Source organism: Pleurodeles waltl, chromosome 11, assembly GCF_031143425.1.
Source record: "Pleurodeles waltl isolate 20211129_DDA chromosome 11, aPleWal1.hap1.20221129, whole genome shotgun sequence".
Taxonomy (NCBI): Eukaryota; Metazoa; Chordata; class Amphibia; order Caudata; family Salamandridae; genus Pleurodeles; species Pleurodeles waltl.
Genome location: NC_090450.1, coordinates 67,128,051 through 67,272,229, shown reverse-complemented (window position 1 = coordinate 67,272,229; position 144,179 = coordinate 67,128,051).

Genomic DNA, 144,179 nt, shown 5'->3' with positions numbered 1-144,179 from the left:
CATCCAAAATTTTGGAAGAAAACAGAGGTGTTTTTTGCGAAGTGCCTACCTGTAGATTTTGGCCTCTAGCTCAGCCGGCACCTAGGGAAACCTACCAAACCTGTGCATTTCTGAAAACTAGAGACCTAGGGGAATCCAAGGAGGGGTGACTTGCGGGGCTCGGACCAGGTTCTGTTACCCAGAATCCTTTGCAAACCTCAAAATTTGGCTAAAAAAACACATGTTCCTCACATTTCTGTGGCAGAAAGTTCTGGAATCTGAGAGGAGCCACAAATTTCCTTCCACTCAGCGTTCCCCCAAGTCTCCCGATAAAAATGATACCTCACTTGTGTGGGTAGGCCTAGCGCCCGCGACAGGAAACACCCCAAAGCGCAACGTGGACACATCCAAAACTTTGGAAGAAAACAGAGGTGTTTTTTGCGAAGTGCCTACCTGTAGATTTTGGCCTCTAGCTCAGCCGGCACCTAGGGAAACCTACCAAACCTGTGCATTTCTGAAAACTAGAGACCTAGGGGAATCCAAGGAGGGGTGACTTGCGGGGCTCGGACCAGGTTCTTTTACCCAGAATCCTTTGCAAACCTCAAAATTTGGCTAAGAAAACACATGTTCCTCACATTTCTGTGGCAGAAAGTTCTGGAATTGAGAGGAGCCACAAATTTCCTTCCACCCAGCGTTCCCCCAAGTCTCCCGATAAAAATGATACCTCACTTGCGTGGATAGGCCTAGCGCCCGCGACAGGAAACACCCCAAAGCGCAACGTGGACACATCCAAAATTTGGGAAGAAAACAGAGGTGTTTTTTGCGAAGTGCCTACCTGTAGATTTTGGCCTCTAGCTCAGACGGCACCTAGGGAAACCTACCAAACCTGTGCATTTCTGAAAACTAGAGACCTGGGGAATCCAAGATGGGGTGACTTGCGGGGCTCGGACCAGGCTCTGTTACCCAGAATCCTTTGCAAACCTCAAAATTTGGCTAAAAAAAACACATGTTCCTCACATTTCTGTGGCAGAAAGTTCTGGAATCTGAGAGGAGCCACAAATTTCCTTCCACTCAGCGTTCCCCCAAGTCTCCCGATAAAAATGATACCTCACATTTGCGCGGGTAGGCCTAGCGCCCGCGACAGGAAACACCCCAAAGCGCAACGTGGACACATCCAAAATTTTTGAAGAAAACAGAGGTGTTTTTTGCGAAGTGCCTACCTGTAGATTTTGGCCTCCAGCTCAGCCGGCACCTAGGGAAACCTACCAAACCTGTGCATTTCTGAAAACTAGAGACCTAGGGGAATCCAAGGAGGGGTGACTTGCGGGGCTCGGACCGGGTTCTGTTGCCCAGAATCCTTTGCAAACCTCAAAATTTGGCTAAAAAAACACATGTTCCTCACATTTCTGTGGCAGAAAGTTCTGGAATCTGAGAGGAGCCACAAATTTCCTTCCACCCAGCGTTCCCCCAAGTCTCCCGATAAAAATGATACCTCACTTGTGTGGGTAGGCCTAGCGCCGGCGACAGGAAACACCCCAAAGCGCAACGTGGACACATCAAAAATTTTGGAAGAAAACAGAGGTGTTTTTTGCGAAGTGCCTACCTGTAGATTTTGGCCTCTAGCTCAGCCGGCACCTAGGGAAACCTACCAAACCTGTGCATTTCTGAAAACTAGAGACCTGGGGAATCCAAGATGGGGTGACTTGCGGGGCTCGGACCAGGCTCTGTTACCCAGAATCCTTTGCAAACCTCAAAATTTGGCTAAAAAAACACATGTTCCTCACATTTCTGTGGCAGAAAGTTCTGGAATCTGAGAGGAGCCACAAATTTCCTTCCACCCAGCGTTCCCCCAAGTCTCCCGATAAAAATGATACCTCACTTGTGTGGGTAGGCCTAGCGCCGGCGACAGGAAACACCCCAAAGCGCAACGTGGACACATCAAAAATTTTGGAAGAAAACAGAGGTGTTTTTTGCGAAGTGCCTACCTGTAGATTTTGGCTTCTAGCTCAGACGGCACCTAGGGAAACCTACCAAACCTGTGCATTTCTGAAAACTAGAGACCTGGGGAATCCAAGATGGGGTGACTTGCGGGGCTCGGACCAGGCTCTGTTACCCAGAATCCTTTGCAAACCTCAAAATTTGGCTAAAAAAACACATGTTCCTCACATTTCTGTGGCAGAAAGTTCTGGAATCTGAGAGGAGCCACAAATTTCCTTCCACTCAGCGTTCCCCCAAGTCTCCCGATAAAAATGATACCTCACTTGTGTGGGTAGGCCTAGCGCCCGCGACAGGAAACACCCCAAAGCGCAACGTGGACACATCCAAAATTTTGGAAGAAAACAGAGGTGTTTTTTGCGAAGTGCCTACCTGTAGATTTGGGCCTCTAGCTCAGACGGCACCTAGGGAAACCTACCAAACCTGTGCATTTCTGAAAACTAGAGACCTAGGGGAATCCAAGATGGGGTGACTTGCGGGCTCGGACCAGGTTCTGTTACCCAGAATCCTTTGCAAACCAAAAAATTTGGCTAAAAAAACACATGTTCCTCACATTTCTGTGGCAGAAAGTTCTGGAATCTGAGAGGAGCCACAAATTTCCTTCCACCCAGCGTTCCCCCCAAGTCTCCCGATAAAAATGATACCTCATTTGCGCGGGTAGGCCTAGCGCCCGCGACAGGAAACACCCCAAAGCGCAACGTGGACACATCCAAAATTTTTGAAGAAAACAGAGGTGTTTTTTGCGAAGTGCCTACCTGTAGATTTTGGCTTCCAGCTCAGCCGGCACCTAGGGAAACCTACTAAACCTGTGCATTTCTGAAAACTAGAGACCTAGGGGAATCCAAGGAGGGGTGACTTGCGGGACTCGGACCAGGTTCTGTTACCCAGAATCCTTTGCAAACCTCAAAATTTGGCTAAAAAAACACATGTTCCTCACATTTCTGTGGCAGAAAGTTCTGGAATCTGAGAGGAGCCACAAATTTCCTTCCACCCAGCGTTCCCCCAAGTCTCCCGATAAAAATGATACCTCACTTGCGTGGGTAGGCCTAGCGCCCGCGACAGGAAACACCCCAAAGCGCAACGTGGACACATCCAAAATTTTGGAAGAAAACAGAGGTGTTTTTTGCGAAGTGCCTACCTGTAGATTTTGGCCTCTAGCTCAGCCGGCACCTAGGGAAACCTACCAAACCTGTGCATTTCTGAAAACTAGAGACCTAGGGGAATCCAAGGAGGGGTGACTTGCGGGGCTCGGACCAGGTTCTGTTACCCAGAATCCTTTGCAAACCTCAAAATTTGGCTAAAAAAACACATGTTCCTCACATTTCTGTGGCAGAAAGTTCTGGAATCTGAGAGGAGCCACAAATTTCCTTCCACTCAGCGTTCCCCCAAGTCTCCCGATAAAAATGATACCTCACTTGTGTGGGTAGGCCTAGCGCCCGCGACAGGAAACACCCCAAAGCGCAACGTGGACACATCCAAAACTTTGGAAGAAAACAGAGGTGTTTTTTGCGAAGTGCCTACCTGTAGATTTTGGCCTCTAGCTCAGCCGGCACCTAGGGAAACCTACCAAACCTGTGCATTTCTGAAAACTAGAGACCTAGGGGAATCCAAGGAGGGGTGACTTGCGGGGCTCGGACCAGGTTCTTTTACCCAGAATCCTTTGCAAACCTCAAAATTTGGCTAAGAAAACACATGTTCCTCACATTTCTGTGGCAGAAAGTTCTGGAATGTGAGAGGAGCCACAAATTTCCTTCCACCCAGCGTTCCCCCAAGTCTCCCGATAAAAATGATACCTCACTTGCATGGGTAGGCCTAGCGCCCGCGACAGGAAACACCCCAAAGCGCAACGTGGACACATCAAAAATTTTGGAAGAAAACAGAGGTGTTTTTTGCGAAGTGCCTACCTGTAGATTTGGGCCTCTAGCTCAGACGGCACCTAGGGAAACCTACCAAACCTGTGCATTTCTGAAAACTAGAGACCTAGGGGAATCCAAGGAGGGGTGACTTGCGGGGCTCGGACCAGGTTCTGTTACCCAGAATCCTTTGCAAACCTCAAAATTTGGCTAAAAAAACACATGTTCCTCACATTTCTGTGGCAGAAAGTTCTGGAATCTGAGACGAGCCACAAATTTCCTTCCACCCAGCGTTCCCCCAAGTCTCCCGATAAAAATGATACCTCATTTGCGCGGGTAGGCCTAGCGCCCGCGACAGGAAACACCCCAAAGCGCAACGTGGACACATCCAAAATTTTTGAAGAAAACAGAGGTGTTTTTTGCGAAGTGCCTACCTGTAGATTTTGGCCTCCAGCTCAGCCGGCACCTAGGGAAACCTACCAAACCTGTGCATTTCTGAAAACTAGAGACCTAGGGGAATCCAAGGAGGGGTGACTTGCGGGGCTCGGACCAGGTTCTGTTACCCAGAATCCTTTGCAAACCTCAAAATTTGGCTAAAAAAACACATGTTCCTCACATTTCTGTGGCAGAAAGTTCTGGAATCTGAGAGGAGCCACAAATTTCCTTCCACCCAGCGTTCCCCCAAGTCTCCCGATAAAAATGATACCTCACTTGTGTGGGTAGGCCTAGCGCCCGCGACAGGAAACACCCCAAAGCGCAACGTGGACACATCCAAAATTTGGGAAGAAAACAGAGGTGTTTTTTGCGAAGTGCCTACCTGTAGATTTTGGCCTCCAGCTCAGCCGGCACCTAGGGAAACCTACCAAACCTGTGCATTTCTGAAAACTAGAGACCTAGGGGAATCCAAGGAGGGGTGACTTGCGGGGCTCGGACCAGGTTCTGTTACCCAGAATCCTTTGCAAACCTCAAATTTGGCTAAAAAAACACATGTTCCTCACATTTCTGTGGCAGAAAGTTCTGGAATCTGAGAGGAGCCACAAATTTCCTTCAACCCAGTGTTCCCCCAAGTCTCCCGATAAAAATGATACCTCACTTGCGTGGGTAGGCCTAGCGCCCGCGACAGGAAACACCCCAAAGCGCAACGTGGACACATCAAAAATTTTGGAAGAAAACAGAGGTGTTTTTTGCGAAGTGCCTACCTGTAGATTTTGGCTTCTAGCTCAGACGGCACCTAGGGAAACCTACCAAACCTGTGCATTTCTGAAAACTAGAGACCTGGGGAATCCAAGATGGGGTGACTTGCGGGGCTCGGACCAGGCTCTGTTACCCAGAATCCTTTGCAAACCTCAAAATTTGGCTAAAAAAACACATGTTCCTCACATTTCTGTGGCAGAAAGTTCTGGAATCTGAGAGGAGCCACAAATTTCCTTCCACTCAGCGTTCCCCCAAGTCTCCCGATAAAAATGATACCTCACTTGTGTGGGTAGGCCTAGCGCCCGCGACAGGAAACACCCCAAAGCGCAACGTGGACACATCCAAAACTTTGGAAGAAAACAGAGGTGTTTTTTGCGAAGTGCCTACCTGTAGATTTTGGCCTCTAGCTCAGCCGGCACCTAGGGAAACCTACCAAACCTGTGCATTTCTGAAAACTAGAGACCTAGGGGAATCCAAGGAGGGGTGACTTGCGGGGCTCGGACCAGGTTCTTTTACCCAGAATCCTTTGCAAACCTCAAAATTTGGCTAAGAAAACACATGTTCCTCACATTTCTGTGGCAGAAAGTTCTGGAATGTGAGAGGAGCCACAAATTTCCTTCCACCCAGCGTTCCCCCAAGTCTCCCGATAAAAATGATACCTCACTTGCATGGGTAGGCCTAGCGCCCGCGACAGGAAACACCCCAAAGCGCAACGTGGACACATCAAAAATTTTGGAAGAAAACAGAGGTGTTTTTTGCGAAGTGCCTACCTGTAGATTTGGGCCTCTAGCTCAGACGGCACCTAGGGAAACCTACCAAACCTGTGCATTTCTGAAAACTAGAGACCTAGGGGAATCCAAGGAGGGGTGACTTGCGGGGCTCGGACCAGGTTCTGTTACCCAGAATCCTTTGCAAACCTCAAAATTTGGCTAAAAAAACACATGTTCCTCACATTTCTGTGGCAGAAAGTTCTGGAATCTGAGACGAGCCACAAATTTCCTTCCACCCAGCGTTCCCCCAAGTCTCCCGATAAAAATGATACCTCATTTGCGCGGGTAGGCCTAGCGCCCGCGACAGGAAACACCCCAAAGCGCAACGTGGACACATCCAAAATTTTTGAAGAAAACAGAGGTGTTTTTTGCGAAGTGCCTACCTGTAGATTTTGGCCTCCAGCTCAGCCGGCACCTAGGGAAACCTACCAAACCTGTGCATTTCTGAAAACTAGAGACCTAGGGGAATCCAAGGAGGGGTGACTTGCGGGGCTCGGACCAGGTTCTGTTACCCAGAATCCTTTGCAAACCTCAAAATTTGGCTAAAAAAACACATGTTCCTCACATTTCTGTGGCAGAAAGTTCTGGAATCTGAGAGGAGCCACAAATTTCCTTCCACCCAGCGTTCCCCCAAGTCTCCCGATAAAAATGATACCTCACTTGTGTGGGTAGGCCTAGCGCCCGCGACAGGAAACACCCCAAAGCGCAACGTGGACACATCCAAAATTTGGGAAGAAAACAGAGGTGTTTTTTGCGAAGTGCCTACCTGTAGATTTTGGCCTCCAGCTCAGCCGGCACCTAGGGAAACCTACCAAACCTGTGCATTTCTGAAAACTAGAGACCTAGGGGAATCCAAGGAGGGGTGACTTGCGGGGCTCGGACCAGGTTCTGTTACCCAGAATCCTTTGCAAACCTCAAATTTGGCTAAAAAAACACATGTTCCTCACATTTCTGTGGCAGAAAGTTCTGGAATCTGAGAGGAGCCACAAATTTCCTTCAACCCAGTGTTCCCCCAAGTCTCCCGATAAAAATGATACCTCACTTGCGTGGGTAGGCCTAGCGCCCGCGACAGGAAACACCCCAAAGCGCAACGTGGACACATCAAAAATTTTGGAAGAAAACAGAGGTGTTTTTTGCGAAGTGCCTACCTGTAGATTTTGGCTTCTAGCTCAGACGGCACCTAGGGAAACCTACCAAACCTGTGCATTTCTGAAAACTAGAGACCTGGGGAATCCAAGATGGGGTGACTTGCGGGGCTCGGACCAGGCTCTGTTACCCAGAATCCTTTGCAAACCTCAAAATTTGGCTAAAAAAACACATGTTCCTCACATTTCTGTGGCAGAAAGTTCTGGAATCTGAGAGGAGCCACAAATTTCCTTCCACTCAGCGTTCCCCCAAGTCTCCCGATAAAAATGATACCTCACTTGTGTGGGTAGGCCTAGCGCCCGCGACAGGAAACACCCCAAAGCGCAACGTGGACACATCCAAAATTTTGGAAGAAAACAGAGGTGTTTTTTGCGAAGTGCCTACCTGTAGATTTGGGCCTCTAGCTCAGACGGAACCTAGGGAAACCTACCAAACCTGTGCATTTCTGAAAACTAGAGACCTAGGGGAATCCAAGGAGGGGTGACTTGCGGGGCTCGGACCAGGTTCTGTTACCCAGAATCCTTTGCAAACCTCAAAATTTGGCTAAAAAAACACATGTTCCTCACATTTCTGTGGCAGAAAGTTCTGGAATCTGAGACGAGCCACAAATTTCCTTCCACCCAGCGTTCCCCCAAGTCTCCCGATAAAAATGATACCTCATTTGCGCGGGTAGGCCTAGCGCCCGCGACAGGAAACACCCCAAAGCGCAACGTGGACACATCCAAAATTTTTGAAGAAAACAGAGGTGTTTTTTGCGAAGTGCCTACCTGTAGATTTTGGCCTCCAGCTCAGCCGGCACCTAGGGAAACCTACCAAACCTGTGCATTTCTGAAAACTAGAGACCTAGGGGAATCCAAGGAGGGGTGACTTGCGGGGCTCGGACCAGGTTCTGTTACCCAGAATCCTTTGCAAACCTCAAATTTGGCTAAAAAAACACATGTTCCTCACATTTCTGTGGCAGAAAGTTCTGGAATCTGAGAGGAGCCACAAATTTCCTTCCACCCAGCGTTCCCCCAAGTCTCCCGATAAAAATGATACCTCACTTGTGTGGGTAGGCCTAGCGCCCGCGACAGGAAACACCCCAAAGCGCAACGTGGACACATCCAAAATTTGGGAAGAAAACAGAGGTGTTTTTTGCGAAGTGCCTACCTGTAGATTTTGGCCTCTAGCTCAGCCGGCACCTAGGGAAACCTACCAAACCTGTGCATTTCTGAAAACTAGAGACCTAGGGGAATCCAAGGAGGGGTGACTTGCGGGGCTCGGACCGGGTTCTGTTGCCCAGAATCCTTTGCAAACCTCAAAATTTGGCTAAAAAAAACACATGTTCCTCACATTTCTGTGGCAAAAAGTTCTGGAATCTGAGAGGAGCCACAAATTTCCTTCAACCCAGTGTTCCCCCAAGTCTCCCGATAAAAATGATACCTCACTTGCGTGGGTAGGCCTAGCGCCCGCGACAGGAAACACCCCAAAGCGCAACGTGGACACATCAAAAATTTTGGAAGAAAACAGAGGTGTTTTTTGCGAAGTGCCTACCTGTAGATTTTGGCTTCTAGCTCAGACGGCACCTAGGGAAACCTACCAAACCTGTGCATTTCTGAAAACTAGAGACCTGGGGAATCCAAGATGGGGTGACTTGCGGGGCTCGGACCAGGCTCTGTTACCCAGAATCCTTTGCAAACCTCAAAATTTGGCTAAAAAAACACATGTTCCTCACATTTCTGTGGCAGAAAGTTCTGGAATCTGAGAGGAGCCACAAATTTCCTTCCACTCAGCGTTCCCCCAAGTCTCCCGATAAAAATGATACCTCACTTGTGTGGGTAGGCCTAGCGCCCGCGACAGGAAACACCCCAAAGCGCAACGTGGACACATCCAAAATTTTGGAAGAAAACAGAGGTGTTTTTTGCGAAGTGCCTACCTGTAGATTTGGGCCTCTAGCTCAGACGGCACCTAGGGAAACCTACCAAACCTGTGCATTTCTGAAAACTAGAGACCTAGGGGAATCCAAGGAGGGGTGACTTGCGGGGCTCGGACCAGGTTCTGTTACCCAGAATCCTTTGCAAACCTCAAAATTTGGCTAAAAAAACACATGTTCCTCACATTTCTGTGGCAGAAAGTTCTGGAATCTGAGACGAGCCACAAATTTCCTTCCACCCAGCGTTCCCCCAAGTCTCCCGATAAAAATGATACCTCATTTGCGCGGGTAGGCCTAGCGCCCGCGACAGGAAACACCCCAAAGCGCAACGTGGACACATCCAAAATTTTTGAAGAAAACAGAGGTGTTTTTTGCGAAGTGCCTACCTGTAGATTTTGGCCTCCAGCTCAGCCGGCACCTAGGGAAACCTACCAAACCTGTGCATTTCTGAAAACTAGAGACCTAGGGGAATCCAAGGAGGGGTGACTTGCGGGGCTCGGACCAGGTTCTGTTACCCAGAATCCTTTGCAAACCTCAAAATTTGGCTAAAAAAACACATGTTCCTCACATTTCTGTGGCAGAAAGTTCTGGAATCTGAGAGGAGCCACAAATTTCATTCCACCCAGCGTTCCCCCAAGTCTCCCGATAAAAATGATACCTCACTTGTGTGGGTAGGCCTAGCGCCCGCGACAGGAAACACCCCAAAGCACAACGTGGACACATCCAAAATTTTGGAAGAAAACAGAGGTGTTTTTTGCGAAGTGCCTACCTGTAGATTTTGGCCTCTAGCTCAGCCGGCACCTAGGGAAACCTACCAAACCTGTGCATTTCTGAAAACTAGAGACCTAGGGGAATCCAAGGAGGGGTGACTTGCGGGGCTCGGACCAGGTTCTGTTACCCAGAATCCTTTGCAAACCTCAAAATTTGGCTAAAAAAACACATGTTCTTCACATTTCTGTGGCAGAAAGTTCTGGAATCTGAGAGGAGCCACAAATTTCCTTCCACCCAGCGTTCCCCCAAGTCTCCCGATAAAAATTATACCTCACTTGTGTGGGTAGGCCTAGCGCCGGCGACAGGAAACACCCCAAAGCGCAACGTGGACACATCAAAAATTTTGGAAGAAAACAGAGGTGTTTTTTGCGAAGTGCCTACCTGTAGATTTTGGCCTCTAGCTCAGCCGGCACCTAGGGAAACCTACCAAACCTGTGCATTTCTGAAAACTAGAGACCTAGGGGAATCCAAGGAGGGGTGACTTGCGGGGCTCGGACCAGGTTCTGTTACCCAGAATCCTTTGCAAACCTCAAAATTTGGCTAAAAAAACACATGTTCCTCACATTTCTGTGGCAGAAAGTTCTGGAATCTGAGACGAGCCACAAATTTCCTTCCACCCAGCGTTCCCCCAAGTCTCCCGATAAAAATGATACCTCATTTGCGCGGGTAGGCCTAGCGCCCGCGACAGGAAACACCCCAAAGCGCAACGTGGACACATCCAAAATTTTTGAAGAAAACAGAGGTGTTTTTTGCGAAGTGCCTACCTGTAGATTTTGGCCTCCAGCTCAGCCGGCACCTAGGGAAACCTACCAAACCTGTGCATTTCTGAAAACTAGAGACCTAGGGGAATCCAAGGAGGGGTGACTTGCGGGGCTCGGACCAGGTTCTGTTACCCAGAATCCTTTGCAAACCTCAAAATTTGGCTAAAAAAACACATGTTCCTCACATTTCTGTGGCAGAAAGTTCTGGAATCTGAGAGGAGCCACAAATTTCATTCCACCCAGCGTTCCCCCAAGTCTCCCGATAAAAATGATACCTCACTTGTGTGGGTAGGCCTAGCGCCCGCGACAGGAAACACCCCAAAGCACAACGTGGACACATCCAAAATTTTGGAAGAAAACAGAGGTGTTTTTTGCGAAGTGCCTACCTGTAGATTTTGGCCTCTAGCTCAGCCGGCACCTAGGGAAACCTACCAAACCTGTGCATTTCTGAAAACTAGAGACCTAGGGGAATCCAAGGAGGGGTGACTTGCGGGGCTCGGACCAGGTTCTGTTACCCAGAATCCTTTGCAAACCTCAAAATTTGGCTAAAAAAACACATGTTCCTCACATTTCTGTGGCAGAAAGTTCTGGAATCTGAGAGGAGCCACAAATTTCCTTCCACCCAGCGTTCCCCCAAGTCTCCCGATAAAAATTATACCTCACTTGTGTGGGTAGGCCTAGCGCCGGCGACAGGAAACACCCCAAAGCGCAACGTGGACACATCAAAAATTTTGGAAGAAAACAGAGGTGTTTTTTGCGAAGTGCCTACCTGTAGATTTTGGCCTCTAGCTCAGCCGGCACCTAGGGAAACCTACCAAACCTGTGCATTTCTGAAAACTAGAGACCTAGGGGAATCCAAGGAGGGGTGACTTGCGGGGCTCGGACCAGGTTCTGTTACCCAGAATCCTTTGCAAACCTCAAAATTTGGCTAAAAAAACACATGTTCCTCACATTTCTGTGGCAGAAAGTTCTGGAATCTGAGAGGAGCCACAAATTTCCTTCCACCCAGCGTTCCCCCAAGTCTCCCGATAAAAATGATACCTCACTTGTGTGGGTAGGCCTAGCGCTGGCGACAGGAAACACCCCAAAGCGCAACGTGGACACATCAAAAATTTTGGAAGAAAACAGAGGTGTTTTTTGCGAAGTGCCTACCTGTAGATTTTGGCCTCTAGCTCAGCCGGCACCTAGGGAAACCTACCAAACCTGTGCATTTCTGAAAACTAGAGACCTAGGGGAATCCAAGGAGGGGTGACTTGCGGGGCTCGGACCAGGTTCTGTTACCCAGAATCCTTTGCAAACCTCAAAATTTGGCTAAAAAAACACATGTTCCTCACATTTCTGTGGCAGAAAGTTCTGGAATCTGAGAGGAGCCACAAATTTCCTTCCACTCAGCGTTCCCCCAAGTCTCCCGATAAAAATGATACCTCACTTGTGTGGGTAGGCCTAGCGCCCGCGACAGGAAACACCCCAAAGCGCAACGTGGACACATCAAAAATTTTGGAAGAAAACAGAGGTGTTTTTTGCGAAGTGCCTACCTGTAGATTTTGGCCTCTAGCTCAGACGGCACCTAGGGAAACCTACCAAACCTGTGCATTTCTGAAAACTAGAGACCTAGGGGAATCCAAGATGGGGTGACTTGCGGGCTCGGACCAGGTTCTGTTACCCAGAATCCTTTGCAAACCAACAAATTTGGCTAAAAAAACACATGTTCCTCACATTTCTGTGGCAGAAAGTTCTGGAATCTGAGAGGAGCCACAAATTTCCTTCCACCCAGCGTTCCCCCAAGTCTCCCGATAAAAATGATACCTCATTTGCGAGGGTAGGCCTAGCGCCCGCGACAGGAAACACCCCAAAGCGCAACGTGGACACATCCAAAATTTTTGAAGAAAACAGAGGTGTTTTTTGCGAAGTGCCTACCTGTAGATTTTGGCTTCCAGCTCAGCCGGCACCTAGGGAAACCTACCAAACCTGTGCATTTCTGAAAACTAGAGACCTAGGGGAATCCAAGGAGGGGTGACTTGCGGGACTCGGACCAGGTTCTGTTACCCAGAATCCTTTGCAAACCTCAAAATTTGGCTAAAAAAACACATGTTCCTCACATTTCTGTGGCAGAAAGTTCTGGAATCTGAGAGGAGCCACAAATTTCCTTCCACCCAGCGTTCCCCCAAGTCTCCCGATAAAAATGATACCTCACTTGTGTGGGTAGGCCTAGCGCCCGCGACAGGAAACACCCCAAAGCGCAACGTGGACACATCCAAAATTTTGGAAGAAAACAGAGGTGTTTTTTGCGAAGTGCCTACCTGTAGATTTTGGCCTCTAGCTCAGCCGGCACGTAGGGAAACCTACCAAACCTGTGCATTTCTGAAAACTAGAGACCTAGGGGAATCCAAGGAGGGGTGACTTGCGGGGCTCGGACCAGGTTCTGTTACCCAGAATCCTTTGCAAACCTCAAAATTTGGCTAAAAAAACACATGTTCCTCACATTTCTGTGGCAGAAAGTTCTGGAATCTGAGAGGAGCCACAAATTTCCTTCCACTCAGCGTTCCCCCAAGTCTCCCGATAAAAATGATACCTCACTTGTGTGGGTAGGCCTAGCGCCCGCGACAGGAAACACCCCAAAGCGCAACGTGGACACATCCAAAACTTTGGAAGAAAACAGAGGTGTTTTTTGCGAAGTGCCTACCTGTAGATTTTGGCCTCTAGCTCAGCCGGCACCTAGGGAAACCTACCAAACCTGTGCATTTCTGAAAACTAGAGACCTAGGGGAATCCAAGGAGGGGTGACTTGCGGGGCTCGGACCAGGTTCTTTTACCCAGAATCCTTTGCAAACCTCAAAATTTGGCTAAGAAAACACATGTTCCTCACATTTCTGTGGCAGAAAGTTCTGGAATGTGAGAGGAGCCACAAATTTCCTTCCACCCAGCGTTCCCCCAAGTCTCCCGATAAAAATGATACCTCACTTGCGTGGGTAGGCCTAGCGCCCGCGACAGGAAACACCCCAAAGCGCAACGTGGACACATCCAAAATTTGGGAAGAAAACAGAGGTGTTTTTTGCGAAGTGCCTACCTGTAGATTTTGGCCTCTAGCTCAGCCGGCACCTAGGGAAACCTACCAAACCTGTGCATTTCTGAAAACTAGAGACCTAGGGGAATCCAAGGAGGGGTGACTTGCGGGGCTCGGACCGGGTTCTGTTGCCCAGAATCCTTTGCAAACCTCAAAATTTGGCTAAAAAAACACATGTTCCTCACATTTCTGTGGCAGAAAGTTCTGGAATCTGAGAGGAGCCACAAATTTCCTTCAACCCAGTGTTCCCCCAAGTCTCCCGATAAAAATGATACCTCACTTGCGTGGGTAGGCCTAGCGCCCGCGACAGGAAACACCCCAAAGCGCAACGTGGACACATCAAAAATTTTGGAAGAAAACAGAGGTGTTTTTTGCGAAGTGCCTACCTGTAGATTTTGGCTTCTAGCTCAGACGGCACCTAGGGAAACCTACCAAACCTGTGCATTTCTGAAAACTAGAGACCTGGGGAATCCAAGATGGGGTGACTTGCGGGGCTCGGACCAGGCTCTGTTACCCAGAATCCTTTGCAAACCTCAAAATTTGGCTAAAAAAACACATGTTCCTCACATTTCTGTGGCAGAAAGTTCTGGAATCTGAGAGGAGCCACAAATTTCCTTCCACTCAGCGTTCCCCCAAGTCTCCCGATAAAAATGATACCTCACTTGTGTGGGTAGGCCTAGCGCCCGCGACAGGAAACACCCCAAAGCGCAACGTGGACACATCCAAAATTTTGGAAGAAAACAGAGGTGTTTTTTGCGAAGTGCCTACCTGTAGATTTGGGCCTCTAGCTCAGACGGCACCTAGGGAAACCTACCAAACCTGTGCATTTCTGAAAACTAGAGACCTAGGGGAATCCAAGATGGGGTGACTTGCGGGGCTCGGACCAGGTTCTGTTACCCAGAATCCTTTGCAAACCTCAAAATTTGGCTAAAAAAACACATGTTCCTCACATTTCTGTGGCAGAAAGTTCTGGAATCTGAGAGGAGCCACAAATTTCCTTCCACCCAGCGTTCCCCCAAGTGTACCGATAAAAATTATACCTCACTTGCATGGGTAGGCTTAGCGCCCGCGACAGGAAACACCCCAAAGCGCAAAGTGGACACATCCAAAATTTGGGAAGAAAACAGAGGTGTTTTTTGCGAAGTGCCTACCTGTAGATTTTGGCCTCTAGCTCAGCCGGCACCTAGGGAAACCTACCAAACCTGTGCATTTCTGAAAACTAGAGACCTAGGGGAATCCAAGGAGGGGTGACTTGCGGGGCTCGGACCGGGTTCTGTTGCCCAGAATCCTTTGCAAACCTCAAAATTTGGCTAAAAAAACACATGTTCCTCACATTTCTGTGGCAGAAAGTTATGGAATCTGAGAGGAGCCACAAATTTCCTTCCACCCAGTGTTCCCCCAAGTCTCCCGATAAAAATGATACCTCACTTGCGTGGGTAGGCGTAGCGCCCGCGACAGGAAACACCCCAAAGCGCAACGTGGACACATCCAAAATTTTGGAAGAAAACAGAGGTGTTTTTTGCGAAGTGCCTACCTGTAGATTTTGGCCTCTAGCTCAGCCGGCACCTAGGGAAACCTACCAAACCTGTGCATTTCTGAAAACTAGAGACCTAGGGGAATCCAAGGAGGGGTGACTTGCGGGGCTCGGACCAGGTTCTGTTACCCAGAATCCTTTGCAAACCTCAAAATTTGGCTAAAAAAACACATGTTCCTCACATTTCTGTGGCAGAAAGTTCTGGAATCTGAGAGGAGCCACAAATTTCCTTCCACTCAGCGTTCCCCCAAGTCTCCCGATAAAAATGATACCTCACTTGTGTGGGTAGGCCTAGCGCCCGCGACAGGAAACACCCCAAAGCGCAACGTGGACACATCAAAAATTTTGGAAGAAAACAGAGGTGTTTTTTTGTGAAGTGCCTACCTGTAGATTTTGGCCTCTAGCTCAGACGGCACCTAGGGAAACCTACCAAACCTGTGCATTTCTGAAAACTAGAGACCTAGGGGAATCCAAGATGGGGTGACTTGCGGGCTCGGACCAGGTTCTGTTACCCAGAATCCTTTGCAAACCAAAAAATTTGGCTAAAAAAACACATGTTCCTCACATTTCTGTGGCAGAAAGTTCTGGAATCTGAGAGGAGCCACAAATTTCCTTCCACCCAGCGTTCCCCCAAGTCTCCCGATAAAAATGATACCTCATTTGCGCGGGTAGGCCTAGCGCCCGCGACAGGAAACACCCCAAAGCGCAACGTGGACACATCCAAAATTTTTGAAGAAAACAGAGGTGTTTTTTGCGAAGTGCCTACCTGTAGATTTTGGCTTCCAGCTCAGCCGGCACCTAGGGAAACCTACTAAACCTGTGCATTTCTGAAAACTAGAGACCTAGGGGAATCCAAGGAGGGGTGACTTGCGGGACTCGGACCAGGTTCTGTTACCCAGAATCCTTTGCAAACCTCAAAATTTGGCTAAAAAAACACATGTTCCTCACATTTCTGTGGCAGAAAGTTCTGGAATCTGAGAGGAGCCACAAATTTCCTTCCACCCAGCGTTCCCCCAAGTCTCCCGATAAAAATGATACCTCACTTGCGTGGGTAGGCCTAGCGCCCGCGACAGGAAACACCCCAAAGCGCAACGTGGACACATCCAAAATTTTGGAAGAAAACAGAGGTGTTTTTTGCGAAGTGCCTACCTGTAGATTTTGGCCTCTAGCTCAGCCGGCACCTAGGGAAACCTACCAAACCTGTGCATTTCTGAAAACTAGAGACCTAGGGGAATCCAAGGAGGGGTGACTTGCGGGGCTCGGACCAGGTTCTGTTACCCAGAATCCTTTGCAAACCTCAAAATTTGGCTAAAAAAACACATGTTCCTCACATTTCTGTGGCAGAAAGTTCTGGAATCTGAGAGGAGCCACAAATTTCCTTCCACTCAGCGTTCCCCCAAGTCTCCCGATAAAAATGATACCTCACTTGTGTGGGTAGGCCTAGCGCCCGCGACAGGAAACACCCCAAAGCGCAACGTGGACACATCCAAAACTTTGGAAGAAAACAGAGGTGTTTTTTGCGAAGTGCCTACCTGTAGATTTTGGCCTCTAGCTCAGCCGGCACCTAGGGAAACCTACCAAACCTGTGCATTTCTGAAAACTAGAGACCTAGGGGAATCCAAGGAGGGGTGACTTGCGGGGCTCGGACCAGGTTCTTTTACCCAGAATCCTTTGCAAACCTCAAAATTTGGCTAAGAAAACACATGTTCCTCACATTTCTGTGGCAGAAAGTTCTGGAATGTGAGAGGAGCCACAAATTTCCTTCCACCCAGCGTTCCCCCAAGTCTCCCGATAAAAATGATACCTCACTTGCGTGGATAGGCCTAGCGCCCGCGACAGGAAACACCCCAAAGCGCAACGTGGACACATCCAAAATTTGGGAAGAAAACAGAGGTGTTTTTTGCGAAGTGCCTACCTGTAGATTTTGGCCTCTAGCTCAGCCGGCACCTAGGGAAACCTACCAAACCTGTGCATTTCTGAAAACTAGAGACCTAGGGGAATCCAAGGAGGGGTGACTTGCGGGGCTCGGACCGGGTTCTGTTGCCCAGAATCCTTTGCAAACCTCAAAATTTGGCTAAAAAAACACATGTTCCTCACATTTCTGTGGCAGAAAGTTCTGGAATCTGAGAGGAGCCACAAATTTCCTTCAACCCAGTGTTCCCCCAAGTCTCCCGATAAAAATGATACCTCACTTGCGTGGGTAGGCCTAGCGCCCGCGACAGGAAACACCCCAAAGCGCAACGTGGACACATCAAAAATTTTGGAAGAAAACAGAGGTGTTTTTTGCGAAGTGCCTACCTGTAGATTTTGGCTTCTAGCTCAGACGGCACCTAGGGAAACCTACCAAACCTGTGCATTTCTGAAAACTAGAGACCTGGGGAATCCAAGATGGGGTGACTTGCGGGGCTCGGACCAGGCTCTGTTACCCAGAATCCTTTGCAAACCTCAAAATTTGGCTAAAAAAACACATGTTCCTCACATTTCTGTGGCAGAAAGTTCTGGAATCTGAGAGGAGCCACAAATTTCCTTCCACTCAGCGTTCCCCCAAGTCTCCCGATAAAAATGATACCTCACTTGTGTGGGTAGGCCTAGCGCCCGCGACAGGAAACACCCCAAAGCGCAACGTGGACACATCCAAAATTTTGGAAGAAAACAGAGGTGTTTTTTGCGAAGTGCCTACCTGTAGATTTGGGCCTCTAGCTCAGACGGCACCTAGGGAAACCTACCAAACCTGTGCATTTCTGAAAACTAGAGACCTAGGGGAATCCAAGGAGGGGTGACTTGCGGGGCTCGGACCAGGTTCTGTTACCCAGAATCCTTTGCAAACCTCAAAATTTGGCTAAAAAAACACATGTTCCTCACATTTCTGTGGCAGAAAGTTCTGGAATCTGAGACGAGCCACAAATTTCCTTCCACCCAGCGTTCCCCCAAGTCTCCCGATAAAAATGATACCTCATTTGCGCGGGTAGGCCTAGCGTCCGCGACAGGAAACACCCCAAAGCGCAACGTGGACACATCCAAAATTTTTGAAGAAAACAGAGGTGTTTTTTGCGAAGTGCCTACCTGTAGATTTTGGCCTCCAGCTCAGCCGTCACCTAGGGAAACCTACCAAACCTGTGCATTTCTGAAAACTAGAGACCTAGGGGAATCCAAGGAGGGGTGACTTGCGGGGCTCGGACCAGGTTCTGTTACCCAGAATCCTTTGCAAACCTCAAATTTGGCTAAAAAAACACATGTTCCTCACATTTCTGTGGCAGAAAGTTCTGGAATCTGAGAGGAGCCACAAATTTCCTTCCACCCAGCGTTCCCCCAAGTCTCCCGATAAAAATGATACCTCACTTGTGTGGGTAGGCCTAGCGCCCGCGACAGGAAACACCCCAAAGCGCAACGTGGACACATCCAAAATTTGGGAAGAAAACAGAGGTGTTTTTTGCGAAGTGCCTACCTGTAGATTTTGGCCTCTAGCTCAGCCGGCACCTAGGGAAACCTACCAAACCTGTGCATTTCTGAAAACTAGAGACCTAGGGGAATCCAAGGAGGGGTGACTTGCGGGGCTCGGACCGGGTTCTGTTGCCCAGAATCCTTTGCAAACCTCAAAATTTGGCTAAAAAAACACATGTTCCTCACATTTCTGTGGCAAAAAGTTCTGGAATCTGAGAGGAGCCACAAATTTCCTTCAACCCAGTGTTCCCCCAAGTCTCCCGATAAAAATGATACCTCACTTGCGTGGGTAGGCCTAGCGCCCGCGACAGGAAACACCCCAAAGCGCAACGTGGACACATCAAAAATTTTGGAAGAAAACAGAGGTGTTTTTTGCGAAGTGCCTACCTGTAGATTTTGGCTTCTAGCTCAGACGGCACCTAGGGAAACCTACCAAACCTGTGCATTTCTGAAAACTAGAGACCTGGGGAATCCAAGATGGGGTGACTTGCGGGGCTCGGACCAGGCTCTGTTACCCAGAATCCTTTGCAAACCTCAAAATTTGGCTAAAAAAACACATGTTCCTCACATTTCTGTGGCAGAAAGTTCTGGAATCTGAGAGGAGCCACAAATTTCCTTCCACTCAGCGTTCCCCCAAGTCTCCCGATAAAAATGATACCTCACTTGTGTGGGTAGGCCTAGCGCCCGCGACAGGAAACACCCCAAAGCGCAACGTGGACACATCCAAAATTTTGGAAGAAAACAGAGGTGTTTTTTGCGAAGTGCCTACCTGTAGATTTGGGCCTCTAGCTCAGACGGCACCTAGGGAAACCTACCAAACCTGTGCATTTCTGAAAACTAGAGACCTAGGGGAATCCAAGGAGGGGTGACTTGCGGGGCTCGGACCAGGTTCTGTTACCCAGAATCCTTTGCAAACCTCAAAATTTGGCTAAAAAAACACATGTTCCTCACATTTCTGTGGCAGAAAGTTCTGGAATCTGAGACGAGCCACAAATTTCCTTCCACCCAGCGTTCCCCCAAGTCTCCCGATAAAAATGATACCTCATTTGCGCGGGTAGGCCTAGCGCCCGCGACAGGAAACACCCCAAAGCGCAACGTGGACACATCCAAAATTTTTGAAGAAAACAGAGGTGTTTTTTGCGAAGTGCCTACCTGTAGATTTTGGCCTCCAGCTCAGCCGGCACCTAGGGAAACCTACCAAACCTGTGCATTTCTGAAAACTAGAGACCTAGGGGAATCCAAGGAGGGGTGACTTGCGGGGCTCGGACCAGGTTCTGTTACCCAGAATCCTTTGCAAACCTCAAAATTTGGCTAAAAAAACACATGTTCCTCACATTTCTGTGGCAGAAAGTTCTGGAATCTGAGAGGAGCCACAAATTTCCTTCCACCCAGCGTTCCCCCAAGTCTCCCGATAAAAATGATACCTCACTTGTGTGGGTAGGCCTAGCGCCCGCGACAGGAAACACCCCAAAGCACAACGTGGACACATCCAAAATTTTGGAAGAAAACAGAGGTGTTTTTTGCGAAGTGCCTACCTGTAGATTTTGGCCTCTAGCTCAGCCGGCACCTAGGGAAACCTACCAAACCTGTGCATTTCTGAAAACTAGAGACCTAGGGGAATCCAAGGAGGGGTGACTTGCGGGGCTCGGACCAGGTTCTGTTACCCAGAATCCTTTGCAAACCTCAAAATTTGGCTAAAAAAACACATGTTCCTCACATTTCTGTGGCAGAAAGTTCTGGAATCTGAGAGGAGCCACAAATTTCCTTCCACCCAGCGTTCCCCCAAGTCTCCCGATAAAAATTATACCTCACTTGTGTGGGTAGGCCTAGCGCCGGCGACAGGAAACACCCCAAAGCGCAACGTGGACACATCAAAAATTTTGGAAGAAAACAGAGGTGTTTTTTGCGAAGTGCCTACCTGTAGATTTTGGCCTCTAGCTCAGCCGGCACCTAGGGAAACCTACCAAACCTGTGCATTTCTGAAAACTAGAGACCTAGGGGAATCCAAGGAGGGGTGACTTGCGGGGCTCGGACCAGGTTCTGTTACCCAGAATCCTTTGCAAACCTCAAAATTTGGCTAAAAAAACACATGTTCCTCACATTTCTGTGGCAGAAAGTTCTGGAATCTGAGAGGAGCCACAAATTTCCTTCCACCCAGCGTTCCCCCAAGTCTCCCGATAAAAATGATACCTCACTTGTGTGGGTAGGCCTAGCGCTGGCGACAGGAAACACCCCAAAGCGCAACGTGGACACATCAAAAATTTTGGAAGAAAACAGAGGTGTTTTTTGCGAAGTGCCTACCTGTAGATTTTGGCCTCTAGCTCAGCCGGCACCTAGGGAAACCTACCAAACCTGTGCATTTCTGAAAACTAGAGACCTAGGGGAATCCAAGGAGGGGTGACTTGCGGGGCTCGGACCAGGTTCTGTTACCCAGAATCCTTTGCAAACCTCAAAATTTGGCTAAAAAAACACATGTTCCTCACATTTCTGTGGCAGAAAGTTCTGGAATCTGAGAGGAGCCACAAATTTCCTTCCACTCAGCGTTCCCCCAAGTCTCCCGATAAAAATGATACCTCACTTGTGTGGGTAGGCCTAGCGCCCGCGACAGGAAACACCCCAAAGCGCAACGTGGACACATCAAAAATTTTGGAAGAAAACAGAGGTGTTTTTGGCGAAGTGCCTACCTGTAGATTTTGGCCTCTAGCTCAGACGGCACCTAGGGAAACCTACCAAACCTGTGCATTTCTGAAAACTAGAGACCTAGGGGAATCCAAGATGGGGTGACTTGCGGGCTCGGACCAGGTTCTGTTACCCAGAATCCTTTGCAAACCAAAAAATTTGGCTAAAAAAACACATGTTCCTCACATTTCTGTGGCAGAAAGTTCTGGAATCTGAGAGGAGCCACAAATTTCCTTCCACCCAGCGTTCCCCCAAGTCTCCCGATAAAAATGATACCTCATTTGCGCGGGTAGGCCTAGCGCCCGCGACAGGAAACACCCCAAAGCGCAACGTGGACACATCCAAAATTTTTGAAGAAAACAGAGGTGTTTTTTGCGAAGTGCCTACCTGTAGATTTTGGCTTCCAGCTCAGCCGGCACCTAGGGAAACCTACCAAACCTGTGCATTTCTGAAAACTAGAGACCTAGGGGAATCCAAGGAGGGGTGACTTGCGGGACTCGGACCAGGTTCTGTTACCCAGAATCCTTTGCAAACCTCAAAATTTGGCTAAAAAAACACATGTTCCTCACATTTCTGTGGCAGAAAGTTCTGGAATCTGAGAGGAGCCACAAATTTCCTTCCACCCAGCGTTCCCCCAAGTCTCCCGATAAAAATGATACCTCACTTGTGTGGGTAGGCCTAGCGCCCGCGACAGGAAACACCCCAAAGCGCAACGTGGACACATCCAAAATTTTGGAAGAAAACAGAGGTGTTTTTTGCGAAGTGCCTACCTGTAGATTTTGGCCTCTAGCTCAGCCGGCACCTAGGGAAACCTACCAAACCTGTGCATTTCTGAAAACTAGAGACCTAGGGGAATCCAAGGAGGGGTGACTTGCGGGGCTCGGACCAGGTTCTGTTACCCAGAATCCTTTGCAAACCTCAAAATTTGGCTAAAAAAACACATGTTCCTCACATTTCTGTGGCAGAAAGTTCTGGAATCTGAGAGGAGCCACAAATTTCCTTCCACTCAGCGTTCCCCCAAGTCTCCCGATAAAAATGATACCTCACTTGTGTGGGTAGGCCTAGCGCCCGCGACAGGAAACACCCCAAAGCGCAACGTGGACACATCCAAAACTTTGGAAGAAAACAGAGGTGTTTTTTGCGAAGTGCCTACCTGTAGATTTTGGCCTCTAGCTCAGCCGGCACCTAGGGAAACCTACCAAACCTGTGCATTTCTGAAAACTAGAGACCTAGGGGAATCCAAGGAGGGGTGACTTGCGGGGCTCGGACCAGGTTCTTTTACCCAGAATCCTTTGCAAACCTCAAAATTTGGCTAAGAAAACACATGTTCCTCACATTTCTGTGGCAGAAAGTTCTGGAATGTGAGAGGAGCCACAAATTTCCTTCCACCCAGCGTTCCCCCAAGTCTCCCGATAAAAATGATACCTCACTTGCGTGGGTAGGCCTAGCGCCCGCGACAGGAAACACCCCAAAGCGCAACGTGGACACATCCAAAATTTGGGAAGAAAACAGAGGTGTTTTTTGCGAAGTGCCTACCTGTAGATTTTGGCCTCTAGCTCAGCCGGCACCTAGGGAAACCTACCAAACCTGTGCATTTCTGAAAACTAGAGACATAGGTGAATCCAAGGAGGGGTGACTTGCGGGGCTCGGACCGGGTTCTGTTGCCCAGAATCCTTTGCAAACCTCAAAATTTGGCTAAAAAAACACATGTTCCTCACATTTCTGTGGCAGAAAGTTCTGGAATCTGAGAGGAGCCACAAATTTCCTTCAACCCAGTGTTCCCCCAAGTCTCCCGATAAAAATGATACCTCACTTGCGTGGGTAGGCCTAGCGCCCGCGACAGGAAACACCCCAAAGCGCAACGTGGACACATCAAAAATTTTGGAAGAAAACAGAGGTGTTTTTTGCGAAGTGCCTACCTGTAGATTTTGGCTTCTAGCTCAGACGGCACCTAGGGAAACCTACCAAACCTGTGCATTTCTGAAAACTAGAGACCTGGGGAATCCAAGATGGGGTGACTTGCGGGGCTCGGACCAGGCTCTGTTACCCAGAATCCTTTGCAAACCTCAAAATTTGGCTAAAAAAACACATGTTCCTCACATTTCTGTGGCAGAAAGTTCTGGAATCTGAGAGGAGCCACAAATTTCCTTCCACTCAGCGTTCCCCCAAGTCTCCCGATAAAAATGATACCTCACTTGTGTGGGTAGGCCTAGCGCCCGCGACAGGAAACACCCCAAAGCGCACCGTGGACACATCCAAAATTTTGGAAGAAAACAGAGGTGTTTTTTGCGAAGTGCCTACCTGTAGATTTGGGCCTCTAGCTCAGACGGCACCTAGGGAAACCTACCAAACCTGTGCATTTCTGAAAACTAGAGACCTAGGGGAATCCAAGATGGGGTGACTTGCGGGGCTCGGACCAGGTTCTGTTACCCAGAATCCTTTGCAAACCTCAAAATTTGGCTAAAAAAACACATGTTCCTCACATTTCTGTGGCAGAAAGTTCTGGAATCTGAGAGGAGCCACAAATTTCCTTCCACCCAGCGTTCCCCCAAGTGTACCGATAAAAATTATACCTCACTTGCGTGGGTAGGCTTAGCGCCCGCGACAGGAAACACCCCAAAGCGCAAAGTGGACACATCCAAAATTTGGGAAGAAAACAGAGGTGTTTTTTGCGAAGTGCCTACCTGTAGATTTTGGCCTCTAGCTCAGCCGGCACCTAGGGAAACCTACCAAACCTGTGCATTTCTGAAAACTAGAGACCTAGGGGAATCCAAGGAGGGGTGACTTGCGGGGCTCGGACCGGGTTCTGTTGCCCAGAATCCTTTGCAAACCTCAAAATTTGGCTAAAAAAACACATGTTCCTCACATTTCTGTGGCAGAAAGTTATGGAATCTGAGAGGAGCCACAAATTTCCTTCCACCCAGTGTTCCCCCAAGTCTCCCGATAAAAATGATACCTCACTTGCGTGGGTAGGCGTAGCGCCCGCGACAGGAAACACCCCAAAGCGCAACGTGGACACATCCAAAATTTTGGAAGAAAACAGAGGTGTTTTTTGCGAAGTGCCTACCTGTAGATTTTGGCCTCTAGCTCAGCCGGCACCTAGGGAAACCTACCAAATCTGTGCATTTCTGAAAACTAGAGACCTAGGGGAATCCAAGGAGGGGTGACTTGCGGGACTCGGACCAGGTTCTGTTACCCAGAATCCTTTGCAAACCTCAAAATTTGGCTAAAAAAACACATGTTCCTCACATTTCTGTGGCAGAAAGTTCTGGAATCTGAGAGGAGCCACAAATTTCCTTCCACCCAGCGTTCCCCCAAGTCTCCCGATAAAAATGATACCTCACTTGTGTGGGTAGGCCTAGCGCCCGCGACAGGAAACACCCCAAAGCGCAACGTGGACACATCCAAAATTTTGGAAGAAAACAGAGGTGTTTTTTGCGAAGTGCCTACCTGTAGATTTTGGCCTCTAGCTCAGCCGGCACCTAGGGAAACCTACCAAACCTGTGCATTTCTGAAAACTAGAGACCTAGGGGAATCCAAGGAGGGGTGACTTGCGGGGCTCGGACCAGGTTCTGTTACCCAGAATCCTTTGCAAACCTCAAAATTTGGCTAAAAAAACACATGTTCCTCACATTTCTGTGGCAGAAAGTTCTGGAATCTGAGAGGAGCCACAAATTTCCTTCCACTCAGCGTTCCCCCAAGTCTCCCGATAAAAATGATACCTCACTTGTGTGGGTAGGCCTAGCGCCCGCGACAGGAAACACCCCAAAGCGCAACGTGGACACATCCAAAACTTTGGAAGAAAACAGAGGTGTTTTTTGCGAAGTGCCTACCTGTAGATTTTGGCCTCTAGCTCAGCCGGCACCTAGGGAAACCTACCAAACCTGTGCATTTCTGAAAACTAGAGACCTAGGGGAATCCAAGGAGGGGTGACTTGCGGGGCTCGGACCAGGTTCTTTTACCCAGAATCCTTTGCAAACCTCAAAATTTGGCTAAGAAAACACATGTTCCTCACATTTCTGTGGCAGAAAGTTCTGGAATGTGAGAGGAGCCACAAATTTCCTTCCACCCAGCGTTCCCCCAAGTCTCCCGATAAAAATGATACCTCACTTGCGTGGGTAGGCCTAGCGCCCGCGACAGGAAACACCCCAAAGCGCAACGTGGACACATCCAAAATTTGGGAAGAAAACAGAGGTGTTTTTTGCGAAGTGCCTACCTGTAGATTTTGGCCTCTAGCTCAGCCGGCACCTAGGGAAACCTACCAAACCTGTGCATTTCTGAAAACTAGAGACATAGGTGAATCCAAGGAGGGGTGACTTGCGGGGCTCGGACCGGGTTCTGTTGCCCAGAATCCTTTGCAAACCTCAAAATTTGGCTAAAAAAACACATGTTCCTCACATTTCTGTGGCAGAAAGTTCTGGAATCTGAGAGGAGCCACAAATTTCCTTCAACCCAGTGTTCCCCCAAGTCTCCCGATAAAAATGATACCTCACTTGCGTGGGTAGGCCTAGCGCCCGCGACAGGAAACACCCCAAAGCGCAACGTGGACACATCAAAAATTTTGGAAGAAAACAGAGGTGTTTTTTGCGAAGTGCCTACCTGTAGATTTTGGCTTCTAGCTCAGACGGCACCTAGGGAAACCTACCAAACCTGTGCATTTCTGAAAACTAGAGACCTGGGGAATCCAAGATGGGGTGACTTGCGGGGCTCGGACCAGGCTCTGTTACCCAGAATCCTTTGCAAACCTCAAAATTTGGCTAAAAAAACACATGTTCCTCACATTTCTGTGGCAGAAAGTTCTGGAATCTGAGAGGAGCCACAAATTTCCTTCCACTCAGCGTTCCCCCAAGTCTCCCGATAAAAATGATACCTCACTTGTGTGGGTAGGCCTAGCGCCCGCGACAGGAAACACCCCAAAGCGCAACGTGGACACATCCAAAATTTTGGAAGAAAACAGAGGTGTTTTTTGCGAAGTGCCTACCTGTAGATTTGGGCCTCTAGCTCAGACGGCACCTAGGGAAACCTACCAAACCTGTGCATTTCTGAAAACTAGAGACCTAGGGGAATCCAAGATGGGGTGACTTGCGGGGCTCGGACCAGGTTCTGTTACCCAGAATCCTTTGCAAACCTCAAAATTTGGCTAAAAAAACACATGTTCCTCACATTTCTGTGGCAGAAAGTTCTGGAATCTGAGAGGAGCCACAAATTTCCTTCCACCCAGCGTTCCCCCAAGTGTACCGATAAAAATTATACCTCACTTGCGTGGGTAGGCTTAGCGCCCGCGACAGGAAACACCCCAAAGCGCAAAGTGGACACATCCAAAATTTGGGAAGAAAACAGAGGTGTTTTTTGCGAAGTGCCTACCTGTAGATTTTGGCCTCTAGCTCAGCCGGCACCTAGGGAAACCTACCAAACCTGTGCATTTCTGAAAACTAGAGACCTAGGGGAATCCAAGGAGGGGTGACTTGCGGGGCTCGGACCGGGTTCTGTTGCCCAGAATCCTTTGCAAACCTCAAAATTTGGCTAAAAAAACACATGTTCCTCACATTTCTGTGGCAGAAAGTTATGGAATCTGAGAGGAGCCACAAATTTCCTTCCACCCAGTGTTCCCCCAAGTCTCCCGATAAAAATGATACCTCACTTGCGTGGGTAGGCGTAGCGCCCGCGACAGGAAACACCCCAAAGCGCAACGTGGACACATCCAAAATTTTGGAAGAAAACAGAGGTGTTTTTTGCGAAGTGCCTACCTGTAGATTTTGGCCTCTAGCTCAGCCGGCACCTAGGGAAACCTACCAAATCTGTGCATTTCTGAAAACTAGAGACCTAGGGGAATCCAAGGAGGGGTGACTTGCGGGGCTCGGACCAGGTTCTGTTACCCAGAATCCTTTGCAAACCTCAAAATTTGGCTAAAAAAACACATGTTCCTCACATTTCTGTGGCATAAAGTTCTGGAATCTGAGAGGAGCCACAAATTTCCTTCCACCCAGCGTTCCCACAAGTCTCCCGATAAAAATGATACATCACTTGCGTGGGTAGGCCTAGCGCCCGCGACAGGAAACACCCCAAAGCGCAACGTGGACACATCCAAAATTTTGGAAGAAAACAGAGGTGTTTTTCGCGAAGTGCCTACCTTTAGATTTTGGCCTCTAGGTCAGCCGGCACCTAGGGAAACCTACCAAACCTGTGCATTTCTGAAAACTAGAGACCTAGGGGAATCCAAGGAGGGGTGACTTGCGGGGCTCGGACCAGGTTCTGTTACCCAGAATCCTTTGCAAAACTCAAAATTTGGCTAAAAAAACACATGTTCCTCACATTTCTGTGGCAGAAAGTTCTGGAATCTGAGAGGAGCCACAAATTTCCTTCCACTCAGCGTTCCCCCAAGTCTCCCGATAAAAATGATACCTCACTTGTGTGGGTAGGCCTAGCGCCCGCGACAGGAAACACCCCAAAGCGCAACGTGGACACATCCAAAATTTTGGAAGAAAACAGAGGTGTTTTTTGCGAAGTGCCTACCTGTAGATTTTGGCCTCTAGCTCAGACGGCACCTAGGGAAACCTACCAAACCTGTGCATTTCTGAAAACTAGAGACCTAGGGGAATCCAAGATGGGGTGACTTGCGGGGCTCGGACCAGGTTCTGTTGCCAAGAATCCTTTGCAAACCTCAAAATTTGGCTAAAAAAACACATGTTCCTCACATTTCTGTGGCAGAAAGTTCTGGAATCTGAGAGGAGCCACAAATTTCCTTCCACCCAGCGTTCCCCCAAGTCTCCCGATAAAAATGATACCTCATTTGCGCGGGTAGGCCTAGCGCCCGCGACAGGAAACACCCCAAAGCGCAACGTGGACACATCCAAAATTTTTGAAGAAAACAGAGGTGTTTTTTGCGAAGTGCCTACCTGTAGATTTTGGCCTCCAGCTCAGCCGGCACCTAGGGAAACCTACCAAACCTGTGCATTTCTGAAAACTAGAGACCTAGGGGAATCCAAGGAGGGGTGACTTGCGGGGCTCGGACCAGGTTCTGTTACCCAGAATCCTTTGCAAACCTCAAAATTTGGCTAAAAAAACACATGTTCCTCACATTTCTGTGGCAGAAAGTTCTGGAATCTGAGAGGAGCCACAAATTTCCTTCCACCCAGCGTTCCCCCTAGTCTCCCGATAAAAATGATACCTCACTTGTGTGGGTAGGCCTAGCGCCCGCGACAGGAAACACCCCAAAGCGCAACGTGGACACATCCAAAATTTTGGAAGAAAACAGAGGTGTTTTTTGCGAAGTGCCTACCTGTAGATTTTGGCCTCTAGCTCAGCCGGCACCTAGGGAAACCTACCAAACCTGTGCATTTCTGAAAACTAGAGACCTAGGGGAATCCAAGGAGGGGTGACTTGCGGGGCTCGGACCAGGTTCTGTTACCCAGAATCCTTTGCAAACCTCAAAATGTGGCTAAAAAAACACATGTTCCTCACATTTCTGTGGCAGAAAGTTCTGGAATCTGAGAGGAGCCACAAATTTCCTTCCACCCAGCGTTCCCCCTAGTCTCCCGATAAAAATGATACCTCACTTGTGTGGGTAGGCCTAGCGCCCGCGACAGGAAACACCCCAAAGCGCAACGTGGACACATCCAAAATTTTGGAAGAAAACAGAGGTGTTTTTTGCGAAGTGCCTACCTGTAGATTTTGGCCTCTAGCTCAGCCGGCACCTAGGGAAACCTACCAAACCTGTGCATTTCTGAAAACTAGAGACCTAGGGGAATCCAAGGAGGGGTGACTTGCGGGGCTCGGACCAGGTTCTGTTACCCAGAATCCTTTGCAAACCTCAAAATGTGGCTAAAAAAACACATGTTCCTCACATTTCTGTGGCAGAAAGTTCTGGAATCTGAGAGGAGCCACAAATTTCCTTCCACCCAGTGTTCCCCCAAGTCTCCCGATAAAAATGATACCTCACTTGCGTGGGTAGGCCTAGCGCCCGCGACAGGAAACACCCCAAAGCGCAACGTGGACACATCCAAAATTTTGGAAGAAAACAGAGGTGTTTTTTGCGAAGTGCCTACCTGTAGATTTTGGCCTCTAGCTCAGCCGGCACCTAGGGAAACCTACCAAACCTGTGCATTTCTGAAAACTAGAGACCTAGGGGAATCCAAGGTGGGGTGACTTGCGGGGCTCGGACCAGGTTCTGTTACCCAGAATCCTTTGCAAACCTCAAAATTTGGCTAAAAAAACACATGTTCCTCACATTTCTGTGGCAGAAAGTTCTGGAATCTGAGAGGAGCCACAAATTTCCTTCCACCCAGCGTTCCCCCAAGTCTCCCGATAAAAATGATACCTCACTTGTGTGGGTAGGCCTAGCGCCCGCGACAGGAAACACCCCAAAGCGCAACGTGGACACATCCAAAATTTTGGAAGAAAACAGAGGTGTTTTTTGCGAAGTGCCTACCTGTAGATTTTGGCCTCTAGCTCAGCTGGCACCTAGGGAAACCTACCAAACCTGTGCATTTCTGAAAACTAGAGACCTAGGGGAATCCAAGGAGGGGTGACTTGCGGGGCTCGGACCAGGTTCTGTTACCCAGAATCCTTTGCAAACCTCAAAATGTGGCTAAAAAAACACATGTTCCTCACATTTCTGTGGCAGAAAGTTCTGGAATCTGAGAGGAGCCACAAATTTCCTTCCACCCAGTGTTCCCCCAAGTCTCCCGATAAAAATGATACCTCACTTGCGTGGGTAGGCCTAGCGCCCGCGACAGGAAACACCCCAAAGCGCAACGTGGACACATCCAAAATTTTGGAAGAAAACAGAGGTGTTTTTTGCGAAGTGCCTACCTGTAGATTTTGGCCTCTAGCTCAGCCGGCACCTAGGGAAACCTACCAAACCTGTGCATTTCTGAAAACTAGAGACCTAGGGGAATCCAAGGAGGGGTGACTTGCGGGGCTCGGACCAGGTTCTGTTACCCAGAATCCTTTGCAAACCTCAAAATTTGGCCAAAAATACACATGTTCCTCACATTTCTGTGGCAGAAAGTTCTGGAATCTGAGAGGAGCCACAAATTTCCTTCCACCCAGCGTTCCCCCAAGTCTCCCGATAAAAATGATACCTCACTTGCGTGGGTAGGCCTAGCGCCCGCGACAGGAAACACCCCAAAGCGCAACGTGGACACATCAAAATTTTGGAAGAAAACAGAGGTGTTTTTTGCGAAGTGCCTACCTGTAGATTTTGGCCTCTAGCTCAGCCGGCATCTAGGGAAACCTACCAAACCTGTGCATTTCTGAAAACTAGAGACCTAGGGGAATCCAAGGAGGGGTGACTTGCGGGGCTCGGACCAGGTTCTGTTACCCAGAATCCTTTGCAAAACTCAAAATATGGTTAAAAAAACACATGTTCCTCACCTTTCTGTGGCAGAAAGTTCTGGAATCTGAGAGGAGCCACAAATTTCCTTCCACCCAGCGTTCACCCAAGTCTCCCGATAAAAATGATACCTCACTTGTGTGGGTAGGCCTAGCGCCCGCGACAGGAAACACCCCAAAGCGCAACGTGGACACATAAAATTTTTTGGAAGAAAACAGAGGTGTTTTTTGCGAAGTGCCTACCTGTAGATTTTGGCCTCTAGCTCAGCCGGCACCTAGGGAAACCTACCAAACCTGTGCATTTCTGAAAAGTAGAGACCTAGGGGAATCCAAGGAGGGGTGACTTGCGGGGTTCGGACCAGGTTCTGTTACCCAGAATCCTTTGCAAACCTCAAAATTTGGCTAAAAAAACACATGTTCCTCACATTTCTGTGGCAGAAAGTTCTGGAATCTGGGAGGAGCCACAAATTTTCTGCCACCCATCGTTCCCCCAAGTCTCCCGATAAAAATGATACCTCACTTGTGTGGGTAGGCCTAGCGCCCGCGACAGGAAACACCCCAAAGCGCAACGTGGACACATCCAAAATTTTGGAAGAAAACAGAGGTGTTTTTTGTGAAGTGCCTACCTGTAGATTTTGGCCTCTATCTCAGCCGGCACCTAGGGAAACCTACCAAACCTGTGCATTTCTGAAAACTAGAGACCTAGGGGAATCCAAGGGGGGGTGACTTGCGGGGCTCGGACCAGGTTCTGTTACCCAGAATCCTTTGCAAACTTCAAAATTTGGCTAAAAAAACACATGTTCCTCACATTTCTGTGGCAGAAAGTTCTGGAATCTGAGAGGAGCCACAAATTTCCTTCCACCCAGCGTTCCCCCTAGTCTCCCAATAAAAATGATACCTCACTTGTGTGGGTAGGCCTAGCGCCCGCGACAGGAAACACCCCAAAGCGCAACGTGGACACATCAAACATTTTGGAAGAAAACAGAGGTGTTTTTTGCGAAGTGCCTACCTGTAGATTTTGGCCTCTAGCTCAGCCGGCACCTAGGGAAACCTACCAAACCTGTGCATTTCTGAAAAGTAGAGACCTAGGGGAATCCAAGGAGGGGTGACTTGCGGGGCTCGGACCAGGTTCTGTTACCCAGAATCCTTTGCAAACCTCAAAATTTGGCTAAAAAAACACATGTTCCTCACATTTCTGTGGCAGAAAGTTCTGGAATCTGGGAGGAGCCACAAATTTTCTGCCACCCATCGTTCCCCCAAGTCTCCCGATAAAAATGATACCTCACTTGTGTGGGTAGGCCTAGCGCCCGCGACAGGAAACACCCCAAAGCGCAACGTGGACACATCCAAAATTTTGGAAGAAAACAGAGGTGTTTTTTGTGAAGTGCCTACCTGTAGATTTTGGCCTCTATCTCAGCCGGCACCTAGGGAAACCTACCAAACCTGTGCATTTCTGAAAACTAGAGACCTAGGGGAATCCAAGGGGGGGTGACTTGCGGGGCTCGGACCAGGTTCTGTTACCCAGAATCCTTTGCAAACTTCAAAATTTGGCTAAAAAAACACATGTTCCTCACATTTCTGTGGCAGAAAGTTCTGGAATCTGAGAGGAGCCACAAATTTCCTTCCACCCAGCGTTCCCCCTAGTCTCCCAATAAAAATGATACCTCACTTGTGTGGGTAGGCCTAGCGCCCGCGACAGGAAACACCCCAAAGCGCAACGTGGACACATCAAACATTTTGGAAGAAAACAGAGGTGTTTTTTGCGAAGTGCCTACCTGTAGATTTTGGCCTCTAGCTCAGCCGGCACCTAGGGAAACCTACCAAACCTGTGCATTTCTGAAAACTAGAGACCTAGGGGAATCCAAGGAGGGGTGACTTGCGGGGCTCGGACCAGGTTCTGTTACCCAGAATCCTTTGCAAACCTCAAAATTTGGCTAAAAAAACACATGTTCCTCACATTTCTGTGGCAGAAAGTTCTGGAATCTGAGAGGAGCCACAAATTTCCTTCCACCCAGCGTTCCCCCAAGTCTCCCGATAAAAATGATACCTGACTTGTGTGGGTAGGCCTAGTGCCCGCGACAGGAAACACCCCAAAGCGCAACGTGGACACATCCAAAATTTTGGAAGAAAACAGAGGTGTTTTTTGCGAAGTGCCTACCTGTAGATTTTGGCCTCTAGCTCAGCCGGCACCTAGGGAAACCTACCAAACCTGTGCATTTCTGAAAACTAGAGACCTAGGGGAATCCAAGGAGGGGTGACTTGCGGGGCTCGGACCAGGTTCTGTTACCCAGAATCCTTTGCAAACCTCAAAATTTGGCTAAAAAAACACATGTTCCTCACATTTCTGTGGCAGAAAGTTCTGGAATCTGAGAGGAGCCACACATTTCCTTCCACCCAGCGTTCCCCCAAGTCTCCCGATAAAAATTATACCTCACTTGTGTGGGTAGGCCTAGCGCCGGCGACAGGAAACACCCCAAAGTGCAACGTGGACACATCCAAAATTTTGGAAGAAAACAGAGGTGTTTTTTGCGAAGTGCCTACCTGTAGATTTTGGCCTTTAGCTCAGCCGGCACCTAGGGAAACCTACCAAACCTGTGCATTTCTGAAAACTAGAGACCTAGGAGAATCCAAGGAGGGGTGACTTGCGGGGCTCGGACCAGGTTCTGTTACCCAGAATCCTTTGCAAACCTCAAAATTTGGCTAAAAAAACACATGTTCCTCACATTTCTGTGGCAGAAAGTTCTGGAATCTGAGAGGAGCCACACATTTTCTTCCACCCAGCGTTCCCCCAAGTCTCCCGATAAAAATTATACCTCACTTGTGTGGGTAGGCCTAGCGCCGGCGACAGGAAACACCCTAAAGCGCAACGTGGACCCATCCAAAATTTTGGAAGAAAACAGAGGTGTTTTTTGCGAAGTGCCTACCTGTAGATTTTGGCCTCTAGCTCAGCCGGCACCTAGGGAAACCTACCAAACCTGTGCATTTCTGAAAACTAGAGACCTAGGGGAATCCAAGATGGGGTGACTTGTGGGGCTCGGACCAGGTTCTGTTACCCAGAATCCTTTGTAAACCTCAAAATTTGGCTAAAAAAACACATGTTCCTCACATTTCAGTGGCAGAAAGTTCTGGAATCTGAGAGGAGCCACAAATTTCCTTCCACCCAGCATTCCCCTAAGTCTCTCGATAAAAATGGTACCTCACTTCTGTGGGTAGGCCTAGCGCCCACGAAAGGAAATGGCCCAAAACACAACGTGGACAGAACATATTTTTTCACAGAAAACAGAGGTGTTTTTTGCAAAGTGCCTACCTGTGGAGTTTAGCCTCTAGCTCAGCCGGCCCCGGGAGGGGGTAGAAATGCCCTAAAATAAATTTGACCCCCCATGCCCCCCCTGCCCCTGCCCGGGAACAACCCCTGCCTACGGGGTCGCTCCCCCTGCATGACATTGGCGCCAAAAAACAAATCCCAGGTGCCTAGTGGTTTCTGCCCCCTTGGGGGCAGATTGACCTAAAATCGGCCAATCTGCCCCCAAGGGGGGCAGTAATGGCCTAAATACAATTTGCCCCCCCAGGGGAGCGACCCTTGCCTGATGGGTTGCTCCCCATCTCGAAAAAAACAAACAAAAAAAAAACACAACAAAAAAATTTGCCCTGGTGCCCTGAGGGTTCTGCCCCCCTCTGGGGGCAGTTCGGCCTAATAATAGGCCGATCTGCCCCCAGGGGGGGCAGAAATGGCCTAAAATAAATTTGCCCCTCCCGGGAGTGACCCTTGCCTACGGGGTCGCTCCCCCTGCGTGACATTGGCGCCAAAAAACAAATCCCAGGTGCCTAGTGGTTTCTGCCCCCTTGGGGGCAGATTGACCTAAAATCGGCCAATCTGCCCCCAAGGGGGGCAGAAATGGCCTAAATACAATTTGCCCCCCAGGGGAGCGACCCTTGCCTGATGGGTCGCTCCCCATCTCGAAAAAAACAAAACAAAAAAAAAAAAACACAACAAAAAAATTTGCCCTGGTGCCCTGAGGGTTCTGCCCCCCCCCCCGGGGGCAGTTCGGCCTAATAATAGGCCGAACTGCCCCCAGGGGGTGCAGAAATGGCCTAAAATAAATTTGCCCCCCCAGCCCCCACCCCCGACCCCGGGAGCGACCCTTGCCTACGGGGTCACTCCCCCTGCGTGACATTGGCGCCAAAAAACAAATCCCAGGCGCCTAGTGGTTTCTGCCCCCTTGGGGGCAGATTGACCTAAAATCGGCCAATCTGCCCCCAGGGGGGCAGAAATGGTCTAAATACAATTTGCCCCCCAGGGGAGCGACCCTTGCCTGATGGGTCGCTCCCCATCTCTAAAAAAAGAAACAAAAAAAAAAAAAAAAAAACACAAAAAAAACCATTGCCCTGGCGCCTAGAGGGTTCTGCCCCCCGGGGGCAGTTCGGCCTAATAATAGGCCGATGTGCCCCCGGGGGGGGGCAGAAATGGCCTAAAATAAATTTGCCCCCCCCAGCCCCCACCCCCCCCGGGAGCGACCCTTGCCTACAGGGTCGCTCCCCCTGCGTGACATTGGCGCCAAAAAACAAATCCCAGGCGCCTAGTGGTTTCTGCCCCCTTGGGGGCAGATTGACCTAAAATCGGCCAATCTGCCCCCAGGGGGGCAGAAATGGCCTAAATACAATTTGCCCCCCAGGGGAGCGACCCTTGCCTGATGGGTCGCTCCCCATCTCTAAAAAAAGAAACAACAAAAAAAAAAAAAATTGCCCTGGCGCCTAGAGGTTTCTGCCCCCCCTGGGGGCAGAAATGGCCTAAAATAAATTGCCCTCCCCCCCAGGGAGCGACCCTTGCCTAAGGGGTCGCTCCCTTTGCGTGAAATTCACACAAAGAAAAAACTCCCTGGTGTCTAGTGGTTTCTACCCCCCTTGGGGGCAGATTGGCCTCATCAAAATAGGCCAATCTGCCCCCAAGGGGGGCAGAAATGGCCAAAATATAATTTTCCCCCAAGGGGAGCGACCCTTGCCTAAGGGGTCGCTCCCCACCAAAAAAAAAAAAATGAAACATAAAAAAAAAAAATGGTCCCTGGTGCCTAGAGGTTTCTGCCCCCCCTGGGGGCAGATCGGCCTAATAGTGGGCCGATCTGCCCCCAGGGGGGGGCAGAAAAGGCCTTCCCGAAAATATGCCCCCCCTGGGAGCGACCCTTGCCCAAGGGGTCGCTCCCTTTTGTCAATAACAGAAAAAAAAAAAAAAATCCCTGGTGTCTAGTGGGGTTTCAAAAGCCGGATTGCAAGCAATCCGGCTTTTGAAACCCTCGGAGGGACTTCAAAGGGAAGGAAATACTTTTCCTTCCCTTTGAAGCCCCTCCGGGCCTCCCAGTGATTGAAAGAGAAATGCTTTTGCATTTCTTTTTCAATCGCGCTGGAAGCAGAGCTTCCAGTGCGACTAGGGAGGCCCCTGTGACAAATCAGCGCGCGCTCGCGCGCTGACGTCACAGGGTGGTTTAGGGGGGTCGGGGGTGGAAGGGGAAGGTCTTCCCCTTCCATCCCCGACTTGGGGGGGGAGGGGGGTGCACGGGGGCGCGCTAGCGCGCCCCCAAATTCCCCTGTGCCATGGACGAGATGATCTCGTCCAAGGCACAGGGGAACTGTAGCCTTGGACGAGATCATCTCGTCCAAGGCACAGAACCGGTTAAGCTGGTTGATAACACGTGGTGTCTCGTCATTTCCCTTGATTTGGGGGTGTTCTAAATTCTGCAAATCCTTTGCCTACATCAGTGGTTCCCAAACATTTGACTTCTGTGGACCCCCACTTTATCATTACTGGAACCCTGGGTCCCTGGGACTCAGGAGTATACATTGTTGATGATGTGAACTGCAAAACAATACACAAAAATACAGAAAAACGAATTCCATAAAACACATACACAAATGATAACATATTTTATTTAAAATGTAAACAAATAAAGTTTTAAAAGGAAGTTGAGAGCTTTTCTAAATTCAATTGAAGCAACACATCGTCCATGCTATATTCTGTTTCATGCACCTGCGCTGCTCCCAGGAATCAATTTGAGGATACTAATTTAATTTTTAGCCTCCAATTTCAAATTCCTTAACATTTATAGTATGTTTTGAAATTTGAAAGTGTACATTGAGCCACTTTATTTATATACATTAATCTTTTAATAATAGGTAATTTTCCAAGCAGTCATGGACCCCCTGAGGAAGCTTCGTGGACCCCCAGCACAGGTTGGGAATCACAGTTCTACATGTTTCTGCGCTACAGGAACTAAACTATTGGCATAACTCTAATCTCTTTTAGTGATCACTGCCCGCCTTGAATTAATTTTCACCATCTCAACACACCAGGGGCCAGTTGTATGAAAGCATTTTGCATTCGCAAACGGTGCGAATGCCCGTTTGCGAATGCAAAATGCCATTTCAGAATGTATGAAATACATTCTGAACGCAATTTTAAGGAATCGCTCAAATAACGATTCCTTAAAATTGTGACCCTGTTTAGAGAGTCGCAGATTGCGACTCTCTAAATAAGAAATCGCAAATAAGGATTCCTTATTTGAGATTTCTTAGCACATGTATGAAGCAATTCCTAAATGCGATTTTGGCATTTAGGAATCGCTAATTACCACCAAGTTGAACTTGATGGTAACCATGTGCAAAATTTAAAAATGCATTTAAAATGCATTTTTAAATTGTACATGTAAAGCACACATGCCCTTTTGGCATGTGTGCACCTTACATGTCCCCCAAAAAGTTTTTGGGGTGCAGCAGAGGGGGCCTTAGCCCCCCCAGCACCCTGGGGTTTTGCATTTCCAAAATTGCGATTTCTGGTTCAGAAATCACAATTTTGGAAATGCAAAAAATTTGCAGATATGGGCCAACAGGCCCATAGCCGCGAATGGGGCCGGTATCGCAATTTGCGATTCGGTAATAGCATTTGCGATTTTTAAGAAATCGCTATTACCGATTCGCAAATGTAATACATGGCACTTTGCGAGTCGGAAATAGCGATTTCTTAAAAATCGCTATTTCCGAATCGCAAAGGGCCGTGATGATACATCTGGCCCCAGATGTTTTTATAGACTTCAGTGGGTGCACCAACCCTGTAAAATATGTTTATTTAACGTCATGTACTTCTTTTGTATCACACAAAACAAACGTCTTAGTTCACACTCCTTAGACACCCAACAAATTCAGGGGCATCCTATTGGTATGGTTTCTGCAGAACTTTCACTGCTTGGTTGGTGCTTGCTGAATGAGCCATAGTGAATGACAGAATGGAAGACCCAGTCATTTTTTGCCCCAGTAAGAATTAGAGGTGTTCAACATTACAAAGATTTCCCTCTCACCGTCTTGTAATTCTTGTGAATGCTACGATTCCTAGTTCAGAAGTGTTGCTCTCTCGCCAACATCGATTCAGTTTTAAAGTTGGACAGAAAAGTGTTTTAAAGTAACCTTTTGAGATAAATGCTTTAGTTTTCAAGACCAACTAGCACTCAAAAGGAAATATTGACGATTTGCAGTACACAACTGAGTGAGTGAGTGCATAGATCTAAAATGCTTGAAATTTAGCAAACAACGGTTAAGACAGAAATCAGAAAATAAGTGAGACTTAGCTTGCTGCAGAAAATCTTCAGGGACCCCTATCCAGGAAACCAATGATGATGTAAATACTAAAGACCATTTTCATTCAGCACACGAAGAAGTTAATTTCCACATTACTGATATATCTCTGAACATGGTTTTGCACATGTTAACCTCCTACCGCATATTGGATAATGCATCTCATGGAGAAATGCCTCAGTTATAAAGTACAACAAATAAATTGTATTCATTATGTGGCTCCTGAATTACAAACTAAGCAGTTATATTTCCTAAAAGATTTATAAATTGCCTGTATCAAGTTTTCTCTTTATCAATGTACAGGGGAACCTCTTGAACCTCAGTTCATAATATTTGGGGTCAGGAGTGGGATCTTCACATGACTGGCATAATGTCACTACACACATTCAGTGATGTACCTTAAGGGGAATTGAGGGTTGAGGAAGTACATTAAAATGTTTCAAGATACTGACTTTAAGAAATGGGAAACTTGCTCCCAAGAAATACTTAAGCAAACTATGGATGTATAATTTACACAGTAAAATGTGCTCATTCACAAAAGAAACTAGGAGTATAATTGCTTGAGTATTAGCTGTGTGTGTGAGAATGTTACGTAGGCCCTAAATGGGCACTTTATGCAAAAAGGGGTATGCAATTAGGAGTGTCAACGGATTTGTGATACACCCAATGGTTAACACCTACCAAGGAAAACACTTCAGAGGAAATTGGATGATTAAAAAAATGCTTCAGTTTAAACTTGACAAACATTCAGAATTTTACCGAGGCAAATACGAGGAACTGACTTTGGATTTTTCAATTGGTTTTTCCTAAAACCTGAACTAATCCTCAGTTGAACAAATTAGGGAATATTGTATTTTTTTTAAACTTGGGTATCTCAAAATTCCCCATTTGTGCATGCCGCCTCATGCCCCTTTATTTGTTTATGAATCACATACTTTATCTGAGCAACTAATTCCCTTGAAAAAAATTAACATATGTTTTTAAAATGTAAACAATATAACATAAAATGATTATCCTACCAAAACTGAGAGCATACTTTCTTTGTGAAGTCAGTAACTTAAACATCCACCACACTTTGTAAATCACTCCCCTAAGTTTTATAATGATGTTCAGGAAGTTTTGCATTCATTAATATGAAATACATTTTGCAAGCTTGCCACTGTTATTAAAAGAATATGATTTCTGATAGACATATTTATATGTAAGGACTATACGTGGTTTGCCTTCTTGGTCTGTGATTAGTCACTATCTTCATTTAAGAGTTTTTAGGGAGGAAAATGGTCTGGAGGAAATCGACATAATTTATTTGTTTTTTTAAATATTTCTATTTGAAGATAAGATTGTTGTTACATCTGGTGAAATCCATATTCAAGCTTCCTTTCTGTTTTAGGATATTTTGTTTTCACAACGATCAGTAGTCTGTTTTCCTTGAAATTCATTCATACAATGAAATGATCTGTATGCATGTTGTAAATCTAATGAAAATAATAAATATGAAAGTATTACAACTCACTTTTCTTTAACGTTTCTTTGGAAATGTAAAACAAGGGTCTTTATGCTTTTCATTTCAAAGGCAACGCATTTTTTGTAACATATATATTCCCATAATTTTAGGGTGAGCGTGGGCAAAACTGATAATGTTGGCTAATTTATTACATCTTAAAATGTACTGTCTGACAATTTTAAGACATAAACGTTTTTGAGAAGGTGGCTAATTTATCTAACCTGGTCACCTGAAAGTTTTATTTCCACCCCATTCTGTTAGATTTCATAAAATTTTCCACTGATTAAACAGGCTGGTAGAATAATGAACTGTGTTGCAGTAACTGTCTGTGGTTAAGATACAACCTCAAAATATAGGAACATGATCTGGGTCACTATAGACAAGCCAATATTACAACACTATGGGGTGCTTTACTTGAGGTTCTAATCCTGTCTCTCCCTGAAAAGCATGCACCAGAAGTGTTGGCAAGAGCACGTCACTCCAGATGCCCTATGATGGCAACACTGAAAGTTTTAGCTTGCCTATTAGTAAAAGTCAGTGAATTTTGGGCCTGATTAACAGATTGGCGGATGGAGTGGTGTCTGTCGGGATGGCAGAGGACAATCTCAAGGGTACTCCTACCAAAATTAGAGGTGACCGATAGTCCAGTGATCATTGCAATACATTGAACGCAACTGCTGTTGTAGCTGTGGTCAAATTCAATGGCTTCCCACCAATCTTTTTACATTTTTTTGTTTTGCAGAAACAAACTCCCAAAGCAGGTTTGGTTCTGAAAAAAAACCTAATGAACCCCAGCACAGTGAGAATCTATTCTAGGGGTGTGTGTCATTATTGTTTTTCCCTGTCCCTCAGTGACAGACAGACAAAAAAATGCATTACTCCAATCACTCTAAATAGGGCGGATGGTGTAATGTCCTTCCTCCAACGGCTCCCACCCCTGCTCTGCCAGGCAACAGGGTACCATTGATGGAATACTTAAGATCATCTTCATGGGAAACAGTGGGTTGGGCAGGCACAGTACTCTGGACTAGCCTGTCTGCCAAACTCTAAATCAGTCCCTTAATTTGGAAATCTGTGCTCAGATTTACTCATTGTATAGTAAATTGCTATGAAAAATATATGTGAACATGCATTATAGAATATTAAAAGCACTGACTAAAATAGTGTGCAGTGCCTGCACAGCCATTAAAAGATGCTAAAAAGAAATGTTAATAACACCATTGCAGACTGACAAACATAATAAGACCATCCTGGTCTTGTCACAAATGTACCCACCAAGACCAAGAATATCCAAACTCTAAATGCACCCTCAGGTGAAAACAAATGAAACCTTGCTAGTCAACCCTTTACAAGACCACTGTAGCATAAAAAATATATCAAAACCAGACCGACATGTAATATTTAAAAAATAAAATGACCCATTATTAGAGTATCCAGAGTTCTGTGTGAATCAGGAAAAACTTGATGGGATCCACATCAGCTCTTGTGGGGCCTCACCCTTCAACTGAACAGCCAAAAGCAAGGACACGTCTAGAGACCTTGGATCAGAATCTGACAAGCAACTCACCTTAATTGATTCCTCAAAGAAATAATTTGCTGCTGTCACCCCTAAAAGATCTCAGTATAAAGCAGAAATATGCAAGTGCCAACCATGCACAGTTGTATGGTTCTCCAGAGTGTTTAAAAAGCCCCTGTTAGAAATGGGGTCTCTAGTTGGCAGTCAATCTATACCCTGTCCAAATAGGGACCCTCACTGTAGTCAGGGTAAGGGAGTCACACACCTAAGATAACCCCTGCTCACCCCATTGGGAGCTTGGTACAAGCAGTAAGGTGTATCTCAGAGGCAATGTGTTAAGTATTTGTACCCACACACATTAACACAGTGAAAACATTACAAATGGACACCACACCAGTTTAGACAAATAGCCAATATTAATCTAAATAAAACTAGACCAAAACTACGAAAATCCAACATACACAAGCAAAGATACACATTTTCAAAAATTAAACTTCATTATAGCGCTTAGAAACACAGTAGCTCCAACTGGGGTTATCACAAAGTCATTGACGGAGTTGTTCCCAACAGACTGACGCCTCTTGTGAGGGAGTGTGGCACCTGTCTCATAGTCACACGGATCCCAGGTATAGTACCTAAGAAACGAGGTAGAGTCAAGAACATGGCATGAAGTCGGGGAGGTGAGGCGTAGCTGGAGCCAATGCGGTGTTGGTTCCGTGCAGCTCCGTGCTGCTACGCCGGAGGTGAGGTGTAGGTTCCTTATTGCTATGCGTGGGAGTTGAGGCATCAGTTCCTTATGGAGACAACGGAGGTGAGGCGGTGTCTGCGGATCCTTACGATCCGGCGGGGTCGATGAGTCTGGCGGGTCAGGATGCATGGGGCGACCTCTTGGGGTCACGGTTACACCACAGGGCCACAGGCTCCTTGGGGAAGTCAGGTGTCATGAACGTCAGTGATACGGCACTTGGGACTCACAATGTCGTCGTACTTCAGTGTCATACTGCAGTGAGGACCACTGCTGCGGGTGCAGGCAGCGGTCTGGAGTCTGTGTGCCTGGTTCTTCTTGTTTTTATGCCAAATTTCACTCCCAAGGGCCCAGGAACTGGAGTGGCCACCACCTGTCAAGTCACGGTCCTCACCAAGAGAACACCGGGGCTGGCAGGTGAAGTCTTTGATGTCCTTGAGACTTCTTAACAGGAGGCAAGCTCAGTTCAAGCCCTTGAAGAATGTTCACAGGATACACAGCAAAGTCCAGTCTTTGTCCTCTCCAAAGCAGAAGCAGCAACTACAGGCCTACCCAATAAAGCAGACACAGCAAAGGGGCAGTAATCTCTTCAGCTCTTCTCCTTGCCAGAGTCTCCTCTTGATTCAGAAGTGTTCTAAAACTCTGGGGTTTTGGGTTCCATACTTATACTCATTTCTGCCTTTGAAGTAGGCAAACTTCAAAGGAAAGTCTTTGTAGTGCACAAGACCCGTTCTTTCCTGCCCTCGTCCCATAAAAAACACATTGTGCCCTATTCAGGTGCAAGTGTCAGCTCCTCCCACCACTCTAGCCTAGGAAGACCATCAGGATATGCAAGGCACGCCTCAGCTCCTTTTGTGTGACTGTCTAGAGTGAATTCACAACCAGCCCAACTGTCATCCTGACCCAGACGTGTATTCAGCAGCCAGGCAGAGGCACAGAATGGTTAAGCAAGAAAATGCCCACTTTCTAAAAGTGACATTTTGAAACTTACAATCTAAAAACCAACTTCACCAAAAAATGTATTTGTAAATTGTGAGTTCAGAGACCCCAAACTCCATTACTCTATCCGCGCCCAATGGGAAACTGCACTTAAAATATATTTCAACGCAGTCCCCATGTTATCCTATCGGAAAGATAGGACTTGCAATAGTGAAAAACGAATCTAGGAGGATTTTACTATCAGGACATGTAAAACACACTAGTACATGTCCTACCTTTTAACTACACTGCACCCTGTCCATTGGTGTCCCTTGGGCCTAAATTAAGGGAGCTTTACATCTACTAAAAGGAAAGGTTTGGGCCTCGCAAGGCCCACTTGAGAAAACGCAATATGATCACGCACACAAAATTAAGCCAAAAATGACATGACTTCAACTAAATTAAGAATTGTAGGTGATACGTTGGATGGGAATCTGCCTAAATCCTGGATACGATTCAAAGCAAAAGCTAGGGCAAACACCTCGTGCTCTAGTCCCAACCCACACTCTGCAGGCCAAGTTGGCTCAATCGATGAATCCAAAGTAATCTAATACAACAAATTTTAAACAGCAATCTTCACTCTTTCGATGCTTTCTTCAAAATGTCAGTTGTGAAATCCATTCATCACTCCTTCTTCATCTGAAGAAAACAATTTTGGAGACTTCATACTCTGAGTTCCAATGCATTTCGGGTGAAACCCTTCATCAAGGGAATTCTAAAAACATGTAAATCAGGCAATTAGCGATATTCATTACTAATTACACAATAGGAGAACAAAAAAGAAAAGAAAAACATGCCACATTTATAGTGATATCCAGTGATGTGTGCGCCATCACAAATATGGTTCTTACATAGTGCAAACCTAATATACTGGAGGATGACCCACTGATACACAATATCAAGAAATTATTAATACACCCAAATTAGTTGTAGGATTACGAGGGCAGCATGTCCCGAAAGGTTCAGTTCACACATGCTTGTTGGTGTTTTTGCCCACAATCATTACAACTTGCTCATCAACCAATTTGGGCGTATTAATAATTTCTTGACATTGCAGATCAGTGGGAATCCTCCAGTATATTATAATCACAATTTATCCAGGGAGCACTTGCACTTTAGCACTGACCACCAAAAAAGCAAAAACAAAATTCAGCACACAGTCAAAAATACACACAGCAGAGGCAAAAAGACAGGGAAAACCACGCCAAGGATGCCAGGTCTAACAGCCCCTCTGAACTTAGATATTCTCTTGGTTACTTTTGGAGACAGTACATCCTAGTGATCTCTCTTTAAGGAAAGTTATGTAGCTCAGGTAGGCTTTAACTGTTCTGTCTTTGCAACCCAGCTGTCTATCGACTCACCATTGCCTGCTTTAATTACTCTGCTTCCTGAGTGGACAAGAGTGCTCAAAATGAACAGTTTGAATTAATTTCTCAATTTGCCTAATGAAAGACAAGGTGAGTCCTCATAAGATCTATAAAGCTGATTGAAAAAGGGCACGATTGTAGTGACTGTACTAGGTGAGAGGATAGCTGGACTGGAGTCATCCTAACATATTCTTGTTCTGTTATGGATCTGAGTGGGCTCGCTATACAATGTTGTTTAAGAGCACACTGAAAATGAGTATGTTTAGCTCTTTAGAACTAAAATACAGGTGGCTCGTTGTAGGTCTCTCCTCATTTTGTTTGAAATTTCACTGAGGTTTTATGCCCAAATTTTAGCCAGAGACATACAAAAATCCTGGTCAATAAGGACATGGCTATAAATAGGCAGATAAACATTGTGTTCAGTCTCTGTTGGGGTTAGTGCAAGAATGAATTTAAGAGTCTAGTTTATTACAGCCTGCAGCTTGGGTCAAATTAATGATTATTATAGCGACTTGATCTATTTACAACTTCAAACTGAAATGGGCATACATGGTAAAATTCTCATCCATATCCCTAGTTCCAATAAAATCTATAATAAGGCCGAAAGTCTCAAAGCCTCCAAAAAAGAAGTAAAAACATTTATCTTTTATTAACTTCACCTGCTGAAGTTGCTGGAAAATGGGGAATACTTATTACTAAACAAGATGATATTGGATTTTTTTGGAAAATTGAAGGTGTGGTTTAGGGAGGGACATGCTTATAAAAAATTGAACCACAAAAGAGTAAGGCCTTCATTACAAGCAGCTTAGTAAATGGTGTGATATTTATTGCATGTGATAAAATGTGACTGAGCTGAGGCAGAATTTATCTGGTGTGAAAAATCGTACCCAATTACAAGTTTTGGGGGATAAGATGCAAATTTTTTGGTTTACCACATTAAAATCCACATGTTCCGGTCAATATCAGCCCTTTTTCCTCCGATAACTATCGGCAGGGCAGAACCGGGAGAACACCCCCATTTTATGGCTTCAATAACATGCTGGGATGCCTCGACCACAGAGATGTGAGGCCAAAAAACGTTGGTTTATTTGTGTGCCAAATAAATTAACTTTCATCATATTAGTTGAGCTGTATATCAATTGGAAGCTTGTGTTTGTGTATATATATATATATATACATACATACACACATACACATATATTTAGTTTAAACAATTTACATAATTATGTATTATTTTATTGGCTTAAAATGTAATAATACACTTATTTAAAAAGGTTCTAACTTTTATCAACAAATTAAAAATAATGTAACACATACTTTTAACAACATTTACAACAGATGAAAATGTAATTGAGGCTGAAATTTTATTTAATTAATATATTTAAATACATATTTAATACAATATTTTTATGTGATGTTTCATTTTTTATTACTTCAAGATTATTAATGTACATTTTAAATTAATGTACATGTAATATATATTAGATATTCGTAATATTCTTTTTATTACATTATAAACGTTAATTATCTTTGCTACACTTTCAAATTTGGAGATATCCTCCACCATGGCGAAGATCTTCACCTATGTGCACAAAGTTACTACTAGCAACTTTATGCTGATGTATCCCATTGCAGGAGGCTCAACGCCCTGAACTGAGGAGGAGGAGATGTAAGTTTACACCAAGGTGTAAATCAACACTTTGATACAGTAAATAGCAAACGAGTGTAGAGTTACATTTAGGTGTAGTGGTAAATATACATGAGTAAATCTACACATTTACCTTTGCCAAAAGGCCCCCATAGTGTTAAATACTCTTCCATGTGCAAAAGGTGGTCAACAAATATCTACAAATGACTTCTGGTTGGCACTGAACATCCATACCTTTTAAAACACTTCCAGCTCCTTTTTCACATACAAAATGTTCTAATGTTGAAATAATCCTCCTGGCCCCAGTATATTTGAAGGAGTGACATATACCCCCCCTACACACACACCACACACACACACACACACGTAATGTTAGTACAGCTCCTTATAAGTAAAGTTTACTGTACAAATGTGATATTTTTAAGGTTTTGGATGTTTTTTATTTGTAAACTCTTCAAAACTTTCTTCTAAAAGTACGTCGATATTCATTCTTAACTTTCTTTTTAATTTGTTTTCTCCCTTGTATCAATTACTTCTCCGAGCAATTTTTTCTCCCATCCACACATAGGCCCTCATTACAACCCTGGCGGTCGGTGGTAAAGTGGCGGTAAGACCACAAACAGGCCGGCGAAAAAAAAAATGCAATTATGACCGTGGCGGTAACTTCCGCCACTTCACCATTCCGACTGCCATGGCGGTGAAGACCGCTGGGCTGGAGATTGCGGTCTCCAGCCCGGCGGTCGTCACTAGACCGCCGATGGTATCAGGACCCTGCATACCGCCATGGATCTCGGGTGGTTGGGAACCGCCATGAGATCCATGGCGGTAGGCACTATCAGTGCCAGGGAATTCCTTCCGTGGCACTGATAGGGGGTCTCCCCCACCCCGCTACCCCCCCGAATCCTCCCCCCACACCCCCCTGACGCCCCCCAAAGGTGGCACAACCCCCCCTTCCCACCCTGACCCCGATCATGCACATATACACACCCCTACACGCACACACCCCGAACATGCACATATACACCACCCCTACACGCACACACCCCGAACATGCACATATACACACCCCTACACGCACACATACACCCCGACAACACATATCCGCACACATATACACAGACATGCACACCATCCGACCCGCACACATTTCCCATACACACAACACCCCCCTGCACGCATACACTCACTCCCTCTACACTCAAACACGCACACCCCCATGCACGCACACAACACACAACACCCCCCCACCCCCTTCCCTAACGGACGATCAACTTACCTTGTCCGTTGATCCTCCGGGAGGGGACGGGATCCATGGGGGCAGGTCCGCCACCAGAACACCGCCACACCGAATCATGGGACGTGATTCAGTGGGCTGTGTTCTGTTGACGTGGCGGTTGAGCAACCTCCACTTTCCCGCCGTCCTCCAGTATGGCTGCTGGCGGCTTTCCATACGAAAAAGGACGGCGGGCTGCCAGCGGTCATAATACGCGGCGCGGAAGACTGCCACCACTGGCGGTCTTCAGCACGGCGGTACCTCGGCAGTCTTGCGAAAAGACCGCTGAGGTCGTAATGACCCCCATAATGTTGTAAAAAAAAAAAATAAGAATCTTGTTCAATCATTACCTGTTAGTTTCATAGCACTCTCATCTTTGAAGGCCTAATCCCACCGATTTATTTATTTATTATATTAAAGAATATAGTTAGCAAATAAATATTTTCAAGTATTGCAACGAGTACACTCTTTTGGGTCTTCAATGTATAAATATATGTGTATTTTGATTTTTTTGCAAAAGCGAGACTATAACACAGCAGAACAGTTTATACAGAATACAAAGGAAATGATTCACATCAACCTCTTTGAGAAGAACCCACAGCAAGAAATACAGTAGTACATGCATTGTAATTTATGTAGAAGGTCCCTGCTGTCTCCAGTTTGGAATAGAAGTACTGTTACTGTGCCCTGGTAAGGCATGTAGAGATGGGAAGGGTAGTTCTAGTTTTAGTTCAATATCCAGGCGCATGCATGCTGGGATAGGAAGGATAGTTTGGTGGTGACTATTTGTGTGGACTTTGTTGATGTGTACAAGGTCCAGGGATGTGTTTTATTTTGCATACAACTTCATACATTGGACCATCTTGTGCAACGATTCAGGTAGCATTGAAAGAAGTGATTGGCCCAGATGTTGTCCAAAGGCTGTAAACCCCCGCAAGGGATATCATGTGAAATCTTGCAGTACATATATGCAACAGAGAGGCAAACTATGAACCAATCTTGGCACATGATGCAAGCTGTGTAGCTAAACCATTTAGGTGGCAAGGTCTTATCATGACTAATACCCAGTCTTGCTGCTGTAGGAAGGCCTGGTTAGCATTCAGTCTTAATGAAAATCATGTTTTCATAACGACCATGTCGTGAATGCCTCGCAGAACGCAAGCTAATGGAAACTTTTCCTAAAAGAGGAGCATCCTTTTTTGATTTGGACAAAGTTGACCATCCGTTTCAAGATGTGTTTAAAATTCCTAACAAGAATTTAATCTACAAGTCTTATTTAGAGAACAATTGGCCTATTTTCACAGCAAAGGACCTTGAGCTCCTATGGGTAAAAGAAACTAGCCCAGAGGATCTTCAATGGAACAAAGGAGAAGTAGTACTGCAGATAAGTTATAAGCGAATTGGAGCACCAAGGAATACAGCATCAGCGTAGATCAAATGCAGGTGCAAATCTCAAGGGGAGTGGGGCTTCGCTCTTCTTCTCTTCCGGTGTCCCAGAAATCCCTGGGACACCAGCACAGGCTCACCACCAATCCTGGTGCTGCTCTTATTCTAAACCTAGCATGAGAGCAGCACCAGGGTTGGTCTGAGCACCTTGGTCTGCCACTCAGACAGCGCACTGGAGCCTGTGCAGCTTCTCCAACACAGCCAGGTTGGGTAAACATATGTGCGCATGTGTGTTTGGCTGGCCTGAGACGGCCGACCAAACACAAATGCGCACTTAGTGCACAGACTCCACTCTCTCCTCCCTCCCTTTGCCCAGCCCCCCGCCCCCACCCCTCCCCGCACAAAATGCTGGCTGAGCCAGCAGTGGTAAAATAAAACAATAATGAAATATTGTTTTATTTTACAGCGGCTGCCTCTTAGCCGGGGGGGGGGGGGTGCAATGCTCCTTTGCCATTACGCCCCTGATCAAAAGTGAAAGCACAAGTGTGTGAATTATCTGCCCTTGATGAGGCAACCAAGAAAAGGAAATAAGGAAGCAATCCTAAAACTGGAATAAAAACACTTCAGAGCCATCTTGACCTAGGGCCCAAGGGTAAAGTCATGCAAAGTTATTTCCTGGAGAGTTAATGTTAATTCAGAAGTGGGTGGAGGCCCCAGCTCAGAAAGCAAACAATGGGAATGGAGCTCATGTGATAGAGACCTGCAGGTCAAGATTCCTGACTCGCTTGTTCAGCCTGCGGTGCCTCTAGTCGTGATCTGCAGCAAGATTGGATTCACTGTGGGAGATGTCAAAGGGTGTTTGCCATCAGCATAACTGGAGCAGGGAGACAAACAAATCAACTGAAAGCCTTTGATCCTGGTGTCAATAAATATATGTCACCAAAGAAAAGGTGCTGCCATGACCCATAGCTGCAAAGTTTCCATGGTCCATATCTGATGTGCTGTTCCAGTCCAGGTTTTTTTTCCTTTGAATTCTGGGACTTGTAGTCCTGCTTTACAATGTTCAGCTTACTGACCCATGCTAACCTCGCCATATGAGATATTGCTCAGCACATTCAGAACAACAAAACCATCAACTACATTACTTTTCTTTCTCCGACAGAGAAAAAAGACAGATTGCAAATTTTCGTGAGAAGGGCTCAGATTTCACTTTGTATGATAAGCATGAGAACCGATATGGGATGTAACATAATTGCACCGAAATGAATTAAAGGTATGCTCACAATGAACAGATCTTAGGTTCTACTACATTATGAATCTATTTTGACCAATAAGGAAATGAAAAACGATATATTTCTCAATTAGGTTGAACAAATTAGAGACATATACATAGTTCACCGTGAAAATTGGAACCCGCGCCTTTCTAATCACGATTCGTGCAGCACCTATGAATGTTAGTCGCATAACTAGTTCTGGGACTAAACTAACTTGACTGTTTCTGTACAGATGACAGTTCAGTTTATCTTTCATGTGATAAAGTCACCTACAGACCTTTCACTCACTAGAGGAAGAACAATGCGGGTGAAGTCTGACACAGAAGCCAATGAAATTCACCTGAGAAGCAGAATTCAGGGTACGTTTGGAATGTCATAAACAGAGGTAAGAAACTACGCAAGCTTGTTTTAACTTTAGATACAGGGAATTTCCTTGATTTGAACAAGTGGGTGATGTGCTGTAGCAAAGTTCTCTTTAGAGTCAGTTATTTTGAGGGCCCCGTGAACGTCAATCTAAATTTATTTTAAATTACTTTCGGTCAAATATGGTGGATAAAAAACATAGACGCTGGCCATTTTAAATTGCAACAGGTGTGCAAAAACGTATTGCATCCCCAGACCTAGCACTGCACACAGTCGGCTTTTGAAATGTACCAACTGGACATTGCAATTCACAATTCAGCGAAGTTGTATGAGTGGATGAAATTGGGAACCGGTAACCTGGGTATTAATTCTGATAAGACACTTGACCAAAAAGTGTGTTGAGAAGCACTTAATACCCTAGCCAGAAATATTGCTGAATCTTCTCTCAAAGTCCTCTTGATTGGTCAGTTCCTCCCCCAGGTTCCAGCTTGGCTTGTGGTAAAATACCATTTTTGACATACAATGAGCACTGCAATTTGCAAGATCACATTTCAAGCCCCTACAGACCGCAAGATAAAGGGCGTGGAAACTAAGGCCCATATTTACACTTTTTTAGCGCCGAATTTGCGTCATTTTTTTACGCAAAGCAGCACAAATGTACAAAATACAATTATATTTTGTACGTTTGTGCCGCTTTTATGTAAAAAAAAATGGCGCAAATGCGGCGCTAAAACAGTATAAAATGGGCCTAAAAGTCCCTCCTCCATCATCTGTCAGTCAAAGGGGCTGGAGAAATTGGTAGTAAAGCAGCTACAAGAGTTTGTAGGAAGGAGTGCAGTGGAGCAACACCAGGCCAGTTTCCTGTCCAAGCACAGATTGGAGAGTACACTGGTGCCTTTCTGGGATGGCTTTCTTGGTCAGGCATTTAAAGAAGCAGACGTGCTTATCATTTTATTGTTGGATCTCACACCAACCTTAAACACCAGCAAAAAAGTCTACGTTAGAGCACCTTGTTACACATGCATAGCTTTTGGGTGGAGCTGGTTTGGATCATTGTTGTCAGGGCATGTTCAGCAGGTTAAATATAGATCTTGCCAAGTGGCCTGGTCTTTGGTGTACTGCTTGGGTCTCTTCTGTCTGCCTTCCCATTTATATTTACCCTTTACTCTTTAGCATCATTACAAGGACCTTTTTTGGAACCAGAAACCTAACTTCACTCATCCACCGATGACAGCTTGAAGGAATATCGTCCTTAAGAGTCAGATCGTCACGTCATGGTTGGAATACTAGATCAGCCTAGCGGGGTTATGTTGGTCACCATTAAGACTGAGGTCTTGCTAACTAGACAATCCACACACTGGCTAACCATTCCGTATGTCTGGCAACCCACGTTTTCACTGGACACAAGCATCTTTTACTAAGAAGCTTAAAAATCCATGATCCCTATGGGACCCCAAACAAGAACATGAATTTGCAGATCAGTGATGTGATCCGTAATTTCACTGGTAAGCTGTCCGCTCAGCTGAGCCATGATAGATGTGGCCATAAACCTTATTTTACTGTGGCAGGAGCCTTCATACATTGCTAATTAAAATATGCCAATGCTCGACCTATTGCTCTTGAAGTTTATGTGTGTAAATGATTGTCGCCGTTAAATGTGTCTGTGAGGGATGCTTTAGTCCTAGAACATAGAGAGCAGTTTTCATGTAGACCAGCACTGCTTGCATTGCCTCCACCTCAAGAGCTGTGTATCATGGAAGCTACTGCACCTCATGTTTAATTGTCTCTACAGACATGCACCAGCATAATGAAATCCGACTCCGTGCATCCTAATGCAGCAATTGGACATGTTGTCGAGATGTTGCAGGTGATCCCAGCTATATGCCGCGAAACCACTGGTGATCTCCGTTTCTCATTGAGGTCCACATCTGTGAAATTTACTGTGCCTGGGAATTTGACAACTATCACCCAGAAGTCCTTTATGAAGGCTGTAAAATCCTTTTGACTAGAGTATAGATCCCTCTGATTTTTTCTGCATAATGACAGTTTAGCATTGACCGCTTAGGCTCAGATGTGATTCAACTTCTGTTAGGCCCAAGTTTACAAACATTTTGAGTCACAAAAGTGACCAGCGCAAATGTTTTTTTAAAATGTACTTCCCAGCGCAAAACTTGTTTCTTGCTGAAAAGTTGCCTACAATTAGCGCAAAGCAGTGCAAAGCTCTTCTTTGCATTACTCTGTATCAAGGGAGGGTACATGGGTGGTACATGGGTGTTCCTAGGCAACCACCCATGCATTCTGATGCAAAAACCCTATCAACTAACAATAATAGACCAGGTTTTGCGCCAAAAAATAACACCACATTGGAGCAGTCGTTAGAAAGGAGAAATGCTATTATTTCCTACTGCCACCCACTTTGGAAAAGTGTTGTACTGTACAGCACACATCCAACATGGGAAACGCTTTAAGCAGGGCACAAGACGAGGCACAAGTGGGTAGACGGCGTCTACCCACTCTTTTCACAAGGTGGACAATGTCTATCCTGCCAAGAAGTTGAACCCCACTGAAATATGCGGAACTCATTCTGGTGTAATTTTCAGACACTGAGACACATTCAGCAGCACCTGTACGATGTATGCTTTCGTTTTGAGCAGCAACATGCAGACAAGGGACCTTCTTATTTTAAATTCCAGCTGGGCAGAAAACAAAGGCTGAAGGTAAGGGGCCATCCAGCCTCCTTTTCTTGGAGTAGCCTGGCTGGGAACTATCTAGAGCCTCACACCTAGATGCAAATACAATGGATGGGAAACAAAGGCACACAGCCTTTTATTACTTCACAACTACTTAAGAGAGGCATGCTTTTGTCATTTTTCAGTCACTGTGTACAGGGAGTGCAGAATTATTAGGCAAATGAGTATTTTGACCACATCATCCTCTTTATGCATGTTGTCTTACTCCAAGCTGTATAGGCTCGAAAGCCTACTACCAATTAAGCATATTAGGTGATGTGCATCTCTGTAATGAGAAGGGGTGTGGTCTAATGACATCAACACCCTATATCAGGTGTGCATAAGTATTAGGCAACTTCCTTTCCTTTGGCAAAATGGGTCAAAAGAAGGACTTGACAGGCTCAGAAAAGTCAAAAATAGTGAGATATCTTGCAGAGGGATGCAGCACTCTTAAAATTGCAAAGCTTCTGAAGCGTGATCATCGAACAATCAAGCGTTTCATTCAAAATAGTCAACAGGGTCGCAAGAAGCGTGTGGAAAAACCAAGGCGCAAAATAACTGCCCATGAACTGAGAAAAGTCAAGCGTGCAGCTGCCACGATGCCACTTGCCACCAGTTTGGCCATATTTCAGAGCTGCAACATCACTGGAGTGCCCAAAAGCACAAGGTGTGCAATACTCAGAGACATGGCCAAGGTAAGAAAGGCTGAAAGACGACCACCACTGAACAAGACACACAAGCTGAAACGTCAAGACTGGGCCAAGAAATATCTCAAGACTGATTTTTCTAAGGTTTTATGGACTGATGAAATGAGAGTGAGTCTTGATGGGCCAGATGGATGGGCCCGTGGCTGGATTGGTAAAGGGCAGAGAGCTCCAGTCCGACTCAGACGCCAGCAAGGTGGAGGTGGAGTACTGGTTTGGGCTGGTATCATCAAAGATGAGCTTGTGGGGCCTTTTCGGGTTGAGGATGGAGTCAAGCTCAACTCCCAGTCCTACTGCCAGTTCCTGGAAGACACCTTCTTCAAGCAGTGGTACAGGAAGAAGTCTGCATCCTTCAAGAAAAACATGATTTTCATGCAGGACAATGCTCCATCACACGCGTCCAAGTACTCCACAGCGTGGCTGGCAAGAAAGGGTATAAAAGAAGGAAATCTAATGACATGGCCTCCTTGTTCACCTGATCTGAACCCCATTGAGAACCTGTGGTCCATCATCAAATGTGAGATTTACAAGGAGGGAAAACAGTACACCTCTCTGAACAGTGTCTGGGAGGCTGTGGTTGCTGCTGCACGCAATGTTGATGGTGAACAGATCAAAACACTGACAGAATCCATGGATGGCAGGCTTTTGAGTGTCCTTGCAAAGAAAGGTGGCTATATTGGTCACTGATTTGTTTTTGTTTTGTTTTTGAATGTCAGAAATGTATATTTGTGAATGTTGAGATGTTATATTGGTTTCACTGGTAATGATAAATAATTGAAATGGGTATATATTTTTTTTTGTTAAGTTGCCTAATAATTATGCACAGTGATAGTCACCTGCACACACAGATATCCCCCTAACATAGCTAATACTAAAAACAAACTAAAAACTACTTCCAAAAATATTCAGTTTTGATATTAATGAGTTTTTTGGGTTCATTGAGAACATGGTTGTTGTTCAATAATAAAATTAATCCTCAAAAATACAACTTGCCTAATAATTCTGCACTCCCTGTATATGCATACACTGTAAGAGAGTCAGATGTGTTCTGTTCCAGTACTTACACAAATATCAATTTACATATCACTTTTTTGTTTTATTTCTTTAATAGCGTTGTAGTGCTACTTCTCACAATGCAGGATGTCAGAGAGCTTTAAATCATATGTGCACTTACTTTGACAATACATCATATGTGTATAAATCATGTTTACATAAGCAGTGAGGGATACAAGGTGCAGGAGTCAAATGTTCTCCATAGCTCACTGAGCTATATTAGAATTACAATTTATGAACTGCAAGTAACAGAAGGATCTCTGTGTTAAAAGCAGTAACCCACTTATCCATTCACATAAAATAAAAATATGTCGTATACGTGTTACATGATGTGCTTTGCGTGAGACATATTAACCCTCTATGCTACTATGACTCAAAACTGACACTAGACAAAACACCGATCTCTCCAGCAAATGTGTTACTCTCCAGAGTTATCTTACCATTATTATTATTCTCTGAAATGTATTGGGCACAACAGGATCTCTGCAGTAGGTGCCTTAACCACATAAGATATTTTAAAATGCAGACTTTGCAACCTATTTAGCAGAACAGATTTATTGCCACGTTTCTCCTTGTTGCTTATTTCTTTGTGGAAGGGTTTTAAAATAAAAAATATAAGTTGAGGCCCAGATTTTTTGTCAGGTTTTCATCAATATTTTGGCACAACCCTGATGCGAAAACTCATTTGTTAAATATTGTGATACGCCCAAATGCACTCATGATAGACCTGCTAAACAAGTGTTTGAGGTCTTAAGAGGTCTTAATATCTGCTGTGACCTCTTGTGATGTCGCTTCCTGTGGAGTCATGGATTGTGATGCCACTTCCTGTGATTCCACATACAATGTCAAGCACCGGGATGTCAATCACTGTAATGTCATGTGCCATGATGTCAATTGCATATTACCTAACTTGGCTAGTCCCTCTACTTTTTTTTTTAGGACTTGTGCCCTGGTTTTAAGGTTAGTCTAAGCATAGTATTTTGTACTGGAAGGGTATCCTTCTAGTGCAAAACGTTTGCTAAACTCAAGCACACACCCTTGCACTATGGCACAAAGGTGTGCACATGGTGCTCAGCCGCCTGATCTATGCTGGGAGCTAGGAAGAGGGGAGAAGAGTGCCATATCTATCTGGATATGGCGCTGTCCTTCTCTCACTCTCTTACGCAATGCTGCGCAGCATTTTTAGGTGCTGCTCTGCATTGGGTGAGAATTTTGTAAATCTGGGCCTTACATTTAGTAAATATGTTTATTTTCCTTCAGACTACACCTTGCTCTTTTCTGAAAATACACATATTTTTCCTTTAACAAACAGCTTTTTCTCAGGACCAGGTGGGAGGATTCGCTGGACTCCCTAGAAGACGAGGATTGGCGTGACGCATCAATGGCCCCTCGAGTCATAACGATTTCCTCCAGGCTGCCCCTGGTGCAGTATGACTACCTCACTCTGGATCGATTATACTGGACGGGCCTTCCCACGCCCCTGCTGACTTTTATCATATGGTCTGGTTATGCCTGGTGATTCAGAGCTACTGGGCTGCTGCAGTAGGAAACCTATCAGAGGTACTGGGTTGGGAGGTATGCCTCTCACTACTAATGCTGCTGCTGGGGGTCTTAAAGGGCTCGGGGGATCAAGGGCAGACAGGCCATTTCTGGGAACACCTATCATGGTGGCTAAACAAGGCATTGCTGGGGAAACCCTGTTCCCCCTTTGCCATTGCAGTGGCGACACAGGGTGGATTTGTGTGCGCAGCAAGAGAAACCAGTGTTTAAAGCCGGAGGGTGCCCTTCTAAACCCGAACGGAGTTGGGGGAAATGGTGCGGATGACTTGATCAGAACCTTCCGTCGTAATGTTCATTGTCAATAGGCCTTTCGCTCAATGTGCTTGCTCTTATTTATCTTGCAGGGCTGACCCTGTGTTACTTTGTATTTGTGCTTTCTATGTGACCACAACTGAGTGTGTTCCTCATGTGCCAAAACTAATAAAATTGTTTATTAAACAAATTGCATTTAATTTTTTGAAAATAAAATACTTTTTCTCAAATGTCAGCCTGCCCTTTTCTGTAAACACACTAAACCTGATCCCAAATACCTGCTTTTCTTTTTAATAAAGTATTATTCATGAGGATAAATTTGTCAGTTTTTGAAAATATGTAATGGCTATCCCATAATATCAACCTTTTATTTTATCCCCCAATTTTAGCTCACTGCAAGAAACTGGGTTACTGGTTGAAGGGGGCAAACCCTCACTCATGCAGCAACCACAATCCTTGTCAGGGTGAAGCCACAAGCATACCCCAAATTGACCTGTGCTAGATGCTCTGGTAGCCTGACATAGAGCAGTCAGACGTAACTTAGAGGCATTGTGTAAAGTGTCTATACAGCAATTCAAACAGTGATAAAGTGAAACACAACACAAGAAAATCCTACACAAATTTAGAAAAATAGAGTAAAATGTAATAAATAATTGACAACTAAAACAACAAATATCCAATGTGTAGATCTGGAGACATGAAATTTTAAAGATTTAAGTGAAAATAGCGCCAAAAAGTACAAAGCACCAACTGTGGTTATCTGTGGAGTGCAGGCCAGCTACGTGACCCAGTTAAGCCTGCTGAACAAAATACCTTAAAGTGTAGTTGCACAGCAATGCGGAGTCCCAGGGTGAGGGTGCGCCATGCCGCAGAGGTGATGCAAGGTCCTTGCAGAGAGATGCATTGTGCAACAGTGGTTCTGGGAAGTTGCGATGGGAGATGTGAGTCCTTGTTTTGAGATACATTGTGCAGCGGTGGCTCAGAGGAACGGTGGTGGGAAATGTAAGGACCTTGCGAGGAGATTTGTTGTGCAGCAGTGGTTCTGAGGAGCTGGGGGGCGATGCAAGGTCGCTGTGTGGAGGTGCATCACGTACCTGTGGTTCTGATGACCTATGGGGCTGTGATGCTAAGTCCTGCATCTGGGATGCGTCACACTGTGATTCCGAAGCAGTCTTGTGACATGATGCGTCACACTGCATCAGTCCTGTGTGGACCACAGCAGTGCTGGCAGAGCACTTTCAGGCCCTCTTCTAAGGGTCCAGGACTGCGGGTGGCACCACTTGGAAAGGCAAGACTTACATTTGGCAGAGTCCAAGTGCTGGGTTCAAGGTTGATGGAATCTATTCGGTCCCTGAGGTTCTAATCAGGAGGCCAGTCAACTAGCTCTTGGAGTCACTCTGGTGGTTCTGGGTCCAAGATGCAGGTCCATCCCTTCTCAATCAGGCAGGAGGGCAGCAAGGCCGCAGACTTGCAGTCCTTGCAGCAAAGCAGCACTGCAGTCCTTCTTCTGAGTCTTCTACAGGTCCAGATGTGTACTGAAGAGTTGGGGCTGGGAGGTGGGGGAGGAGGGTCATTTTTATACATGGTGCGCACTTAAAAGTAGGAAAAGGTTCTGGATGTTTCCACCCACTCAAGGTGTCAGGCATTCCTCCTGCCCTGCCCTGGCCCCAGATTGTCTGGGAACACAATCGACTAGTGACAAACCCTTTGTGAGTGTGTTCAGGCAGGGCCTTTGTGGTGTGCAAGTGTGGTAGGTGACAGCACCGACGCTTGTTAAGTCAGAGGGGCCCATCCTGCCATCACCAATCTTCCCCCAATCTTCCCTTTCTTTCACTGTCTGGGAGCAATACACAATGATCAACTGCCAGTTGTATCTAGTCATGTGATCCAGGGACAGGTTGCAGACACCAAATGGTTAGGTCAAGAAAATACCAACCTTCCAAAGTGCCATTTTCAGAATTGTGACTTAAAATCTGACTTTACCATTAAAGAAGGCATTAAATGACATTTTTTAAAGACACCAACGTTGAACTGTCTAACCTGTTCCCAATTAAAACTTAGCACTTATTAAATGTGATAAGGAAACCCAATGTTACCCTATGGGGAGGTAGACCTTGTAGCAGTGAAAAACAAATTTTGGAGGTTTTCTCTACCAGGACATCTAAAACTTAAAAGTTTTTAAATACAATGCAACCTGCCCTATGGGCTGTTTAGCGCCTACCTTAGAGGTGGATTACATGTTTTAAAAAATAGGTTTCAGGCCTGGAAAAAGGTTTATTACACTACAGGCTGCAAAGGTAGACCTGAAACATGTTTTAGATGGCTACTTTAGTAGAGTGTTGCAGGCCCAGAAGTAGCATTTAATTTACGGGCCCTAGGTACATGTAGTACCATGTACTAAGGCCTTATAAGTAAAATTAAATATGCCAATTAGGTGTAGGCCACTTTTTCCATGTTTAAAGGAGTAACACAAGCACTGGTCAACAGTGGTAAAGTGTGCAGAGTTCAAATGCTAACAAAAACGCACTTCAGCAAACAGGAGAGGAGAGAGTAAAAGGTTTGGGGCATACCGCACCATGGATGTCAATTCTAACAGATGAAATCTGACCTATCTCATTAATATGCATGAGGCAGGTTGGAAAATACGTCCCACTATGGGGCAGGGAATAGAGAAGGGTAAAAATATTAAACGTGAGTGATTGCAAATGGAGAGTCACAAACTGGTGGAAGGGAAGTAAGCCGAAACAAATGGGAGATGTTGGTAAGCATCGGACCAGTGCCTGCACTGCCGCTTTTATAGTTGCTGACGCATAATGCCTCAGAGGTCCCGCCCACACCCCTCAAGTGAGTACTAAACTAGTTTCCATGATCTTGTTCTCCTTAATCGTCAAGTATGACCTCTTCCGAACATTAAGGAGGATCTAAACCCTGCATGCCTGTTAACGGTGCACGTTTATCTTGGTATTCCTGACAGCCACCAGATGCCAATGATGCCTACCAAAATCAAGCTATATTCTGGAGCTTCCAGGGATGGCCACCAGGTGTCAGGGTTGCTCAACGATAACCAGGGATGCTCACAACAGAAACTCTTTCTTTCACTCTCTCTACATCCCTCTTTTAGCAATTCTCACTTTTGTGGCAATTGATCATCATTTACTCTCTGCTGCTTCCTCTTCAGGCTCAAGCATTGGGGGTATAACACTGTGACATATGGGTTCAGTTAAACCTTCCCCCTGGCTCTGGCTGTCACAAGATACCCCCCACAGTACTGGAAACACTGTCTGTTCTACCACTGGCCCCTGCATTCACATCTTTCACATGTTACATCAGACACTCAAATGTATTGCCTATGTGAATTTTGGGAAGAATTTAAATTGCTGCTAACTCGGGGCTCTGTTGCTTTCCAGCTTTTGTTAGTTAAACTCAGCAATGGAAATGCAGCAGAGACACTTGGAAAAAGTCACCTTACCAGGTGGGCTTCTGCACCCATGCCTCCCAGGAGGAACCACCCCTCTCCTACTGCTGCCTTCAGAAGTGATGGGAAATATTAAGGGTGGTAGAAGACATGGACTGTCACATACTTGGTTGGTAATCACTTAATCACTTAGCGCAATTAAAGCTGGAAAAGAAAGCAATTGATGATTACTTAAAATCATTACAGTATATACTGTAACTAGAAAGTGAGTTTTTAGCTTACAAGTGCTCATTATTCATTAAAACATAAACACTTGCTAATTTTTAATGATCTGTTATCTTGATACGTCTACTTCCAATACAAACAAGTGGCATAATGAGCACATTTTCCTATTAAAAAGGCCAATGTAAATTCAATACAATTTGTAAGCCATTGACTAGGCTGGTATCAGTATCTTACACAAAGGATTTTTGCAGCATCTGTAATTGTCTGGATGTTATGTTTTCAGAAAATTGAACTGAATAAGCTCTTAAGTGTGAGGAGCACACAAAATAAATGCCATAAATACTCGTGTTTTCCAGCACAGCGGTTGATTTTTGTTTTAGGTGAATCATTAGTATTCAGGAGTATCCAATACACTTTTATCAAAATCATACATCCTAGTGAGGAAAGTTCATGAGAAAGCCTGTCCTTGCAAACATTAAAATATATGCTCCTTATTGTGGTAGATTGGAGCACATCCAATCATCCTCTCAGTAACAAGTTTCAACCAAAGATGGATAGACAACGTCAGCCCTTTGATCAAACATACACCGCGTGCTCCTTATTGTGGGTAAGTTGCAGAACTTCCAGTCACACTGTAAGTAACAAGGTCCCAAGCATGTTCAAGACAATGTAACCACAGCCGACACATGTTTTGTTCCAAGATGAACTTCCTCAAGGCTAGTAGGCATGCAGACCAGTCTGTAGGCGTGCTACCATGGAGGTATTAGACTGTTGGCTTTGTACGGTGTGGGTACCAACCACCTGGTTCCCCTCAACTTATAGGCTTGCATTTTCCTTGGCGACAGGGAAATTTAGGTTTAGCACCCATCAGCCTATCATTACTGTTCGATTTTATTTATACTTGAGATGGAGGTGGCTGTTGCGGAACATATACCACCATCGGAACAGAGTTTGTAGCTGATTACTTGATAGCCCTGATGAGGCTGATAGAGAGGGTGGTGAGGATGAAGATGAGGAAGATAAGGCCAAGAACACAAATGGGAATGAAGTAATGGTGGAGAAAGATATTGTGTCATCGTGGAATTTATTGGTGAGGTGATAATCATGAGAACGCACCAGCGACATATAATTGCATCCTAGGTTGGTGCCATAACCAATACAAGTGTCTCTACCTTGTGTTCACACTGAGGTTTCTTATTCTATCTTTGACCGAGTGCCGGTCTTTGTAATACACAGTGACATCCTAGGATGTGATAGTGACTGTTTTAAGATGCTGTGAACACCTGCAGACATGCTATAGGCTCATCTGGGAAAAAAGCAGGATGGAATGTGTGGTTCTCATGGATGAGGCTCAAAAAAAGAGCATCATCGTGAGGAGTATTGGAATGAAGAAGCAAGAGTCACAGGGCAGCTGCATGTCACCCCAGCAGGTATCACAGAGAGCTACCCGCTCATGGAGGAGATTCCAGCTGGAATGAGGTCCTTAGATCAGAGACCTAGAGGTGTCCCTGATACTTACTACACATGCGTAGCCTTGCATACAATTCCTTTTTGGGGCTTTTCATAGTAGGTACCTTTTCCCTTTTATCTTATGCCTGTGTTGATCACATAATTCTTTTCCTGCAAGAGTTGGTTGGAGCAGAAATATCTTGTGAGAACTCTGAAACCAGGGGAACAGTACATTCTTGCCAAGAGCCTATTTAAGAAGCATTTTGTTTGTGGATGCATACTTCATGTATGTTTTACTTGTGATTGGCTCAACAGTGGAGACTTTGTGTACCACACATAATTTGAAAAGGTTTGCAAGAATTATGGGTAGAACTCAAAGAATAAATTATTCAAATTGGCAGCCCCTGAGAGATCACACAAGGGCTTCCTCCTCCAGAAGTTTATGAGTAACTTAAATTCTCCAGATATCAATTCAACTAGGCTTAGCTGTTTCAGAAAGTGTTTGCATCTGCTACAGTTGCACAAGGCCTTGTGGTGGAAAGAGTATTTCTTTTGTCAGAGTTGATGAGTAGAAATAACACATTGCAGCAATAGCTCTGCTGGTTCAGTTTACTAAGACATCCACTTAAGGGATCTGTATGACAACATGATCAAATGTTTGAACCCCCAGCAGGCCCTCTCTACAGGTCCACCCTTTTGTCCTTCTGGGGATTGATAAAATCAGTATCATTGAGTCAGTGGCGGCCACTACAAATCTCAAGGGGGCGGGCGCGGAAGGGGACAGGGGAAATAATAAAAAATAAATAAACGTACTCTTTCCTGCCGCTGCCTGCCGCCTTGCTCCTCTTCTGATGGTGTTGTGTCTCAGCAGTCCCTGGGACACCAGCACAGATACCCCAACACAATCATGGCACTGCTCTCATGCTATACCTAGCATGAGAGCAGCATCGGGATTGGTCTGAGTGGCTTGTTCGGCTGCTCAGACAATGCGTAGGACTCTGTGCTGTTTCTCCAACCTGGTTGTGCAACACAGTGGGTTGGAGAAACCTAAGTACGCATGAGACAGTTGGCCAAACTGACATGCGCACTTAAGTGCACTCAGTGACTCCACTCCCCCTCCCCTCTCCCCCTCCTATGGCCCAGCTCTGCCCCTCCCTGCACATGCTGGCTGAGCCAGGAGCTGAAATATGAAACAAAGTAAAATATTGTTTTATTTTTCAGCTGCTGGCTTTCAGCTGGGGGGGCAATGCTCCTTTCATTACAAAGGAGCCACCCCTGCATTGAGTTGAGTAACATTAAAAAACTACCACCTGACAATTGCACCAAATGTGCCATACCCCCTTCCATGGTCATGCTCTATGCTTGCCCTTTCAGTTTTGTGTAAATGTCCAACTTCACAATTCAGTCCTCCTATTTAAAAAATTGCAAAAACATATCTATTGCCTTAGAAATATATATATATATTTTTAAATCTAATTGTGGACACATAATCAGATGAAGATAACAATAACATCCATCTATAGCAAGCTTTGAGCCTAGAGCAGGAAGTGCTGTCCAAGAGACTATAACAAGTGAGGTAACGACTAGTCCAGCTATCGGCTGAAGGGTTGTGATTCTATTAAAAGACTCCACAAACTGAAGAATGAAGGTTTGAAATTAAAGAAGAAGAGGAAAGAGAAACATTGGGATGTTAGCACCAGGGTCTGTACCTGTCATTAATCACCCTCTGCAATGTCATTACCCACTGCAGAGTCTCCAACATTCCAAAATATCCTTATAGACCGCTGCTGAGGGCTGTACCTGTTGTTAAAGGCCTCAAATGCTATAATGAGGGAGAGGGCCTTTAACAACTAATATAGCTGAGGCAGAAGGGCTATAAGGCTACAAGAACATTCCACCCGCTGAGGTTAGAATGTTGTAAGTTAAAAAGGGCTAAACTGAAAGCCAAACATTGGAATGTTATAGCATAATAAACCTGTTCCAGCCACAATATGCCTGGAACTACATTGTCAATGAAACTCTCAACATTCCAATGTTGTAATATAGCCCTGTAGTGAGTGGCAGTGGGGTACATGAGCCACCTTCAGCATTACTGGCATTTCAGTCTATGATCACCGAACAAGAACCTGCCAAGAGACACCAATGTAGAGAGAGTGCTGGTGACTGAGTAGCTTCCTAATCTCTCTACCCCCAACTTTGGGTGCTGCTTGGGCCGCGTGAGCCGGCTTCTATCAACTCAGCAGCAATTTATATTCATTGTCAGTGGGAGTCATGGACAGTGAGCTTTAAAGTTCTGCTGCAACGATGGTTTGCAAGGTATGAAAGCTGCACGCATCTGTGCTTGCGGAAGGCAATGTTTGAAGTAAACTCAGGGAAGTCCACAGTATACACTGTCACACCAGACCATAAAACAGGTCCACAAACAGAGAAAAACGACCCTTACACTGATCTGGCAGGCCAAATTTCTGGCACTGCCACATGGGGCGTCCTGTCCACCCTCCCTATTTGGCTCAAAACAGTTGTACCCCTGTTTTATCTAATGTGATTGTTAAATAACATTTTTACGCGAATACATCCTTGTTTGTAAATGCTGTGTTCAGGATTTAGTGCTGATATGATTAAATCATAAAACAAAAATAAATACGGAAGCTTACTTTTAACCTATACGTATAACGATTTGGGCGGCAACCAAATCTTTAATTCCCGCCTTCCTTCGAATAAGATTATCTGTAAATCCTGTACGTTACTAAACAGAACTCATTCCAAATCCTGGGGTGCCCTCTACTGACACAAGATGGAACATGCCAGCACACGAAAAAAACATACCGTCAGGTGCATTGTCGAGTGGTTCTGATTGACTAACTGGTTTTATATTAAGATATCGTCTTTCATTTTACTCACAGGCCCAGCTGAAGTTTTTTCTCCCAACATGGGTGGGAATTTGTGCGACTTACTTGCAGCGAAAACTGATTTCACCAGTGGATCTCTTGGTTATCCAGATCTCACAACACGCTTTTCCCTGACTGAAAACTTCCAGCCCTGTTTACATATTGCGATCGATGACTCCCATGGCGAGGGGGCATTGCTTTTTTTTATTTCAGATAGAAAATCCTGCTTCGGACTTGTCTTAAAATAAGTCTGACGGATAAAGTCAAACATAAAGAAGGATTGGCGAGCGCCACCGTGGTGGTGGTTCCGGCCAATACCTCAGAAATGACCGCTGGTTTGAGGGTCAGTTCTAAATTTGGTGGGTGGGGACTCCATCAGGACGACAGAGTATTTAACTTCATCACCAGGACAGACTTACCTTCGCCCGCCACGCCAAAATATAAATCACCCCGAATGACTCTAAACCACGCTATATCCCGTCACGAGAGAGGACTGAGGGAAAGGGTGCCCAGAACCCTGACTGATAGAGTGTAATACAAATGCAAGAAATGCACTGTGCAAATTCTCGTTCCTTCCGCTTAATTCAAAGCTGTGACCTGAAAGGGTTCTATTACTCTACAAAACCTTCAGCTTTTAAAATGACTTTTCTATTTGCTTCTTTTGGCCGAATACCAGCTACAGAAAAGGTAGACGTGATATTATTTAAAGTAGTTTTGATCCACGTAACCCTTTGGGATGGCTCTTATGCTTCCTCCTCCTCTAACATACCTGGGGCGATTGATTACCTCTCAATTTTGCAATTGTTACTCTATCTTCTCTCTCTCGCATGCAGTGTTAAGATAGATCTCCAGCAAATCACTTATCATCACAGATGCACAGATTTTTACAAAATAATGATTCTCCATTCTATCTTAGTATTCTTGGCGTAGCTGTGGCAGGTTTTTCCAGCAATCCAGACCCAAGCAGTTCCTATTCACCCCGCACTGCTTTCGTGTCTTCTATTAGACAAGTTGAAAAGAAAAGGTCCCAGGTGATTTCCTGAGTGTGAACCAGCTGTGGAAAGGGCGCACCTACAGTTCATCAAGAAATGATGCTCTTATTTGCAGTATGTCACTTCATCTGATTCTCACGTTGCCTCCACTAAGGCCCACTGGAAGAAAGGATTTTCTATGGTTGATGAGTTATGATGCACTTTGTAGTGCACGATCATTGTAAAACATGGGTTTGCAAGGCATCAATTTCCAGCCCTGCCTTTGTTTTCAATAACTGGGATGACCAGTACATACATTCACACACACCATTTCGAAGAGCATTTAAGTTTAAGGCATATGTAACCCTATGTACCTACTCCTTCCTGGGCTGAAGACTTGAGTAAGAATATTTTTTCTGGATCACTTTAGAATCTCCAATCATTACTTTAGGTTGTCAGTTTTCACAGTGAGTTTACTGGCCTTGTAATAATTTTCAATGTATGGTCTCAACCTTTGCAGTGAACTCCCCATCCTTGCAAAAAAGTAACATCAAGGTTAACTGCATGAGCATCTGCTTATCATGTAGATGGTGTCTTCGGGGTACTGTTGTCGGTTGATTGCACACACTGTGCTAAGGAGGACAGAGGACACCGAGAACTCAGAGCATCAACTCTGCTGCAAGGACTGTGGAAGGGACTTATTTAGATGCTGTTGTTCCTGCCCTTGGAATCTAGAGTAGTTTTGGAAATGGGGACTAACGAGGCAGTATGCGTATTTAAAGTCTAACGCGCCCATTATTCCTCCACATCCCTGACAAGGAGCAAAATACAAGGAGCCTCCAGCAATAAGTGCATGATGACTGATAACCCCTTACTTTAACCTCCCTCTTGGTCCTGATGTGGTTAGTGTAGGTGTCACACTGTGTCCGAGTGGATGCTAAGGATGCCCTAGCTTTGATGCTACCTCAGGTGTAGAAGTACTGCGGGGCACAATATAATCCAGATCCACTCCCTTGGTTGACTCGTTACTCACAAGAAATAGATGTAGGCATGCAAAAGTCACACAACGTGAATCATTTGGGATGCCAAGGGGATCATTGTACACAGTGGTGCAGCACACCCACCTTTTTATTGGTTGACACCTGCAGGTGGTGGGATGGAAGCTTGTCCTGAGGGCTGTTGCCTGCTCTCATTTTTAGCTCACCTTCTCCAACCGCTATATCTCACCTGCATGAATAAGCCATGTAAGTGGTCCAGTCTCCAGCCCCTCTCATTTGCTCCCGGTGAGCACTGCTGGTAATCTGTCCCCACATAATGCTTTTGGCAGCTGGGGTATGGAAGCCATTAGTGCAGAAGGTACAGTGGCAGGTGCCAGGGTTGTGAGGCTTCCATCCCATCCCATTTATGGCTCTTTTAATACCCACCCTGCGGTAATTAGGGCTCGATTTTCCTGCTTGCATTAGGGCTCGTGGAATCCATTCTACACCGCGAGTCAGGGCTGTCACAAGGGGAAGGCAGCCGGGCTCTCTGTGCCAGGCCGGGCACATTTTGAGGCCCCACCCACGTGTTCCACCATGTTTGTGAATATTACAATATTACATATTACAAATTACAATATTACAACTTTCTTGATGCAGCCAGTGCTTGATTTGTAAAAGAATGAGTTCCAAGGTGCAAAACTGGGTTCCAAAGCCTGCCGCTGGTGCTAATAAATGCCAGAGCACCGAAAACCAAAGCTATGTGAACTTCAATCTATCTCAGGCCTTTTTAATCCACTACCAGATTCCCTCTTCACCTTTATCTCACTCTTGAAGGTTACTTCTTTCTCCTGTTGTTATGCCTTTCCGTCTTTCTCTTCCTTCTTTGTTCCCCTTTGCGTGTTTTTCTCTCTCTTGCTCTCTGGAAATGTTTGATCAAAAAAACTAAGGGGGTTATTACAACTTTGGAGGAGGTGTTAATCCGTCCCAAAAGTGACGGTAAAGTGACAGATATACCACCAGCCGTATTACGAGTCCATTATATCCTATGGAACTCGTAATACGGCTGGTGGTATATCCGTCACATTTGGGACGGATTAACACCTCCTCCGAAGTTGTAATAACCCCCTAAGTGTCAGTCACCAAAAATGAGTGGCGGCCCCCACCGGCTCAAATTAAGCACTGGATGCAGCAGCAATACCACTAGGTGAGAATAGACCGTTTTCTCGCTCAGAGTATGTTTTCTTAATTCTGAGACACCAAAGAGTGGCCTCTCATAACAGTTGGCCCCGGGCCCCACAAAATCGTCTGACATGCCTGCCCAAGTTAGCGGCCTGGTACCACAACCCCTGATAGATTCAACAATGCTGGCAAAGACAATGTGATGTGAGTTACTGCTCTGCACGCCGGCACATCATAGCAGATGAAATGAAAATGCCAGCCAGCAGGACTGCTGTTTTTCAATTAGAAACGCTCCCGCACCCACATGCAAATATAAAATCGCAAAGCAATTGATCTGTCGTGAGTCACCAGAGATCTGCTGCTCGATTGTAAACTTCAAGGCTATTTCAAAGCCTTTTCGAATGGTTAGCGTTGAAAGGAAGGTTTGATGAATTGCTGGTTCTGCTCCTTGAGATTGCACCTAATGATACTTTAAGCACAAATTGTTTCTCTCAGAAAAACAGTTGCTTCAGTTCCTTTATCCATGCCTTGAGATATTAGAAGGTTGATGTATTAGCTCAGGTGCATAATGTTCCTGCTGTTGAAATTTGTGTGCTACCTGAGTTCGAATTTGTGGGTGTCACGGAGCGCGGCAGCGTGAATGCCCCGCCTGCGGGCCCTCGTTGATGTCATCGCTTCGCCTCATGTGACTGATAGGCCATATACATTACACACCTTTCCGAGGGGAGGAGGGCTGGAATCCCCTGCTAACAACACTTAATCAATGGTAGCGCTCACGACCAGTTACGTCACTGATGCGTCACTACATTCCTCTCAACATTAAAACAACAATGCAGGAAAAATGAATACAGCATTAAGACAACCTTTCAGTCCATAATCTTAAATCAGATGATCTTGCAGCTTCTGAGACGGAGCAGGATTGCGTCGCAGGGTGTACCTAGTGCATGTGGATCTGTCAGTAAAAGCGCCTATCTCTTGACCTCTGACAGCTGTCGAGCTCCCTTGGGCCCCTTCAGCAGGGTCGAAAGCTGGCACCAGGGAGGAAGATGGTGTCGGCATGTGACAGGTGGAGTCCGGTATTGATTCCTAGTCATTGTCATGCACCAGAATGCTAGGTTCATCCCTGATGGGGAGATGCTGAGGGCAAAACCTCTTGAACATGGAAATGTTCCTGGTGATGGTGGATATCCCTTGTTGAGCCACAATCATGGATACACACCAGTGCACAATGGTCCTGGGACTCCTGTCGAGTGGTAGGCAAAACTTGCTTCCTGGAGATTGATCCTTAGCATGCGGCCGGTGACTAGCCTTCTGATTTACATTGAGTCGCCTCCGGTGCACCTGGAGATCATCTGTGGTTCTGGGTCTCCACTGAAGATGATGGGGTATAGAGTCCACAACCGCCTTTCCCAAGGAGATGTGACCGGGGGGCTGGTCAGTGGTGGAATGAGGAGTCTGTCTGTAGCTTCGCAGAAAGGTGTAAATTGCATATTCAAGAAACTGCCCCCCGGTAGAGGCTATCCGGATGATCTTATTTGATGTTCACATAAATTGTTTGACTTCCCCGTTCGCCTGGGGCCATCTCCGTGTGATCCTCTTGTGTTGGATACCAATTGTCTCAAAATAAGATGCTAGTTCATGGCTCTGGAAAGAAGGGCCGTTATCAGTTTTTATTTAAGAAATTAGGCCATGAATGGCCAGGATCTTCTCTATTTTGGGTATTATGATGTCAGCCGTTAAAACTGAGATAACCTCTACTTCAGGACATTTAGAGTATTCATCGATCATTACCATCTTGTGTCTGCCGTCGGGAGACTTCCAAAATCGAGGCTGGCTGAAACCCATTGTCGTCGTGGTCCTGGTTCTGGTTCTATTGGGATTGGTCTGTTGGGCTCCCTGAGGCTTGGCACCATTCACAGGATCATACAAGTTCCTCAGCCTTATCCATCAGAGGGAACCAGACTTTTGTCCGTAATTGACTCTTCGCCTTCACCATCCCTTGGTGTCCATTATGGGCTAGCTGAAGCACACGGTCTGTGAGGGAGAATGGAATAACCAACCGGTGGCCTCTCAGGAGACACCCATTTGGATCAACTGACAGCTCATTCCTGACGTGATACAGGCTCACCATTACTCGCTTGGAGTCGGGTGGCGTGACGGCAGCTGCTTCTTCACGGCTTTCCACAGGTTTAATCGGATAGCCTGCAGGGCTTTCTGGAAGCATTCATCTTGTGCCGTGGCACGAATTATAGCTTCTGTTGAAACAGGTAGCGGCCTGGACCTGTCAGATATGTATCTCACATATTCCTCTACCTCTTGAGCCTCATGTATCTCTTTCTCTGTGGTGGCTCGCGGGTGGCGAGACAAGTAGTCAGCCGGGATGTCAGAGCCAGGCCGGTATTCTAGGCGACACCGGTAATCCTGTAGATAAAGTAGCCATCTTTTTATTTGCAGGGATGGCTTTGAAGCTGTCCTATTGGACAGGTGGATGAGGGGTTTGTGGTCAGTGGTCACTATGAGGGGTTGGCCATATACGTAGAGGTGGAAATGCTTGCAACCCCAGTGTACTGCAATTGCCTCTTTTTCAATCTGCTTGTACCTTTGTTCGGTGTCGGTCAATGACCGGCTTGCAAATGCTACTGGCGACCACTCATGGTTGTCTTGCCTCTGGTACAGTACCGCTCCCAAACCCCTCAGACCTGCGTCAATGGCAATTTTTGTTTCCCTTCGGGGGTCAAAATATCGTACAATGATGTCACTGGAGAGGGCATCCTTGGTGGCTTCAAAAGCTGCTTGTTGATTGGGTTCCAGAAGCAGTGTTCTGATGATTTCGTCAAACTCCTGAGGGACTGAGTCAGTGCTGAGAGGTCTTTAATGAAACACCCACAATAGTTTACCATCCCCAGGAAGCTGCAGACTTCGGTTACAGTTGTGGGGGAGGTGCCACTACAGAATTCTCAAAGGTAAATCCGATCGTAATGTAAGTTTATGATCGAATTTACCTTACTTATGCATGTCAGAAGTACACAAAGGGATTCTTAGCAGGTGTGAGCCCAATTGTGATTCCCAAGGATTTTTATTAGGTTGAAAATGGTTTTGCCAGCTTCCTATCTAGTGAATATTATTTAGAAAATGTTTTTTGCATTACTTAACAAGGTTGACAGCTGTCAGATCTTCCCAACTTTGCCCATCTATAGAAATACATTCACGCTAAAAAGCTTTTTATTACAGTCTAAACCTCAGAACCTGCCACAGCCAGAAGGCTTACATCATTATGAGGAGGGCAATTTGCATACATTATTTCACACCACTGAGTCCTATTCCTCCAGGAGAGTAGTGTGATCCGACTAAAGTATAATCTTCGTGGTCTGTTTTGTTAAGGACCCCAAAACACATCCCAGAGAGTCTGGCTTGAGAGTGTCTGGTCCATATGTGACAAGTGTTTGCTAGATTCCCTGTGTGTCCATTCCCTCACTATTCTAAGCTGTGAAGCCTTATAATAGTCTCCTGTGTCGGAAACCCCAATCCTTTATGTCCTGTGGGAGGTTTCTTCATGCTAAAGGATTGTTGCAGGACCCTAAGCTGACATGAGATGACAGTCAACCTTTTCTGATTCAGATAGAACACATCCTTGCCAATGTAGATGAGGAGAACCTGAACCATGTGTAGAAGTTCTCAGACTGCAATTTTGTTATAGCGGGTTCTCTGCCTATGATGGATATGTAGAGGTGTTTCCATCTCGGTGAATCTCCCCGGGAGGCCTTAATTCACAAAGGCATGTTTGCCTCATATAGCCTGTTCATTAAAGGTGTTATGTAGGCCCCAGATATGTAACTTAGATTTCCAATATCCTAAGGAGGTCAGGGCCTGCAATGAGTCTTTATTCCCATGGTCCACAATGCTCAGCAACAAGAACGTTGACCTTGTAACCCAAGACAACGTCATATCTCCTCACTTTGCTTCTCCAGCAGAAGAGGAATGGAAAGTGGCAGCTTCATCACCATTAACATGACGCCCTCCACAAATAGCGAGTGTTTTGTGGTATTCTGTGTCTCCAAATATCATCCCTTTTATTATCTGTGATTTTCATATAGTCAATCACAGAGGATCTATTGCTAATACCAACAGGAGAGGTGTCACCTGTTGTGTTCCTCAGTGCAGTTCTAACTATGGCAACAACACCTCATTCCCCAGGTCTCTGTCTTTGGGTGATTGATAAGACACCATAACTATTCTCAAAAACAGTCTCTCCATTGCAACTTCTGCATCTCTTCCTACATGAAGGCAAAGTTCACACTGTCAAAAGCCTTTTCAGTGTTTATAGTAATCGAAGTGATTTGTTTAGTTAATTTCTTCTTGATTGTTCAACAAGGTGAGTGATCATCTTTATATTGTCATATTTGACACCCCTTGATAAATCCTGCTGGATCCTCGTGAGTCCGGTCGTTATTTAACCCAATCACTGTAACTGCCAGGACCTTCATATATATTTTGTTGTCTGAGTTGAGCATTGTTATGGGCATAGCAGAGCTGCATAGTAGTTGTTCTGAGTTTCTGGAGAGCCACTACACCCTCCTAAATTGACAGTGTGGCTTGCCCCATGTATGCTAGAAGTTTGAATATTTTCTCTATTGTGGGCACCACCTTATGTGCAAAAGTCTTGTAATGTTTCCTAGTAAAATCTAGACGCATAGACATTTTGTAATTGCCTTAGCAACTTCCTCCTTCTAGAATGGGGTTGTCAATGAGCCACACTAATCAAGAGATAGTTCTCAAAATAATATCTTGTCAAGGAATCTACTTCCACATTTTAATGAATGTGCATCCAGTTCATATAAGGATTCATAAAAGTCTCTCTATAGTGGTAAAAAGCCCCCTTTTCCCTTATCACGTGAACCCTCAGGCTCACTATTGATTAATGTCTTTTCTCTGATCTGTTAATTAATATTAATAGTGAGTGCAAATGGCCATTGATGTTTGTCAACCTTGCTTGTGTACTGGCTGCCCGCTTGTTTTGGCTGTTGTTTGAGTTAGGTGCAGTTTGGGAGTAGGCTCAAAGCTCTGTTTTCTGCAACCGTTGGTGCTAACAGTCTCTCTCTTACCACCACTTTCAAAGCATCACACAGTACATGCCTGGGTACCTTTGGTGTGTCATTCAGTCTAAGATGTTCTGTAGTAGCGACCCTTAATTCTGCGCAAAAGACTAAAGGCCTGATTTAGATTTTGGCGTAGGGGTTACTCTTTTACATGTTGATGGATATCCCATCTATTAAATCTAAATCCTATTGTTTCCTAGGGGATTTCGATTTTGGTGGAGGGGATATCTTCACCGTTCTAGTAACTATAACTCACGTCCTATGGTAACTATAGCTCGTGCCCTCACCATGCACTACCAATTAACCCGGATATTGCAGCACTCATGACCACTTTTATAATATCAACAAAAATATCACTAATAATATTAGAAGTCAAATTATTGAAGGAAAAGCTGTGCATGGAGATGGCACAAGTTATACTCATCTTAGGCCGCGAGTAATAGTTACTTGAAATAACGCTAACTGCTGAATTTCTCCGGTTTTGTGCGAGGAAATTCAGAACCTAACCTTTGTTTTTTAAGTGAATTTCTCTGTTTTATTTAATTGTATTTCCTAACTATAACATCCCTGTAACTTTTGTTTTTTCAGTCAAAAAAACCTATATATATATATATCCAAAAACAAACAGTTGCAAGCAACTTCACCACCGCACTCCAGGAGGAAATTATTTATTTTGATTGCAGTCAGGATTAAATCACCATCCTTCACCACTGACGCGTTTCGACCTACTGGTCTTGATCACAGTACCAACATGAAAGAGCGCGCCAGAAGCAGGACCAGTTTGTTTTCTCATATATATATATATATATATATATATATATATATATATATATATATATAGGTTTTTTTCACTGAAAAAACAAAAGTTACAAGGATGTTTTATATATATATATATATACACACACACACACACACACACACATAGACATATATATATATATATATATATATATATATATATATATATATATACACATATATATATTTTAAAATCTGTTTATTGCAATTATCAAATTTTTACAGTGATGGCATTGCTTTTATCATGCTATTGCACCAGGTTGCGTCACCAGGTGGGAGCAACGTTGCTTCACGTTGCATGGCATGTTATCAGATTTTGTAAATGACAATCAAGTTTAACAGTAACCGTGAGATATAGGGAAGGGAGGGGAGCGGTTGAGCGCCAAGCGACAGGGTGGGGGGGAAGGAGGAGGAGGACACTGTGTTTCTGGGGAGCAAAGGGAGCACGTCGAATAACATGGAAAGGAGAAGTTGTGAGGGGGGGGCGGAACGAGGGGGGCAAGGAGACTTGTTTGGGAGTTGCTGGTCGAGGGGGGGAAGGGAATGCTGCTGTAGGTGTGTGTTACCACGGTATATGCGACTAGGGGGAGTTATTGTCTCCTGCTCGTATGGGTATGTTATACATTTTGTAGGTTTGTGAGCTCATGAACAAAGTGCGAGTAGCGTCTGTGTTGGCCCCCACTCATGTTCATCTATGTTGAGTTAGTGTCCGCTATTCAAGGGGGATGGGTGTCGTCTTTCCCTTGTAATTGGTCTATGAAAGTGTCCCATGTGTCCAGTCCCTTAATCACTACCCCTCTGTCACGCAGTGTGTGTAGTGTTTGTGCTTCCGCTCTGGCCCAATGCAGTAGATCTGATGACCAGCGATGTGTGCCTGGTGTGCTAGGTGATTTCCACTGTGTTGCTATGAGTCGCATATATATGACGAATGCCAGGTCCGTGCATCTGTGTTTCTGTTTATCTTTGCCGTGGTGGCGGCGTATCCCTAATAAGCAGGATTCGGGAGTTGGGGGTAAATGTAGTCCCGACCAGGTGGCTGTTTTTGCTGTGATGTCGTGCCATGCACGAAGCGATGGTGGGCAATTCCACGTCATGTGATAAAAGTCTGCTTCCGAGCTCCCACATCTGGGGCAGTCAGGGGCAGTTTGTGGGAACATTCGGTTTAACCTGACTGGGGTTAGATATGTCTGATGGAGGTAGTTGAATTGAGTGAATCGGAAACGGGCATTCCGTGCTCCCTCCCGTGTAGTTGTGAGTGCCATGGTCCATGTATGGGCATTTAGGGGTGAAGGTAGGGCTGCTTCCCATCTGGCCCTTGTTTGTGGTTGATGTTCCGTTGGGCAGGCTAGTAATATTTTGTATATCCAAGAAATTCTGGACCGTGCACCAGAGCCCAACAGAAGTTCGTGAAGCACTGGTGACGTCTCCGGCTCTCAACCTCCTACACCCCAGGCGCTCTGCACCAGATGTTGTAGCGCGCCATATGTGATGAATTCGCCTTTTCCCAGAGTGTGCATGTTTGCTAGTTCCTCGTATGTTAATAATCGTCCCTCCTCGAAGAGCTCACCCACCGTTTGGATGTATTTCCCCACCCAGTTCGCCAGAACCAGTCGTCCATTTATTTTGTTTGTTCCTGGTATAGCTGTCAGTGGGATCTTGGGTGAGTACGGAGGTAGTCGTTCGCCTACTGTCACATACCGATGCCAAATACGGTCTGCCATTTTTAATAGTATATTACTGCGTTGTGGGTGGATCTTGCGACCCAGCAGCCACCTGTGTACGTCGGAATGTTCTAGGGCTGCATTTATCATACAGCTCTCCGAACCGAGGGGATCTTCGATCCAGTTCATGATCCAATGTATTTGTGCTGCTGCGTAGTACAGCTCTAATTGTGGCACCCCCATCCCGCCCTTCTCCAGCGGGAGATACATCTTGGCCAAGGCTACTCGGCGTCGTTCACCATCCCATATCAGGTCTGCCAATAAGCTGGACAGCGGCGTGAAGAAGCTTTTAGGGAGCACTAGGGGTAGCGCGGTAAAGAAATAGAACAGCTGGGGGAGAATAATCATTTTGGCTAGTGCTACCCTGCCGATGGGTGAGAGCGGCACGGACTGCCAGAAAGGTAATGAACCTCTCACTGACCTAATCGCCCGCTCTAGGTTTCCTTCTCTGAGGTCTGATTCATCGGAGTATATGTTTAACCCTAGATATTTGAAAGTTGTGTGATTCCATTGTAAGTCGTGAGTGGTAGGCGTGTTGCTTTGCGGGCCTGTTATCTGTCTCATCGGAAAGAGACATGAATTTGACCAGTTTACATGCAGACCCGAGAGTTTGCCGAAGAAGTTAAGGAGTTGTAGTACCTGCGGTAGGGATTTAGGCCAGTCACGCAGGTATATCAGTGCGTCATCTGCATACAAAGAAATGACGTGGTGGGCACCCCCGTCAGGGATGCCCCAGCGCGTTGCCTCCCTGCGTAGTCTGGCTGCGAGAGGCTCTATTGCTAGTGCAAACAATAATGGCGATAGTGGCAACCCTGGCGGGTGCCTCTCCCTATCGCAAATTCTTTAGATATCACTGCGCCAGTTTTGACGTGTGCTTTTGGATCGGTATATAGCACTGATATCCATTGCATGAACCTGGCTCCGAACCCCATGTGTTTTAATGTGGTCATCAGGAACGGCCAGCCCAACGTATCGAAAGCTTTTTCGATATCTAAGGAGACCGCAACTCGTGTGTGATCTGTCATCAGGATCTCGGCCATTAGTCGTAGTAGGTGTCTGATGTTGATGAAAGTGCTACGTCCAGGTATGAATCCGGATTGATCTGAGTGGATCAGGGTGGGCATCAATGGGAGAAGATGATTCGCTAGCACCTTTTCTAATAATTTGCAATCTGAGTTCAGTAGCGATAAGGGGCGGTAAGAGCGGACGTCTAGGGGGTCACAACCCTTTTTGTGTAGAACGACAATTATTGCTTTGCGTAGCTATTTCGATAAGCGCCCTAGTTCGAACGCCTCTTGTAGCATTGTCAAATAAGGCACGAGCGTCTGCGTCTGGAAGGTCTGATAGTATTGGATTAGGAGGCCGTCCCCCCCGGGGGCTTTATTGTGGGCTAGTTGTCAGAGCGTTTGTTGCAGCTCGTCCATTTCTATGGGCCTATCCAAGTCTAGGAGTTGTGTTTCCATTAGGCGAGTCAATGGGGAGAGCCGGAGGAATTAATTTATCTGTTCCGGGGGTGGGGGAGGCCCAGCTTTATATAACGTGTCATAATACTGTCTGAAGGCTTCGTTGATCTCTAGTTGCGTGTTAACTATTGTTCCTGATTCTAGGCGAATAGCATTTCTGGGAGTATGTTGTTGTTCTCCCTTCACCAGCCAGGCCAGTAGCCTACTAGAGTGATCGCCCTCTGCATTGAGTCGCGCCATGTAGTGGCGGTAGTCGAACTTTCGCAAGCGCTCGTCGGCCTCGCACCACTGCTTTTTGAGTTTCAACACCTCCGTTTGGTCAATTTTATCTGTCACCTCCCCACGTTCTGCATCCCGTAGTGTCTCCTCGATGTTGCGTAACTCACGATTCAGGGTGTGTCTGATCCCACCTGACGCCGCCACGCAGATACCACTCATTACCACTTTATGTCCATCCCACTCTATCGACCAAGTTGACGCCGACGGGTTGTTGGTTTTGAAGTAAGAATCTATGTTATCTGCAAGTTCAGCGTGGAATGGGGGGGTCGTGCAACAGGGCTGGCTGTAAGCGCCATGTGGGGATACAGGAGTGTTGCCCACCCCACTGCAGTGCAGTGACCAGGGGACTGTGATCTGACAGGATCTTGGCCATATATGTGGCCTTGTGTAATAAGTGCATTGTCTCTTCTGAGCACAGTAATTAGTCTATTCGGGTGTGGAGCTGGTGTACTGGGGAGTAAAAAGAGTATTCTCTGTCTGTGGGGTGTAGGTCCCTCCAGGTATCGCGTTATCTCCTCTCCAACATCCATGACCACAGCGCCCAGGATGTTCTTCTGCTGTGGGCGCCCTCTATTGGGGGGTAAGATCTATCTAGAGTTATATCTGGTACACAGTTGAAGTCACCTCTCCAAATGATGGGTGTGGTCGGGTCGTGTGATAATTGTGCAGTGGTTGATCGTAGGAATTCCCCTTGTCCTGTGTTGGGCACGTACAGACCCGTTATAATTAGCTGTTTACCGTCTAACTCCCCCAGTAGGTATACAAATCTGCTGTCTTTGTCTATTTGTGTATGTTTTTTACCGTGTATGGGACTCCCGGGGCTATCCAGATTAGAACCCCCTTGGCGTATGTTGAGGTCGTAGTACCGTGAATCACGCCCGACCATCTATTACTAATGTTACCCAATTCGTGGGCGTTGGTGTGTGTCTCTTGGAGTATGGCAATGTGTATGTTATGCCGTTTGAGGTAGGTGTGTACCCTACGGCTTTTTGTAGCATGAGCCAGGCCCTGTACGTTCCATGTTAGAATGTTATATGTTGCCATGGTGTTATGTTATGCATTACAGTAAAGCCAACAGTGGCTGGCAAAGGGAAGTGAAAAAGAGAATTCAGGAAGTCAGCTTGAAAGCATATAATGATGGATTGATTTGTGAAAAAGAACATATATACCTGAATCCTACGACTACTAGAGTGCCTATTTTATATGCTCTTCCGAAAGTTCATAAAACGGATCCTCCGTTTCGACCCATTGTGTCCACCGTAGGGTCTGTTACGGAACCATTGTCAAAATATGTGGAAACATTTCTTAAAACAAGAGTAGTACAACTCCCTGCATACGTTAAAGATACAGGACATATTATTTCAATCTTGGAAGGGGCCAGCTTTAATCCAGACAATGAGTTTCTGGTCACTATGGATATAGAGGCCCTATATACAAATATTCCCCAATTTGAAGCCTGGCAGGCGGTTCGACAAATTTTCAATGAGGAAGGCATGACGGACCATTTGGTGTTTGTTCTTGACTGTCTTAAGATTGTATTGGAAAGTAATTTTTTTGAATTTGATGGAGAGATTTATCAGCAGAAGAAGGGAGTCAGCATGGGAGCAGCCTGTGCTCCGACTGTTGCCAATATTTATGTAGGTCTTTTTGAACAGACCCATATATACAACGAAATTGCCCCTTTTTATGAGAATATCAGACTTTGGTCGAGGTATATAGACGATGTCTTTTTTATCTGGTCAGGATATGAAGAACAACTAGAAGAGTTCTGTAAATGGGTTAATTTATGTGATACAAATCTTAAATTTTCCATCCAAAAAAGTAGGGACAACATTGAATTCCTAGACATTTGGATAAAAAGCCGGAACTTACAGCTAGAGGTATCACTATATACAAAACCCACAGCAAAAAATACCATTTTGCATTATGATAGCTACCATCCTAGAAGTCAGAAACAAGGGGTTCCCTTTAGTCAGTTTCTGCGTATTCGTAGAAACTGTACGGAATTGAGTGATTACAACATACATGCAGATGTGCTTCAAGAAAAGCTTCTCCTAAGGGGATACCCTAAGAGATTGATCAGAGATTCGTACAAACGGGCGAAATACTACGATAGAGAAAGTATGTTCCAACAATGTACAAAAGAATCCAAACAACAATTAGTTTGTGTCATTCAACATTCAAACATGAACGACAGGATCAGGAGAATAATTAACAGCAATTGGCACATCCTAAACAGTGATCAAACTCTCAAACCATTAGAGAGACCCCTTTTGGCGTTCAAAAAAAATCAGAACATTTGCAATAAATTAGTTAAGACAGCTCTACCTAGAGAAAAAGAATTCTGTCAAAAGTCTATTACTGGTACTATCCCAGTTTTGGGAAATCACCAATGTGGAACCTGTAAAGTATGCCCCAAGGCCATTGTTAGTGATGTATTGGTATGGGGACATAAGAAATACAAACTGTGTGACATGACTAATTGTAGAACCTCCAATTGTGTTTACCTTATTATCTGTCCCTGCTTAGTGGGATATGTGGGAGAGACTGGACGTGAAATCAGAGTACGAATCTCAGAACATCTATCTAGTATTCGCAATAAAAGAGAGGGAGCTCCCCTGGTGCAACACTGGCTGGAGAAAAAACATGAGCCTGACGACCTGACGTGGACGATCTTGGAAAAGATCAAGGACGTTCCAGGCAAAACAATGGAAGATACAAGGAAGAAGCGGGAAGTGTTTTGGATTTTTATCCTGGACACATATGATAAAGGCCTCAATGAGTGTATACCCTGGGAGAATGTTTAAATCTGAATTCCCCTAGATGTGAATCTCCCTGTGTAGAGGTGGACGGTTCCGTTCGTGCCCCTCTTTTTTGATCTGTCCTATATATAAACAGAGAGATCCCGGTCCTTTTAGAACAAGAGCAAGGAGACTCTTGTTAGGACCTCCTATGGATATGATGTTATTAAGTACTGTAGGAGTTTTTTGTTTCTCTATATCTATCTCTATTCTATATCTCTTATCTTTTATTATTTTTTATTTTTTATTCTTTATTTATTTTTTATTTTGTAGTCTCTACAATGTAACATTGCGGTTGTGGTTTTTCCTTTAATCAGTCAGCTACATCCAAGACTCTGTTGAGATGGCCAATTGCATCTTGAGACGGCCCCCCCCACCCCCTTTTTTTTGTGTAAATCGGATTATTTTTCTGGTCTGGTTCTTTCTTTAACCAGTAGGCCGTATGTATGACCATTTCAAGATGGCCGACGCTAGTTTTCCGAATTTTTTCTCAGCTTGAAAATCGCGCGATTCTGTTAGACTTCTTGCGGCTTTTACCGCGTTTGGTAATTAATTGCCTGACCTCAAAAAGGAGAATGCCATGTTTAGCAATCTCTTATCGGGTGTCCTCGTGTTATATCTGCCATTGGGAAATCAGTTTATCAAAAGGTATGGTGCCTCACTTTCAATGATAATAGTTTTTCCTCTAAATGAGGGGCTCTTGAATATACGATCTTTTCTTGCATATATTGAGAAATTGTACCACTTAGTCTTGAATGCAGGGGGATGGTGAAAGCCCAAATAAGATCTTTCTTAATATACTGAAGTCGCGCTCTGTAGAGCTAGAGATAAGGGATTTCAATCAAGGTTTTCTTCTTCTTTGTAAAATAAGGGATAGGAGAAAAATATTCGAGTAAGTGGAATCCCAGTTTGGTCATTTTTTTGATCTGCTCTTTCCCTGTCTCTTTTCATATACAGATTGAAGTTTTATGGAAGCTGTAAAAAAATGTCTTTTTCCTCCCAAAAAATCGGGTTACTTTGAAGACTATTATGGTATGGGAAAAAATAAGTTATGGTGCCAAAAGGTAAATAGCTGGTCTATTTGACGCTTGGAATCTTTGTTTTCCTTGCTTTTATTGATTTAAGGCTTCTTGTTTTATAATAGAGATGGATCTTTGAATCTGGCTGTATGCCGGTATAAGGAGCCCAGTGTGACCAGAAGTTGAAGTCATAGAACCACTTCTTCTGTACTCCCTCTGTAAGGGAACGCGTCAGCACTATCATCTGGTATTTAATATTACTAATATATCTAGTATGGAGAATAGTCGGGACAAATGACAGATATTTGATGGTGTCTTTTGTATGCATTAGGGTGTGTTTATTTTCATGCACTGCCTGGTGGCTTTGGATTTCTTTGATGGTTAGTCTATGGGTTTTTTTAAATCACTTTTCATATATCTTAGCACTGGGTTTCTATATTTGTGCACTTTAGAGTTGTTTGATGAGAATTGGGTTGTGGTATGAAATAGGTGGCTAGCAGAATCTCAAGGAATTGTATTAAGTATAATATTATAGTATTCCTTATTGTTACTTTCTATATTCATTAGATTTGACTCAGATGGGAAAGACGAGAATTTAGAAGAACTGTGATATCAGTCACCGAATATTAAAAAGGAATTGCCCTGATGAATGCGATTCTACAAACCGGAGTTTTTCCGCCGAAACGCGCGTAGGCTTAGTTCCTACAGTTTTTTAAAATGGAATATGGAATTCTAGGGTCCAAGGAGTTTTTCTCCTACGTATTTGGTGGAGTCGTGATCCTGTTCTAAATTTTCATATGTTACAATTGTGAACGTTATTAAGGCTCTAAAGTAGTGCCGTAAAGAAAGTATATATCCAATTTGTATTTTGTTGTATTTTGTACAGTTTGGACTTTCTGTTTCTCATGTTATGTTTCTATTATCTTTTGTGTTTTGTATTGTATAACTCTTTGTCTCTGTCTAACTATTATATATCAGTGTGTGTGTCTTTCCCTTTGAAGATGTAAATATTTATATATTATATTTGGACTATTATTGTTTTGTTGTTGTACATGCATATGAAATAAATATCATTTTTTGTATTATATTTATCTTGACGGTTTTGGTTGTTTTATATTGTAAACAACAGTGTATATTAGCTGTAGCTCGTTTTCTTTCTTGTGTTCAAGTTATGTTGTGTGGTTGCAGCGCAATGTGTTCACTGAGCCGGGCGCCCCTGTTCCGTGTGTGTCCCCATCCGCTCTGCATGTGTTAGGAAGTTGGCGCGATGGTGGTGTATGGGGTAGGGTAGTACAACTTGTAATGGTTGATTTCCAATTAAACAATAAGGCACAACAGGTGCACATGTACATAAAAATTTGAACCAGTTCCATACGGTGACCCACTGGTGAGGGTCTAGGGGGTGGTAGGGGTGTCATCTTGAGGTTTCTCACGTTCTGTGATCCGGCAATTGTTCAAGTTTCCCTTATGGGCTCGGGCATGTAGAATTTGACTTCTGCTTGTGGTGATGTGCCAGTTTGTATGATTGTTCGGGCAGGGTTCTCATTTTGCCAACTAAGATGGGCACATCAAAGGCACAGGTGTATATATATATATATTTTTTTTTTCCGATGGAGGAGAAGCAGGGCTTATCGGCAGTGTCTATAATAATAGTGTTATTTTGTGAGGTTGATAAGATCCGGGGGCACACTGAGCAAGTGTGTTTCGTCATCTGTCGTCGGCCGAGCGCGGGGTGAGTTCAGGGCCAAGCATTAGAGGCGACACATAGACATATATATATATATATATATATATATATATATATATATATTGCATGGCAACAGCGTGTGAAAAGCAGTGCGGCCAAGTGGTATCACTGCAGAGTACTGCATGTAAAACAAAAGAAAAACAATCACTCAATTTAAAATAAAATAGAATTTAGAAATGTGAAATTTATTTTGATGTCAAATTATGTTTTTTTTTCTTTTAAACAAAGCACTGATTTGCACTACAGAAACAAAAGTATTGAATCCCAGCTCTAAACGCCAATGTAAGAAATATGAGGATTAGCTAAGAACCCACCTCAAATAGTAATCACAACCCTTGTCAGAGTGAAACCTTAAAGTCAGTACTGCACGCAAAAGACAAGATGTCTGATAATGCCCTGTTCACTTTAAACCTTGCTACAGGTATTTTATGGTGAAGTTCAATCCAAGCCATAAATCTCTGGCCAATTTTGACCCATTTTGGTTACCAGGGTGAGCATTTCTCACCAATCTATAGAGAGGAATAGAACCACTGTTGGCTTCTCTGTTTTGCCAGCCAAATCTTTTTAGACTGAGTATGGTCGACCTCTGAGGCATGAAGCCTGACTGATCTGGATGAATCAACATGTTGTTGACCCTTTAATATATTGGCGAACCAATTTGTAAGTAACTTAATTTCCACATTTATTAAAGAGCTTGGCCTATATGAGAAATACTGGTGTCTCTCTGTTTGTTCTGCTATATCATTGTTGTGATTATTGCTCACATAAAGTTGATAGTAAGAACGCATGCTGCATTTGCTTCTTGATACATATTTAAGCGACGTGCTGCAATTTTTGTGGAAAGATCGTCAAGGGTTCTGCATGTCGACTGTATCTTACCACTTCGGAGCTATGCAATTGCCTTCAATCTGTCTTCCACCAATTAATCCATTTCTAGATCTGTGATGCCTTTCTATGAAAGCTGCTGCATTGGCAGGTCCTTCAAAAACACTTCATTGCAAAACTATGGGGCATATTTATGTAAAAGTGACACATCATTCATGTTGCACAACTTTTCTAGTGCTCCATTGCATCCTCCTAATGACACCATGTGTGCCCCGTATTTACAATATGGCACACCATGGCGGCCGTGTTCATATTTGCATTGTAATTTATGGCGCTAATGTGGCGCTCTGCTGGATTAGTGCCATAAATTATGGTGCTAATGCACCAAAGCACAGGGAGGCCAATTGTTTTCAATGGGAGTGCCATCATAACGTCTGCCTTAGGCAGGCGTTAATTATGACGCTAAAAATAGCACAGTGCAAACTAGTAAATTTCACTGCACCATTTATCTGGGTCTCCTTAATCGGGAATGTCCCCCTTGCAAAGAGGCCCAATGCTTGCACTGTGCCACTTTGTAAATATGACGTGTGGGAAATACCACCTTAACGCCACATTTGTGTAAAAAAAATGATGCAAATATGGTGCAAGACAGTGCTAGGGGCATCATAAATATGCCCCGCGTATTGCATTTGCATAGCTAACCATTGCCCCCAATTGTTATTTCAATTACATTAATTGCCCTCGTAGACTGGTGGTTGCCTCCTCTACTTCTTTTATCTTACAATATGCCTCTTTTTTCCCAGTCACACCCAATATTACACCTCCCAGGAGCAGCGTTTTGTATTCTTAACACAATATACCATTCAACTCTAATTTAGGAGCATTTTCCTAACAGCAGAGTTCAATTGTACACAGCTGTTTCCCATTACCTTCCCATTTCTCAATTCCCAGGCATTCAAACATCAGCTCTCTGCCAGACTGACCATGCCTGCTTGTAGTGTACTCACCAAAGGGAGTGATCCGAAGTCCCATATGCCATGTTCTAAAGCGTAGCACCATGTTCTTAGACCTACGCACTCTGTCACGAAGTGCGAATACATAATTCAGTCGGGAGTGGGAATTGTGCACTCTGGACAGGGGCGGACAGTAAGTTTAAGAGAGGGGGTTGGGGGAGAGGTACTTTTCACACACACACATACACCTTATTCACACCCATTCATTTACACACGCACTCACACACCCATTCACAACACTCACAAGAAAATACACATGCATTCACAGGTCTGTGACATCTTCAGCCCAGCAAAGTTCAGCTCAGGCAGCAAGGTGTCTGAGCATTTAGCGCATGTGCAACTTCTGGCTGCCTTACCTGAACCACAAGAGTATGTGTCAGGCTGCCTTTTTTTCACCCTGACAGATACTCCTCACATCAGGCAAAAGTCAATAAAAAGGTAGAGGGGCGTGGCCCGTCAGCGGTACATGCCGCTGCGGGCTCTAGAGTCAAAGGAAAACTGTATGTCCCCTTTGTTTCAAAATTCTGCAGATGGTAGTACACCGATGAGTTATAATCCATTGAAACCCAAGTCCAATTCCAGATTGTGTGTATTCCAAGTCATCTTTATTTTCTTTCTGACCATTGGGTCGCCCCTTGGGAGCAGCAGGTGCCTTGGTCTAGTGCACGTAGTAGGACTACATTTGGAATAATATTGGGGGCAGGGGAGAGGTGCAGTGTTGTGAGTGGCTTTCTGAATTTATTTGATTATGTCTCCTTTGTTTTCATGCCGCAACACATCCATCCACCGGAACCAATGTTTCTGTGGAGCTTGCCAGCTCGGTTTATCTTCTGGGCCACCTTTTCGCCCAAAGAGCATCCTATCTTTGGTCCTGTCCATAACAATGCTGAAGTCCTCTCCTTGGATCAATAAGTTCTCTAGATGTGGAACTAGCAGGAGATTGATCTTCTCTAGAAGAGATATTTGCCATCTGGGAGCTAAAGAAGCTGATATTACTGCCACTTGCTCTCCATTCCATCAACCCAGTATTGAAACATAGCAAACCTTCATGTCAGTCCAGGCTGCACCATGATTTCTCTAGTTTTTTAATCAGTAGCGTCTGCTGAGTAACCTGCATAAATCATTATTCAGTATATGTTCCTCCCAACATATTGACAAGTATTCCCCGCCAGGTATGTTTCTTGTACCATTGCTATTTCTATGTCATATCCAGTGGCGCCTGAATCATCATTTCCATCTTGAGCCCATTTCACAAGGAATTAACATTCCAGGTTAATATACTCAAGTGCCATTTGCTCATCCCCATCAATCAGACTCTAAGATTTCCATCTTCCAATTCTCCAAGTAGGAAGGGGAAGGATGGGGTAGGAATGAATGGGGAGAGAGAGACCGGCTGGGAAACAGATAAGGGAAGACACTGGGGAGTGGAAAAGGCTGGGGCAGGCAAGGGATGGACAAAGAGAGAGTGAGAGGATGGGCAGATAGACAAAAAAGGGAACTTGTGAATGGGAGAAATGTGAGAGGAAAAGACGAGGGAGTGTTCAATAAACAGCTTTCTGCACACACTTTTACAAATAAATGTTGTTAAATGCAGACCTGTGGTCACGTAGGTCTGGTCTCATAAAGCAAAAAAAAAAAAAAACGATCACAGAATTGTCTTTCTATAAAAAGTATTTTTATAGGTAGAACTGTGCCCTCTGAGGAAACAAATGTGCTCCCATCTAGTGCTAAAATAGAAACAAAAAATGTGTCCCCTCCCATCAGCGGTGGAAGGATACAGCTCATCTAACCAGAAATGATGTGAAGTAGCAATGCTCGTAGGGCGGGACAAACTTAACAGGGAGGAAAGAGGGGCATGGCCAGGGCGCTGACCAAGATTGTGGTATCCTAAAAGATCTGAGTAGGGGCCAGACTTATTCACCAGTTCAAGCAACTCCTGAATTCACAGGAAGGGATTTAGTGGTGATGATGGAGAAGAAACATCACCTTTAGTGGGAGACAGGGAGACCAGGGTTTCCAAGCCCCCCTGCACCAAGCTGGGCTGAGACGAGTTAGATGGCACACGCTGGGGCTGCTGGGGTGATGCGGAGAGGTGACGATGCAAGAAGAAAAATAACTTACACTGCAATTATCAAGGACCCCGATTCACTATAAGGAACACATTCACCACGTAGAAAACTGCCTCCCTCATGAACTCCATCCACTCAGGAGCACCCAGTGACCCGTGCCCATACCACATCTTTATCCTTGGAACAGACAAAATCAGCCAAGAACTAACCCCCCTGCTCATCCCCCTCCATAACCACGGCCACATTCCCACAAGACTGGAAGCACGTGGAGCTCAAACCTTTAATCAAGAAACTATCAGCCAACCCCAGCAAACTCAAGAACTACTGACCTATCTATCTGCTGCCCTTTCCAGCCAAAGGTCTGGAAAAGGCCATCAACAAACAACTCATAACTCACCTGGAGCAACATGACCTTCTCCACTCCTCCCAGTACAGATACCACAGCAGTCACAGCACCAAGACCGCTCTCATGGCACCCACAGATGACATCTATGCCTTTCCTGGTCAAGGACAGAAAGCAGCCCCGATCCTCCTCGACCTTTTGGCAGTGTTTGACACAGTATCCCACCATACGCTGATCATTCGACTATCCAAGGAAATGTCTTTCAGATGGATTGCCTTGTTCCTCACTGGAAGAATCCAAAAAGGCTGCCTTCCCCCTTTCACCTCCAAATATATCATCTGTGGGGTCCCTCAGGGCTCATCCCTCAGCCCCACCCTCTTCAACACCTATATGACCCACTTGGCTCAACATCATCTCTTATGCAGACGACACTCAACTCATCCACTCCTTCTCCAAGGACCCCACCACCACCAGAGCCAGATTCCACAGATGCATGACAAGCGTCGCCAACTGGGTGAAACAGAACTGCCTGAAACTCAACACCAACAAAATGGAAGTTCTGATCTTCTGCGAAAACCCCACCCCCTGGAACTCCTCCTGGTGGCCTTTGGAACTAGGCCCCACACCTGCCCAGTGTAATCACACCAGAAACCTCACCATCTTCCTCAACAAAAAACTTACAAGGAACTTCTAGGTCAACGTGGTCTCATCAGCTGGCTTCTTCACCCTGCCCATGCTAAAGAAAATCTTCAAGTGGCTCCCCAACAACATCAGGTGCGCTGTAACACAGGACCTAATCACGAGCAGACTTGACTATGATACTGCCCTTTACTACGGTATCTCTTCCCACCTCCTCAAGAGGCTGCCGGCCATCCAGAACAAAGCAGCCAGACTTATCTTTGACTTTCCCCATCAGGCCCACATCTACCCCACCTCAAAGAACCCCACTGGCTCCCAGGACAGAAGAGATGCCAATTCAAGACACTGACTCAAGCATACAAGCTCTTCACAACCTCAGACCTGCCTAAATCAACCAACGCCTGAACTTCCACCAGCCAGCCAGACAAATCCAATCTGCATCCCTATTGATCACCCACACTCTCTGCATCCACAGCAGCACCAGGACACTTCTTTTCCCACCTCTCAGCGACAGCCTGGAATGACCTACCCTTGCAGTTCTGCACTTCCCCATCGCTTAGGGATTTCTGGAAAGCACTGAAGACCTACCTTTTTTACTGAGCCCAGTGCCTTCCAAGCACCTGGATACCCTTGCAAGTGGTTAGTAGCACTTCACAAATCGAATGATTGAACATAATTACAGGGTTGCAGGCAACAAGCTCTACATGCGTTGAAATGGTGGGTAGTTCAACACTCACAGGGCAACAGTGTCAAGTGGTGTTCCCTGTTTAAAAGCTTGGGTCTGGTTTTGCATGTAGAGGAGGATACATGAGGTCATCCTCTCCGGTCAACACAGAAACTCAAACTTGTCAAACTATTCGGTGGAGCAGTCTTCTTAGGGTAGTGTCTAGCTTTTTTCATAAAATTCTCTGAGCTATAAATTGCATAGAAAATAATGGAACTTCATTGAGTCGTTTTTGGATATATGGAAAAATTAATTTGGTAGGTATATTGCTTAGGTTCCTTAGGAATTGAAAAAAGGAAATACAGTGTTTCACTGTATAGCCAGTATGACCAAGTGTGTTTTTCTAAGGCTCAAGCTCATTGAGAAGGTTTAAATACTGTGGGATGGGTCAGGGTGTGTAGAGGTTCCCATTTAAGGAAGAACTGGCCATACCGGGCATCAGGCGTTTCCCTTGAAGGCTCGAATGGTTGGGGGTGAGGGCCACTTTGGTTACTGGAGGCTGGTTTTGTAGCAGTGCAGCAGTTTTAAAAACAGTGCAGAGTTTCTTCTATGTCCGCAAGTTTTCAGTTAACAATAAAAGTTTCAAAATAACACTGGTGATTAATGTAAATGCTGCAGAGGGATCAGGTTTTGTCTAGTGGCAGTTTTGACTCATCTAAGGTAGCGCATGGGGTTTCTATGCCCGATCTAAAGAAAGTGTACCATGCAGATCACAGAGAAATATGTTATGTGCATTGCTCAGTTCAGTCGAATACTCCTTTTGTTATTGTGCAGTTCAGAGGTTACAATCATAATATATCACCGTGAGCTATAAATTGTCATAAAAAAAGCTACATGTAAATGGCATGGTACAGGTTAGAAAGTTATGTTTCCGCCCAATCTTGGCATATCCTAATTATGCTTAAAACTGCTTATTTGGGTACAGATAAATTGTTATTAGTAAAATCAACCCTAACCACTGTGTAATGTTTAGAACCCTGAGTTTATGCTTCCACAGACCAAGAAATGCCTACAGGTGTGGGTGACATATGAATCCTACAACTTGTAGTCCCCTTTGCCTTATGTAACATTTTCTGTACACTGATTTACACACGTATGATATAAAACAAATGAACTGCTTGTGAGAGAGGGGCTATGGAGAGATGAGAGGCACTGGTTGGTGGGCGACAGTGAAGGAATCATTGAAGAGCTCCAGTGGAAGAGATTGTTGTATCCTGGTGCACTGCAATAGCATCATTTACTATCCTTTAAAAAATAATACAATTGAATATATAATGAAAGTGGCAAATGCGCCGTTTTTGTAATGTTTTCCCAAATATTCTTTGAGAACCCCCCCAGCCCTATTGCAGCGGTCAGACTCGCTCGCTATGCTCCCTATGGTGGCTGATCTGACAACTTTTGCCAGGGCTGCTTTGGGTTCCCAGTCAGGCCCTCTTCCCAGCTGGTATTCCTATGATATACAGGATGGGGTTAAGGCGTGTTTGGCTAGATGCATTCAGAATGCGTTCTGTCTGACCTTCTGCATAAGAATTCTCTATAGGGGCTGTTTTACAGGACCCAGAAGTAGAGGCCTGCTTTGTACATACCACAGCATGCCAAGGCCTACCATGGCCCCCCATGCCATCTCATGCCGTACTGATGGTTCGGGTCATTGAAGGGCCCTTCACATAATCCTCGGCCCATTCACTGACTCCAAGCAGTTCTGAGGGGCGAGTGACCAGTATGGTGTGTAGGAATGTTAGTAGGTGCTGCCTGGGGAAGGGACGTGTTTGGCCTTTAAAGGCAGAACCCAAATCGACATTAGATTAAATACACGACATTAACATTGAAATGTTGTTGTTTTGTCTTTTGTTATGTAAACGTTTAGGGGGGCTGAGCTTTCTTGAATTTAGGGGGGGGGGGGTGTATTAAATAAAGATTTACTCAGGGTGTTTTGAATCACTGATAGAGCCATAATGCACTTTTTTGAATCCACGTTCATAATTGCATCAAGCTCATTTGCATCAGGTGTGACGTCTGTTGTCGACAAGCGCATGTGTCGGTTCGGTCGATTGAACTCATTAACTGGGGCGCATTCAGAGCACGCCTATCATCGCGCTCTTCATCATCGTCACCAGCTGCGCTGAGACGGAAGTGACGCCTCTGATCAGCCTTGTACGGTCTTTCCCAATTAGCTTCGAAATTAGCATCCGCGCAGTAGCTGAAGCGTGTAAAACACTGTTTACAAGTATAAGTTATATTCTGTCCGTGCTGGTTTCTGTTTGTGCGCATAATGAAGCCTCCTCTTCCTCTAAGAATGAATTATGGTTCTTTACCTCTAGGATTACCTGCTCGAAGGTGGCACATATGAAATAACTAAAAGGTGGATGGATCAAGTCAAACTCCTCTCTTTGGATATAAGGAGGTCTCCATGGGGCCTTAGCGTCATTTTTTTACGCTAAAGCGGCGCTAAGGTGGCCTTTTCCCTGTGCCATATTTACAAAGTGGCGCAACGCATGCATTGTGCAACTTTGTAACCCCTTGCACCACATTATGCCTGGGTCAGGCATAGTGTATGCAAGGGGGACATTCCCCTATTCAGGGGGCTGAAAAAATGGGGCAAAGAAATCTAAAAGATTTCAGGCATTCTTAACACCTGCTCAGAACAGGCATTAAAAGGAGGCACACCAATGGGCCTCAATGTGCTTTGCAGGATTCGCGTAAACATTTTTTACGCTAATCCTGCAAAGCTCCAAACTAGCGTACATTTTTTTTACTCTTGTTCCCTAACTACCGCCGTGCTGCGCCGTATCTTAAATACGGCACACACATGGTGGCATTAGGAGGACGCTAAGAGGCACAAGAAAATTGGTGCTGCATTGGGTGGAGCGCACTTTTCTTAAATCAGGCCCATAGTGTGTTGTTTGAGGCCTGCGTCGAAACACTGCAGTGTTACACATTATCAGTGGCAACTCACTACTGGGGGGTTTGATAGGTAATCACATATGATCTACGTGCATAATGACCCTTTCTGTTTAATGTTTCCAAAAGTATCTCCTAATCAGGGGCCACAAAATCCTTGTTTAAAAAGAAATCTCAAATTTTAGGGTACAGTGAGCTTCACTTTAAAAAAAAGTCGGTCTGACCTTGACTATAATTAGTAACTCTGCACTGGAAGGTTTACAATCTCTCATGGGTGTAGATTTATTAATTTCCGACATTCACAACTGTTTGTTAGGTAACACCTGGAAAACTACAACACCTGCAATACTTTTACCCATGCAGAATTCCCTTTCCCTGCATATAACCCCGATAACAGATTGGCTGGAAAGGAGTTACGCCACTGCTAGGAATAGATTTACTGCACACTCAGCATCCACCTATCATCATGTGACCTTGTGGCACTCGTCTTTTGAGTAAAACATGACTCTGGCTAGACATGTTGATATTCACATGTTAGCTACTTTGAGTCCATTTAGCTTCATCTAGAGACCCTGGGTATGGGTACAACCATGGACATCAATGTGCCGAAATGCCAAGGTTAGCGGAAGTGACATCACATGTCCTTTGATCCTCACTTTCCTTCACAAACACCTGAAAGCATGCACACAGAATACATATAAAAGCATTTTTTACTTAGCTCAGCTGTCATGGAAGGGTATATTCCAGCTAGTTGGACTCCATTTTTATTACAATAATAGCGAATAATATATTATTATTCACCATTAGGTTAATAAAAAATGACTGAAAACAAAGAGTGGAGCCCCTAACTGACACCCATAGGGACGAGCTGCCTTTGTGTGCCAGGGGTAGCAAAGGGCAAGCCAGGGGTCCCTTGCAAGCCTTGGCGACCCCTAAATGACGTCCATGGGTACAACTCCCATCACCGCCAACCAATAAAGTAGGTCCATCTGGGCTAGTGATATTAATTGAGTAACAATAGCTACCACTCACACGGCTGATGATATCCCTGTCAACAGTGCTTGTAATTTTATGGTTCCTTCAGAAAGAAAGCCTTGCCCTAGTACCAAACTCAAGGCCTCTTGGTCATGTTGCCTGTGAGTACATTGATTTAATACATACCTGAAGAGGTCGTAAAATTAGCCAGAAAAGAGGGACAGTGGCAGTCCATTGTATGTGCCTTCAATGCCTTCATCCAGAAAAGAAACTCTCAAACAAACAAAATAAACTTTCAATGGAACTTCTTTCAGTGGAGTATGAAGGCAGACATTTTGTTTGTCTGGCCTCCCTAAAAGAAAATGACTGCTTTACTGCTATGACAAGACACTGTGGACAGCAAGAAAAGACTTCAAAGTCACATCAACCGATTCACTGCTCCTTTCTAACAACTGTCATCAGACTATTTCCTGTAAAGGCACCAGATGAATCCTTGGAATTTAATCATCAAAAACAAAACTCTTCCACAATTTGTAACTGTCCTTCACCTTTTTTAATACATTCTTATAAAACCATGCTTTTAAAATTAACTCATTTGGGTACTTTTAGTTTAATGCTGAGATGTCAACATGTGTTTTGCGCTGTGAACGAAGGCTTCTTCAAGGCTGTGAGCAATAAGTTTTATTAAACCACTTACTCCCAGCAATTCCTATTACTGAATACTAAAAAACTATTTTATGAATTTTTTTTAAACAACACATTGACCATCAACATCTTGCACCAGTTTAAAACAAATATTGTGTTTTCATCAAAGATATGAGTTCTCAATCAAATTGATCCACCATTACTGTTATTTGCGTACTGGGAAAAACAAATATCTTTCATCACACACACAGTTGTCAAGTTGTTAGGTTACCTCTGCGTACCTTGCCCACATTTTTAAGTGTGCTTTTGGGTGACATTTCGATGTCATATGTGTGACATTTTGAGTGACACTTTTTCAGAAGTTGAAAAGTTATGTTAGTTCAATTAAATACATTTAAAACAAACTGTCTTTTTATTCGATTTAATGGTCTAGAATAAGTTACAAGGTTCTTGAACATCTTGTACAAGATCTCTAACCTACTTCCTTTGTCTCTCACTTAGAATACCAATAATGGACTGTTTATTGTTGGCTAAGCCCTTGAAATAAAAGTCAGAATGGCAAACTGCCATTGCATAACAGGGCAGCAGGTGGCTCCCACTAGGGCCTCTTTACAAGAGGTCAACATAAAGAGAGCAAAGACAGGCACTGGATACTTCAAGCTCCATTAGCAATAATACACCAGTAGTTGCAGAGGTGCTCCATGGCCAAACGGTGGTGATAGCAATTGGGTCTCTCTGTGACATAAGTGTGTATCCTGACCAAGGAGTGACCACAGTCCTAGTCAGGGTAAGTCAGTTACACACCATAAATTAACCTGTGCTCACCCTCTGGTAGCTTGGCACACAGCAGGCAGGATTAACTTAGGAGGCAATGTGTAAAGCACATTTAGAACAGTAAAACAGTGAGAACACCACACAAAATATAATCCATATCCAGTTAGACAAATAGAGCCTAATTTAATGAACAAAAGAAAAACAAAATGACCAAAATGTAAATTAGTAGAAGTCGAGATATAATTTTTTTAAGAATATCTGCAAATGTAGTGCTTAAAACCTTAAAGCACCAACCAGGGGTATCTGGTCATGCAAGGCTGGGCTAAATCCAAAGTTCGGGCTGACCGCAATGGAGTGTGGGCCAGCCACAGGGACCAACCTTGTCCTACTGAAACAGTACCTTGTGTGGAGGGTTGCGTCAACTTCGGAGATCCTAAGTGAGGAATAGAGGAGACAATGTCAAGGTGATGCATTGGTTCCAATCAGAGCAGTCAGTGGATGCGTTGTCATCGAGCTGTGCAGTTGTTGATCCTTGAGCAGTGGTGCGGGGTTGAACCCTTTGCGATGAAGGTGATGAGTCATCGTCAAGCTGTGCAGACAGTGATGCCAAGGTGATGCGTCGGGCTGATGGTGATGCATCAATCCTGAACCAAGCAGTCGGTGATGCACTGTCCTCTTCTTTAGCGGTGATGCGTCCGTGTCAAGGTGAGATTCAGCGGTTCCGATTGGCACAGTGATAGCGGTGCATGGATTCTGCTGGGTCATAACAGCGAAACCCACATCCAAAGGCCCAGGACTGGATTGAAAGTACTTGGTAGGGCAGGATTCACAGTTGGCAGAGTCCAGAATGTGTAGCAGTGGTGAGTGAAGTATTTGATGTCCCTGAGACTTCAGAACAGGAGGCAAGCCAGCAAGACCTTGAAGTCCCTTTGGTTCTGGGGATGTAGAGTTGCAGGCCCAGTCCTTCTCACTCCCAGGCAGTGAGGGCTGAGGGCAGTAGGCAGCAGGGCAGGCACACCAAAGCAGGAGACCTTTAAGCACAGCAGTCCTTCCTGGAAGAATCTCCTCAGGTCCAGAAGTATACTGATTTGGTGGTGTCTGGGGTCCAATACTTATTGCCAGTTGTGCCTTGAAGTGGGGGAGACTTCAAAGAGAGGCTTCTGAAGTGCAAAAAGTTCCTGTCCTTCCTACCCTGGCTCCAGATACAATACGGGGGTTACGCAGCCCTTTGTGAGGTCTCAGGTGTGTCAGCTCTTCCCTTCCATCCTGCCCAGGATGACCCATCAAGATGTTAAAGGCACATGAGGATGTGGATTGCCCATCAGGCGCACGTAAGCTCCCTTTACTTTGGCTGTCTAGAGGGAATGAGAGCCCAGCTGTCACCCACCCAGATGTGTATTCAGAGACAGGCAGAGACACAGAATGATTAAAGTAAGAACATGCTAACTTTCTAAAAGTGGCATTTTCAGACTTGCAACTTAAAATCAAACTTTATCGTAAGTTATGATTTTAAATTGTGAGTCCAGAAACACCAAACTCAAATATCTGTCTCATCCCAACTGGAAATTTCTCTTATGAAACATAATAAAGAAATCCCAATGTTAACCTATGGGAGAGACAGGCCTGGCAGCAGTGAAAAACTAATTTAAGAGTATCCCATCAGTGTATTATGTATCTCAGTGGTTTTACTGCAGTACGAGCATCTCTGGCCCCAAGGATTGATAAACATTCATTCAGGACCTGCTGCATCAGTGCTCCTACCTTGTAACTGCTACATCAACATCCCCACGCTGGACCTGCTGCATCTTCCCTTTCACCAAGGAATAGTAGAAGCGTCAGTGGTAATTCATTACATATGGACTAGTGGCACCATGCCACTCTCAGTCCAGACATCATTGGCTGCTCACAGTACATGCATCAGCAGCTGTCTGCATCAGGTACCACTCACAGTACATGTATCAGTTTCAGCTCTCAGTCCAGGCATCAGTTGCCGGTCACCGTACATGCATCAGCATCCACCTCCAGTACGTGCATAAGGTGCCACTCACAGAACATGCATCAGTGGCCATGCTAAGTCCAGGCATCATTGGCCGTTTACAGCACATGCATCAGCATCTACCTGCAGTACGTACATAAGTGTCACTCACAGTACATGCATCAGTGGTTGCCTGCAGTATGTACATCAAGTGCCACTCAGTACATGCATCATTAGCCACTCTCAGTCCTGCATCAGTGGTCACTCACAGTATGTGCATCAACAGCTGCCTGCAGTACATGTATCAGTGGCCACTCTCAGCCCAGGCATCAGTAGTCACTCACAGAACATGAATCATTAGCTGCTCTAAGAACAGGCATCAGTGTTCGCTTATAGTATACGCATCAGCATCTGCCTGCAGTATGTGGATCAGGTGCCACTCACAGGACACACATCATTGCCAACTCTCAGTCCAGGCATCAGTGTGTGTATCAGCATCCGCCTGCAGTACGTGCATCAGGAGCCACTCACAGCACATGCTTCAGTGTCTACTCTCAGTCCAGCATCAGCGGCTGTTCACAGTAAATGCATCCGTGTCCACCTGCAGTACTTGCATAAGATGTCACTCACAATGCATGTGCCAGCATCCACCCACAGTACGTGCATCAGTGGCTGCTCATAATACATGCATCAGCATCCGCTTGCAGTACATGCATCAGGAGCCACATATTGTACCTACTGTATGTGCATCAGCAAAATGCTACAGTGTACATGGTCATTAGCTACTCTCAGTCCAGGCATCAATGGCCACTCACAATACATGCATCAGCATCCGACTGCAGCATGTGCATCAGTGGGAGCTTACAGTACATGCATCAGAATCCGTTTGCAGTACGTGCATCAGATGCCACTCACAGTACATTCATTGGCCTGCAGTACGTGCATCAGTCCAGGCATCAGCGGCTGCTCACAGTACATGCATCAGCATGCATTTGCAGTATGTGCATTAGGTGCCACTCACAGTACATGTATCAGTGGCCACTCTCAGTCCAGTCCAGCATCAGTAGCCGCTCACAGTACATGATCATTAGCTGCACTCAATCCAGGCATCAGTGGCCACTCACAGTACATGCATCAGCATCTGCCTGCAGTACATGCATCAGGCACCACTAATAGCACATGCATCAGCATCCTCCTGCAATACGTGCATCAGTGGCCGCTCACAGTCCATGCATCAGTATCCTCTTGCAGTACATGCATCAGGAACCACTTTTAGTACATGCATCAGCATGTGCCTGCAGTATGTGCATCAGTGGCCGCTCACAGTACATGCATCAGGAACCACTGTTAGTACATGCATCAGCATGTGCCTGCAGTATGTGCATCAGTGGCCGCTCACAGTACATGCATCAGGAACCACTGTTAGTACATGCATCAGCATGTGCCTGCAGTATGTGCATCAGTGGCTGCTCACAGTACATGCATCAGCATCCACTTGCAGTAAATGCACCAGGTGTCACCCACAGTACATGTATCAGTGACCACTCTCAATCTATTATCAGTGGCCCCCCACACTACATGGATCCCTGGCCCCTCGCATGACCAGTGGTCCGACTGTACGGTGATCAATGAACACTACTGATGCACTCCTGCATCATAAAATTAAAGTAGCGACCTATAGAGTAAATCTGATCATATATATAAATAAGGAAACAACCTAAAGTGGGGCACATCCTTATCCGAAATAAAACGACCATAAAGGATCATTAGATTTTTCTTTTATTAACAATCGTTAGATCTGATATAATGCGTAGTCATGGGAACAACAACGTATTAGAGAAGAGCATTTGGCAAGGATGTGTACAGCATCGCGCCTACTTAAGGAAAAATGCAAAATTTCAGTGAAACCACGAGCAATGCAAAACTCTCTGCTGAGAATAGTTAAGGTCTGGCACAAAACCTCTGCTCGAATTAATTGGTTTGAAATATTAGTTCGCGTTTTACCGTTAATGCCCCAAGAACTGTGCCATGTTCCTCAGTTCTTATTTCACTGGGAGGGATCAAGGGCCACGCAGTGTGACCACGCTGCTGCTTAAGTGCCCAGAAATGGACTTTGCGCTCAGTAAATGAAGGTGTAATTGCCTGCCTCGCTTGCATTCACTTTCTCGCTCTCGTTTCTCCTCTGCTCCCTCCCACTCCTGTCTATCTCACTCTAATCCTTTTATTCTCGCCTTCTATTTTTTCTTCGCTTTCTGCCTTCCCTTAATTTTCCTCCATCCTCATCCTCGAAGTCTCTTTTTCTCAAGTGTTTCACCTCTTTTTCTTTCTTTTTCCTTCTCTACTCTACATTTTGTCCCTCCTCTACTGTCTTTGTTTTGCTCCACTACATCCCTTTTAGTTCTCCGAACCACCTTCCTATCTATCTAACTCCCCCTCCCACCCCAAATACACTCCTAAATAACTTTGCTGCCTACCAAAGCACTACTTAAAATAATGAAAACAGTTTTTGGTTCTTGCACAGAGAATCGGTGCCAGGGGGGGGCTCCTTCGCTATGGCGACGGGGCGTTTCCTCCCTGGATGAGCCAGCCGAAAAATAAAATGATAGTTTACTATTGTTTTATTTTTCTGCTGCTGGCTCGGCCAGCAGTGCAGGGAGGGGCGGGGCTGGGCCACGGAAGGTGGAAGGGGATGAGGAGGAATGGAGTGCACCTAAGAGTGCATGAGTGTTTGGCTGGCCGTCTCAGGCCGGCCAAACACACATGCGCACTTTGGTTTCTCCAGCCTGGCTGTGTTTAACAGCTGGGCTGGAGGAACTGCACAGACTCCGAGGCTGTGTCTGAGTAGCAGTCATAGCTGCTCAGACCAACCTTGACTCGACTTTCATGCTAGGTTTAACATGAAAGTAGCACCAGGATTGCTGTGGAGCCTGTGATGGTGTCCCACTGAACATCACATTGGGGAAACAGGAGAGAGGTCGCAGGAGACGGTGGGAGACAGTGGTCCGAGGTAAGTTTATTTATTTATTTATTTTTTATTTCCCCCGCCGCTCCCCTTGAGATTTGCAGCAGCTGCCGCTGGTCAGTGTGTTTCATGTAAACAACCTCATATACGCACTTTGATACAGCCATTCTTCCATCTGAGAGGGCTGCCCTTGCGCTCACGGATCCCCATAGCCCAGAGGGGTTCAGGATCGCGGACCTCTGGGTGCAGATACAATCAGGGTCGAGTCAATAGTATTCTGCTGGGCACATTCTAGTGTTTGCAACAGCCACTGTGCTGAGGGCTGGCTTCCACAATCATCCCACACCCATCCATCGCAGGCGTCACCAGTCAAGTGACCCTGCTAATAAAAGGGGCTGGGAGCACGTGCCCTGGGCCAGTTACCAGTAACCCTACCACTGTGTCTGTGTCAGTCATTTCCAGTAGCAAGCAGGTCGAGGACCCCAACACTACTGTGTTGTGGTGGAAGAGTTGAGACATTGCACAGACAGGCACCCACACCCCACAGCTTAGCAACTTTGCCTCTGGCAGCAACTCCCACTGCTGCTGGAAGCTGAGGCCATGGTCAGATTGGGGTGGGTGTTTTCAGAGGTGCACAAAGCATCACATCTGCATTCGGACGTATTTCTCAAACTGTCATGGTTTGCACACTTCTTACCACTGTAGTCTGCAAGTCTCGGGGCACCATCGGGTTTCCCGCTTGTTCTGGATTGACCAAGATAAGGGTGACCCTTTCCAGGAGCCACAGTGCTGCTGACTGTACTACGCCTAGCAGGCTGTACCCTTCAGAAGCAGTTCCAGAGGAAAAACCCAGATTAAGGGGAAAAAAACTCAAACCACAGGAACTCCTGAGAAGACACAAAAAGAGAAGCAAAAAGAGCTTAGAATCAGGAACCACAAAACTGCAGGCAAAAAACAGGATAAAGATCACTGGGAGCAGGAGCGAGGATTGCCACCAGGGCGGAAGGGTTTGCAACACAAGGAAGAGAAGACCTTCTGTGCTTTTGTACTAGCAAACATGAAGTGACATGCAGGAAGAACTAAACATACCATCTTGGAATGGGAAAGACACATGCAGATGAATAGAGAAAATGTAATTTCAAAAAAGGAATTAAACAATGCATGCAGGGAACGAACCACAGGCATCTGGGAAGAAGAAGATATGGCCACAAGAAGAAAAAGAAAAAGAAGAAAGAACAATGAAAAAAGGAAAAGGATTTCAGGAGGAAGGTAAGAAAAAACTACGGGGGCCGCCAGCAAACACAGCACCGCCCGGAACCCAAGAAAGGAGCCTTTGGCCATGCTGCGATCGAAAAAACATGTCGCAGTGCACAAACGTGCCGCGGCCGAATCGGCTGCCCGAAACACAGACCGCCGATCCAACCACGGACCGCAAGTGCATGCCACGGAAAGCTATGGCATCACAGTAGGCCCCCACCCCCGAAGCTCCAGGCTTGTCCGGAAAACATTGGAAAAAACTACGGTCCAAGCGGGAGCATGGACAGAGGAAGCATCTTCCCAAGAACAGTCACTAACAGGATATCCATTCCAGGGAATCAAAAACTGGAGACGATTCTGAAAAATGCGGGAGTCACAAACTTCCTGTACTTCATACTCAGGATGGCCATCAACCAAAAGAGGAGGAGGACCTATGGGCATGTCTGTGATATGGTTCAGGAACAAAAGCCTTGAGTTGAGACACATGAAAAAACGTATGAACTTTCCAGGTCCTTGGTAAACGAAGTCGAACACATGCAGTATTTTAAAAGGTCCATAGTAACGAGGCTTGAACTTATTCTGGGACAAACAAAAGGGCAGAAACTTAGAAGAAAGCCATACTTTGTTCCCAGGCTGGTATGATGGTGCAGCAATAGGCCTGGTATCAGGTACTCTTTTCATATAACGTTTGGTGCTAAAATATTGGTACGTATCATGTCCTGTACATGGTGGAGACATTGAGCAAATGAGGTAACTTCTGGAACAGTGGATTGTTCACGAGTAACATCAGGAAAAGCTGTAGGATGAAAATCATAAGTACAAAAAAAAAGGTGTAGATCCTGTCGTGCTGTGGACCGAATTATTATAGGAAATCTCAGCCAGTGGGAGATAGGAGTTCCAATTGCTTTGTGTAGCATTACAAAAACAGCGTAGATATTTTTGTAACCCCCGATTGAGGCACTCCGCCTGACCATTAGTCTGAGGATGGAATCCAGATGATAGAGCAACATCGATGTGTAAAAATTTAGAAAAAGCTTTCTAAAAACGTGACACATATTGGGGTCCTTGATCAGAAATGATTACTTGTGGATGACCATGAAGATGGAATATATCTTGCATAAAGATTTGGCTCATTTCCTTAGTGGTGGGTAATTTCTTCAAGGCTGTAAAATGAGCCATTTCGGTAAACAAGTCAACAGTTACCATTACAATGTGGTGTCCTGCAGAAGATGGCGGAGAATATAAGAAATCTGTGGACAACATATGCCAGGGGACAGATGGAACAGGTAAGGGCATCAATAAACTTGCTGGCTTAGTTCGAGGTATCTTAGTTTGAGCACATATTGGACAAGAATTTACATATGTTTCAACGTCAGCCTTTAGAGTTGGCCACCAGAAGGAACGAAGGAGCAATTCCTGCATGTCCTTTATACCACAGTGTCCTGCAATAGGAGAGTTGTGACACATCTGCAAGGCTTCTATTTGTACTCTCTTCGTAGGTAGAAACAAGGTGTCTTGATGATAGTAGTATCCCTGGTTCTTTTGTAATTGAGGACCCAGAGTATTCCACTCATCACGAGGAAAATATTGATATTCTGATTTCACTCGATCAAGAAATGATTGTACGACTCAAATGATTCAACATGGTTCTATGAAATGGTGGCGAAGAAGTAATCGTACTTTCCAGATAACGGCGGGATAAAGGATCTGCCACAAGATTCTGGGACCCAGGTATGTATGTTACTACAAAGTCATACAGACTGAAAAACAAAGCCCATCTGGCCTGACGACTATTTCGACATTTAAAACTGTGGGGGCATTGTAGATTACGATGATCAGTTCTGACTCCGAATGTCTCCTTATTACCCATCAAAAAATGCCTTCATTCTTTACAGGCGGCTTTTAGAGCGGGGAATTCCCTTTCCAATACAGAATAGTTGCGTTCTGCATCTGTCAGTACGTGGGATAAATTAAAGACAGGATGTTCTAAGCCATCGTCGTCTTGTCTTTGTACTGACACGGCTCCAATGGCTCTGTTAGATGCATCAGTAACCACTATGAGCTTTATAGTCGTGTCAGGATGGCGTAATATTGGGGCTTGGGTAAAGGTAAATTTTAGATTCTGAAAGGCCTTTTCTGCATCTTCAGTCCAAATAAAACCCTTCTTTAGGTTTTCCTTTTTGATGACCTGCATAATAAGGTCTTGTTGTTGAGCAAAGTCTTTTATGAACTGTCGATAAAAATTGGATAGCCCTAGAAAGCACTGAGTCTCTTTAATTGAAGCAGGAGAGGGCCAATCCAAAATGGCTTGTACCTGTTCTGGGTCCATGGCTATGCCAACTTGATTGAGACGGAAACCATGCAGGAAAGGACGTAAACAAGACATGCAGGGAAGGAACCACATACACTTGGGAAGAAGAAAATATGGCCACAAGAAGAAAAAGAAAAAGAAAGAAAACAGGAAAAGGATTCCATCAAGCTGGTAAGAAAAAACTACGGGGACCGGCAGCAAACGCGGCGTGGCACAAAACACAAGAAAGGATCCTTGGGCCACGCCACGATTGAAAAAACAAATTGCGGCCCAACAAACGAGCCGTGGCTGGACTAGCCACCTGAAATGTGGTGTCACACAAACATAGTGCTCGATAAAAGGAGGAGCTTGACATGTCTCTGACCTTCAACCCCTCAGTGCTCAGACAGGGCAGCACAAGCAGTCTAAGGGGGAAACTGGAAGATACTGCAGCCGAAGCACCAATCACTGGCCTGCCATGGGATGACTTTCAACCTGAGATCCAATCAGGTTCATGGCACACTTAGGAACACTAATCCCACTGCCCTCATTTGGCAACAATGGGCAGGAAAAAGAGTAAAGTGTAAGAGGCTGTGACTGGAGGTCAGAACATGCTGTTGGCTGTACCAGCTGGTGGGGTGAGTTTACTGGGACCTTGTGGTAAAGTGAGGAAATTCTTAGAAAATGTTAGTCTAACTCCTGATAAGTGACACTTGGCGTGGCTGCACACATCAAATTATCATATGCATTGGTTCTGTTGGAATTTGCAGAAATTATTTCTAGAAAATAATAACGGTATTTATATCGAAGAATTTTGCTTTGTGCATCACAGTCGACTCAGGTTATCTGCCGCCTAACAAAAAGAAAAATAGACTAGGCAATGTTAAGGATTTAAACACCACATAAAGATTAGTTTCTCATTATTATAGAAGCAATAGTGTTTGAAGAAATTCTTTACATATTTTATGCATGTCCTACTATATTGCCAAAACACGATGAATGGTACATAAGATTTAAACCAGTAATACAAGATTCTCAAGCAAGCTTCTTAAAATCACTTAGACGCCTCATCAGGGGTAGGAAGTGCTATATAAATACAATTACCAATTGCACCTATTGGGGACTTATGATGCAAGTGGCCCGAGGGAACAACCAGGCTTTGTGCCCATGTTTTACAATATTACAGAAGAAGCCGCAGAAGCTCGTGTTTCAATGTCTGCAATACAGTGCCTAGTTTGTAAAATGAATGCTGGTGTCCAAAGCACTGGTCAGAACTCTAGTTAGCCCTATTAAATGTCAGTGCACTGAATACCAAAGCTGCTTAGGCTTGAATCCACACCTCAGACCTCTTTAATCCACTGCCATACAGATTCCCACCAGTTATCTCATTCTTGCAGGTTCCTGCTTCCACCTTTGTGATGGTCTTCCGCTATTCTCATCCTGCTTCTTTCCTGTTTGTGTGTATTTTCCTTTTAAGAAGAGTATGTCACCTTTTCATGGGGGTCTGCTTGATAAAACATTCTAAAACAATACCTTTATTTTATCAATGATTATATTAGCGACATTAGTGCGTTGACGTTGACCACACTACCTTGCCAGTTTTGTTGGATGTCAACTGCTCATCCACCATAAGTAGAAAACACATTATTTTACAAAATCATAGCTTCTATGAGAGGGAAAAGGGGGGGGGGGCAGAAAGCCCACTAAACACCAGAAAAAAACAAGGGCAAAACTGAAGCCCACCCAAGCATCGAGATGTGCCTCTACCCAGAATGGATGCAACAGTTTTTATGCCCCCTCCAGGGTGGCCAATAGAGTGCCAATGTGACCCCAGGGCACGAAGCCACACGTGACACCAAGGAAAAAGTCAAATAAAAAAAGGAGTGGAGGGCATACCACTCTGGTGTTCCATCCAGGCATGGGGCCACCCCAGAGGCAGATTATGTGGGTTATCTCCATTCTGCTCCCTGGGGCAGAATGTCCACTCACACCAGGTATATGTATATTTTTATTAGGAAAAAATATGGGGTGGTGAGGGCCCAGGCAGTTGGTTTGTTCAGCACCCCAAAATCCCCAGTGAGTCTTTCTACCCACCTAGGACCTGAAACATTCCAAATCTCCACATGAAGCAAGAAGAAATGTTGGTTCTTTTGGGCATAATTTTGACGTATGGACCAGCAAGATGGAGGTAAATCCAAATTTCCTCCACTGTTTCGGGGTAAGTCGGCAACCAAGAAAACTTTTTAAACCACACATTTCTGAATCAGTGGAGATCTATCCAACTCCTACCACCCACAGTTCCCATACTCCTCCTGATAAAAATGGTATCCTACTTGTTTTGTTGGGCTTAGTGTCAGTGACAGGAATGGATCAACCAGGAGATGCACCCATACAAGAGGGTTTCATCTTTTTCAGAAGAAATTTGGGAACACAGAACATTAGAGCATTTGATGTTGTCAACTGGAGTTCTCTCCTTTTTTGGCTTCCCAACACATTTTTAAAAATGACCTATGATACACATGATAACCCCAAATTTAGAAGTGCACAATTAACCACTGTTTTTGAACTCAGTGTGTTGTGAGCATTTAAAAAATACATAGGTTTTTTTATATCAATTTTTAATTCATTAGTTTTTACCATATGAATTGCTGGATAGTAAATACACAATAAAAACATTATAAACTGCAGCTCAGTTGTTGGTTCTGTGTTGGACAACCTAAAAAGACTATGGGCCTGATTTAGAGTTTGGCAGAGGGGGTTACTCTATCACAAATGTGATGTATATCCCTTCATCTGAATTATAATCTCCGCAGGCTGTTATGGGATCGTAATACAGTAGACAGGATATCCATCAAGTTTGTGACTGAGTAACTCCCTCCTCCAAAATCTAAATCAAGCGCTGTATACTCCTGTGACCCAAAGCATCTGGCAGATGTAACAGTATATTACTTTTGTAAATCGGCCATCAGGGCAAAAAATTGCAGATGAAAATGTTGCCAGCAATTGCTACGTATCCCTACCTATTTACATTATTTTCTGATTTCAATGATTAGTTTCTTTGGGAAACCCATGAGTAACCTAGACAAATGACTTCTTGCTGAATTTGAAATTTAACTAGCTTTCAGAAATGTTTAGCTTTCTCTATTCACCCAATGAATTTCACACTTGTATCCACCACAAACTGCAAGTAAGTCAACACCACAAACAGTAGGAGAAATAGACTACCTGTTACAAAAAGGAAAAACAGTGGTAACAATTGGTTTTCTTTTCCTAATCTGCTTGCTCCCAAAAGTTGTGAAAATGGTGATCTTAGCACAGCAAATCAAATTATTTCGTTCATGCAATTTCTTTAAAAAAAGGCATACACTTTCTTGCAACGCACTTTTTCATTTCTTTAACATTTTGCTGTATTTTAGCTTTTTTCTCAGGACACTGCAGGATTCTCCACAGACCCTGATTCCTTTATATTTCCCAAGGTGTGGGGTAAAAAGGCCACAGTGATGGCCTAGATAACTTTCGTAGTAAAAACAGTTCTGAATGCTTCAGCGAAAATGCCCCAAACATCAAAACAGAGCTCTATCATCTAGCATTAATGAATTCTTTTTCAAGTTCTGTGACTTGAAAGTATTGTTCACTTCGGAGTCACATTGCATGAGAACAATTGCATTTCTGTTTTCTTTTTTATTGAACAGAGAACACCAATTTCGTAGATAAAACCAAGGCAATGTAAACCAAGCCTTTGGATGACTCCTTTTACTACCCAACTCCTGTACTACTACAAGTTACAGTTCTATATGTTCCTGTTGTCAACACATACACTTACCTGTGTTTGAATCTGGAAACAATTCCCTTATTCTCTTAATCCCTAATCATGGTGAGGGGTGGAGTAGAAAGTGACATAAAGAAAAGAGGGGAATGAATATTAGCTCATTCTTAGCAACCCGTGTATTGAGCGATTGTGACATCAATTTGTCACTCATCGGTCCAACATTTTTTTTTTATGCGACTTTCTAATGAACATAACATTATTTAGGAGTGCAGACTGCTACTTTAGTTTCATCTAGGGATTCCCTATATATATATCCTTGCATATGTTCACAGCTGCCTGGGCTTCCAGGATCTGGATTATATCAGATTTACTAAGGAGTTGAGCAAGGCACAGATAGAAACAAGGGTTTATTCTGGGAAGCTAGAACTGAAATCTCCACATTACACAGGGAGGACATGTGGCCTACAGGCTTGAGCTGCCGCCTTTGGAAGCTGAATATCCTGGTTCTAATCGTGGCCTCTGCACTAGGCACAAAATCGTGTGATTCTATGCAAATGTGGAATCATCACTTGAGGTATATGATCCACCTCATCTCCCAAACCTTCACGAAACGTAGAGTGCTTTAGTGCTTCACTGGTATGTTCACGCTATATAAATACCAATACATACATGCATAAACCTGCCTGGAACTGAGTATAGGGAGGCCACATGGATGCTCAGGAGGAAAGTCAGGCTTTATCTTCTGTAGTAGACAGAGGAAGAATGTAACAACAATTATCACCTGTATTGCATCTGTAACTCTTCAACCATAAAACAAAGAGCTTTTTCCTGAGCATTTATACAAAACAGAATCTTTCACATTCAAAAGCAGATGATTAAATAAGCTGACACTCATGCAGGGTTATCCCACCCAGAGCTGGTGACCTGCCCCTTTGATTGCAACTCACAAGATGCTGTGCTCCTCCCATCTTCCGGGGGCACACTAGCCATGGTAACCCTGTAAAATGCCCACAACATGACATGCATGAAACCTGTTATTCTTGCACATTACTCTTGTACTGTACAGCAGAGGTCCCTGCACAGGAACGAGATGATGCTCGAAGACATAGGTCTTCAGTTCTTTCTGGAAGGGGAGGAACTTGCCAGAGATGGGCGGGAACACACTTCAAGATCTTTTTGCTTGCTTTTCTGTTTTCTGCTTTTTGCACTTTCGGGTTTTGTTCCTGAAGATGTTGCTGTTAGGGAGGGTTGTATGATGGAACCATGCATGCAGCAACCATGCATGCCTGAACAACACAGTCGGAACAACGACCATGTTGTTTCCACGCATGCCTTTACTACGCATGCCTTTACATCGATTTTTCATTGTAAAAGGTTGCCTAGTAAAGGCATGTGTGGAAATGGCATGCATGGTTGTATCATGCCACTCCCCACCCTAAAAAACAGACACTCCCACCCTTAAAAACTACCCCGATAACCCCCACCCACCCTGAGCCCTAAAACCGATCCCCCTCCAACAATAAAACACCCCAACCCCTAAAATCAAAAGTACCCCGATCCCCCCACCCGCGCCCCTAAAAACCCAAACTCCCCACCTGCCCTGAATACAAAATTACCCCGAACCTCCACCCCCAACCCCACCCCTAAAAACTGAAATAACCTGACCCACACCTTAAAAAACTACACTGATATCCCCCACCCACTCTGAGCGCTAAAACCGACCCCCACCCCCAAAAATAAAACTACCCAACCCCTAAAAACAAAATTACCCCGATCCCCCATCCGTGCCCCTAAAACCCGACCCCCCACCTGCCCTGAATACAAAATTACCCCAACCCTCCACCCCTGCCCCTAAAAACCCAACCCCCCACCCGCCCTAAATACAAAATTACCCCAACCCCACCCCTAAAAAACAGCCACCGCTCTAAATACAAAATTACCCCGACACCCCACCCCAACCCTATCAACCGCCCCCACCCACCATAAATACAAAATTACCTCAACCCGCACCCGCCCCTAAAAACCCGACCCCCCACCTGCCCTGAATACAAAATTACCCCAACCCCCACCTTGCCCCTAAAAAACGGACCCCTCACCCGCCCTAAATAAAAAATTACCCTGACCCCCACCCCTAAAAACCTGCCCCGCCCTAAATAAAAATTTGCCCTGACTCCCCCCTAAAAACCCACCCCACCCGCCCTAAATACAGAATTACCCCAACCCCCACCGCCTAAAATCCCGCCCCCCACCCACCCTAAAAACATAATGACCCCAACCCCCTAAATACAAAATTACCCTGACCCTCCCACCCTGCCCCTAAAAAACCCGACCCCCCCACCTGCCCTAAATACAAAATTACTCCAAACCCATGCCCCTAAAAACCCAAGCCCCCACCCCTCCAAATACAAAATTACCCCGACTTCCCACCCCGCCCCTAAAAACAACATAACCCCGACCCCCAACCCCAGCCTAAAAACCATAGTAACGACCTCCCCACCCCCCATAAAAAAATTAAATAACCTAACCACCCCAACTCCTTTAGCCCCGCCCCTAAAAACTACCCCCTACCCTGCCCTAGCCCCCACTTACCTGACCACGTCCTCTTGCGATGGATCTTCCCTTTTCCCTGCCTTAACCACGCATGTGCGTTGTAAGGCCTGCGTTGTTCAGGCAAGCATCGTTCGGCTGCGTGAACAACGCAGGTGTGGTTCCGAACGCGTTGCTCCGGATCTTTCCCGTTAGGGAGTTGTGTTGTCCCCCAGAGACCTGGTACAGATGAAGACAGTTCTAACTATGGAGCTGGATCTTCCGTTCCTTGTGGAAAGGAAGGAAGTTGTCAATTCTGGGTAGAATCCCTTTCTGCACTTTCTGGTTTTGAGTCTGTTGATGGTTTTACTATGGATGTTGCCCACTTGTGATTTGTTACAGTGCTGAACTCTGGTATTCAGATTTAAAGATGATGCAACATATTTAGACGGCTATTTTTGTGGAAAGACGAACCATAAATGAATGTACCCGGAAGCACACGGATGCAGTGAAAACTGAACGTCAGTAAGGAAGGCCTGCGGAGTACCATTTATAAAGAAGCAACAACTTTATCTCTCTATTTATTTGGAATCATTTTTCATTTTCAAACACTTTCCTTTCACCTTTTCTACAATTTTATTTCCTATACCTCGGGGGGAAATCCTTTGCCTGCAAACTTTTCTGTGACTATATTGAGCACCCATCAAACATGCAGAGTAAGTAACATCAACAAAAACAGATTGTTAAAAAGGGAAGCAATTAAAATGTCATTTGCAGCACTACTTTGTTGTACAGAAGCTAGACTGCAGATTGTTTGCAAGCTGCAAATTGCTCAGTAGGAACAATGCAGTAAATACTGTTTTCCCATTTTAAGGTCACCTTGAACTCTGCACACTTCTTGAATATCTCTGTTATGTCATTGTAAAACAGTTATCAGAAGAGACTGGTTCTAGTCATTTTTTAATTGAGAAGTTAGATTACACTTTTAGCATAGTGAAGATTCAATTATTTGTCAGCTCATTATACATCAAGGAAAATACAATATAGTGTGCACCTGCAAGTTATTTAAAGTACCAAGGGATGATTTGCAATTGGCACTTGCCTTTAACATGATCTTGTAGAAATGTAGTTATTGTTTGGAGGGTGATACTGATACGTATTTATATTTCAATGTTAAGGTTGAAAAATAAGCGTGCACTAAAACTTCTGTTACAACTGACGGGCTATAAATTGCGAAGATAGAGATATAGATTGAAATGTTGCTAGCTTGGTGAGATCACTAAAATTGGTAAGTTAAACAATAGTGTAAAAGTCTTTCAAACAAATACTGACTACAAAATGTTGCAGCAAAATGTTTTAGTGTGTTTGTGGAGCTTGAACACTTGGCTGCCAGGGTGTATGTTCTGTGCCAGAGCTGTTTTTCCAAAGTGTTAGCTCTTTTAAACCGATATACCTCTTTGGCCTTTTTGCATGCAACCTTCAGAGCTAGGTATCGGGGCAAACTCCGCATCAATATCTGGTTTCATCCTGGAGATTTGATGAAAATTGTGGAGATTTTTTCACAAATTTGCTCAATCTTTTTCGAATTTCTCAAAGGGGCAGGCATAAATCCCAGAATACAAATCAAGCAAATGTTGCTCTGAAAGTCTAGAGACAATAACAAATACATTTGGATTTTCCTACAGAAAGTCTTCTGGAAAACAAATTATGTAATTATAGCACGATCACTAAATTGTGGCAAAATCTCACTTCATACTTCTATGTTTATTTCAAGACAGATATCAAACGGAAGATTATTTGGAAAACATGAAAACTATACACTTTCTAATTCTGGGCAGTTAATTTTCATCACTGATATTTTCCTGTGATTCATCTGTATCTGTAACCACCAACATTTCAGTCACCTATTTAGCTCTGAATAGTTTTGGCATATTTCAAGCCACATGATGGATTTTGTGCCATTATGTTATTTTTGTAACCAGTATTTGTGGTAAAGGAGAATGTCTAACTATAAAACATGAGGCAGCTTGTGTTCAGCTTCAATACCTTTAATTTCGATAGGCACAAATAAATATAATTCTGTCAAACGTGAGTCTGAGGTACTTATTTCAAAAGCGTGTATATGTTTGTCAGGGTGAGAATGGGTGTATACGAGTGGGGGACACACAATTTTGAAGGACGACAGTGATGTCTTTTTGGTGTGAATGTGTTTCCTGAGATTCGTGTTGTTGATCGAGGGAAGTTGGCTTTGTTTTATTCTAAATGGTGTTAGTGTGATCATCATAATCATTTAACTTTATTTCGGTTATAGAAAACCATAAAAGTACACATAAAAGAACATCAGTATAAAACAAAGCAATAAAATCAATTCAAACAAGAAAAATCCTTGAATTGAATGAAGGTGATGATGGTATTTGAGAGAGTGTGGCAAATGTCGGCGCAGCTTCCCGGAGTGGAAGTTTAGAGTAACTATGGGAAGTGGCGTGAGGGGGCAAGTTATGAGAATTTGCGTGTGTGCTTGATGTGCAGGTTTGAGAGGATTTTTTTTCTAAATGGTGAGAAAAAACTACATTATTTGGGCGTGTTGGATCTTCATCTAAGTGCTTGCATGGGTAAGTGTGATGGATGGCTTTTCGTATAGTGGTATGTGGAGAGTTCAGAAATGGGAGACTCTGAATGGTAGTTAAAGAAGCACGTGTTTGCAAAAGAAGTGTGTTTTTGTTTTCTAAAAGGTTTTTTTTGTTAAAATCACTGTGAGTGTTAGTCAATTCTTTGTGCTTTCCTGGGTTGGTGTGATGGAGGAGTGTAACACAGGTCAAAAGAGTGGGTTTGTCTGCTTGGGATAGTGCGCATGTGAGAAACGTTGTGTGGGAGGGATTCCAATATGTCTGTGAATTGCAATGTGTGATGTGTTGTATTGCTATGTATGTATGTTTGTGTACGTAAGTGGTGTGTGCACGTGTGTGTTTGTTACCAGTCGCGGCTCGCGTGAGGGAAAAGGGACCGGCAGCGTGGCGGGGGGAGGGCACAAAAAAAAGAATACAAATTAAACGTACCATTCTTCCCATGCCGCGCCATGCCGCACCGCTCTGCTCCTCCATCACTGGCTGCAGGCTGACACAGGCTCCCAGCTTGCTCTGCGGCCAATCCTGACGCTGCTCAAAGCAGCATCAGGATTGGCTGGGACCGCCCAGCCAGGGCGCTCCCAGGCAGACTGAGAGCCTGTGCAGGGGCTGGATAGAGCCCTGTGTGCATGTGTGTTTGACTGGCCCCAGACAGCAGGCCAAACATACTTGCACACTGTGGACTCCCCCTCCATCCACGTCGTGCCAGTGGCCCGTCCACTTTTACAGAAACAACATAATAAACTGAGTTTATTATGTTGTTTCTATAAAAGTTTGGAGCTCCTGCTGCTGGTGGGGGGGGGGGGGGTTGGCGATACTCCTCCGCCCTGGTGGAGGAGTCACCCCTGTTTGTTACTGTACACTCCAATATCTGTCAGAAAGGTTAGTTTTGCCGTCTTGTGTGAGTGGGTGTAAGTCCGTATGTACCTGTCTCTAGCCAACCATATGGATTGTGGGTGCGTAGCTGTAATAGCAGACTATCTGGTGTTGGAGACTCTAATGCTGCCCTCGCGCTCCTTGCTCCTGTTTGCGACTGCTTTCTCTTTTCTTAAAGACAATGCCGCAGGCAGTGAGCTGGAAACCCGATCTATGATGGATTGGTTCCAGGTCACTGCCTGATGACTCATCTCCTGCCTGATGTGTCCGGCTGTGGCACCTCAGGCGGAAGAAATCAGCATCAGAGAGAAGGAGAGTAACTTGGACATCTTATCCTCTCAGGGGGTCGGGTACCACTTTACTAAGACCTGTTTTGTGTCCCTCACAGCTGACAGGAACCTGCCTGTCAGGACAGAGGACTTTTTAGCATGATTTGCCCTGTCTTACTGCGAGATGGGTGCCATACAGAAAGGCCTTTATAGTGTGAAGCAATACCGAAACCTGTATCATCGCTGCCAGGTTTCCCAGGGGCAGGCATGATGTGCTGCTGCACTTTAGGTGTTATGCTTTAAACTCTGTGACTTGTAGTCCTTATTATAACAGAAAAAACAAGACTACAATTCCCAGAAGTAAAAGAAAAAAAATGGACTGGGGCAGCACATCAAGCATGGATCTGGGTAATGTGGCAGGGCTGCTGTATGTGATTGGCATCAGCTTCACATGAACTAACCTCCCTAGACACTTGCACCCACGGTCTCAGTTACCAAAGTGGGCAGGATCAGCATGCATAGCTGCCAAGTTTCCCAGGTCCATGCATGATGTACTGCTCCACTCCATGCTTTTTATTTGCATTCTGGGAGTTGTAGTATAGTTTAATAAGGTAAAAAGCAAGAATACATGTCCCAGAATTCAAAGAAAAAACCTGGAATGGAGCAGCACCTCACACATGGACCTGGGAATCTTAGCAGGGCTGAGCATGGGCAAGAATGATGTGTATATATGTGATGGGGCGTTCTGAGGACAGCTTTTTATGAGTACACATACATCATAACGGCAGCCGAGGGGTTAATGCAATACGATGTGCTATACAAACATCTCGTTCCACAAGGTAATTTATATTAGATGGCCAACAGTGCAGCATAAAATCTGCTAAAGGGTAATTTGACTACATTAAATGGAGGTTTCCAATGTAGTTTGGGAGGGACGAATCCGTGTAAGATGCGTGTAAATGATTTCTATTTAGAGTCATTGCATGTAAATGTATCTTGCCTAGATATCCTAATTATCTAGTGATCAGAAATGATAAAAGTAATAATTATATGAAAGAAGACAGAGTGGGTACATTTAATGATCTTCTATTTTCAACAGTGAAGATTAGAATAAAAGGGTTAACCATGAAAGAAATGTGAAAACGAGTCAGAAGAGGGAAGAATCCTCTGAACATTGGCAACCAGAGGAAGTTATCCAAGGAAAATCCCTTGGGAGATTCGAAACCAATAAAACAATAGATCTTTCTAAGTGCCTCTCTCTTAGGGTGATGCAGATTATTGAAGAGGACTCTATGGCTATGTATTATTTATTATTTATTATTTATGCCACCATGCAATAAAGATATTGGGGTAGATAAGCATGTAGCAGCAGGCTGTGATTTCAGGGACCTTCCGTTCAATTAACACAATTCTAGGGAAAGTCAAGACACTACACAATGTGCAGGGGATTACCACTTAATCTGAAGCAACGAACATTGTGTTATCTTTTAATGCCAATAACTGCAATGATCATTTAACACCAGTTGTAAAACAGCTTGATTTTCAATCTATCAAGTGGTCTTTCCAGTCTCAATTTAAATTTTCATGGCAAATTCGTATGTTGGTAATTTTCTAGGGGATATTAATTGGACAGGAAACAGTGCAAACAATAAGAGGGAGGGTTTCAATCCAACAAGTTTACATTTAATTTCTATGTGACTATCAGAAAGATTTCATGATATATTAAATACAGCTGACATATTGGGCCTATTGAGAAATTTTCTGTAATGAAAGACACTTGATCTTACAGATAGTGCATCTTTTCAATTTGTGCCTCTTGAAAATGGCATCTATGCACACAATCTATGTATAAGGTGGAAAAAGCTCAGTCAACTTGCATGTCAGAGAAATCTGTGAATGTAATGGTGGAATTTATAGTGCTCTCGAAGCTGAGAAGTTAAATTAGGTTGATACCATAAAAAATGGCTAGGAGTTTTGCGGCAAATAAGTACAGTTCATTTCAATCCCTGTGATAGAGAAAAATAGGGTCAGGGTGCAATTGGATTTGGAATCCTCATCACCTTAATGGGGACAACATTTCAACAACATAGCCTTAATGAGGGAAAAGAGCCAAAGCAAGGTTCAAGGATTTTTGGATTAAGGATTTTTCTGGCTGTGTGTTTGAACTTCGGTGACCTTGTAGACATATAGGGGGTCATTCTGACCCTGGCGGTAATTACCGCCATGGCGGAGGTCGGCGGTAGCACCGCCAACAGGCTGGCGGTGCACCGCTGGGCATTCTGACCGCGGCGGTTCAGCCGCGGCCAGAAACGGAAAGTCGGCGGTGTACCGCCGACTTCCCGCTGCCCTTGAGAATCCTCCATGGCGGCGGAGCGCGCTCCGCCGCCATGGGGATTCTGACACCCCCTACCGCCATCCGGTTCCTGGCGGTTCTCCCACCAGGAACAGGATGGCGGTAGGGGGTGCCGCGGGGCCCCTGGGGGCCCCTGCAGTGCCCATGCCAATGGCATGGGCACTGCAGGGGCCCCCGTAAGAGGGCCCCACGAAGAATTTCAGTGTCTGCTTTGCAGGCACTGAAATTCGCGACGGGTGCAACTGCACCCGTCGCACCTTCCCACTCCGCCGGCTCCATTCTGAGCCGGCGTCCTCGTGGGAAGGGTGTTTCCCGCTGGGCTGGCGGGTGGACTTTCGGCGGTCGCCCGCCGGCCGAGTGGGAAAGCCAGAATGACCGCCGCGGTCTTTCGGCGGGAACCGCTTGGCGGGCGGCGACCGCCGTCCGCCGCGGTCAGAATCACCCCCATAGTTAGGCTGATCTAACACAGGGAGTAGTTTTTGCCATAGCAAGTGTTGGAACCTATGGAAGGCATGCCATTGAAATGTCACTCGGAACTAATAATAATCAGAAGGGATTATGCGGAGATTTCAGCCACGTTCCTTATGGTTAAGTGTAGGGAAAATTAAATAAAATGTATTTACCATGAAAATAAATATAAAAACTATTTTATGTTAAATTACAGACCCATCTTGCTCATTATTACTGACTGTAAGATTTTCGCTAAGCTGTTGACTGTACGTATGAATAGCATTGTCCTAAAGCTTATTGGAATGGAGCAATCAGGCTTTGTGAAAAACCAACATATTATTGATAACTCCAGAACAGTTTAAGGAGCATTTTTAAATATTATTCTAGCCTCAAAACGTTTATCTGCAGTTGTAGCCATCACTCTAAATGTGGAAAAGGCATTTGATAGAGTGAATAGGGATGATAATGTTTCAAGCTTTATAATAGCATGGGTCCAGCCAGTAATTTTATCCTCACCACTTCTATTTTTCTTAATGGCCAGCAAATCTCTCACTTTCATTTGCATAGAGGCACTTGACAGGGATCTCCTGTTTCCATTTTACTGGTCATCCTTTCTCTTGAACCGTTGTTTTGGAAAAGATACACTGATCCAGTAATTTCTTACATAAACATAAAGACATTGAGGGCAAATTTATGGCTTATGCTGATGATGTCCTTCACTTTGTTTCAAACTCCACACAAATTGTTCCAGAATTCTTCACTGCATTAAAGAAATTTTCATTGCTATCAGGTTATAAATTGAACATTGATAAATCACAGGTACTCCTCTTTAACACACACTGGGGGTCATTCTGACCCCGGCGGGCGGCGGGAGCCGCCCGCCTGGAGGGAACCGCCAGAATACCGCTGCGTGGTCAAAAGACCGCCGCTGTTATTCTGGGTTTCCCACTGGGCTGGCGGGCGACCGCCAAAAGGCCGCCCGCCAGCCCAGTGGGAAACAGCCCTCCATGAGGATGCCGGCTCCGAATGGAGCCGGCGGAGTGAGGATGTGCGACGGGTGCAGTAGCACCCGTCGCGAATTTGAGTGTCTGCTGAGCAGACACTGAAATTTAAAGTGGGGCCCTCTTACGGGGGACCCTGCAGTGCCCATGCCATTGGCATGGGCACTGCAGGGTCCCCCAGGGGCCCCACGACACCCCTCACCGCCATCCTGTTCCTGGCCGGCGGAACCGCCAGGAACAGGATGGCGGTGAGGGGGTCGGAATCCCCATGGCGGCGGAGCAAGCTGCGCCGCCATGGCGGATTCCCATGGGCAGCGGAAAGTCGGCGGTACACCGCCGACTTTCCGTTTCTGGCCGCGGCTGTACCGCCGCGGTCAGAATGCCCAGCGGAGCACCGCCAGCCTGTTGGCGGTGCTACCGCCGACCCTGGCCCCGGCGGTCCTTGACCGCCGGGGTCAGAATGACCCCCACTGTCTTAAAGAAATGTTTACAGGTTCAGGTTTCACTTGGTGTTCTACCTCTATCAAATGGTTGGGTAGTGTATACTTCTCCTCTTTACAAGAAACTATACAAATCAATTTGAGGATAGTAAGGCAAGAAATACTTACACTCTCTGAGCAATAGTCACCACTATTTGTATCGTAGTGGGGTCACTTAGGTGGTCATTATGAACATGGAGGGAAACACCGCACCACTGGCGGTGGCGGTAACTACCGCCAACAGTCTGGCAGTCCGGACCCCCAAATAATGAAGCCAATAAGAAGCAAGTAGCGGTCCATCCACACACCACCATTTTTACAGTCCCACTGATGACAGAGGAGGCCGCCCTCAAGCCAGCGGAAAGGCCCTACCTGCCAACCAAGTAATGAAACACCACACCACCATCAGTTCCGGGGCGGGAACCACCGCCATGCAAATTGTGGCGGAAACGAACAATATAAAAGGAAACACTCACCGGAGGTACACAGAACACGCCGATGCAGACATGGAGCGAGAGTTGGAAATGATGGCAGTGCTTCTCCTTGCCATATTCCTCCAGGACCGTGACCGACGATGAAGATGATGACGGTAAGTAACGCAGCCTAGCACACATGGGAAGAAAGGGCACAGTTAACCACCCACCCCGCAACACACTCCCAACACCTCCCACCATCCCAAACCATACATACCAAGATGTACTTACCAGACACAAGCCAACAAATACCTCCACCAATGCACACACCTGTGCACAACACCCCCCCACAGTGAAACGCTGAAACAAAGGCTCAACATTGTACCAAGAGTACTGCTGGGCACTCAAATTTTATTGGAAGAAACAACAGGAATGGCCAAATAAGGCCATTGGCCAGTCCATTATAAAGTTCCTGAAGGGCAAATATACCCCAATCTTGACCCTCACATTTGTAAAGGAAACTCCACTGGTAAGGGGCATCAATGGAGCAGCCAGGCACCTCAGGGAACAGGGCAGGTGGTGACGGGGGTGGGGACTCAGGTCTTGAAAGGGGGGTCTTGGGCTTAGGTTTAGGAGGTGAAGGGGGTTTGGGCTTGCCCTTGGAAGGAGGGGGAGTGGGCCTGGACTGGGGAGGGTGGCAGAGGAACCTGGGGCAACACGGGGCTTCTTCCTCCCTGGGGAAGGGGCACAGCAATGGGAAGGGTGGACTGGAGCAGACTTAGACGAGGAAGGAGTGGACTGGGCAAGGGCATGGGGACGTTTTGGGACAAGACGGGGGTGGGCCAATGGGTTCAAACAGGTGAACACAGGAGAGGAAAAACTTCTTAGGTGCAGTTGGAAGGGCTCTAGAGCCAGGTTTGGCAGTGGAGGTTGAGGGAGTGGTCGTACGAGGTGTAGGTGTGCTGGACGTGGATGCAGGTGCCTGTTTAGTATGCTTATGTATGGTGGATGTGTGTGGTGTGGATGTGTGTGAATGATTGAGTGTTTTGGGAGGGGGGGTTAAACACAGTGGGAGAAGACAGGCTGCCAGAGTAGATGGATGTTGTGTGGGTGTCTGCAGGTCTAGTGAGTGTGCTGCAAGTGTCTGTGAATGTGGTTGTGGTGAGTGCTGGTGTGGTGTCTGGGGTGCATGACTGGAATTAGCTGTTGTGGTGACTGCAAGAATGGGGGCCGCAGCAGTGACTGAGGGTGCAGTGCATGTGGGTGTGCATGGTGAGGTGACAGACAGGGTGGCGGGGGAGGTTGATACACTGGGGGAGGTGGATGTAGGTGTCTGTGCTTTGGTATGTTGGGTGTGTGCCTGCCTGTGGTGGGAAGTGTGGTGCTTGTGTTTCTCTGTGTGCTTCTTGTGTGTTGATTTGTGTGCATGGCTGTCTGTATGTGTGCTTAGGATGGGTGAAGGGAGTGGGGTGCTGGAAGGGGTAGAGGTGGTGGGTGAGGGGACGGAAAGACCAGGGACACTGGCTGCCATCAAAGAGGAGGCCAGAGCCTGAAAAGATCTCTGTAGGCCAGACTTGGCACCGTGAAAGCCTTCCAGGTATGCATTGCATTGCTGCATCTGGGATGCCAGCCCCTGGATGGCATTCACAATGGTTGTCTGCCCTACAGAGATGGTTCTCAGGAGGTCAATAACCTCCTCCGGGAGGGCAGCAGGGCTGACTGGGGCAGGGGATAAGGTGCCTGGGGCGAAGAAGACGCCCACCCTCCTCTGTGAGCGGCCACAGGCAACTCGGTGGGAAGCAACAGGGAAGGCAGTGATGGTGTGGGGGTGGCGGAAGATCACAAAGAATGGATGGCCCCAGTAGGGTCCGCCACCACCAGGGAGCTGCCATCAGAGGAGGTCTCAGAGTCACTACCTCCAGTGGTAGTTGCCTCACCCATGGTACTCCCCTTGCCCTCCAACCCACTGGTCCCCTTGGCGTCGGTCGACTCTGCCTCCTTGGAACCGTGGGCTGCTGCGTCCCCACTCGCCGGTACCTCAGCTCCCTTGTCAGATGATGCTAACGTACACAGGGAAACAAGAGCACAGGGGTGGAGAAACAAAACAAGAAAAAAGTATGTCAAATCCCTGAAATAGGTACATTTTGGAGCACAGGTCAGGCACGAACCCTCAGCAGACACATCATACTCTACAGTATGAATGTGCCCCTAACTAGTAGGCATGACCCCAGAATACACCACATTACCTTCCTGAAACACAACTCTGATACACTGTGTGAAATGAACCCATGAGAGATTATGCCAAGCCAATACATCTTCAATTTTATAAGACCACAATGAATACCATATGACAAAAATGGGACCCCTCACAGGCCTGCAGACCGTGCAAAAACTAGCTATAACATTATCCCAAGGACAATGGAGGGGGGCAGGACTGCAGGGACACACCTGTCTAAGTGCCTGGCACTACAATGCATGCATCCCACATCACCCAACTACACCCATCATAGTGGCATTACAACAGTGTTGGTACTCACCCCCTTGTGGCTGCTGTGCTGCCTTCAAGCACCCATCCAAATCCGGATAGGCCACCGCCAGAATGCGGGCCATTATGGGGGGTCAGGGTCCGACGGGCACCCCTTCCTCGTTGGGAGGCCTTCCCAAGCTGGGCTTCTCCGGTCTTCCTGGTTCAGCGCCTCAGGTCTTCCCACCGCTTCCTGCAGTGGGTGCTCTGCTGGTTTAAGACTCCCAGGGTCTGCACTTCCTTGTCAATGGCTTGCCACAGGCCCCTTTTCTGATGGGCGCTGACCTGTATGAGACACACAGAGTAAAGAAACAGACATCAGTGTGGGTGCCCCATACACAAATACCATGCCCATTCATACTGACATGGCCCATGGAGACTTGCAAATGAACAAATTACAAGCAGAACGTGCCAGACACACTACAACTGGCAGTCACACAGCGAACACAAACGCATACAGGCATCCGCCGCAATCACACACATCTAAGGATGACAGCTAGCAACTCACTTGCTCCTCTGGTCGCCCATGTAACTTCGCATACAGGGGTAGGACCCAGTCCACCAGCTTCTCAAGCTCCTTCATGGTGAAGGGCGGGACCCGTTCCCCTGTCACACGTGCAATCTCAGGGACCAGAGTCAGGACACAGCAGCACACACAGTGGAGTTCTACCCTTCACGTAATGCAGGAGTCAAGTGCCAAGAGTCTGTCAAAATGGCGGTAGATACCGCAGCAGTGTGCACTGTCACCGCCAGCAGCGATCATGATTGGCCCAGGTTCCCCATTGACAACTATGTAATCCATCCAATGATCAGGTGCACGGCGGTGAACACCGCCTACCTCCATGACGACTAACTCCAGCGGAATGAAGTCACTTCCAAACTACCATACCTGAATGGCACTAGGCTGCCATTTTGCTTTCACCATGTCTCCATAGGCTGTCTGGGGGCCTCAACCATGGCCCCATTATCTCTACCCTACGTCGATTACTGACATGATTCTTTGATCCCCCCATGTACTCATGGTTGGAAGTGTGTCTACAATGTGATGCCATTGTGACAGAGAAACCTCAGCACACATTAGCCTGAGGGTGCACCTCATTCTTTCCGTTTGTGTGCATTACCTATGTGTCGGATTTTAGAAAGGTATAGTGACATCATGTGATGCAAGTGTATGTCGAAACTCAAAATGTGTTCTTTTGTCACCCATAGGTACAGACCCACGTGGGGAGGGAGGAAGGGAGGGCCCCATCTGTTTACAGACCCCAGGTAGATCTGGCCACTATGGAGGAACGTCACATCATCATTACCTACCGACTTAATCCAGCTACAGTCCTTGACCTCTGTGCAGTAATGGATCCTGTTCTGAAGCCGGCCAATCGGAATCAGCATGCCATACCTACAACTATGCAAATGCTATCTGTGCTCTATTTTTTGGCCACTGGCTCATTTCAGGTGACAGCGGGCATGGCTGCAGGGGTATCACAGTCAATGTTCAGCCACATCCTGTCCAATTTCCTGGATGCATTTGTTCAACACTTGCAAAGTTATGTCCAGTTTCCCCAAAGGGCTGAACTCACCACCATCAAATCTGGATTCTAAGCCTTTGCTAATATCCCCCATGTGATTGGTGCCATTGATAGAACCCACATAGCCCTCATACCCCCAAGAGTGAATGAACAGGTGTATAGGAATCATAAGAACTATCACTCCATGAATGTCCTATTGGTGTGTACTGCTGATCAATACATTTCACATGTCAAAGCAAGGTTCCCAGAATCAGTCCATGATTCATTTGTCCTGAGAAACAGCAGTGTGCCACACAAGATGGGACAACTACAGGGGGACAGAGCTTGACTCATAGGTGAGTATGTATGGCACGGGATCAGTTACATAGCTGACAGGCAGGCTGTATGCAAGTAAAATGTGTGTGTTCAAGTCCTCTTTCACCCACTTTTGCAGGTGATTCTGGCTACCCCAACATGCAATGCCTCCTGACACCTGTGAGGAATCCCAGGACAGATGCAGAGAGGAATTATAATGAGGCCCATGATCATAATAGGAGGGTGACAGAGCACACTATAGGACTCCTGAAAGCAAAATGTTGTTGCCTCCATCTCTCTGGAGGATCCTTGTGCTATGTCCCTGACAAGGTGTACAAGATAGTGGTGGCCTGCTGCATGCTGCACAACCTGACTGTGAGGAAAGATATCCCACTTCTGGAAGAGGAGGGTGTTGTTCAACCTGCCCTGCAACCTCTGAAGAGGGATGAGAGTGATGGTGAGGAAGAAGAGGGGCAAAGATATCAACTCCAGGACCCAGTTTATCTGACTATACTTCCAGTGACTCTCAGGTACTGTTCAATGATGCTGATGTCTTCACTGCATTGTTTCAGTCTGACTCATGTAATAAGCACTGTGGTGTCTTTTGTCAGTGACAATGCAAAATCATGACTGAAGTGGAAGATGCCAGGGAACACAATTGTATGTACAGTGTGACATACTTCAGACACTACAGTGTGTTGGATCCCCTCCTGCAATAAAAGTGGCATTATGTTGGTAACTAGCTAATGCATTCACGTTCACAATTGATCTCTCATATTGATTAAGGACATATATTTTGAGTGCACAGGTGTATTTATTCAATGTCAATATATACATGAGTGTTGTGAGAGTGAAAGGGAGGGGGCACATGGTGAACAACATACTCAGGTACATATGCTCAGCTGTTGGTTGCACAGGGGGATAGTCCATGGGACCATTGGAAGATGCGGAAATGGCAGTGGCATGTCAACGAGGTAGCTCAGTGGCACACCAGGGAGACAGTTTAGGGCAGAGTCACTTCCTGGCGCTGGGCTTGGTCTTGGCTGGTGTTTCTGTGGGATATCTGGGTCTGAGGGCACATTTGCGAAGGTGCAGCAGGGATGGATGGGTAGGGGTGCTGATGTCCTGTGAGTCCTCTGGCAGTGCCACCAGTCCAGTGGATGCTGCAGATATAGATGGCAGATCAGTGTCCTGGCTAGTGGTAGGGGCCTGTAGGCTGGCTGTGGTACTGGCACCGCAGCACCCCTGCAATGGAGGCCATGGTGGCATTGAGCTGTTTCCATTGCTCCATGGTCTCCTGGTGGTGTGCTATCTGCAGCCTCTGATTCTGCTCCAAGGAGGCCAGGATCTGGCCCATCCTGTCCTACGAATGGTGGTATGCTCCCAGGACCTCAGATATCACCTCCTGGGCTGCAGTATCCATCCTTTGACCACCCCCTGGGCCACTGATGCCCTCCCACTGGCCCTAGCCCCCTGTGCCTTTGTCCCCTGCACAGGTCTTGCAGTCCTACTTGCACTTAGGTGGAGACTCTTGCTTCTATACATGGGGGCAGCCAGTCCATGGCCTATTGACACTGGTGTGGGGTCATTTGGCCACAGCTGATGTTGGTGGCTGAGTGGTAGAGGTGTCAGAGGTGTCCTGTGTGGGCCTTCTGGAGGGTGACTGTCCAGGGGTGTGGGATGGGCCAGGGATTTCTTCTGTGTCTAGACATCCCTCTGCACTCTCCTGAGTGGGGCCTCCATCTTAAGGTGGAGGACAGGCACTCCTCGACATCTCCATCTGGGTGGCATGCGTGGTGGTGCCTGTGTGTGAGAGAAATAGAGATGTGGGTGTCCTGTACATTTTTGTCAATTGCAGTACTGGACAGCACTAATTGATGCTTAAATTCCCATGTAGTGGCATGCAAAGTCCCTTCGTGTACATTTATGTGCATTTTATTGGGGGGTGGAGGTGCATTGTGGGTGCTGTAGTGCCACTGGGATTCCATGCAGGGGTAGGTGACTGTGCACAGGAGGCTGGATGGTGATTTGTTTGGGGGATTGTGGGCATGCAGGGGACTTGGATGTGGGTGTGTGGGTGTTGTGGACTGGGTAGGGGATGGGGTCCTGGTGGTAGTGAGGGGATGGGGTGATACATGCATTACAGGTGTGGTGACTGTTAAGGTATTGTAGTTGACTCACCTGAGTCCAGACCTCCAGTGAGTCCAGTGAGGCCCTCCGGGTGCAAGATATCTAGGACCTTCTCCTCCCAGTCTGTGTATTCAGGGGAAGGAGGTGGGGGACCACCACCAGTCTTCTGTACAGCGATGTTGTGCCTGGATACCATGGACCAAACCTTCCTGTGCAGGTCATTCCATCTCTTCCTGATGTCCTCCCTTGTGCATGGATGGTTTCCCACTGCATTGGCTCTGTTGACAATCGTCTGCAATAGCTCCATCTTCCTGGCCATGGGTGTCTGCTGAACCTGTGCCCTGAATAGGTGTGGCTCGACCCTGAGTACTTAGTCCACCATGGTCCTTAGCTCCCTGTCTGTGAAACTGAGGTGCTTAGAGGGTGCCATGGTGTGTGTTGTGGGTGGTGTGTTGTAAGTGCATTGGTGAGGGTGCTGTTGTGTGGTTGGGTGTGTGATTTGTAATGGTGGTTGATCAATGTATGAGTTTTGGTGGGGTTTTTGTGTGTGTGACTTGTGTGAAGGTGAGTCCAGTGTTTGAGTGTTGTGTTGTTATTATCTGTTGTGCTATTGGCGTTGCAAAGGATTGTGGGGTGTGTATGTGTATGTTTTATAGTGTTGTGGATGTGTGTCAGATGTGTGGTTTTCAAACTTGCCAATGTGTGCATTTGTTGTTAGTGGGTCCGATTGCTGGCGGTGGGGGTCTGTACAACCAATGGTCGTTCGACATTCACTGTCCACCAATCTGATTTGTGCTTCATTATTTGGTGGGTGGGGGATTTGTCTGCATTGCGGTGTGAGGTGTACTGCCTTTCCACTGTCTTTGGCCCTGGCGGTGGGTGGAGGTTGCAGGATTGTTGGAGGTTTGTCTTTTTGGCATCATTTTACGGCAGTGTGCAGTTCACCCCCACTGGCAGTCTTTTGTTCACCGACAGCACAGCGGTCAGCGGTGATTGCTGGCAAGTTCATATTGAGGGCCTTTGACGCCAATAAGATGATGATGCCTCCTATAATGAACTTCTACCTCTCCCTGTTACCGGTGAAAAGCCTTCAGTCATTTTTTCAATCTTTAAATAGCTCCATGAGAGACTTTTTGTGGAAAAACAAGAAAACACACATTACCTTGCTTAATAGCATAATGTCCTTTCAGGGATGAATTTTCCCAATTATAAGAAATAGCATTGTGCTCCCACTCAGAAACAGATTTGGACCTCTTTATGTGATTCTCCTGATTCCAACCATACTTTCTAGCAATGACTAGAATGTTCCATTCACAACCCATTTCCTTTCATCATCTGGTTCATATTTCCCAATCTCCAGAATCTTTTTCTTCAACTCTTATCACTTTCTCCATCTCTTTAGCAACCCCGGTATCACACATTCGCATTCTGACAATGAGACTCTCCTGTCATCCTTTCTTTGGTATAACAAGCATATTAAAATAAACAATAGAGTTGTGTTTTGGAAGGACTGGTTCCAAAGGGGTATTGTTACAGTGGATCATTTTTTTCTGACTCTGGCCTTCTCCCTTTTTCCTCACTTCAAACAGAATTTGGATGACACACTTACTCACTTCTAAACAATAATTGATGCAAGGCATATTCGTGCAGTTACCCTTAATCACTACAACCACAGTACAAGATCCAGGTCTTAGTTCTTATATATTCAGTTTAAAAATTCTCACAAAAGCCTCCTGTATCTATAAAAATATCGATTCCCACTCTACTAACTTCTTTGAAAGATCAAAAACAAGTATTGATTCCCAATGGGAAGTCTATTTCCAACAATTCATTGCTGTACAGTCATGGCACTATAATCCACACCTCTCAAGTTGACAGCAACCACCACAGATTAGACTGTGCTAAAGTCACTTGTACACAATAACTAATCAAACAAGAGCTACTGTGGATGCCACTTTACTCCTTTCTTTTTAGACATATGACCCCTTCTTCTGTCACTCAGCAGTTTGACTCTCCCATAATGAATTTTGATAGTTTTACTGTTACAGATCATTAATAGGATATATTGTACCTTTTTTGCATACTTTGCCTCTCTACTGTTCTCTTCCCTTTCCCCTCCTTCTCCCTATCTACAAACCATTACAAAACTATAGAATACTATGTTATTGTTTCTTATTGTTAACCAGAACACATATTTACATGATTTGCATATTGTAAAACGTTATCACGTTAGTAATCAATTATCTTTTCTAGGTTCTAATGTTATCATCCACTTGCCATCTTCTATTGAGTTTTATTTCCTTCATGTTTTATTTTCATCGCTGTAACCTTTGCATCTCTCTAATAAAGCATTTGTAAACTAAAACATATTTGATGTTACATAGTAATGTAACTGTATTTCATATATTTACTTTAAATGTAGAACAAGATAAAAAAATGCTGCAACACTATTAAATTAATTTTGAATTAAGACATTAATTAATGGAAATGTATTCAATTAAAATTATTTTTCTGAAGTTTAAATAAAAAATAAATTCCCACTGAAAGCAAAACTAGTGTTTAATGTGTGTTAATAATTATAAAAAGTGATGTTTAGAATTAATTAAGATAAGTTAAGTATTTTTAACAAAATATATTGTCAAATTATTTTTTTAATTCGAATTGGTTATTAAAACATGTTATAATTAAATCATGCATGCCTATTATTTGTATATATTTTTAACATTGGTTTATGTTTTTATATGTCTAATTATTTTAAATACTTTACTGTATTTAACATAATTCCATGTGGAGTTGTATTTTAAGTCTCTGCCACCATGATTGTAGTACCAATGGTTGCCCATGTGTGATGATGGACTTACCACAGTTTTTCTTAAGTAACTCACAGTAGGAGTTTGTGAATAACGAAAAGGAGTACACTTATTCAAAGGTATAAATGTACAATATTGTGTAAATTATTTTTGTGAATCAAGTCCCATATCATTAAAACTATCTGCATCACATATAAAACTACAGGGAATGGCACCCCTGGTAAAAATGTTCACTAACTCTGGTGGATAGAACCACATTAGAAACAATGACATTGCCAGACTGGAAAGCTAGACCTTCTTCATCTATGCCCTCATAGTTGTCACAACATGCCTGCCACAATCAGAACTACCTCAAACCTTCTGTAACCTAGAAAAGCATTTGATGACTCATCTCTTCAGGAACAGTACTTTGTTGAATGCGTGTGTTTCAAAGGACAGTCCTGCCCAGCAACTTACTTTAGCACTGGTAACATTTAAACTTAGATTATACGTTAGTATGACTATGTTGCTTTAAATGTTTTATTAAGCTTAAAATTTTGTTATTAGATCAGAAACTATTACGTGCATGCATTTGAGGTGACAGAACATGTGGAAGAATTCAACATGGATACTAATGTTGGGTTGCACACTGACTTGAGTCACACCAAGAATGATAGCTAAGAATAGCCAAGGATAACATTAGATTCTTCATTTACCACCTAAATGTTGATACAAGGCCAGGTATCTATATGGAATAAAATTGTTCAATCTACCTTCGATCATCCAGTTTAGCTTATTAAGATTTCTGTGGGTAATTGTCGTGAGATCCATAAATCAAAAAAACTAGTGGATTCTTCAACAAGAGCAGGAAAAAACACTAAGGGCTTCATTACTACTGGGGCAGCAAATTGACTTTGCTAATTATTTTTTGCCAAACATTTTCTACATTGGCAAAAGGAAACAAAATGAAATGATTCCTTGCTAATGCTGAGCAACATTGGCAAAAAAGCAACAAAAAGCACAATGATAAATAAGGATGCAGGTGTTAGGAAAGGTGGGTGGGAAGCTACGCTCCGCTGGCGGAGCTAACAGAGTTTTTGTCCCTCTGCCCTCCGCTTGGAATGTGGAGTTTGCCCAAAAACTCGGTAAGCCCCGCCAGCGGAGCGGAGCTCACCCGGTGAGCACTGCAGCCAAGTTATGGGCTACACAGCGCAATCGCAGACAGTCTGTGTTTGCGCTGTGTAGCCCATAACTGGGCTGCAGTGCGCAACCGGTGACGGATCCAGGGCCAGGCTGCCCTCTGCCAGCAGCCCGGGAGGAGGGGGCAGAGGGAGGCAGAGAGCCAGACCGCTGTGGAGGACCACGAGGACCCCCTGGAGGGCCCAGGTAAGTCCTTGTCTCTTTTCTTTTTTCCTTGTTTGTGCACACTGGTGCACAAACAAGGACTGAAACAGCAGTTTTCGCTGCCTATGGCCCTGGCCTGAATTCAGCCAGAGTGGTAGGCAGTGAATGCTGCCGTTTCAGGCCTCATGTGTACCGGCCTGTCCACACGGGGCAGGCCGGTGCTCAAGAGGCCTGGCAGCTTTTGCTGGCTATAGCCCTTGCCTAAATTCAGACCAGGTCCATAGGCAGGGAAAGAAAGCTGCAGTTTCAGGCCTCTTGCGCACTAGCCTGACACATTTCCAATGCATGCGGGACAGGCCGGTGCACAAGAGACCTGAAACAGGACTTTTCACTGCCTACGGCCCTCTTCTGAACCCTGCTTATCGCTTCTGAGATCAAGTGCATACAGGACTCCCCAGGTCACGGAACTCTGCCTCTGTGGAATTCCACTGAGTTTTTAATAAACTCTGAGGAATTCCGTTGAGTGGAACTTTGTGAACTCCACCCAGGCCTAGTGTTAGGGCTCATTAGCACATATGCATATGGCTTTCGAATATGACAACGTATGTGTGTGCATAATTCATCACACGTGCCCACAGAGGGCAGGACTGATCTGCCATTTTATTTTTTTTAATTTATAATTCCAAAGCTGTGGCTACTTTCTTGGAGGGGTAAATAATAAAGTAAACAATATGTGTGCAAAAGTACACATTAAGATAGACATGGCAGAAGAGCAAATTGACAGAGGGGAGCAGTAAGGGTTGATAGTCAATGTTGCTTAGTGCTTGTGTAGCATGTGAGGGGGTGGAGGACCAACAGAGGAGCTGGGGTGGACAAAAAAATGAAGGAAAGTTGGAGGGTGAGCAACACAGAGAATAGGGGCAATTTGACTGGCAGCACACAAGGTAAATAGCAAAAAATCACATGTAGTTCAAGAAATGCTAGAGGAAAAAAAATCAAAAAATGCAAGCAGAGAAAGGACATCCAATCAGAACTCAGTTATGAAGAAATACTTCTGATTTGGCACAAACACAAATTAGCAAGGAAAGCCATTGAATAAGAAGCACAGAAAAATGATAGACATGAAGCCACCAAGTCAAGTGACAAGAGCTGACCCAATGCAAAAAGAACAGTTGATCGACAAAATGCTGAACATTGTAAAATCAGTCATTGATCTGGGACTAAATCTATCAGTTTTATGCTCGCCATGCCTTTCCAGTTTGGACCCAGCCATGTACAAATCAGTCTTGATCCTGCTCCCATGGGAACAGTCCAGCCTGAACTCCCCGTTGAGGTCCTCAGTGGACTGGAAACAATCATCCTGGGACCTGTTTCGGGGTATCACTCCTCATCCGCCAAGCTAGCCTGAATCAGGTGGCACAGTGAGCATGGGACCCACGTCTGGGCATACCCTTGCCATTGCATTAGGTAATGCAATTCTATGGCCAAGGATAGTGTTCTCATCTGTACAGTCTGGAATGTGTTTCATCTCTTTTCAGTCAACTGTATAGCTACATGGAAGTTGTGTTCAATGATTATGCTGTTTGACCAACCTGGTCAGAGGCAGCTGGGGGCTGGGGTACGCATGACCATTTCAGGTTGGCACAGGAGACTGTGGTCAGTCTGATGGGTGTGGCTACATTGACCTTGACACTTAGGTACATGCCCAACAAGCAGAAAGGTTTGTCATAGAGGGAATGTGTGTGGCCTGGCTCTACAGTCTCATCGGCTTCAAAGTTAGATAGTGAAAATGGAAACTGCATATGGGCTTCAAACAAATGTCAACATCACTTAGAGAAAAGATGCAGGGCTAAGCAGGACACCCATGACTCACACTGATGAATACACTTAAACTAGCAAGAGCTACCTTTGTACCAGTGAAACTTGGTCTTATTATAAATAAACAAACAATTGTCCCTTGGAATTCATTAAAATACCTTTGCAATATGTCAACATAGATAATGCCAACTAATTAATGGGAACACAATGACTGCACTTATGGTCCCAAAACTGATCTAATCTCAATATGTTAACATGTGGATGAATACATGAATAACCACATAGGAAACGACAAAGAAACACCTGTCCAGGGTATTCCAAAGGAAACAAAAACACAGAAACAAATATAATGTAGATCATCAAAGTGTGTTTTCTGTAGCACACAAATGATCTGCCTATATAAGGGGTTAAATTCATTGTGTAAACATTATTCAGGTGTTAAGGTGTTGATGACACTTCAAACCTGTTTAAAATGTGGGGTTCTCTTCAGGACAGTCAAAAACAAAGGGGCATCTGGGCGAGGAATAATAGTGGCTATGAAGTATGCTTTGGCAAATTAGGTTGCATAAAAAAAGGAGACCAAAACCACTTAATTTTCTCTGACACTGTGGCTAATCTTGTCAGATGCTCTGAGGGAGGACATGATTCATGATTTAAAATCCAGCACACAGATCTAAATGAACAACAGAAACAAACACCTGGACTCTTAATCAGGTTAGAATATCATCTGAGACAATTACCAGGACTATCTGCCTCTCATGTTTGGGGTTAAACCCTAAATGGTAGCTACAAAGAGGATCCTTCTCAATAAAATCCTGGAGCTGTCTACCCCAACATCTAATGTGTTGGAGGGCCCTGACAGACCATTGGGGGGCAAAAGCCCTTCTATGTTTGATGGTGAACATTAGGAGTTTTCATAGCTAGAACAGCTACATTCTAGGTACTGCAACTCCATTTTCACTCACAAACCATTGGAGGACTGTGGGCAAGTTGGTCAGTGATAGTGCTCCCTGCTGACGTTGTCTGTGATCTGCGTTGATACATTCATTCACTCCTGAAAGGAGTCCCTTAGTGCTAGTTAGATTGCTAAACAAGGAGCCACTATTCAATAAAAACTGAGAAAACTATTTGGACTTACAATATTGACTTTATTATACCTTCATATGTTGTTGTATGCTTTTTCTCCTTCTCACATCTATCTTCCTCCACTCTTTATTTACACTACTCCGATGTCCCTGCATATTCAACATTCATACCATTATTTATTTTCTCTTTTGTATTCATCACTTCATCTATTAATCTTCTTCTTTTGGATTAACACTCGTTTTTTGACCCAAACTTTTCTACTGTCCATGGACCAAATTGTCTGATAAATCTTTTAAACGTTTGGGGGGTGCTTGACAGTATTAGGCGTGGAACTGTCCTGAAATATGCAAAGGAGGCTGGGGCATCTTAATGTACAAGAGACCCACTTTCTTTGGACTAAGGCCCAGTGCCTGACCAGATACGGGTACCAACAGTTATATACTTCCGGCTTTACTAGGGGCTCTAGGGGCACTTGCATACTAATTCACCGTACCCTGCCGTATTAGATGGGAGAGGTCTGGAAGGACTAGTTGGGTTGTTGTACTGCTGTGACAGATGCACCTTATGGGGAGACTCTCACTTTGTGCTGTGTATGTTCTCCCTCTTTATTGGGCCAACCTCTAATTGATAGCTTGATTTGCTTGTGGGGGCCCTTCCCTGAGGGGGCTTATGCTGTTCGGGGGTGACTGAAATGATGTTATGCAGCTCAGCGTAGATAGGAGCCATAGACAGCCGCCAACGTATGGGCCTGACAGAATGGGGCTGGCCATCTTGGCGAAAGCGCTGGGGCTCACAGATGTATTGAGGCTGAATCAGCCCACTCGCCCTGACTTTACATATTTATCAACAGTATATGGCTCACTGTCCAGGATTGATTATTTCTTTATTCCCATAATCCATGGCCATAGAATTTCAACAATAGAGGTACTGGCCATGGGAATATCTGATCATTCTCCTTTATTAACGACCCTGCTCATGGAACCAGCTAGACCCTGCTTCCGGTGGCGTATGTCACCTTGACCTTTACCTCTTTCCAAATACCGCCAAATTATGACCAAGGGAAGAGCAGAGTATTTTACTCATAATGAGGGATGTGTGACAAGTGCAGTTACACTATGGGAGGCGTTTAAGCCTGTTTTGCGGGGTACTGATATTAGCTTCTGGGCGGAAGAATGGAGACGTAAAACCTGATAAATTAAGGCTTCAAAGGCACAAATCACATCATTGGAGGAGGGTGGGACAACATAGCCGGCCGAGAATTTTGCAGGCAACTCACCTTAGTGCAACAAAGCTTGAGCCAGCTTCTTATGGATGACGCCAAACTTATTTGGCATGCCAGGCAGTGTAGAATTTATCAGTGGAGAGATAAATCAAATAAGTTACTATCGGCTTTGCCATCATCAATCATATTCTCAAAACGTACCACTACAAAGGGACGAGCGTAACACCCTGATAGATGATCCACATGCTCTGGCCCAAAAATTTGCCACATCTAAAAGTCAGCCCACACCTGTCATGAGATACACACACATGAACTGATCCTAGATTTTGTGAATGTCCTACCTATGCGTACAATATCTAGGGGGGGCCCATTTGAGCCTCGAAGAGGCCTTGACAGAGAACAAACATGTTCTAGCGCTGACTCGTATGGGCAGGATCCCAAGCCCCAATGGATTCCCCTGCGAATTCCTGAAGGGATATATGTCTAAATTGGGGAAACAAGTAGTAAGCACAATCCATTCTGCTGTAGAATAGGGGATGTGGTCATCAGACATGCGTCATGCCGAAATTGTGTGTTTCAGAAGCTCAGCTGCCCACGAGAAGACCCTCATTTTGCCCAATTTCATTGTTAAACATTTAGGTTAAACTTCTTGGAAGGACACTTGCAAATAGGTTGCAACCATATATCCTAGAGTTAATTCATCCGGACCAGGCTTGGTTTATGCTGGTTTAGTTAACATGCCATAATATACGGAAAACCTCTAATGTGCTGGTCCTGGCAGGTCGCCTCGGATGTCCAGCTGCCATCTTATCAGCAGACCTGGACAAAGCATTTGACTCTGTCAATTGGACATATTTGTTCACTCTATTACGTAGGCTGAATTTTGGTCCCAGATTTATCACATACATTAGGCTACTATAGACGGATATTAAAGCCTCCGTTAGAATAGCTCCCAGACCTTTCAGATACAAAATGTTACACGCCAAGGGTGCCCACTCTCACCCCTAATATTCCTGTTGGCGATAGCGCCCTTGGCTGAAAGGGTCCACATTGATCCTCTGGTTAGAGGCTTTGAATGGTCCCCGGATATCTCAGATAGAATCGCTTTATATACGGACGATATATTAATCTTTGTGTCAGATCCCAACCGCACTAGGCCATGTATACTTGTGATTTTACATAATTTTGGGGAAATGTCTGACCTATTTATAAATGTATCTAAATCCTCCATCCTCCCTCTCAATGGATAGGAGGGTCCCAAAAACTGGGCACCAGGCATTCGAGGAGAAGATAAGGGTCTTAAATACCTGGGGGTGTACTTATCTGCAGGCAAAGATAGATCATGGAATAAAAATATCAAACCGATGCTGGGCAGGACCCAAGAAGAAGTCAAAACGTGGTCGCTTCTTTCCCTGTCCCTTATGGGGAGGTCCTCGATTTTTAAGATGGTTTCCCTTCCCTGGCTGTTATATAGACTTCAGAATTTCCCATTCGCCATCCCGTGCCGGTGGTTCCACCAATTCAACTGAACATTATCGAGATTTATGTGAGATGGAGGGACACCCTGTATATCCTTGGCCACATGCTTCTTATCTTCAAATGAAGGTAGAATAGCCGCAGCAGATCTGTACTCGTGCTATGTAGCGCCCCACCTGCTAGTTATTAATGAATGGTGGAGCAGCCATCATAATGATCCCGCTTATGCAACTGAAAAATGGATGATGGGTGGAACCTCTCTACTTGGCTGGCTATACCGTAACCACAGGGCCATTACATTGCCCTAGGGGACACAGGTAGTGCTCAGACACTGGCATGAGACTCATCGGCGAATGGGATGGTGGGACACTATTACAGAAATGACAGCTTTGTGGCATGGGTCGATTCTTCAGCAGGTGGCCCAACTGGAGGGCTTTGGGAGATAGTACATGATACAGGTTACATTGTTAGGAGACGTAATGAATGGGACCCATTTAAAATCCTTTCAGGACCTGCAGAGGGAATATAATTTGCTCCACACCCAGGTTCATAAAAACCTGCACCTACGACATGCCCTACTGATTTATGTGAAGTCTTTAACGACGCTACCTGAATTCACCCCGTTGGAGTACAAGCTCCTGCATGGAGGTATGGGAGTTCATAAGATATCCAGGATATATCGCTCATTGATAATTAACAGCCCACACATACTGGATGCTCTAAAACGGTTCTGGGAGAAGGATACTCTGATCCTGCCGGTCTCGGTGTACTGAGAAGGCAGCCGTTATCCGACCTCTTCAGAACCACACCTACAGACACCATCTTGAGGAGGTCAGCGGTCTAGCCGTCTGATCCTCCTGTTATCTGAGGACTTAAAAACCTTCATTGCTGCGGCTGGGCAGTGGAATATCTTTGCATTTGCAGCTGCAGGTGACAGCCTTTTCATTTGTTTAGTTTTCAACAGTCTATATTAGTTTTTCGGTACGCTTTTTATTATTTGGGGGAGGGTTATTGATTTTACAAACCATGGTCTGTGTTCAGTGGCCGATGGTGTTTTAAATTTAAGGAACTGTGTTTTTATTCGTTTTTACTCTGTTGGGATTACAACTTTCACAACTAGACTTATCAGTGTTTTAAACAAGGCCCTTTTACACTCTGAGGAAGGATTGTGCCTGCCGGTCTCGGTGTACTGAGACGGCAGCCTATTTCCGACCTCTTCAGAAGCACACTTATGGATGCCATCTTGAGGACGTCATCGGTCTAGCCGTCTGATCCTCCTGTTATCTGAGTACATAAAAACCTGCTTGCTGGGCGTGCCAAAGGCAAGCCTGTCTGTGCCCGTCCGTGCCAGACAGGGCCCAGGGGCCAGCAACTATGGTCATCTTAACATAGGTAGGCTTGAATTCCTCCATTCACTTAGATTTAATATAGGAGCCAAAGGAAATGAACAAACGGTTGCCAGGGAAGTTACCTGGCCCTATAGTAGAGGTGATAGACCCCCCCAACCTCTGATACAGAACATACCTGTATCACATAAAGCACCACATAGCTTGTTTCGCCTGGAAAATTGTAGATCTTTAGCTGCCCACAAACTGGATATCAATCTTCTACTTAATGAATTAACACCTACAGACCTGTTCCTAATGGAAACATGGCTCCATGAGGGCTCAGCTCCTGATATTTCCCTGGCTTTACCTAATAAGTGCTCAATCATAAGGCATGACAGAGTCTCTGGGAAAGGAGGGGGTATTGCCATTATTGTCAAGGATTCAGTTAAGGTCACCACCCTTCCACTTAAGTTATTAGATTGTGAGAGTATGTATTTTTCCTTCTCTTTAAATCCTCAATATGGTTTCTCCGGGGCCTTGGTGTAGCGCCCCCTGGCTCTTCATTGCATTTTCTTCAAGCCTTTCCAGAGCAAGTGGCAGACTTGATTTGTAGCAAGCCAAATTTCGCAATTCTTTGAGATTTTAATATTCATGCAGAGAATTTGGAGAATGCAGCTGCTAAGAGACTTCTGTTAGATATGGAGGCCTTAGATCTCACACAACTGATCAGGGACCCTACACATATCAAGGGCATACCATTGACTTAGTTTTCAGCAATACGGCTGACCTAACTGCCCTGTTCCCCCCCTTAGCCTGGTCCGATCATTATCTAATCTCTCTCTCCCTTCCCCTTCCAGTATTGGAAACACCCTCCCAAAGCATTATCCATCCTTATAGGTGCTGGCATATGCTTAAGACTAAAGGTTGGATTGACATCTTAGAGAGTTCAAAACCCACATTGAATGGGAATATGGCTACATCTTTAGACTCATTTAATAATTGGATTAGTGAAAGCTTAGACACAATCCTTCCATATACATTAAGGAAGAGTGGTCGTAAGAAATCAAGTGCCCCCTGGTTCTCCAAACATCTTAGCCTAATAAAGAGGGAATGTAGGTGGCTGAAGTGAAAATGGAGAAAATCCTATGATGCTTCCTCTAAAGATGAGTATAGGAAGGCTATCAGAAGGTTACGTGCTGAAATTAAAGCAGCCCAAAGCGCATATTATGCAGATAAAATCGAACAGAGCTCTAACTCCCCGAAGGAAATCTTTCTCCTGTTAAAAGAATTTACCTTTCTTCAGGCACTCACAGAAACTGTAAAAGCCTTGCATAAACATAGTAATGACTTAGCTGGATTTTTTCAGGAAACCTTTCCAATAGATACCCATAGTCCCCAAGCTGTAGATGAGGAGTGTTCCCAGGGTGCAGCAAGGTTTACATATATTCCTCCCCTCTGCTGAAGTGGTCTCTATACTATTGACCCCCCTTAAATCAGGGGCTCCCCAGGATCTGGCCCGCCTTCAATCTTAGGACAAGAGGCTTCAATAATAGTCCCTCTGGTAACTGAGCTGCTGAACATGTCCCTATCAGTCGGCACCGTTCCTCCACAATGGAAACATGCAATTGTGAAGCCGTTGCTTAAGAAGCCCGGCCTGGATCCACTCATCCCTGGCAACTATAGACCAATCTCTATGCTGCCAGCCCTTGCCAAAGTACTATACTCATCTTTCGAGTTTTTTGGAGGAAAATAACATTCTCCATCCATCTTAGATCGTCTTTAGACCACAACATAGTACGGAATCTGCATTAATCACAGTCACTGAAGAAGTTAGGAAATGTGTAGATCAGGGCTTGGTCTCGGCAATCGTGCTTCCCGATCTTAGTGCCGCCTTTGACACAGTGGAGCACAATATTTTACTCCAGAGAATGAGGAAAAATGGAGTCTCAGGCAATGCCCTGAATTGATTTGCCTCATTCTTGGAAGCAAGATCATTTCAAGTTTTGGACCGTTCCTTTTATTCAAGCTGTTTTAAGAGTAAGTGGGGGTCACGCAGGGCTCTTCTTTGAGCCCTACGTTATTTAATATCTATGTGGCCCCTCTGGCAAAAGTACCTGAGCCCTACGGACTCTCTGTACAGTCATATGCAGATGACACCTAGCTTGTGGTATCCTTTTCTACCGATCAGAACTCAACCAATTCTCGGCTCATTCCTTGTCTACAGGCAATCTCCAAATGGATGTCCACCTGTAGACCTAAGTTGAACGGAGACAAGACAGAGGTTATGTTTCTGGGTCACCAGGCAAAACCAAACTTAATCTCCCCAGTATTACAACCATTAGAAGATCTTCCATTGCCCAAAGAAAACATTTAGAGTCTGGGAGTACGGTTTGATCCATGGTTCACCATGGATCATCAAGCGAAAAAAATATCATCCTCCTGTTTTGGCATACTCAGACTGTTTAGAAAGATTTTCAAAATACTTCCGGTCATCGCAAAGAGGCTCATCATAAGAGGCCTTAATAATCTCTTGGCTGGATTATGGGAACACCCTGTTTCTTGGTGCAACAAAATATGTTATGAAAAAATTGCAGGTGGTGCAGAACACTGCTGCCCACCTTCTCTTCAACCTACCCAGGCATGAATCGGCCAGATCAGCTTTATTAACGTTGCACTGGCTTTCTTTGGAGCAACGGATACAATTTAAATCTTTACGTTACATTCATAGAGCGCTATATGACAAAGGCCCACCAATATTGCGCACTCTGTCTTCTTTTTACAAACCTACCATACATCTTAGATCATCCTCCATGGCCCTTGCTGTCATTCCCCCAATAAAAGAGGCCAAATGGGGAGGAAGATCAATATTGTATCTTGGAGCTAGGCTGTGGAATTCATTACCACTGAATCTACATCAAACCAGCCATGAACTGTCATTTCCGCGGCTATTAAGAACTTGGGGCCAGATGTATGAAAATATTTTGCACTCGCAAACGGTAAAGTCGGCCGTTTGTGAGTGCAAAATAGTGGTCTGCAATGCATGAAAGGCATTCGCAGACCACAAAGTAGAAATCGCTAAAATTGCGATTTTTTGCGTTGCGACCTGGATTTTGCGAATCGCAATTTGTGATCAAGTCACAAGTCAAGTCGCAAGGCAATGCTGCAAAAAATCGCAAATTGCGATTTTTCACAGAATGGCATTTTGCACATGCAAAATACCATGATCTGCAACCAGGTGGTAACCTGGTGCAAAATTTTAAAATGCAGTAAAACTGCATTTTTAAATTGAACATGTAAAGCACACATGACCTTTTGGCATGTGTGTACCTTACATTTAAAAAAAAAAAATTGGGGTGCAGGAGAGGGGGCCTTAGGCCCCAGGCACCCTGGCCTTTTGCATTTCCAAAATTGCGATTTCTGGTTCAGGAATCGCAATTTGCAGCAGGCCCCTAGCTGCGAATAAGCCCGGTATCGCAATTAGCGATTCGGTAATAGCATTTGCGATTTTTAAGAAATCGCTATTACCGATTCGCAAATGTGATACATGGCCCTTTGAAAGTCGGTAAGAGCGATTTCTTAACAATCGCTATTACCGAATCGCAATGGGCCGTGATGGTACATCTGGCCCTTGGTTATTTTAGTTTGTGTCCCAAAGCCGTATATTCAAAGGCTTTTCTGTATAGCGCTGGGAGGCCTTCGGGTAGGTAGGCGCTCTATAAATTTTCATAACATAACATAACATTCACACCAAATTAGTACTTATGCATGTGGCTCAAGGAGTTGAGGAAATAGGTAGAAGTGTACACTATTGCTGCTGAGTTTCACTAGAGCAAAGAGGAACATTGCCAGAGTGTCGAAAGCAGTGTTACCCCCTGTATTGAGTGCTTGGAAACAAGGCCTGGACCACTGTATGGCCATAGAGATACCTATATATCAGGCTCGAGGTTGCCCATGCAGGCATTCAGAAGGTTTGGCAAAAATCGGCAGATTATAGGGGCATCCCCTTACCCCAGGCACAGTCTTATCACGCTGACATCGAAGTACTGAATGTTGATGTGTAGTAGAATTATCATTTGTCTGTGTAATGACCAACTGTTTTATGTACAAGATGTGCTGGAGAAGTGAGGGGTGGGGGGTGGGGGGACATGCCATTGCTGTTTAGAAATGTTAAATCCTTGCATGACTATGTAAATATGTGCTATTATTGTCTGGCTTTGGCTGGAATACGTTGGACATGCAATAAAATAAGTTATGAAAAACAAGTCTCTTAAATATTATTGTCCAAAATACTTTTGTAAAAATAAAAATATTTTCTCTCAGTCACAAAGATGTCCCCAGTGCAAGGTTTTCCAAAGTGCTGCACCAGCCTCACCCTTCGTGATGCAAGGAACTCATAAATCTCTTGCAGTGCAAGGGGACTTTTTGAAAATGTTGCACACAGCCCACCTTATTCAGAATTGTGTCTAGGGGGTTGGTTTGGAAACAATGTGAATACTGAGATGGAGGCATGAGTGGACAGCAAACCTCCATCACAACAATTTCATCTGCAATGTGTATGCATTGCAACACATGACCTTTACACAAACAGGGGTTCCAATGCCAGATGCAGTGGTACCAGTGATTACTTCATACAAATATATGTGCTAGGGCTCATAGTATTCTCAGAAGGCCACTGTGGTTGGTTCTACCCAGTGTCCATGCCAGAACTGCCAACTGCTATCACACAATACAAGTGTGACATTTCTGACAATTTCAGGTCACCTCAAGGAGCAAAGATGTCCTGGACCTGCTGTTTTATTATTTTATCAGGCATATTGACGACATCGTTGAAGACCTCTACTCACAAATAGACAAACAGCCCCATCGTGTGGTGGACTGACAAAAGTAGTGATGGTGTTTGAAGTAAGTGCTGGTGCCAAGCATCGGCAAACACTGGTGCAAATTAAGCACTTAAGCACATTGTGACTTTCACAACAGGTAGTACATGAAGTTGGTCCACTCCCTGTTCCTCCAAATGTCTAGGGCTTGCACACGTGAGATGTACGCTGGGAAATATTGACAGCCTGCACTTTGTGAATGGCTACCGCCTGCTTCCAGAGACAGTATCCGTTGCACGCTTTGCAAACGCAGACAGCCATAAAACATTTGTTCGCAGTGCTTAATTTGTAAATAAAGAGGTGCCGGTGCTCAAAGCACACCTCTTAAACACGAGACTGCTGTAATTAAATCTGCCAGCACTGAATACTGAGGCGGCGTAATTCTGAAGCCATCTCGGTCCTCTTCAATTCATTTACGGCCACCCCTGCCCCTTCAGCTCATCCTGCAACTTTCTACTTTCTCCCTTTATGACGCTTTTTTGTTTTTCCTTCTTCCGTCTTTCTCATATGTGTCTTTTGCTCACAGCAAATGCTTGAGGCAGAAGAATAAGCCCCGGCCCTCACAAATAAGTGCCGGTGCTCAGCACCGGAAACAACAAGCACAAATTAAGCACTGTTTGCACGTACCTCTGCGATTGCAAGCCTGAAAAAAGCCCCCTAGGCATCCCCCTTTCTCTAGCACCTCACAGTCTATTGAATTGTGATTAGTAGAGGTGATTACGAATAACAAAGCAATAAGGTGTATTACGACTTTGGACTTTGTATTTGCAAAGTCAGCTGCACTGCCTAAGAGACCGCAGATGTATGAACAAGGTGATGCAATGATAAAGCCCATCATTTGCTATAGGGAAGTCTCTTTATATGAATGATTATGTAGAAATAAACGTGGACATCTGCTGATCTCTGTAAGTGAGGTGTGCTACCTGAGGGTTAGAGTCTGGAATATCGAGCAGGGAATATCATTTTACCTTAATATCGTAGCCAAAATATCAATGACAAAAATATTGAAAGAAAAGTGAATATAGAGAGGCACTGATGTACTATTGTTAATTCCACATCTCCATAACTTGAAGATATCTCATCGAAGTAAACATATGTACATTTACGTATAGAAAAAATATACAGACTTACCTGTCGATATTTTTGTCCTCGATATTCTGACTACGATATTATGGTAGAACGATATTCTATACTCGATATCCCGGGCCCTCAATTTACCTGAGTTCTGGCATGCTCACACTATTTTTCCATGTCAAAAGGAGTCCTGTCGATCTATATGATTTAGAAACACATCTTTTTCTGTATTGATTTTGCTGATCCATATTGTTATGTGCTATAACCTGTTTCCATTTTTCATAACAAGGAGCAGGTTCACAGTATCTTTTGTGCTTACGAGAAATAGAACTCCTTTATACACTTTTGCAAGCCTTTGTGAAATCTTGATTTCTCACGTGTCCATCGACCACAGGCATAATAATAGCAGAAGTTTGTTTCACACAATGGTTCAGATTTACTAGAAAATTGTGCAGCGCAGCGCTTCATCTTTTTCAAAACGCAGGGATGCGCCATGTTTACTAGAAAACGGTGCATCCCTTTCCCCCTGCGCCGGCGCTAAATTTGCTTCCGAGAACCAAAGCAGCCACCCTTGTGCAAGGATGGATACATTGAGGGAGAGATTGTTTTTGTGCAGGAAGGGACACTTTCTTGCACAAAAAACAATCTTGAATGGTGATTTGCTCCTTCTGTGTGTGCTGCAGAATGCAGCACACAGAAAGAGCAAAAAACGAGGAAAAATAAAAGCGTTTCTTCTCGTTGCACCATGCGGTGGGGTGGCGCCTGGGGTGGCGTTAGGTTTTGACGCTGCCTCAGGTTTACGAAATATCGTAAATCTGAGGCAGCGCCAAAATGCAATGGGTGGTGATATATGGCACGCCTACAGCATCACCGATTGCACGCCCCTTCCACAGAAAGTGGTGCATGTGAAGGGGCCGTGTGAAAGCATTTCTCCTTGTTGTGCCAGTCTAACGCCACCCCTTGGGTGGCATTAGATTTTGGCATTGCCTGAGTTTTCTGAAATATAGTAAATGTGAGGCAGCGCCAGAATGCAATGGGTGTTGCAGTGGCACGCCCACAGCAACACCAACTGCACGCCCCTTGCATTCAAAGAGCTGTGTGTGAAGGGGCCGTATTTACAAGGTGGCGTTAAGCCACAAAAAGTGTCTTAATGCCACCATGTAAATAAGCCGCAGGGTATTGCACCACCGGAGCGTCACAAAAAGCGACACTCCTGTGGTGATAGGGCCTTGTAAAGGAGGCCCAATATTTTTTAACTCGAGAACAAGGCCGGATGTTGCTAGATGCTGGTATTCGACACAAACACTATAAAGAAATGACCACGAGTACAGTTTCATATGACGTAATCTTCATTGTTTCATGATTAGGTTCTCAAATAAAGCCCATGCGCGATATTAATTGGTACGTGACACCTGATCAACATCCTGCCCCCATCACGCTTTAGTATAAAAGCACCATTACTCTAGAAGTTCCGCGCCATGTAATTACCTGCGTCCCATTAGCAGTACATCTCACGCTCCGCCACTCACAGGTCAAACATATTCAGCGCAATTGATATTTCAAGGTCACACTGTCCAGAACATCCTGCATGCATCGCCGGGTACTTCCACGAAGCATCTTCTGAGCTTTCTCTGCTCAGGGATATAACTCTCACGGGAAAGAGATTTAAGTGCTGCAGTATGACGTCCCTCAGTTATCATTGGGGATTAAATGTATTGCGATGTCAGGCCTGTGCATCTCACCTTTAATTCAACATCCTGTAGTTAGATTGTGGAGCACTGAGTGGGGCAGGTACCAAGGTCAGTAAGAGGGCATTGCCACAATCCACGTGGGAAAACTTTCTTTTATGTGACATACGGAGAAGTGATTTTATGTCACTCACTAGAAACTGAAAAACATCACTTGAAGTGGACTACTCTTTTGTTGCAATGGGGACAATTGTGCAAAATCATGCTTAGCCATTCTGAGACTACCAACAGCAATATCTATAGAACCATAAATGCATCGTATGTGCCTCTGGGTTACTTACATGTGAGATAAGGGTATGTACTTTGGGCATCATTAGAGTCTGGTGGTCCAAAGACCGCCAGACTCGCGGTGGCGGTCTGACTGCCGCACTTCAGCCAGTCCGATTGCCACATTAGGAACCTGGCAGTCAGATCGCCAGAGGCCCGCCGTCTCCACCAGGAACATGGTTCCCAAAAGGCTGATGGCGATCTGACTTGTGCCAAGTCCCCTTTCTGTTATGGTCCCTTTATAGTGGCTCAACTGACATGGAAAAGCTGGTGGAAAGGCTATTAAGGGAGCTAAAGACAACACTGTAGCACTGTTCCCACTGGGCTGACCAGTGGGAATGTCGTAATAAGATGTTCCCACCGGTCATCCCGGTGGGAACACCGTAATACGGCAGGATGTGAGGCAGATTGGTTAACGGGTGCCTCATCCCCGCGAGTTTGGGGATGGGCTCGTCCGACCGCCAAACTCGTAATGAGTCCCTGTGTCTTTCATATCATACTTCCTAATGTGTGAGTGTGATCATATTAGAATGCCTTCTGCTAAGAAGGGCCATAACTCTCCACACATACACACTGATGGCCAACAATGCATTTTATATGTCTTTATTTATATGTTTGTGCATTGATTCCATACATCAGTACTGCACAATAGCTTTTAACAAGCAAAACACAGCAAGTATAGATGCAGTAAAAAAATGACAAAGAGCTAAGAGCTCTTGTGTCATATTCACTCTAGGGTATTCAGAGAGAACAACAACAAATAAGAAAAACAAATGGTGGCCTTTACGACCACATCAAGTTCACACTCCATAGAATACCAAGCAGCCGGGGCCTCAAACCAAGCAAAGCTACTGTGCAAGCATGTGAATGGCGGGGGTTGGGGAATTTTGAGGGGGACATGAGGTGGAGGTGACGGGGAGACAAGGGAGGGAGGGAGAGGGTAGAGAGAGAGGCTGGTGAACTAGAAATCGAGTAATCATAGTGTACCCTCAGGGTGTCATCTACTGAATCCCTTCTGGGGGACGATAAAGGCTGGTGTCTTTTGATAGGAGGGACACCTTCACATTTTATATGGTCCCTCAAATATAAAAACAAAAGGTACAGTTACACCCCCAGTCCATGCTAAGGTATGGACCCCTGGTGTGTGCGATAATGTGGGGTTTGCCTTAAGACAGACCATGAAGACACAATTCTGGTGTATGGAAATAGTGAGTGGGGGAATAACGTGTGGTTTGGGCTCAGGGCATGAGGAGCACAGGAGCATTCTGATTAAGTATCATCATTTGAAAACAGAGCCCAGTTTATAGACAATTTTCTTATAAGAGCTGGCCTTGTACATTTTTAACCATTCCTTGTGTGCGCGTTTATCTGGACTGTGCTAATGGTATGGAATGCATAGCTTGGCCGCAGTGAATGCTGTGGTGAGTAAGCAGCATTTGTGATTGGTCAAGGCAGGGATATCAGTGGTGTCATGAAGAATGATCATGTGGCACGGCAGTGGCTAAGGAACAGTGATGGGTTCACTGAAGAAGGAAAAGTTTCTGGAGAATTTCCTTTGAAGTGCTAGAAGTTTTCTGACTCCCTTGCCCTGGCTCCAGGTTGGCTTCATGAACAATGCAGGGGTAACAAGTCATTTATGTGAAGGCAGAGTGCAGCCTGTTCAGTTGGAAGAGGGGCTGTGGACAGCTGTGCCCCTCTCCCATTGTGATAGCTGATGGCACAACCAGGCACACCTAATCCCTCAATTGAGTGGCTGTCTGGAAGAATAAACAAAATCCAACTCCTAACAACACTGTTAGACCTGGCATCCTTGGTGTGGTCTCCCCTGTCTTTTTACCTCTGCTTACCATGTTTTGACTGTGTGCTAGACTCTTTTTTTGCTGTTTTTAGTAATCTGGGCACTTTACCACTGCCGACCAGTGCTAAAGTGCAGTGTGTCAGTGTAAAATGTATGTGTAATTGGCTTTTTTTCATAATTGGCACATTTGGTTTACTAGTAAGTCCATAGTAAAGTGCACTAGAGGTGCCTGGAAATCAAATGCTACTAGTGGGCCTGCATCACTGGTTCTGCCACCCACATGAGTAGCCCTATA